General features: G+C 37.9%; 1 long non-coding RNA gene across 3 annotated transcripts; it reads right to left on the reverse strand.

Annotated features, from left to right (window-relative positions):
• Positions 1–21,463: 21,463 nt before the first annotated feature.
• LOC139184094 (uncharacterized) lies at positions 21,464–85,367 on the reverse strand. Of its 3 annotated transcripts, XR_011567558.1 has the most exons (6): positions 85,248–85,367; positions 84,634–84,720; positions 42,982–43,132; positions 27,072–27,150; positions 25,956–26,150; positions 21,464–24,858 (listed from the first exon to the last, which is right to left on the reverse strand). It is a non-coding gene; the product is annotated as an uncharacterized lncRNA (long non-coding RNA). The 3 variants fall into 3 exon arrangements; XR_011567555.1 differs by lacking the exon at positions 21,464–24,858 and having other exon boundaries at positions 25,561–26,150; XR_011567557.1 differs by lacking the exons at positions 21,464–24,858; positions 42,982–43,132 and having other exon boundaries at positions 25,561–26,150.
• Between the last annotated feature and the right edge of the window lie 58,812 nt (positions 85,368–144,179).

Raw genomic sequence — 144,179 nt, forward strand, 5'->3', positions numbered from 1 at the left:
CAATAAAGAGATTGTAGGAGATGTGAGAGACATGGGTTCAATTCTTCCTGGATTGGGAAGATCCCCTGAAGAAGGGCATGGCAACTCACTCTAGTATTCTTGCCTGGAGAATCCCATGGACAGAGGAGCCTGGTGGACTACAGTCCATAGGGTCGCAAAGGGTTGGACACGACTGAGCAACTTAGCACATTTATATATGAGTACCTCTCTATGCTTTCCTCTAACACAGGGATTGGCTTGTTCTATGCATCTTATTAAGTCATATATAGCCTGCTACTGAGGAATGTCAATACGTTAGGAGAAGAGTATGCTATCAGGACAAAAGGACGGAAGAAGGACTTGGCTTGGAGAGCCTCAGGCTAAATGTCTAACTGTGAGGATTTCCTTGTTGCTTGCTTCATCTCATCAAGCAACTCATGAGGATTTGGAGGCAGAATTTTTTTCAATTGAGGCATGTGAACCAGTTGTGTTTGGGGTCTAGTTCCCTGACCAGGGATCAAACCTGAGCCCCTGCATTTTTTTTCCCTAAAAATCAGCCCAATAAGAATTATTATAGCATAAGTCCTGCTTTATATCTAGGATGTTGAACTGAAGGAGCAAGTGACTGGATGGGATTTTGAGTCTAATATATATGAGAGAGAATCCTAATGTAATAGGATTCAAAATTTTAATTCAGATGGGCAAAGATAACCCCGACTGGGAAAAGAACTGACTAAATATCCAATCCAATTAAAAGCTTATCCCAATTATATAATATATATACTCCCTTTAGGTAATTAATACTCAATTTTTTCTGGAAAAAAGAAAAGCTCAATTTGAGTCACCTCTTTCTTTTTTTTCCCTTCTTGAGTTGCAGCATGTGAACTCTTAGCTGCAACATATGGAATCTAGTTCCCTGACCAGGATTCAAACCTGGGCTCCTGCATTAGGAGTGTGGAGCTTAGTCACTGGACTAGCAGGGAAGTCCCCCTCTTCTCCTTTGCTTTTTTTCTGAGGTGATGATTAAGTATCTGGGATAAAGGGTGAGACAGGGAGGCACTGCTATCCTTGGACACAGCTACCTCAGCTCCCATCATCCTCACGTCCATACCCTTTCTCTGGGGCTGTGCTGTCTTTCTGTTCTGTTGCTACTTGTCCACTTATCAATCTGTACCAGTTGTGGCTGGGGAGGGGTGGTACACACTCTTATCTTTCTGAGAACTTGGAAAAAGTCCAGTAGGTGGGATAAAGAAAGGGGGGCCCAGCCCACTTCAGTCCCTGATGGTACTATAGACCCCTCTGATACCAAGTTGTGATGCTCACTTGGGCTCCATCTGGTGGTCTGTTCTGTAGCTCTTTCTATAAAGCCATCTGTCTCTGTCTAAGCCATAGCTACTGCCAAACTACACATCAGATTCTCAATCTTGTCCAAGTCCTCTTTATGCCCCAGAGAAACCAAGGTGGTGTGTACAGCTTAATCTCAGGGCCCCCTCTGCCTGGTAAGACCAGGGGTTGGTATGGATGGTCAAGGCTCAGGACTTGAAAAAGGCTTGGGAACATGTCTGACAGCCTTGCTCTCTAGTCCATCAGTATCTCTTCTCTCTCCTCTTCTGTTATCTCTCCACCTCCCCTTCTTCTGCCATCAGCCATGAGGTCTCCCCTGTGCCTCACCCTTTCTTGTGTGTCTGAGCTCCTCTCAAATATTAGTAGAGACAGAGAGTATTTTCTCTACACCGAATGAAAACTCTGATCCTTCAAGTTTGGTTACTGAAATGCAAAAGTGTGAAGAAAACAGATGAAAAAAAGTTTAGGAGATCATTTTTCAAGAAAATGTCTTGGCTTATAAGGCACTTTCCCTGCTGCATTATCTGATTTACATGTGAGAAGCAGAATATCTCCTTTCTTCTTTTACTCTCAATGTAATAAGTGATTTCCTTTTGTAATAAATTTTAATCTTCCTTCAGCAGATAGATACTTTAGGTTTACCTGTGCCAAGTTTATGAGTTCATGTATTTAGAAAGGTGAAAATGGAAAATATATTAATATTTCCAAGAAGTCAGATGGTATTTCCAGACTTTCCTCTTCTAGCTTTGACCCAGAGAAAGGCAGTATGTTTGGTAAATGATGGTAATACCAAAGGCAGTGTTTTTTTGCCTTACCCTGCTTCTTGGTAGTTGTGTATCCAAGAAGAGGTTGCTCTGTGGGATATCCACACCACCGTGGGTGCTGCCTGGTTCCTTTGGGAGGTGAGAGTGGCATGGTCAGACTCATAGAATTCCAGAGCCTCTTTCATTCTCCCTGCAGGGTGGACAGTGAGTTGAGGGCACAGGTGATTGGTGGGTTGCCAAGGAGGCGGCTATGTTTAAGATGGAAAGGTTCTGTATCTGGTAGCAGCTGAGGGGAAACTGAATCAAGAAGGCACCTCACTGTAGCTAAAAAAAACCCTGCACATGAGTTCAGAAGCTACAAGCTTTGGCCCTGGGATCCAGCTAGGCATCTAAGTAGCAGGACATCAGGGACTGGGCATGGGAGACCTATGAATGTCAGCAGAAGCCCACTATGAAACCAGTCATGTTAGACAAAGGCTTAAGAGAGATGGGTTGTTTACTTAACCATATCACGCTCTGCTCATCAGAAGAATCTCAGACTCAAAAAAGGCCCCACCTTTTAGTTCATCCTTGAATGCCAACAAGATGGTGGCTTTCCACGAGTCGTCTTTTGACCCCGAGAATTTAGAGTGAAAGTGTTAGTGGCTCAGTTTTGTCTGACTCTTTGTGAACCCATGGACTGTAGCCTGCCAGGCTCCTCTATCCATGCGGATTCTCCAGGCAAGAATACCTGGAGTGGGTTGTCAGTCCCTTCTGCAGGGGATCTTCCTGACCCAGGGATTGAATCTGGGTCTCCTGCATCGAAGGCAGGTTCTTTATTGTCTGAGCCACCTGGGAAAATTTAAGCCATATGGTGGAGGAAAAAGATAAGAGCCTGGGCTCTTAATGATTTCATGAAGCTGCCATATCTATCCTGGAGCATCCTCTTCTGCACTTGTTTTAATCAAAGAATAAAATTCCCAGATTTATATCACTAGAGTCAGTTCTCAATCACTAGCAGCCAGCAGAACTCAATTCCTGGCTGAAACAATTAGCATGTTTTTTCCTCTTTGAATTTCGTCTGCTAAGAATGTATCATTTCCCCCAAGACATACATTGTGTACACAGGACAAAGGTTATTTTTTTCAGAGATACAAAAGAACACATTAGGAATTTTCAAAATGTTACCTGAGTGATTGCGCAGGACTGAAAGCCAAAGTTATTTGTCTTTGTTTTTTAAAACCTATGCCTAAAGGGCATAAAGATCAGGTGTGTATGTATACATTGATATGTGCTTCTGTTTTCTTGGCTGAATAGAAAAAAAAAAAAAAAACTAGGGGAGATTATAGCAATATCATGAGTGTGGAGCATGTATGTGCATGCTCAGTGGTGTCTGAGTCTTTGCGACCCCATGGACTATAACCCATCAGGCTCCTCTCTACATGGGATTCCTCAGGCAAGAATACTGCAGTGGGTTGCCATTTCCTTCTCCAGGGAATGTTCCCACTCCAGGGATTGAACTCACGTCTCCTGCTTGGCAAGAGGACTCTTTACTATTTGAGTCACTTGGGAAGCCCAGAGATAGAATTACTGCATATAATTTGTGAAGAATGCTCAGATAGCAGCATCATGGTCAAGGAAAAAAGAAAGGCACTCCATGAGTCTGAAACATGACCATTTTAGAACATAGACAATAATGTGGGGAGGAATGGGTTGCCTAGTCCCAGCATATTAACTATCTTTGTAGACAGACTGTACATATGTCTGCCCTCTGAGTGCTGGAGGTGAGGATCCTGGGCAGGCACTTCTCGTGAAGCTCCAGGAAGTACCCTTCACATAGGAGGGGAGGGAGCTCTCTGAAACTCCACTGAAAATTTCTATATCTGAAACCCAAACCTATAAGCTCAATTTTTCCTTTAGCAGAACATCTATAAATTTCTCTGTCCCCACATATTGGTTCCATATTATTTAAAAATTTTTACTGGCCATATTACCTGTATTTTTTTTAACTAGTAATTCTATAATTGAACAAACATTATCTTTAAAATGAAAATGTTCTTGAGGGCAGGTAACATGGTTATGTTCTTAGGGAACATACATTTTGTTTGAAGAAAATAGAAAAGAGATAGCAGTATGGGAATCATGTTGGTATCGGAAAAATTCTGGAAAGTAAGACCTGGCAAAGAAGGGCCAGGTCATATGGGATACATTCAAGTCCTGATTAGCAGAGGTATTTGGGGAAACTCCTGAGACCTTTGCACGTGTGGAGAGGTCTGCTTCCTTGTTTTTCATCTCGGATCTTACCTGCAGTAAGTATACATCACGGGCTACATGAAACAGTCCCAGCTTATATCAGCTGTCCTGGAACAATTCTTTTAAACTTTCAAAATTGTCCCAGAGTTTCATAATTGTCCTAAATCATAGGATCTAGTCAGGACTTAGATAACTTGCTTTCTGGTAATTAAATAGTAGGATAAAGCTTAAAAAATCTAAAAGATACATACTTGCAATTAGTAGATGAATAAGTCCTGGAGATCTAATGCACAGCATGGTGATTATAGTCAACAACACTGAATTACAAATTTCAAAATGCCTAGGAGTATAGATTTTAATTGTTCTCTCCATGAAAAGGAAATGATGATTATGTGATGTGAGACATGTGTTAACTAACACTATGGTGGTAATCATATTACAATATATAAATGCACCAAATTCATACACTGCGTATCTTAAATGTATAGTGTTGCACATCAGTTCTATTTCAGGTAAAAAAGAACCGGAGAATTAGAAAAAATAGTCCCGGAATGCACGATAAATTTTATGGAAAGTCTCTTCCCGATTTTCAGAGATTCAGGATGAGTCTGTGATTTCTTTCTTTAAGAGGGATACTTGTCTTACTTCTCTGTCTTGATGTCTTTCTAGGTTAGGACAAAATCTTGTTTTGGGATAAGGTCCTTTTATCTACACTGTCTCAATGGTCATGAGTTTGAGTAAACTCTGGGAGACAGTGGAGGACAGAGGAGTTTAGTGCACTGCAGTCCATGGAGTTGCAAAGAGTCGGATACAACTTAAAGACTGAACAACAGCAATGCATAGCGTAGTTAAGAGCCTCCAAAATGAAAAGAATACAGCTAAAGAGGGCCTCTCTGCCTTTTACCTGCCCCAGTGAGATAGATCAGGGGTGAGGTGGTACTTGAGGTGTTTTTAAGGGCCCAAGGATAGTGATAGCCATCTATGTAGAGTGATAGTATGAACAATCACAACTACCTTACATGCATGTGTGTTGGAGGACAATATATCAAGGCAAAATATCTTACACTGAATTTCCTCCAAGCAGACCCCAAGTGGAAGTAGTTTATTTGGGAAGTAATCTCAAGAAGGGCTTCCCTGATAGCTCAGTTTGTAAAGAATCTGCCTGCAATGCTGGAGACCCCGGGTCAATTCCTAGGTTGGGAATATCCCCTGAAGAAGGGAAAGGCTACCCAATCCAGTTTTCTGGCTTGAAGAATTCCATGGACTGTACAGTCCACGGGGTCACAAAGAGTTGGACATGACTGAGCGACTTTCACTTTCACTTTCAATCTCAAGAAACCAATAGGGACGTGGAAACTGGTGAGTTATGATAAAAAAGGAAGCCAATGATAATAGTCTATTATTGAGTGGGCTACCTCTGTGAGTATAGTGGCTCAGTCTAGCTAGGGACCTCTGGTAGGTTGTGTATCATTTCAAATAAGTTGTGGAAGAACTAGGATATTTATCTTCTAACTCCTGATGGTCATTTGAAATAGACTGCTCCCAGGAGGCATAAACAACCAAGAAATTCTGACCTATCAGCAAATGGGCAGAAACATCTTCCATGGTCTGAATCAAGCAAAGGGTCTCAGGTCCTTGAAGATGGAAGCCAGTATTTGGTACAAATGTAATTCCCAAAGAGATGTAGATACGACATTGATGGTATCTGGGGCATAGGCACAGGGAAATCAACTGCATGTGAAATATGATTTCAGGAGGGTCAGATAGATCAATCAACACTCTATGACAGCCCCTGTGAAAGCTGTTTATCTTTCACTAATATTGAAAACAGTACTTGATTCTAATCTCTTAGTTGCAAGTTTAGCGGTAGATAGGCTTCCTAGATCAGAGGGCAAACAGACTGAAACTACAGTCACAGACAACTAGCCAATCTGATCACACGGACCACAGCCTTGTCTAACTCAGTGAAACTAAGCCATGCCGTGTGGGGTCACCCAAGATGGCTGGGTCATGGCGGAGAGGTCTGACAGAATGTGGTCCACTGGAGAAGGAAATGGCAAACCACTTCAGTATTCTTGCCTTGAGAATCCCATGAACAGTATGAAAAGGCAAAAAGATAGGACACTGAAAGATGAACTCCCCAGGTCGGTAGGTGCCCAATATGCTAGTGGAGATCAGAGGAGAAATAACTCCAAACAGAATGAAGGGATGGATCCAAAGCAAAAACAACACCCAGTTGTGAATGGGCCTGGTAATGGAAGCAGGGTTCAATGCTGTAAAGAGCAATATTGCATAGGAACCTGGAATGTTAGGTCCATGAATCAAGGCAAATTCAGTTCAGTTCAGTTCAGTTCAGTCACTCAGTCGTGTCTGACTCTTAGCGACCCAGTGATTGCAACAGGCCAGGCCTCCCTGTTCATCAACAACTCCCAGAGTTACCCAAATTCATGTTCATTGAGTCAGTGATGCCATCCAGTCATCTCATCCTCTGTCTTCCCCTTCTCCTCCTGCCCCCAATCCCTCCCAGCATTAGGGTTTTTTTTTTTTTTTTTTTTTTAACAATGAGTCAACTCTTTGCACAAGGTGGCCAAAGTATTGGAGTTTCAGCTTCAACATCAGTCCTTCCAATGAACACCCAGGACTGATCTCCTTTAGGATGGACTGATTGGATCTCCTTGCAGTCCAAGGGACTCTCAAGAGTCTTCTCCAACACCACAGTTCAAAAGCATCAATTCTTTGGCGCTCAGCTTTCTTTATAGTCCAACTCTCACATCCATACATGACCACTGGAAAAGCCATAGCCTGGACTAGACGGACCTTTGTTGGCAAAGTAATGTCTCTGCTTTTGAATATGCTATCTAGGTTAGTCATAACTTTCCTTCCAAGGAGTAAGCGTCTTTTAATTTCATGGCTGCAATCACCATCTACAATGATTTTGGAGCCCCAAAAAATAAAGACTGACACTGTTTCCACTGTTTCCCCATCTATTTCCCATGAAGTGATGGGACCAAATGCCATGATTTTTGTTTTCTGAATGTTGAGCTTTAAGCCAACTTTTTCATTCTGAAAGAGATGGGAATACCAGATCACCTGACCTGCCTCTTAAGAAACCTATATGCAGGTCAGGAAGCAACAGTTAGAACTGGACATGGAACAACAGACTGGTTCCAAATAGGGAAAGGAGTACATCAAGGCTGTATTTTGTCATCCTGCTTATTTAACTTATATGCAGAGTACATCATGAGAAATGCTGGGCTGGGAGAAGCAAAAGCTAAAATGAAGATTGCTGGGAGAAATATATCAATAACCTCAGATATGCAGATGACACCACCCTTATGGCAGAAAGTGAAGAGGAACTAAAAAGCCTCTTGATGGAAGTGAAAGAGGAGAGTGAAAAAGTTGGCTTGGAAGTGGTCAAACAGGAGATGACCAGAGTGAACATTGACATTCTAGGAATCAGTGAACTAAGATGGACTGGAAGGAGTGAATTTAACTCAGATGACCATTATATCTACTACTGTGGGCAGGAATCCCCTAGAAGAAATCAAGTAGCAATCATAGTCAACAAAAGAGTCATAAATGCAGTACTTGGATGCACTCTCAAAAACGACAGAATGATCTCTGTTCTTTTCCAAGGCAAACCATTCAATATCACGGTAATCCAAGTCTATGCCCTGAACAGTAATGCTGAAGAAGCTGAAATTGAACAGTTCTACGAAGACCTACAGAACCTTCTAGAACTAATACTCAAAAAAAAGATGTCCTTTTGGGGGGTCTGGAATGCAAAAGTAGGAAGTCAAGAAACACCTGGAGTAACAGGCAAATTTGGCCTTGGAGTACAGAATGAAGCAGGGAAAAGGCTAATAGAGTTTTGCCAAGAGAACACACTGGTCATAGCAAACACCCCCTTCCAACAGCGCAAGAGAAGACTCTACACATGGACATCATCAGATGGTTGACACCGAAATCAGATTGATTATATTCTTTGCAGCCAAAGATGGAGAAGCTCTATACAGTCAGCAAAAACAAGATCAGGAGCTGACTATGGCTTGGATCATAAACTCCTTATTGCCAAATTCAGACTGATTGAAGAAAGTGGAGAAAACTACTAGACCGTTCAGGTATGACCTAAATCAAATCCTTTATGACTATACAGTGGAAGTGAGAAAGAAATAGATTTAAAGGACTAGATCTGATAGACAGAGTGTCTGATGAACTATGGATGGAGGTTCATGACATTGTACAGGAGACAGGAATCAAGACCATCCCCAAGAAAAAGAAATGCAAAAAAGCAAAATGGCTGTCTGAGGAGGCCTTACAAATAGCTATGAAAAGAAGGGAAGAGAAAAGCAAAGGAGAAAAAGAAAGATATACCCAATTGAATGCAGAGTTCCAAAGAATAGCAAGGAGAGATAAGAAAGCCTTCCTCAGCGATCAATGCAAAGAAATAGAGGAAAACAATAGAATGGGAAAAACTAGAGATGTCTTCAAGAAAATTAGATATACCAAAGGAACATTTCATGCAAAGATGGGCTCGATAAAGCACAGAAACGGTATGGACCTAAACACAGAAGAACTGTACAAAGAATGATCTTCAGGACCAGATAATCATGATGGTGTGATCACTCACCTAGAGCCAGACATGCTGGAATGTGAAGTCAGGTGGGCCTTAGGAAGCATCACTACGAACAAAGCTAGTGGAAGTGATGGAATTCCAGTTGAGTTATTTCAAATCCTGAAAGATGATGCTGTGAAAGTGCTGCACTCAATATGCCAGCAAATCTGGAAAACTCAGCAGTAGCCACAGGACTGGAAAAGGTCAGTTTTCATTCCAATCCCAAAGAAAGGCAATGCCAAAGAATGTTCAAACTACCACACAACTGAACTCATCTCACACGCTAGTAAAGTAATGCTCAAAATTCTCCAAGCCAGACTTCAGGAATATGTGAACTGTGAACTTCCAGATGTTCAAGCTGGTTTTAGAAAAAGCAGAGGAACCAGAGGTCAAATTGCTGACATCCTCTGGATCATTGAAAAAGCAAGAGAGTTGCAGAAAAATATCTATTTCTGCTTTATTGATTATGCCAAAGCCTTTGACTGTGTGGATCACAATAAACTGTGGAAAATTCTGAAAGAGATGGGAATACCAGACCACCTGACCTGCCTCTTGAGAAACCTCTATGCAGGTCAGGAATCAACAGTTAGAACTGGCATGGAAGAACAGACTGGTTCCAAATAGGAAAAGGAGTACATCAAGGCTGTATATTGTCACCCTGCTTATTTAACTTCTATGCAGAGTACAGCAAGAGAAACACTGGGCTGGAATAAGCACAAGCTGGAATCAAGATTGCCGGGGGAAACAGCAATAACCTCAGATATGCAGATGACACCACCTTTATGGCAGAAAGTGAAGAGGAACTGAAAAGCCTCTTGATTAAAGTGAAAGAGGAGAGCAAAAAAGTTGGCTTAAAGCTCAACATTCAGAAAACTAAGATCATGGCATCTGGTCCCATTACTTCATGGCAAATAGATGGGGAAACAGTGGCTGACTTTCTTTTTCTGGGCTCCAAAATCACTGAGATGGTGACTGCAGCCATGAAATTAAGACGCTTACTCCTTGGAAGGAAAGTTATGACCAACCTAGACAGTATATTAAAAGCAGAGACATTACTTTGCCAAGAAAGGTCTGTCTAGTCAAGGCTATGGTTTTTCCAGTGGCCATGTATGGATGTGAGAGTTGGACTATAAAGAAAGTTGAGCACCAAAGAATTGATGCTTTTGAACTGTGTTGTTGGAGAAGACTCTTGAGGGTCCCTTGGATTACAAGCAGATCCAACCAGTCCACCTTAAAGGAGATCAGCCCTGGGTGTTCATTGGAAGAACTGATGTTGAAGCTGAAACTCCAATACTTTGGCCACCTCCTGCGAAGAGCTGACTCATTGGAAAAGACCCTGATGCTGGGAAAGATTGTGGGCAGGAGGAGAAGGGGATGACAGAGGATGAGATGGTTGGATGGCATCACCGACTCAATGGATGTGGGTTTGGGTGGACTGAGGGTGTTGGTGATGGATAGGGAGGCCTGGCATGCTGCGGTTCATGGGATCACAAAGAGTTGGACATGACTGAGCGACTGAACTGAAACTGAGTAGGCTTCCTGGTGGCCCAGATGGTAAAGAATCTGCCTGCAGTACAGGAAATCTGGGTTTGATTCATGGGTCAGGAAGATCCTTTGGTGAAGGGGATGGCAACCCACTCCAATATTCTTACCTGGAGAATTCCATGAACAGAGGAGCCTGATGGGCTACAGTCCATGGGGATTGCTAAATGTGTTAATTCAATACAAGTGAAAATTTCAGGTCTTTGTCATCTGACATGACTTGATTCTGTGTTTCTGATTATGCCATCATGATTCATTCTCTCTTTTTGTACTTTCTATGTTTTGGCTTCTTACTTAGGTAGGTATCAGCTATTGGTGCAAAATTGACTACCATTTAGATTTAATCAGTTTAGTAAGCCCAGAATAAAATTTGATGATTGGCTGGATTGAGTTCATATGCCTTTCCATTGGACTATGGGAACTGGGAAAACCTTGCCTGAATCACATAGCCCAAGGTATGTGCAGAGAAATTCCTTAGAAGAAAATCGGGTTGTTGTTGTTAGAAGAAGGAAGAAAGGATAACAGACACTAATCAAATATACACACCCCACAGAAATATAGTCACATTCATTGCCATTTTACCCATTAAGTTTGATCTCTAAAAAATATATATTTTTTCTATTAAAAAAAGATTTAATAATTTAATTGCTTTCAAGCCAGATAATAGCTTCCTGGCTTTGCAATAGCTGTTTGTATGATACTGAGCAATTTGCTAATAGACTGTTAAAATGCGATGTTTTCTTTCTTGGCAGTTTCAGCTGAGATCTCAAAACTGAAAGCGCCAGGTACCAAGGACCCCTATGTTCAAATGGCAGGTTTTAGGCCATCCAAATAGGATTTACAAGTAAGAGGTCCCCAGATTTGTTCCTTGATCTTTAGCCAAGCAAAACCATGTGAGCCCTATGAGAGTTCATCGAGGAGAATTCCTTAAGAGACACTAGGATCCTGGGTTTCTCCTATTTCTCATAGGGGAGAGCAAGTGGTATTTTCCACATAAATATGGTAAAGCAGGTGCCTAGGGAATCATTACAGAGCCTAGCACCTGCTCCCGGGGTTGGGTTTCCTGACTTATGCCTGGAAAGGTAACTGGGACTAGGGCTGCCTCAGATGACAGAGTGAAGACACAGACTTAAGAGGGAAAGAAAATCCCCTGGTGTTTCCCTCAGTGGGGCATAGTAGTGAGGTATGTAGATCCTGAAGATGCTTCTGCTTTAGTTCAAATCTCACTTCTACCACTTACTGAGTGTTCATGGTTGTGTAACTATTTTTTTCTGTACTTCTGTGGAAATAATTCAAAAAAGTGTTGTGAGGATAAAATAAATTGAAGTTCATTAAGGGCTTGGAATGGGAAAAGGAATACGTCAAGGCTGTATATTGTCACCCTGCTTATTTAACTTCTATGCAGAGTACATCATGAGAAATGCTGGACTGGAAGAAACACAAGCTGGAATCAAGATTGCCAGGAGAAATATCAATAACCTTAGATATGCAGATGACACCACCCTTATGGCAGAAAGTGAAGAGGAACTAACAAGAATCTTGATGAAAGTGAAAGTGGAGAGTGAAAAAGTTGGCTTAAAGCTCAACATTCAGAAAACGAAGATCATGGCATCTGGTCCCGTCACTTCATGGCAAATAGATGGGGAAACAGTGGAAACAGTGCCAGACTTTATTTTTTTAGGCTCCAAAATCACTGCAGATAGTGACTGTAGCCATGAAATTAAAAGATGCTTACTCCTTGGAAGGAAAGTTATGACCAACCTAGATAGCATATTCAAAAGCAGAGACATTACTTTGCCAACAAAGGTCCGTCTAGTTCAGGCTATGGTTTTTCTTGTGGACATGTATGGATGTGAGAGTTGGACTGTGAAAAAGGCTGAGCGCCGAAGAATTGATGCTTTTGAACTGTGGTGTTGGAGAAGACTCTTGAGAGTCCCTTGGACTGCAAGGAGATCCAACCAGTCCATTCTGAAGGAGATCAGCCCTGGGATTTCTTTGGAAGGAATGATGCTAAAGCTGAAACTCCAGTAATTTGGCCACCTCATGTGAAGAGTTGACTCTTTGGAAAAGACTCTGATGCTGGGAGGGATTGGGGGCAGGAGGAGAAGGGGACGACAGAGGATGAGATGGCTGGATGGCATCACTGACTCGATGGATGTGAGTCTGAGTGAACTCCGGGAGTTGGTGATGAACAGGGAGGCCTGGCGTGCTGAGATTCACGGGGTTGCAAAGAGTTGGACACGACTGAGCGACTGAACTGAACTGAACTGGAATGGGATTATTATTTCTTTCTCACGTATTTCCAAGGATCCACAGAGAAAATTGGGTTTGAGTTATCTGAAGAGGGAGCAGGAATAAGAAAGTCATCAGAGGGGCAAGTGACACAGCAGGGAGAGTCTGTCTGGGACATGTGGAAGCGGGACTGAGAAAGGTGTCATACATAGTCCAGTAGAGGAGACATCATGCCATGTGGAGTCTGTGCTGGGATCCGTGATAATGGAAGATATCTTTGAAGAACCCTCAAAGACACCCTAAAAATAAAATTTTAAAGATTTGCCCATGGGCATGAACAGCTAAGTGAGAATTGCATGATATCACTTCCCCTTCTTTTTTTTTTTTTTCCCCTATCTGTGCCCACTTCCCCAGATAAGAGGAGCAGTTTTGTGATGGGAGAGGAATGCAAAAGCCAGGAAGAATAATCAAATAGACCTGAGAAAAGCTGATCCCTTCCCAAAACTTTAGCTATGAATTAGACAAAAAGAGTGAAGCTTCGGGATTGATATGAACATTATGCCTCCCATTCCCACTGTGCCTGCAAATTTACCTGTTGGAGCTGTAACCCTCAAAGTGACAATGTGGCTTATTGGAGGATAGGACTTTTAGGAGATAATTCAGGTTAAATGCGGTCATAAGGGGGGGCCTTAATTCAATAGGGTTGGTGATCTTAGAAGAAGAGAGCAAGAGGTCTCTTTCTTTCTCTCTGCCTTGTGTACACATCAAGAAGATGACGACCTGTAATCCAGGAAGAGAACCTACCTAGGAGCCAAGTTGCCCAGAACCCTGATTCTAGACTTTCCAGTCTCTAGAACTATGAGAAACAAATTTCTATTGTTTAAGCCATGCAATCTATGGCATTTTATTGTGGCAGCCCAAAATGACTAATCCTAATATTAAGCTTTCTATGGCTGAAAAATTAGACCATGTATGCAAGCTGAGTCTCTCCAGTCATGTCCGATTCTGTGTGACCCCATGGACTGTAGCCCGCCATGCTCCTCTGCCCATGAAAAATTAGACAATGCATGCATGCTGAGTCTCTCCAATTGTGTACGACTCTGTGTGACCCCATAGACTGTAGCCAGCCAGGCTCCTCTGTCCATGGGATTTCCCAGGCAAGAATGCTGGAGTGGGTTTCCATGCCTTCCTCCGGGGATCTTCCTGACCCAGGGATTGAAATCGTGTCTCCTATATCTCCTGCATTGGCAGGCAAGCTCTTTACCACTAGTACCACTTGGGAAGCATTCACACTATTCATTAATATCTAACAGTAGCTGGAAAAGCAATACTTTCAGCCTAAGACTTCATCCCAGAACAGGAAAGAAGTATTTGATATAACAGACGGAAAAGGGCAGTGGTGAGAAGGCATGGACATACTTTTCATGAGCCTAGCCTTTCAATAATTTGGTTGGATGCAACTTCTTTGGACTATGTCTCATTTCTCTAGAATTATAAAGGAGTTGGAGTTAATGGGACTCAAGTCCCTGTGGCAGCTCAGATATTTTATTCAATGGTTCCTTTCCATTTATGTGAAAGAACTTCAGATATTTTCATGAAAACACAAATATTTTCAAGAAAAGTAAATACAATATGTCGGAACACTTCAAAAACAAGATAGAGAGAAAAAGGAAGACCTTTTAGAAAACTAGAAGTCTTAGGGTTTTTAACCACAAACCACACTTTGCTTAGGCCCCAAGCTCCAAGTCACCAGTATTAGCCATATCATTTAAGAAAGTACACTAGACTACAAATCATTTAGTGAAATTCCTGTGGTTCCTGACTAATAAGAGTCCACCAGTGTTCTCAGAAATTTTTCTTAATAGCCTAAAACTAATTTTAGTGAATATAAATTAAATTATGAAGACCACACACACAGACAAACACACATACTCAATGTCTTGACCAAAATGAGTTTAGGACTCTAGAACTTCTGCCTAATAAAACCCCTGATTTCAAGCAGAATATAGCTAACCGTCCAAGTTTTAAAAAGTTGCTGTGACTTTCTGAAAGATGTTCAGAGCACTTCACATTCACTCTCAGGCAACTCTTCCTAGTAGTTTTTCTTTAAATAAAATTATTTCTTTCCTACACCACATATGTCCCTATGCTTGCACAAATCATAATTCCAGTTTTAAAGTTCTTCCATGCACTGATCTGAGCTTTAAAGACATTCCCTTCCAACATGTCAAAATCTTAGGTTTCTGAGGAGGAGAAATCAATGAAAATGTACACTATAAATTCTCAGTTAAAAAGCACCTGCCCACACAAAAGCGTTTTCACATTTAAATGTTGCCAGTCATGTGTAATTTGCAAGCTGCATGTATAGAAATGCTCCATTGAAGACCTGCCCAAACCAAGAGCCAGGGTTATTAAAAGTCTTTGTGCCCTTTTCACATAAATCTAGTACTTCTTATACAAACATTTTTCTCATGTCAGAGTGATTCATAAAGCCTATAATCCCATGGGTGTAATAGGACACTTCTCAATTACGCATCCCAGGGATGAGTAATTTCACAAGCTGAAGGAAAAAGATAAATGCATTAAAATGTTCCTGTGAAACAAATTTCAGAGAGAGAAAGGGATGAAAAAGGAAGTAAATTTAGAAACTGAAGATTTACTTCATTGAGCAGAAAAGAATATTAGATCTGCCTTGGCAGACTGCTTAATTCATAATTCTGCACAAACAATCCTAGTAACAGACCTGCCAAAAGCCTTCCTAATATGCATGTACCTACAAATGCTCAGCTTTGTCTCTGGTAACTGCAAAGTATGAGAACTGTATAATAATCACATCTCATAGTGAGTCATGGGTCAGAGAATCTGTGACGAATTAACTCATTATGTTGTTTCATTCAGAAGCAGTTCGATACAGAAGCATTGTGGTTGGGACTTTCTGGGGTTTTAGCAGCAGCTATCTGTTGAGCTTCTAATGTGTAGGAAAGTACACAGTAGCTAGGAGTAAGCTGGATATGACATTTATAAGAACAAAGGCTTATACATGAGAAGGCAAATAGCCATATAAAACAGTATCATTTGTCTTGGGTGAAAAAACCCTACAGATGTGAAGAATTAGGTAAAATCAGATTATTGGAAGCACTAAAGAAGGTTTCATGGGTGAATGGACAAATGGAACTTTAAAAGAAAGGTAGTCTTTAGATAAGCAGAAGTAGAAGAGGTATCTTAGAAAGTTATCTCGTGTTGAAGAAATGGAACCATATAGGCCTAGATGCTGAAATATTTAAAGCATGCTTGAAGAAAATTTATATTACTAGATTTAACAATATGAAATTGCTGGTTTTGTAGGTAAGAAATGATCAAGTATCCTCAGTTTTGTAAGATGCAGGTCTGGCATGCGTGTGTGCTCAGGCACTTCAGTTGTTTTTGACTCTTTGTGACTCTGTGGACTGTAGCCTGCCAGGGTCCTCTGTCCATGGGCTTTTCCAGGTAAGAATATGGGAGTGGATCTTCCAGGGATCTTCCAGACCCAGGGATTGAATCTGCATCTTCTGCATTGCAGGCATCACTGAGCCACTGAGGAAGCCCACAGGTCTGGCATACTGGAAGACAAGGGTGGATAGGTGGGTGGGAGCCAGTTTATGAAGGAGTTGGAAATGTCATGGCAAGGTGTTTATAGTGAGGCATTTCCTTTAAACCTCAATGACAGCACAGCATCTGAAATCTAAAAAATTATGAATCTTAGAATTTTCTAGGGAAGGGATCTTAGGTAAAACTTAGTTTAACTTCCAACCCCCAAACGACTGTTCACTGACTTGCTTTTATCATCCTGATGATAACAAGTGAAAGTGAAATTGAAGTCACTCAGTCGTGTCTAAACTCTTTGCAACCCCATGGACTGTAGCCCACCAGGCTCCTCCATCCATGGGATTCTCCAGGCAAGAATACTGGAGTGGGTTGCCATTTCCTTCTCCAGGGGATCTTCCTGACCCAGGGATTGAACCCAGGTCTCCCGCATTGCAGGCAGATGCTTTAACCTCTGAGCCACCAAAGGTACACCTAATTCAGCTAATTCTCTTTTGAGTCCAAAATAATGGTTTGTTTCTTTATTCTTTTAGTTGCTTGTGTGTTTATTTAGTCTTGAACCAAAGATCAGTGCTACAGGCAAGGTTAAACTTTAGGTCATCCCTCAAACATTTGAAGACACTTGATTAAATTGTCTCTTAATTTTGTGACAGTTTCAGGCTTCTCACCATTCTAGCTGGTTTCCTTTAGACATACTCCAATTTTTGAGTTTCTCTGAAAGTTTAGTGTTCAACACAACATAGCACAACACACTATATGTATGTTGTATACAGGTATCCACCCTTCTTCTAGACATGTTTTCTGATTAATGTATAATAATATAATTGAATCTCCTTGGCAATCGCTATACAAAGCAAAATCATATCGAGTTTCAGTTCAGTTCAGTTCAGTTCAGTCCAGTTGCTCAGTCGTGTCCGGCTCTTGGCGACCCCATGAATCGCCTGCTGCTGCTGCTGCTGCTAAGTCGCTTCAGTTGTGTCCGACTCTGTGCGACCCCATAGACGGCAGCCCACCAGGCTCCCCCGTCCCTGGGATTCTCCAGGCAAGAACACTGGAGTGGGTTGCCATTTCCTTCTCCAATGCATGAAAGTGAAAGTGAAGTCGCTCAGTCGTGTCCGACTCTTAGCGACCCCGTGGACTGCAGCCTACCAGGCTCCTCCGTCCATGGGATTTTCCCTACTGTCAGCTAAAACCTAATTCATTTCCTACCCAAACAACTAAGCCATATTGTATAGCTGTGCAAATGGTTTTGTGTATCACAGTTAGAACTTTTCATTAAATTCTTATTTGATGACATCTGGATAGAGTTAACCCCTTTTTTCAACCCCTTGTTAAAATCACTCTATTTTCAGTCAGAATATTATCTGTTGATATCAAAATTTTCATCTGTAGGTTTAATCAGCAGGCATCAAAGCCTTACGGTAGTCTTTGATAAAACTAAGGTGGAATTCTAAAGTATATCATCCTATCATATATAAAAATAAACTTAAGATGGATTGAAATCTAGATGTAAGATCTAAAATCATAAAACTTATAGAAGAAAACAGGCAGTAGGTTCTTTGACATTGGTCTTAGCGATATTTTTTAAGATGTGTCTCACTAGGCAAGGGAAACAAAATAAAAAATAAACAAATGGGACCATATCAAGTTAAAAAGCTTTTGCACAGTGAAGGAAATTATCAGCAAGATGAAACAGCAGCCTATTGAATGGGATAAAATATTTCCAAATGATATATCTGATAGAGGTCAATAATCAAAATATACAAAGGAGTCATACAACTCAACATAAAAAAAAAATGAGCAACGGAATCAGAAAATGGGCAAAGGACCACTCATTTTTTCTTCTTTGGAATAGACGTTTTCCCAAAGAAGTCATACAGATGGCCAACAGACACATGAAAAGATACTCAACATAACTATCAGGGAAATGCAAATCAAAACCACAATGAGACAACCCTTCACATCTGTCAGAATGACTAGTATCAAAATAACAAAGAATAGCAAATGCTGGTGAGGAAGTGGAGAAAAGGGAATACTTGTACACTGTTTCTGTGAATGTAAATTAGTGAAGTCAATATGGAAATCAGTATGAAGGTTCCTCAAAAAATTAGAAATAGAATTACCATATGATGCATCAGTTCCATTTCTGGATAAGTATTTGAAGAAAACAAAAACATTAATTCAAAAAGATAGATGAACCTTTATGTTCACTGCAGTAATATTCACAATAGCCAAGATATGGAAACAACCCAAGTGCCCATCAGTAGATGGATGAATAAAGAAGGTGTGGTATACATAGAATGGACTGCCATACAAAAGAATGAAATCTTGCCATTTTTGATAACATGGATGGACTTAGAGGGTATTATGCTAAGTGAAATAAGTCAAATAGAGAAAAACAAACACCATATGATTTATATGTTGAATCTGAGAAACAAAACAAATTAATGAACAGAACAGAACAGAACAGACTCATAGATGCAAAGAACGAACAGGTGGTTGCCAGAGGAAAGAGAATTGGTGGGATGACTGAAATAGGTGAGGGAGATTAACTGGTATAAACTTGAAGTTACAAAACAAAGGAGTCATGGGGATAAAATATACAGCATGGGGGATACAGTCAATTATATTGTAATATCTTTGTATGGTGATATATGGTAACTAGATAAATCAATTCCACTTCAGTTAAAAAATATGTAAACATTGGGAGGAAATACATCAAAACACGAATGACAGTTATCTCTGGAGGGTGCGGGTAAAGGATGATTGTTAATTTTTACTTCACAGGTTTATGCATTTCTAGTTGTCTGCAATGAACATGTATCTTTTGTAAAGTTAGAAAGAAAACAATAAAGTTATTGAAAATGAAAAAAGTGAAAGAAAAAAGTACACCACTAGATGATCATTATCTGGATATGCATAAACTATTTAGAAAGTAACATTTATGAAATTCACCTAATCTGGCTACAATGTGACCAATATTTCTCAATCTCAGTCCTAAGTGTCGCGTATCGGTAAGGTGTCTTGGTGATATACTGGCTGCCTTTGCTTTCAGCATTTTCTATTTCATAAGCTCTATCTCAACATTATCACAATCTTTGCTTAATGAGTTGTTTCTACAAGGCCTTTGTAAACAAGAGTGAGGTAGAATATAGAAGCCACCTTTGTTATGCAGTAGGACCCATTTATCGATTACCTCTTCAGTTATTCCTATATCCCACCACAAATGGTAATTAAAAGACTAGTCAGGAAACCTTTATATAAAAGGCCGGATAGTTAATCTTTCAGACTTTTTGGGCTATGTGGTCTCTGTAGCAAATACTCAACTGACTGCTTGCCACAGCAGACCCAAAGCAATCATGGATGATACTAAACAAATGGGTGTGGGTGCATGCCAATAAAACTTTATTTACAAAGACAAGCAGCAAGCTGGTTTGACCCATAGCAGTAGTTTGCTGACCCCTGTATTCATATATTAGTGTTAACACATTGTCAGCGGTCTTTTTTGTAATGTCTGAAAGTTTGGAAGAATCTCTAAAGGAATAACTATAGATGAGAGAACTCTGAGAGGAAATTTGAAGATTAGAATCTTTCCCTGAGGGGAGAAGATAGCTACCCACTTCAAGGAGCTGCAGGGACAGCTAAGGGCTTTAAGGAGGAGAGAATGGATAGTTACCTTTATCTGTTATAGTGTGCCTAGCAACTAATGCTGAAGAAGGCAATGGCATTCCACTCCAGTACTCTTGCCTGGAAAATCCCATGGATGGAGGAGCCTGGTAGGCTGCAGTCCATGGGGTTGCTAAGAATTGGACACGACTCAGCGACTTCACTTTCACTTTTCACTTTCATGCATTGGAGAAGGAAATGGCAACCCACTCCAGTATTCTTGCCTGGAGAATCCCAGGGATGGGGGAGCCTGGTGAGCTGCCGTCTATGGGGTCGCACAGAGTCGGACACGACTGAAATGACTTAGCAGCAGCAGCAGCAGCAACTAATGCAAATTTAACCCATTTTGCACTTTTGCTGAGGTCTGGGACAGGTTTCAGTATTGATATTATCCAAATATCACACTCAGTTCTCTAGGGGCTTGAAGTGAAGCCAAAAAGTATACAGCATTCAGCTACCACCAGCTTGAAGAATTTCTTCACTTGGCTGGTGGCAAGTTGGTGAGAAAGCCTTGGGCACATACATGTAAAACAGTACTTAAAGACAAAGTGGAAAACTGGGTTCAGCAAACCTTGACCTGGGCACTCACAAAGTACCATTATGATTATAAAAGTAGACAAATGAAACTTCCTTCTAGGGGAAAAGCCAGCTTGTCAAATGAACTGAAATAGGAACCAAAAGAATCTTTCAGGAAGGACATTAGTTTTTACTTTTGTATGGAGTTCATATACCATCTCCCTTCAATTATAAAATAGCATGGTTTGTAAGATGCACAACTGATTTATTTTTTTTTTTAATTTTATTTTATTTTTAAACTTTACAATATTGTATTAGTTTTGCCAAATATCGAAATGAATCCGCCACAGGTATACCTGTGTTTCCCATCCTGTACCCTCCTCCCTCCTCCCTCCCCATACCCTCCCTCTGGGTCGTCCCAGTGCACCAGCCCCAAGCATCCAGTATCGTGCATTGAACCTGGACTGGTGACTCGATTCATACATGATATTATACATGTTTCCATGTCATTCTCCCAGATCTTCCCATCCTCTCCCTCTCCCACAGAGTCCATAAGACTGTTCTATACATCAGTGTCTCTTTTGCTGTCTCGTACACAGGGTTATTGTTACCATCTTTCTAAATTCCATATATATGCGTTAATATACTATATTGGTGTTTTTCTTTCTGGCTTACTTCACTCTGTATAATAGGCTCCAGTTTCATCCATCTCATTAGAATTGATTCAAATGTGTTCTTTTTAATGGCTGAGTAATACTCCATTGTGTATATGTACCACTGCTTTCTTATCCATTCATCTGCTGATGGACATCTAGGTTGCTTCCATGTCCTGGCTATTATAAACAGTGCTGCGATGAACATTGGGGTACACGTGTCTCTTTCCCTTCTGGTTTCCTCAGTGTGTATGCCCAGCAGTGGGATTGCTGGATCATAAGGCAGTTCTATTTCCAGTTTTTTAAGGAATCTCCACACTGTTCTCCATAGTGGCTGTACTAGTTTGCATTCCTACCAACAGTGTAAGAAAGTTCCCTTTTCTCCACACCCTCTCCAGCATTTATTGCTTGTAGACTTTTGGATGGCAGCCATTCTGACTGGCGTGAAATGGTACCTCATAGTGGTTTTGATTTGCATTTCTCTGATAATGAGTGATGTTGAGCATCTTTTCATGTGTTTGTTAGCCATCTGTATGTCTTCTTTGGAGAAATGTCTATTTAGTTCTTTGGCCCATTTTTTGATTGGGTCATTTATTTTTCTGGAGTTGAGCTGTAGGAGTTGCTTGTATATCTTTGAGATTAGTTGTTTGTCAGTTGCTTCATTTGCTATTATTTTCTCCCATTCTGAAGGCTGCCTTTTCACCTTGCTAATAGTTTCCTTTGTTGTGCAGAAGCTTTTAAGTTTAATTAGGTCCCATTTGTTTATTTTTACTTTTATTTCCAATATTCTGGGAGGTGGGTCATAGAGGATCCTGCTGTGATGTATGTCGGAGAGTGTTTTGCCTATGTTCTCCTCTAGGAGTTTTATAGTTTCTGGTCTTACGTTGAGATCTTTAATCCATTTTGAGTTTATTTTTGCGTATGGTGTTAGAAAATGTTCAGCCACTTTATAGAAAGGAAACCAAAGCAAATTAAACTTTACCATATTAAATCTTCACATCAATTGTAGAATATATATTTTGGCTTTAGAAATTCAAAAAGAAAAAAAACCCCAAAACATCAGCATGCTGCTGCTGCTGCTGCTAAGTCGCTTCAGTCGTGTCCGACTCTGTGCGACCCCATAGACGGCAGCCCACCAGGCTCCCCCGTCCCTGGAATTCTCCAGGCAAGAACACTGGAGTGGGTTGCCATTTCCTTCTCCAGTGCATAAAAGTGAAAAGTGAAAGTGAAGTTGCTCAATTGTGTCCGACTCCTAGCGACCCCATGGACTGCAGCCCACCAGGCTCCTCCATCCATGGGATTTTTCCAGGCAAGAGTACTGGAGTGGGGTGCCATTGCCGCCTCCGCTAGTTGCAGTGAGTGGGGGGCTATTTTCTAGTTGCAGTGTGCGGGCTTCTCACTGTGGTGGTTTCTCTTGTTGCAAAGCACAAGCTCTGGGGTACATGGGTTGCAGTAGCTGTGGCACGTGTGCTCAGTAGTTGTGGCTCCAGGGCTCTAGAGCCCGTGCTCAGCAGTTGTGGTGCACAGGCTTATTGCTCTGAGGCATGTGGGATCTTCCCGGATCAGGAATCGAACTCATGTCTTCTGCATTGGTAAGCAGATTCTGTACCACTGATTCTGTACCCCCAATTGGGTATTAGATGTATGACTTACAAATATTTTCTCCCATTCTGTGGGCTGTCTTCTTTTTTTTTTTTAATTTAGACTTTATTTTTTTAGAGCAGTTTTAGGTTGACAGTAAAACTGAGGGGAAGGTACAGAGATTTTCCATTTATTTCCTGCCCTCACATCACACAGTCTCCCTCATCATCAGTATCCCCCACGAGAGTGGTACATTAGTGACAATGGATAAATCTACATTAATATTACATCATCACGTAAAGATCATAGCTTTTTCTGCCATTCACTGTTCTCCTTATACATTCTATGGATTTAGACAAGTCTATAACAACACATATCTGCCATTATGGTATCATACAAAGCGTTTTCACTGTCCTAAAACTTCCATGTGCTCTACGTATTCATCCCACCCTCCCCACAACCTTTGGCAACCACTGATCTTTTTATTGTCCCCATAGTTTTGCCTTTTCCAGAGTGTCATAGAGTTGGAATCATGTAGTATGTAGCCTTTTCAGATTGACTTCAAGTTTCCCGCATGTTTGTCATGACTTGATGGCCCACTTATTTGCAGTGCTGAATAATGTTGCACTGTCTGGATGGACCACTGTTTGTCTGTTCATTCACCTACTGAAGGACTTATGGTTGCTTTGAAATTTTGGCAGGTATGAATAAGGCTACTATAATCATCTGTGTGCAGGTTCTGTGTGGACAGAAGTTTTCAACTTCTTTGGATAATGCCTAGGAGTGGATTGTTGGATAATTTAGTAAGAGTATGTGTAATTCTGTAAGAAACAACCAAATAGTCTACCAAAGTGGCTGTACTATTTTTGCTTTCACAAGAGTAATGAATGAGCATTCCTATGCTCTACATTCTTGCTAGCATTTGTTATAGTGAGTGTTCTGGATTTTGACCATCCTAATAGATGTGTAGTGATATATCACTGTTTTAATTTGCATTTCCCTACTGGCATATAAGCTTCCCTGGTGGCACAGATGGTAAAGCATCTGCCTGCAATGCTGGAGACCCGAGTTTGATTCCTGGGTCGGGAAAATCCCCTGGAGAAGGAAATGGCAATCCACTCCAGCACTTTTGCCTGGAAATCCCATGGATGGAGGAGCCTGATAGGCTACAGCCCATGGGGTCGCAAAGAGTCGGACACGACTGAGCGACTTCACTTTCACTTTCATTGGCATATAATGTGGACCATCTTTCCACAAGCTTATATGGAATCTGCATTTCTTATTTGGTCTGTTAAGGTTCATTTTTAAATCAAGTTGTTTGTTTCCTTATTATTGAATTTGATTACTGTTGAGTTTTAAGAGTTTTGTGAATTTTGGATAACAGTCCTTTATCAGGTGCATTTTTGCCAATAGTCTCTCTCAGTTTATCTTGTCTTCTTATTCACTTGACATCATCTTCTGAAGAGCAGAAATTTTTAGTTTCAATGAAGTTTGATTTGTCAAATTTTTTTTTCATGGATTGTGCCACTGGTGTTGTGCTTAAACATTGCCATAAAAAAGGTCATCTAGATTTTCTTCTACAGTATCTTCTAGCAGTTTTATATAGTTTTGCATTTTACATTTAGGTTTGTGATCCATTTTGAGTTAAGTTTTGTGAAGGGTGTAAGACCTTTGTCTAGATTCATTTTTTTTGCATGTGGATGTCCAGTTACTCCAGCACCGTTTGTTGAACTTTTTGTCTTTTCACTCTCTTGATAGTGCCCTTTGATGCTCTTTGATGAACTTATAATCAAGTTTAATTTCTGTTTTCTTTAAAAATTTTTTTTGTATATGTGCATGGTAAAGGTCCAATTTCATTCTTTTACATGTTGATGTTTTCCGGAAAACTTTCTTCAAAGACTGTTCTTTCCCTGTCGAATGGTCTCCTCATCCTTGTCAAAAATCAATTGACCACAGAGGTGACTTTATTTTTATATTCTCAATTCTACTTGTCTATTTGTCTATTCTATGCCAGAACCACAAATTTTGATTACTTTAGCTTTTTAATACATTCTGAAATCAGGAAGTGTGAGTCTTTCAGTTTTGTTCTTTTTCAAAGATGTTATTGCTATTCAGGGTTCCCTTGAATGTGAATTTTAGCATTTGCCCATTTCTGCAAAAAAAAAAAAAAAAAAAAAGGATTGGGTTTTGATAGGGGTTGCCTCAACAACAGATAACTGGAGGTAGGATGTGAATGCTGACACCTTGCCCCGTTAGGAATATAAACTTCTAACTAGAAGCTGGGAAGAGAGGGAAACCCTGTGTTCTCAAGGGTATTTCTCTTTCACTGATCTGAGATAGGAAAAGGAAACCCATCTTGTTTCAAATGCTATAGATTCTCATTGTTCTTAGTGAGTTTTAGTAGATTTTCTTGAATGAGTGTTTCTTCATTTGCTGTATACCCTTAGGGTCATTTCCAAAGACTCTAAGTAGTTGTTTCTCTAAAATTTTTATTTTACCAGGTTCTTTGGCGAATGTGTCAGCAATGCACTTAACACTGTCATGCTGTTAGTGGAGTTCTCAACGTAATTTAATACAACATTTATAACTTGTTAAATTAGATTTGTCCTTCACAGAAAACCAATTTGAATTATAAATTTATTCATAAAATACTTGTTATAAATTGGTGTGTGGCATCTTCCCCAACAAAGTCAAAGTTTTGGATATTTCTAGGAAATTTTATGTCTTTTTTGGATCAATTAGTAACTTAAGATATGGTTTGATTTTTGTAATTCAAAAATTTTAATTGAAGCATTGTGTGTAAACTGTACACATTTGCAAGGAAAGGTAGTAATCTGAATAATTTCACAAAGCATATTTTCCTTTTTATTTTATTTATAATGCATCAATAAATATTTCTTATTAAAGGTTTAAATAATGCAGTTCTGTATCCCCATAGAAGTTTAATGCATTTATATACATACATGCTTATGTATAATTTAAAACCAAATGTGTCTGTTTTCTGCAACTTCATTTTTTTTTCACTTCATAACAGCTCTTGGAAAGTTTTACTTGTTAGTTGTATCTATCTTCTTCATATTTTTCTTCAGTGATTGCAAAATATTTCATAATGTAGATCACCTTATTTTTTCAAAACACTCCCCTATTGGTAAACATTTAGGTTTCCTTTTTTCTTGAATTTTAATTATAATTATTTGGAATTGGAATTCATTGAACATTACTCATCAAAGTGGATTTGGGTTCAGTTACCTGTAGCAGAAATTCTAAATAATAAGCTCTAACTTTCCTCTTCCACCATACAATTATCAAGATGCTCAGAGTTGGGGTTAGTTGATGATGTTACTGAATTCTTAGCAGATCAGGGTCAGGGATTCTGAGATTCTCCTGGTTTTCCCTTCCAGATCACAAAATGGCTATTCCAGCTGCAGCTTCTCATCCACATTCCTGGTCAAATGAAGGAAAAAAATACAACACACAAATAAAGCTTATGCCCCTGTTAAAGTGCTTTCTTGCAAACTGTACTGTTATGCACTGAATTGTGTCACCCCCTCCCAATTTGTATTTTGTATTCCTAATTCCTAGTATTTCAGAACGTGACAGTATTTAGAGATAGGGTCTTTGAAGAGGTAATTAGGTCAAAATGAGGTTATTTTAATGGGCTCTAAGCTAATGTGACTGGTATCTTTATACAAAGAGAAGATTAGGACACAGACACACACAGAAAAAGACCGTGTGAAGATCCAAGGAGAAAGTGACCATCTATAAGCCAAAGAAAGAGGCCTCAGAAGAAACCAACTCTACCAACAATTTGATCTTGGACTTTTATCTTCTAGAAATTGTGAGAAAATAAATTTGCATTGTTGTAAGCCTCCCAGTTTGTGGTTTATTACGACACCTTAGGAAATGAATACATGTACTCAGTGATTTTTTTTTTTTTTGCTTACATCATACTGATTAGAAGTATGTCACTTGAATATCCTTAGATGTAAGGAAGGCTGGGAAATTTATATATATATATATATATATATATATATATATATATATATATACACACATATATGTATATATATATATACATTTTATAGTTGAATATATTGCTGTCCCTATAAAACCAGGATTCTGATACTATTAATAAATGAAGATATAATAGGTAGTGGATAGTCTCTGTTACTGAGTTCTAAACCCTTTACTTAAATAATCTTATTTAATCTTTATAACAACTCTGAAATATTGAATAAATCAAGGAATCAAATAAAAGGCCATATATTAGTGCGCAAAGCACCCTGATTGGATCACAGGCTGTCTGACTGTAGAACCTAGGAATCTAAAATATTTCAACATTTTGTCTGCTATTATGCATAATACCTGAAGAAGGCAATGGCAATCCACTCCAGTCTTCTTGCCTGGAGAATCCCATGGACAGAGGAGCCTGGCAGGCTACAGTCTGTGGGGTCGCAAAGAGTCAGACATAACTGAGCAACTAACACACACACACATACATGCATAATACCATAATTTAATTCTTAACACATATACTTTTATGCATATGAGAAAGATTTTTAGAATAGATTCCTGTGATCATAACCACTGGAGTCTATGCTGATATTAATGTTTAAAATAAGAATATTCTAGTTAAATTGCCTTCTAAAAAGGCATTCCCAAGTAATACTCCCACAAACAGTTTATGTATCCATTTTCTCTCCAATGCTGGATATTAACAATACTATAAATTATATTTTGCTAATCTAATGGATTAAAAATATAAAATAATTTTTAAAATATTTATCTCCCTTATCATCCAGAAGTTAAAGAATTTTTTTATACATTCATTTACCATATGTATTTTTTTCATTCATTTTTCTATGTTGTTGACTTTTCATATTGATTGTAAGAGCTCTTTATAGTCTGAGTATTAATTCTTCCTTATATTTGCTTTACTTTTGCTGTCCAATTTATAATTTCTCTTAAATTTGTTTAAGGAATCATTTCTTAAAGCAAATATTTAATTTTTTATGATAAATACTTGCATTTATGTTATCTTAGAAAAATTTTCCCTAAGTTATAGATATGTGTACCTATTAGTTCATTTTGCTTTTATGGTTGCCGGTATGTGGTTCTTATGTAAGTTTAACATTTAGTTCTTTTATTCCCCCTATAAAAGATTTTGTCTTTTAAAATCTGCAATTTTTCTTATATGTATTGTGTGAGGTAGAAATTTACATTTTTACAAACTTTTAACTGTTTTTTCCGAACATTGTTTTTGAAGTTGTCAAGTCCATGCCTTTTTAAAAAATATATAAGAATAATTTTTTTGTTTATATACCAAAACATTACAATTATACTTCATTTATTATAAACCTTAAATTGGAAAACATGTTTTGATGGTTAATTGTTAAAATATTTGTACTCTTTCTTTAGTTTATGGAAAAATTCTGTTTCACCAGTAGTTTTAACATTAGGGTTGCTCCCTTATGGGAGGCAAATATTGCCTTTGGGGGATTCTCAAGTGGTTGGTGAACATGCCTCTCTATTTGGCTTTTCCACTAAAACTTTTATGCCAGAGCTATTTTTAGTTCCCATCTGTTAGTGGATTAAAATGTTTGATGGAAACTACTTTATCTCAAAGATTTATTCAATCCTTCAGCCACTTGAAAAATGAAGGTTAATCACAAAACACAGTTTTATTCCTTGACTTGAGAGCATCCCATTGAAGGGTTAATATTTCCTTCTATAGCAAAAAAAAGGTTCGTAATTCCCAGGGAATTAACTAAACAGGAGGAATTATCTGACCCAGGGCAATTCCTCAAGGGTCCTATAAAAGTTCCAAGCATTCTGAAGATTGGTACTCAATCTAGTCTGTTTTTTTTGAGCCAGTTGCACTGTGGAAGAAAACATTTTCTCTGATATTTTGTTTTATCAGTATACAATTTAATACTGCATGTATAGAAATATCTCTCAAATTTACTTAGAAATTTAAACAGGAGAATGATATTTTGGGAGAGAGGGGCGAAGGGGGATTCTTTTATAGCAATTAGTAAAATGAAATTAATAGTCTAAATGTTCTTCAAATTTAACACTTATTATAACCCAGAAAATTTGACTATAAATATTCTTGCTGTCTTGATAAACTGTAACCTGTCTCAGCTATATTAGAAGGACTGCAACAGGTCCATCTACATTGAAAAAAGCATAATTGATTTATTTTATAAACTAAATATATAAGATGAGATTTACTTGTGTATATTTCCCTGTAAACTGGGGAATATTGATTTACTTTGTGAACACTATTGGTTACAGACCAGTCCATCTCACTGACTTCTCACTAGTCTATTTCTAAATTAACTGCATTGTTTTAGATTCGATGTATCTAACTGAAATATCATGTGCTACAAATAAATAAATAAATATAAGAATTAATAGTTTTACTGAAGTGAAGAGATAATTTACATTCTTAAAAAGTGATTTATGAACTCTTAGTGTGGACATTAGAAAATAAGTTATTTTGGTGGCTGTGTGTGAACAAATTCTTTCAAGGGACAGATATCTACTTAAAATTTTAACAAGCACTTCTCACACTGTTGTTTTGTTTTCCTGATTGTCGTTATCCAGCAGTACATGATTTGCAAGCTCTCTTCTTATTGCTTGGGTTGCAAAAACTGTCATGAATTAAATATGTTGTCTATGGAGTATAGCTAATCTAGAAACCAACATCATGTTATGCAGTTTAACCTTGACTTTCTTTGACAATTGTTATAAAAACTGCTTTTGGTTTCAATCCAGTCCTGTTTGATAATCACACTTTGCATTGCTTCTCAGAGAAAATCCTTTCCTATGATCTGAGTGGGGAAGTTCTAGGTTCATTGTATACATCAGGTCTTCTTAGGTAAGTGAAAATAATAGCTGATGCAAACTCCTTGTTTAAAAAACAATAGCTGTTCCTATATCTTTGAACAAAGGTCAACGAAATAACAACAACAACTCAAAAACTTTCTTCAGAAAACGCATCTCAGAAAAAAACACCCTTGCAAGCATATCCTTAGAGACTGGTATAGAGGAAAGATCCTAGATTTCAGGCTACATGGATGTTGGATTGATCCCAGGCTCCTACCTGCCTCAGGGAATTTTAGCAGCAATTAATTTTACTCTTCCATATCTCAGCTCTTTCTAGAGTTGGGTTGCAAATGCCCAAGTCATAGATTGTTGTGTGTAACAGGAGAATTACAATATAGAAAGCACCTGGCACAGTGCTAGCAACAGTGGGCCCTTCTAGATAAACATTCCCTGATCAAATTATTCCCCCTAGGTTTCAACTCGCCACTGAGTTTTGTAGGGTTTTTCACTACTGTATGTTTCCACACCCTGCTGAAATTGGACTCAGGACAGAGAAACACTAAGACAGGTAGCCTGCGGAGGGAAGAAGTAGAGGGGTAGGGAGGGTTAAGTTATCGGGGCAGAAATATGGTGTTATGAAGCTTTTAGAAAATGAATTTTTGCATATTGTCAGCAGTCATGGACTATGCTAAGAATACTGGTGTGATGGTTAATTTTATGTGTCAACTTGACTGGGCTAGGATTTCCTGGGTGTGCTTGTGAACAGATTTCAGGATGAAATAAGCATTTGAATCAAAAGACTAAATAAAAAAGATGGCCTTCACCAATGTAAATGGGCATCTTACAATCCATTCAAGGCTTGGGTAGAACAAAGTGAAAGAAGGGTGAATTCTCTCTCTCTGAACTGAAACAACCACCCTCTGCTGCTCTCAAACATTGGTGCTCCTTGTTCTTGGGTCTTCTGACTCAGAAGGTCTTGTACCTCAGCTACCCATTTTCAGGCCTTTCAAAAAGAACTGAATTACATCATCACCAGCTCTCCTGGTTCTCCAGCTTGCAAATGGCAGATCTTGGGATTTCTAAGCCTCTATAATTACGTGAACCTTTTTTTACAGTAAATCTTCTTATATACGTATCTATGAATCTCTTACTGATTCTGTCTCTGCAGAATCCTAACACAGTTGAAATTTTGCTTTTTCTCATATTCAGGTAATTTGAAAAACAGAGAATTTAGAGTCATGATATATGCATTTATGCCCTGCCTGTTACTACTATGCTCTTATGAAAATTTATAATAAGGAAACCTCATTAATTAGAGTTGGGAGGCCAGAAGGGGGAGCTCTCATGCAGTACCAATTGAAGTCAATTATAGGAAGAATTGTTAATTACAGACCCAAAAGAAGAATCATCAGAAAAGAATCATTGACTTTAGGTCTCGAGAGGGACAGATGCACATTGCATCTCCTATATGAAATCAATTACCCCAGCAACTTGGCCAATGAGAAACTGTCATTATGCTGCATTCTCACTTTTCTCCAGTGAGCTTCTTTTTGAAACAATCCCTCTCAACTTCCTCCTTTTTTTCTATAAAATAATGTTCCTCATCTTTGTTTCTTGGACTTGCCTGTGGTTTTTGCCATAACTTGCTTGTAATGAATTGTGATTCTCTGCTATTCCTAAACAAAATATTTTTGCTGATATTAATAAAATAATTGACTGTTTTGTTTTTAAGGTCAGCATTCTTAAGCAAATAGCTTCACGGATTTAGGCTTCAGTTTTCTTATCTGTAAATTGACAACAGAAATATTTCATGCTATGTTTAATTCAAATGGTTATTGAGAGAATCAAATGTAATTAGTGTATGAGATAAGTCTTAGTGAGTATAAATCCTTATATACATTTCTTGCTCTGGATGAATTAACCATATATCATATACCAGAGGAGATATAAGAATAAAGACAAATTGATTGTATTTTAAAGTACCACATAATCTTGAAAGAAAAAATTCTCAAGGAAATAAATAGATATTTTCAATATATAAAGCCAGTTTATGTTGATCATATAGAAATTCTCATAGTTTATCACACACTCACACAAACAGACACACAGACACACAGTATTTATAATGAGAAACCCAAGATTCTCAGTAGAAAAATCTAGACTTTTTGCTAGAAAAACTAGTGACCTGGAGATTTTATTACCATGGTTTATAATTGTTATTAATATAAATGTAATATATTGAAATTGTTAAGTAATAAAATTTTAAGCTGTTTCAGAAAGCTAAATAAAATAAAGTCCTTCCTTTTTTTTTTTTGGTCATTCAGTCAGCCTCCTAATATGGGCATAAACTTTAGAGGATTGGACTTTGGACTTCAAAAATAAAGCAAACTGTTTCCCATGACTTTATAACATTATTACCCATTGGAAATAGGTTGCACAAAAACTCCATGCAGCACGACATAGCAAACATGCTCCAGTTGATGCAACAGTGTAGGGAAGCACAGTGTACATGTACATTTAACTGTCCAGAAAAGCTCCTTAACTTTAAAATTGTGCATTGGAACCAGACCACATAGAAACTTCTAATGGACTCCAAATGAAGAATAATGACAGAAATTAATTAGAGCTGGAGAAAGAATAAATACTACTTCTCCAAAAAGCATGTACTAAGAATCCAAGGGGACAGACAGGTTACTCATTCAGGGTATGTTTAATGAGGTTTCAAGAAAGCACTCTATTTAAAGATTGGTAGCATGTTTTGGTTACATTTGCAGGACACTCTGCTGTGTTCTTTTTACTCTGACTGGAATTCTAATTTTTGCTATGTCCAAGAGACTCGCAAGTGTTTTTTAAATCCTCTTATAAAACTATTTCTCTATTTGGCACTTAATGTAGATCCAATCAACCCAAAGTACATTGCATTTCAGGGAAAGAAAAATTAAAATATAATTCTGCTGTTGCTGCTGCTAAGTCGCTTCAGTCGTGTCCCACTCTCTGCGACCCCACAGACGGCACCCCACCAGACTCCCCCGTCCCTGGGATTCTCCAGGCAAGAACATTGGAGTGGGTTGCCATTTCCTTCTCCAATGCATGAAAGTGAAAAGGGAAAGTGAAGTCGCTGAGTCGTGTCTTAGCGACCCCATGGGCTGCAGCCTACCGTGCATCTCTGTCCATGGGGTTTTCCAGGCAAGAGTACTGGAGTGGGGTGCCACTGCTTTCTCTGAAATATAATTCTAGTCCCTATTATTTTAAATCTGCTATATTTACCAAATACTTTTGACTCACTGACATTTTTTAAGGCATCAATATTTATCAATATGAAATTTCTTATGTACATTACTGTTAAAATTTTATATTATGCTGCAGTATGTTTGCAGATTATTTTAATAATATGAGAAAAGATTAGGACAGATGATTTACTGTGACCAGGTTTTCTCATTTCATACAAAGGAGAACTTTATGTAGGTAAATTTTTTTCCAGTCATTTCTTCCTCAAAATAAATACAATTTTTCTCAAGTATGAGGCTAAATATCATTTGAAAATAGTTTAACATTGTTGAAAGAATTTACTATTTTCACAACCTCACCACACAGTATTTCATATTGTAGCACCATTATTTGCCAGTAACTATGCACTTGGAGAATCCCAGGGACGGTGGAGCCTGGTGGGCTGCCAGCTATGGGGTTGCACAGAGTCGGACACGACTGGAGCGACTTAGCAGCAGCAGCAGCAACATGCACTATTTAAAGAAGAGAAAAAAACAGACATGGGACTAGCATCTCAAAAATATTTTAATTGAATGTTAGCATATTGATTTCTCAGAAGAAGAATGAAGTATGTGAGTCAACAAGAGACTCTTAAAAAACTGCTATTACTTCTTTTTCCACATTCCCAGAAATTATCTGTAATCTACATTCCAGAATTTATGTATGTCATACTAAAATTGTATACATATCAATTTCTCTTTAGAGAATGCTAGGTCCTCTAAGATAGAGACCATTTTATTATTTTTTCAATTAATTATCAGTGTACTCAACGTGGATAAATGAATAACTCTACATATGTATGAGTATAAATGCAATTTTGGTAAATTTTAAAAAACATTTATGATTCACAGTAAAAATACATTTTACATTGGGGTGCAAAATACAATGTCTATCTCCCTATCTATCAATCTATGACTTCTCCATCATCTCTCTCACTCTTAACTTTTCTTCTTTGTAGTTCTTTTGGCTGGCAATTAAAATGACATAAGGCAGATTAACAGGAGAAAATCAAATTTATTGCATGTGCACATGGAATCTACATTAGTATGAATTCCACAGACGATAAAGGCAAAATGAGGTATCTTTGCTATTCTGGACCAAGAAGGAGGAAAGGGTTCTGAGACTTCAAAGGGAAGTAAGGTAATTCACAGGAAGATTAAAAAGTTAATGTTTGGTAAATAAACGTTTTCAGGGCTATTTAAAGACAATGGGGCACAGAGAGGACTTTGATCAGATGGGCTTTGCTAGGTTCCTCCCTGAAACCACACCTAATTCATACTTAGTTATCTCCAATGATAGCTCCTTCTGGGGCAGGCCTCCTATCTTAAATTCTTTTAGGCAATAAGGAGGAAGTTCAAAGTTTCTTCCAGAGTCTTTTGGGCTTTGATTGTTTCAGCTCAAAATAATCCACAAGTTAGAGCAGCATGTCTTGGGGCAATCTTCTCTGAATTTCATCACTATCATTTATCTATCTATCTACCTTCTTACTTACCTACCTACCTATCTATCTATCCATTGGAAATATCAATGCAGCATCAGCAAGTAATATTTTTCCCGTGGTGAAAAGGAGTATACACAGGAAACACAACTAACCTATTCAAATGCCCTTAGAAAGAAGTGATAGAGATCGACTAATTTGGAAACAGCTGAGAAAGAAAGGTGCCTGCTTGCTTAGGAGACTGAGCAAAGGTTGGAATTAACCCTTTATTTTATGACCTTGACTAAGTGGTGGAATATTGGCAGCAAAGACAGGGCAATGGAGAAATCGAAAATAATGGTCTGTGTTAGGGGGCTATTAAAGGTGTTTTTGATGCTGCTCCACTATTGAATATTTCAATATCCAAGTTTATCTTGCTGCGCTGGAATGTATAATGGTGATTTTTAGCTAAAGTTTTTCAATCTCTTTGACAATTTGTAGTTTGTATCCTTACCTTTGCTATGACATGACATCAGGATGTAATTGTTAGGCAATGAATGATTTCTAGTTGTATAATTGCACGCCTGCGCTCAGTTGCTCAGTTGTGCCCAAATCTTTGTGACCCCGTGGACTGTGGTCTGCCAGGCTCCTCTGTCTGCGGGATTCTCCAGGCAAGAATACTGGAGAGGGTTGCCATTTCCTTCTGCAATTGCACAATAGGAATTACGTTAAACTTCAGTGTCTGGATAGTCTATTAGCAAAGAGGCAACCATCTTAGTAACTACCTGAACTGGATTACTCTTGACATTTTCTCCAAATCTTATGGTTTAACACTGTTGAGATTCAATATGCAATCCTAGGTTCAAAAATTTAAGTATCAGGAACCAAAAACTAAAATAAAAACAAACAATAAAGTTGCCCTGAAACAAACTGCATCATGGAAATATATTGAATGCCATACAAAGCTTGACCAAAGTTGTTTCTTTTTTTCACAATGAAAACATTCTGATCTTGAGCATGATTTTCAAAATTAAAAGGTTTCTATCTATTAGATTTAAAAATTTCTTGCCAGTGTTGTTCTCATCTCCCACTACTTTCACCTTCTTCCTATTCCAAGTCACTAAACTAAGATACAAGAGTGGACTGTGGTAGACACTTTTGGTGAAAACTAAACCCAACAGATACAGAAGTATAATACAGAGCATTGTTTTAATTTTTTAAACACCCAAGTAAATTCTCTTTGGGCTTCAGAATATTAATTAATATTATTTTCATGACTACTCTTATTATTTGGAATCCATTCATCTGAACAAATCAGAAGTCTTATAAATAATATCTTTGCATGATGATTCACCTTACCACTATTGTTAGGTAGTTAGAATAGGAAAAAGGAGTCCAGAGTTGCAGTGGCTAAAAGATAAGGGAGGGAAAAGCCCGCAAAAATAGAACAAAGAAAGGTCGGAGGACCAGAGTGAAGACCTCAGGTAAAACAAACAGCACTCCTGGATAGCCCAATTTACATAGGGCAGGCCCAGGGGGAGGTGAGAAAACATAAAAAGAGGAGACAAAATTGGTCTGGGGGCGGGGGGGCCTCTCTTCTCTTCGGTCTTTTGGGTCGGCACTTCCTCCTGCCTTGAGGATGTATTTTTCTTTACTTTCTAAATAAAACTGAACTGTAACATGGAGCTGTAATGCTGGCCCATCCAAGAGCTGTAACACTGGTCCATCCAAGGGCTGTAATGCTGCTCCATCTGTCGCTTCAAATTTTTGTTGCAACAAGACAGAACAGAACTCACCCGACACTGTGATTTTATGTGAAATGAGAATATCTATTTCATTAATTTGTTTTGTTCTCAGACAGAGAAGACATCCATGATAAAAGTCAATGCAACAGAGTAAAATATTAAGATTTACAGGGTCATTTTTAGAGTGTGTATATGTGGTAGGGTAGCATCATATACTCGACAAGAAATGCATATCTTACAACTTCAGAATGTGTTCAGATGTCTACAGCATATGTTTCAAATGTTTTAATAGCCTCTTTGCTGTTGGTCCAAAAATATAGCACTTTGTTTATGAGATAAAGTGTGATACACAACAAATTCCTACAAAATTTGTTTGAGTTGAAAAAAGGAGGTAAAAAACTAACCTAGCTAAATAGATACTTGTGTGTGAGAGAGGCCTCTACTGTTAGTGATCTGCAGGTCTGGTGGAAAGAATTATTCCAGACACCAGTGCTGCAATGGGTTCTGTTCCATTGCAGGAATTAATGTTTCAAGACATCTTTATGGAATGTCAGGTGATGCTCTGTTAAAAGCCAATTTCCCCCCTCTAGATTCTAATGGTTCCTAGCATGATTAAAATGTTCTGAATGTAAGTGCTATAATGAGAGTAATTAGGAAAAAAACAGACATCAATCATGGATGATTAAAAAATTAAAAGAAAAAATTAGTTTCTTCAGGTAAAACAAAATTGGGATTTGGTAAGCATTATTATTCCAGTACTTCTGTTCAGAAATAATGCATTAGGGACTAGTAAGAACATCTAAAATATTATTCTTCACAGGTAATGATGTCTTCAGTGGTCAGGGCTCAGTGGCGTCTGACTTTTTATGACCCTATGGACTGCAGCCTGCCAGACTCCTCTGTCCATGGAATTCTCCAGATAAGAATACTGGAGTGGGTTGCCATGCCCTCCTCCAGGGGATCTTCAAGACCAAGAGATCTAACTCACATCTCCTGCATTGGCAAGCGAATTTTTTTTTTTTTTTTTTTTTTTACCACTGAGCCACCAGTGATGTCTTAGAAGAAACTAATTATTCAGAATCTAGTCACTTTCTTTGTTAGTTCTTTTATAGTAAGTTTAAACAATAAAAGAAAGAAGATAGTGTTAACTATGCCAGATTCCAAGACTGCTCTATAATGGAAGTGGTTTAACTTTAGATAAGATTCCAAAAAAGTGAATCTGAATCATAACAAGCAAAATAATTCCAAAGCTTTTGAAATGTGACACCACTGTTGATTGCTGAGAATGTGATTATTATAAAGAGTCAACAGTGAGTCTGCACTAAAATATGATTTAAATGATCTTTCCTTCTTGCAATGCAAAAAGGAGCATAATAGAACTTCAAACTCTGGGAGATGGTGAAGGACAGGGAAGCCTGGTGCGCTGCAGACAATGGGATTGCAAAGAGTCAGATACGACTGAGCAAATGAACAACAACAGGAAGTTTAACTTTGCTAAGACTAAGAAAATGTTCAAGTGAAGCAATAACAACAGTAAGAAAACACATAGCAACAGGACAAATCACAAAAGGACTTTTTTGAGTCCTAAGAACTTTGGGAAATGAAAGCATATGAAAGTAATGAAATTAGGCAGAGTTTGGAAATCAAGTACTGGTGCAGACGTGCAGTCCATATAAACCAGATTTCAAGAGTATCCCAGCACCAGCTCCGCATGAAATTGGGAAGTAGGTAGATATTGGCTTAGGCACTGACCAATAGTTTGTCAAGCCTACATGTGGTGGGTGGGTACTGGGGTAGGGTTGAATTGGGTAAAAGGAGAAGCTTACAGCAATTTCTCAAATTCCTTTAAAATGTTCTGCCTTCTGCACTTTCCTTAGCCACCACCATTCATCTAAATAGTCATTCTATGCACCTCAACCCAGAAGGCTGCCATCAGGTCATTTTTTGCTTCCAAAGACGTTTCACTGTTCTTCTAAATACCCCTCCATGTTTCTCAGTATGAAATCTGTCTGACAGACCCATGTAGGCAATGGGAAAGCATTATAAAGCCTTTTTTTTTTTTTGGCTTAGTTGGAAGATCCCTTTCTTTCAGTATCTCTCTGAATATTAGATTTCTCATCAGCAAAGTAGAACTAATATACCACTGTCATAGGACTGTGGTAAGGTTTCATTGGAAATAGTCTCTGGCATCCTGGAGCTTGGTACAAAGTTTGGGCAGAAGTGCCCTTCATCTTCCATATAGTGCTATTGAGGAGGGAATTCTGTTGTCTGCAAAGATGGCATGTGGGCTGGGTTAAATAGCTTCAGTCATATCCAACTCTTTGTGATCCTATGGACTATATCCTGCCAGGCTCCTCTGTCCATGGGATTTCCCAGGTGAGAGTACTGGAGTGGATTGCCGTTTCTTCCTCAAAGTTCAGGTAATTAATTTCAAACTTTGGTGGGCATATCACACATGCAGATGAATATACTTCCTTCCACCCTTCTTTCCTTCTTACCTTCCTCTCTTTCTTTACTTCCTTCCTTTAAAAAACCTCAGTCCATAAAACACCACATTCTTATCAATCACATGTATGCATGCCTGCTGTTTCAGTCGTGTCCGACTCTTTGCCAACCCTATGACTGCTTTGATTGAAGAGAGGGATAAAGGAGAATCTGGAGCCCTTTCTGTTCTACAATATCCAAGGCAGTGCCATAGAACATATGCAATTTGAAAAAAAAATCATTTTTGTGGTCTGATCTGGAAATAATCATTCTTTTTTGAAATTTGCCTGTCCACTTTTCACACAAACAAGATAGAAAACAAGACACAAAGCCAGGATTTCAACAGTAGATTCTAGTTATAGGCAGGCATTCTCTAGCTTTTGTAAAGTTGAGTAAACAAAAGCTGGCTCTTTCAAAAAACACATGTATTCTGGTTTCTAAAACTTTCCTAGGAAAATAGTGCCTTAAAAAAATAAAGCTTTATAGAACTACAAAACCTGTAGATCCTTTATATGTTTGATATTTATACCCATTTAGAGTCAAATGTGTATTACATTAAGGTAAGATATGGACTAATTTTGAAAAATATTGTTAATCAGATAATGAAGTGCTATACAGAGGTTGAGATATTAAAAGCACAGATTTCTTCAATCCCCATCCCCCATAACCATTGGTTTTTATGAAAGGATACACTATTCTATTATAATTCAAAAACACTTCATGATTTTAGGGAAAAAGTTTAAATATTCCCACATTTACAGCTTTCTAATACACATAATAGAGAAATTTAGAGCATATGCTACTTTGGAAATTTCAAATGTTGCAGTCACTAAAAATGCTGTTCACGATGATAATAAAATCATGGAATCAAATAATTTTATAATTTAACAGGTAGCATTTTTGACATTGTTATCTATGCCAGTTTATTATTGATAAGTTTTAACTAATCAAGTAAGTGCATTGTGATTTAACATTATTTATATTTATTAATCAGAGAAGGCAATGGCACCCCACTCCAGTATTCTTGCCTGGAAAATCCCATGGACGGAGGAGCCTGGTAGGCTGCAGTCCATGGGGTCGCTAAGAGTCTGACACGACTGAGCGACTTCACTTTCACTTTTCACTTTCATGCACTGGAGAAGGAAATGGCAACCCATTCCAGTGTTCTTGCCTGGAGAATCCCAGGGACGGGGGAGCCTGGTGGGCTGCCGTCTATGGGATCGCACAGAGTCGGACACGACTGAAGTGACTTAGCATAGCATAGCATAGCATAGCATATTTATTAATATTTTTTCAAGATAATTATTTTTCAGTCAATTTGTGCTTTGCACTTCTAACTAGCTTGATCTAGCTCCAGACAAAGTGAGGAAAAGAGGTCAACAGTGGAGGCTGCTGTGGATCGGGCAACTCACCTAGAGAGACTATGCTTAGGTTCCCGTATCCATAAAAATTGGTGTAATAACCGTCACTCCTCCTTTTATTTAGCAGACATCATAAAGATAAATAAGATAATTAAAGGTGCCCGAATATATGGGAATAAATATATAAACCTGAGGCAGGATTGTTCTCATTATGATGATGAACAATGATCATATTCAAAAGCTGAATAATTAATTCAAACTATACAAGATCATTTTTTTGTAACTGCATGCAAAGAGAAATTTGGAAAGCAGGGAGGAATCACAAACTGGGCCTTTGGCAAAGTCTGAGAACCTAAATTCTGCCTGAGGCACTGCTGGGTGTGGTCACTTGCAACACTCCTGTCTGGCAGCTCCCATGTGAGTGCATCACAGATTTTTCTTTCCCACCAGCCTGTGCCTAATAGTTTCCCCTCCTACTGCAAACCAGGCATGTTTCCCTCTACTTCTGGCAGGAGCAAGAGTCAGAGGCCTGATGGGACAAGCAACCTCTCTTCTCTGATCTCAGAAAATGCCCAGAGTTTCAGGAAGTGGGTATAGAAATCAAACTCTTCTGTTCCACCTATATTTATTGGGCTAACACTTGGAGCCTCTGGCTTAATTATCGGTCATATGCCAAAAAGGAAAGACACTGGGTCACCCCTAAAATACAAGGATTTGTTTCTTCATCAGAGTGTGCAGTAGGCTTGCTACTACTTATACCATAAAAGTTAGAGTCACTTCCCCTTTAATATGAAACTGTCAAGAAAGTATTAGAGCATCTCTGTTTCATTTTCCCCGGTGTCTCTGGCCCACTGTCTCTTACGCACTGAAGTCTTCCCTGGTGGCCCCTTCCTGGCCAGGTTTCTTATTCAGTTACTTTCTCCTTCTATACCTCTAGACCTATCCTTGGGAATACTTATCTCAGTTATAACTTTTGTTTACCTGAAAGATTATTTGATTGGTATCTGCCTCGCTCAATGGACTTTAAATTATAACATATCAGGAACAGTCTTTAGTTTTACCAGGGCCGTCATATTTAACATGCAAGCATAAATAAATATAATGAAATTTAAAGAGATTACAGGATTCTTGTTTATTTGAATTTCAGATAAACAATAATTTTTGGTATATGTTGTTTATCTGGACTTTCCTGGTGGCTCAGTGGTAAAGAATCTGCCTGCAATACAGGAGACCTGGGTTCCATCCCTGGGTAGGGAAAATCCCCTGGAGAAGGAAATGGCAACCCACTCCAATATTCTTGCTGGGAGAATTCCGTAGGGAGAGGAGCCTTGTGGGTTATAGTCCACAGGGTCACAAAGAGTCAGACATGACTAAAGCAACCTAACACCCACACATGTACATGTTATTTATCTAATATTCAAATTTAACTGGGAATCCTACATTTTATCTGGCATTGCTTTCTAGTCACAGTGTGATGTTCAATACCTATCATAGTATTAGGGACATCATCAGAGTTCAATTAAAATTTCTTGGGTGAATGGAAGGAAAGAAAGTACCATAAAAATTGTAGATATTACCAACATACAATAATGAATATTTGGGTACTTATAATCCATCCTTTCCCCCAAATTTCTTCAAGTTTTAAAAACAAGGACTAATTCATCAAGTTCATATATAAAAGACTTTGACAGACTTATTGACAAAAATATTATACTAGAATTCTGTCATTTATATAGTTTCAACTCTCCTAATTCCTATATATAAGAAGTAATAAAAATCATATACACACTATAGAAATAGAAAAAGAATTTAAGGAAAAAGTTTCTTGTAATTTCTTACAACTTTGGTTAATATATAACTGATGAAACTTGTATAATAGGTAGTTGCAGTGAAATAATTCTCTAGAGATCAACTGCAGCAGAAATAGCAAAAGAAATTGCTAGGTAGCCTTCATAAGGCTTTAGGTAAACTCAGGTATTGTTCTTCCTCATCTTGCTATAATTGTTTGACATAATTGCTTCCTATAGATTACAAAGGCTTCCCAGGTGGCTCAGTGGTAAAGAATCCACCTGCAATGCACGAGAAACTCAGGAGATGCAGGGTAGATCCCTGGGTTAGGAAGATTCCCTGGAAGAGGAAATAGCAACCCACTCCAGTATTCTTGCCTGGAAAATCCCATGGACAGAGGAGCCTGGTGGGCTATATAGTTCAGGGTATCACAAAGGGTTGGATTTGACTCAGCATGCACAAACGCACGTGGCTAAACAGACCCCCTGTGACTCAGTTGCCACTTCTCCTCACCTGCAGAAGTTTGACACCTCAGCCTCACTGGCCTTATTCAGTTCCCCCAAAATGTCATACTCTTGCAAAATATTGGACATGGATTTTCCTTTGCCTGGAATGCTTTCCATCAAAGTTTCACCTGATTTATTAGTGTTTGTCTTTCAGACTTCAGCGCTAGTCTCATTTTTGAAAAAAAAAAAAAAAAAAGCTTTCCCTTTCCTTGATTGCCACAGAGTACTCTTACTCACACCTCTCTAGGACCATTCAGTGCTCTTTTATAAAATTTATGACAGTTGTGATATTAATATACTGTTACTGGACACAGGTGAAGAAATTTTACCAAAGGAGCTGTAGACCTTGATCTCACTCATATACCTGTATGCATTTATCTGTGATGAAAAATAGTAAAAAAATAAACAAACAAAAAAATCCAGAAAACCAAAACCCAGCAAAAACAATACATAGTCACTTTAAAATTTCTAAACAATCGAACATCCCAAAGACCTATTATTTGTAAATGTCAGCAATACACCTTTGACTAAAAAGTAAAAGCAAAACAAGCCAAGAAAAAAACCAAGATGCTTATCTATATTATGCAAACTGTCTACTTAAATTCAAAAATTAAGGTTTCTTTTGTGGTTTACACTAGATTCTCTATTGAAGTATTTTTACTTCAAAACAGAACCAAACCATGATCATTATTTCCTCTGAAATTATCTCTGGCTTCAAAGTTTTCACCACTTCACCTTTCTTGAGAACCTGGGTTCTAACATGGTTATTTAGAGGACCTCTCTAATACAGTTTCTAGAATCCGAAACTGACTTACCCATCTGGAAAGACATCATTTTCTTTTTTTTATGGAACATTATAAAGTTTTATGGGCTTACCAGGTGCGCTAGTGGTAAAGAACCCATCTGTCAGTGCCGGAGATGCCAGAGACACAGGTTCAGTCTCTGGGTCAGTAAGATCCCTGAGGGCTTGGCAACCCATTCCAGTATTCTTGCCTGGAGAATCCCATGGACAGAGGAGTCTTGCAGGCTGCAGTCCATAGGGTTGCACAGAGTCAGACATGACTGAAGCGACTTAGCACACAAATATGCATGAAGTATTATCCTAATCATGAAGATAATTTTAGAGGACTTAAGGTGATTGATATTTCCTTCCTTGCTTCCAAAAAACTGAAATGACCAGAGCTAGTAACCATAGGGTTAAAAGGCTTTTCTTATCTTGATGCTTTTTTGAAAATTCTTCCAGAGTTTGTTCCTAACAGTCTGGGTGTAGTTCACAGCTCAAGCTTAGGGACTGGAGGACACCTGCCCTCCTTTTAAATTGCCTGGAAAGATCACAGATTTTGAGGTGAGATAGATTAGCATGTACTCTTGCCTGGAAAATCCCATGGGCGGAGGAGCCTGGTAGGCTGCAGTCCACGGGTCGCTAAGAGTCGGACACGACTGAGCGACTTCACTTTCACTTTTCACTTTCATGCATTGGAGAAGGAAATGGCAACCCACTCCAGTGTTCTTGCCTGGAGAATCCCAGGGACGGGGGAGCCTGGTGGGCTGCCGTCTATGGGGTCGCACAGAGTTGGACACGACTGAAGCGACCTAGCAGCAGCAGCAGCAGATTAGCATGACTTCAGAGATAATACTAATTATTTAAAGAAGTGTTACAGGGATTAAATAAAAGTACCTCCTTAAATTTTAAATGCAAAAATTTGAGGCATAAGCATTCACTTTCTTCTTCTTCCTTCAGTGTATTCTGTCATCTGTGATGGTTCACTGAGAGCTCTAATTGCTGTGTGGAGTACACACTGTTTTCTTCTCTGATATCTTATATCTATGATTCTGCATTCTATCTGTTTCCAAAATTTCCTTGCCTTTCCATAGCTTTATGTTTCTTGGAAAATCTTCTGGAAATGTCAAGTTTATTCTCCATTTTTTATCTCAAGTGGCATCATTCTTAACTGTTGGCATTATCTCTTTGCCTAGTGTTTCTTTAAAAACTAGCTTCCTAGAACCTGATTTTCTTCTATTTTGTAAAAAAAGAAAAAAAAACCTCCTTCAATTTTATTTGTAGCTGAGTTTTCTAAGAATGTGAAAATAACCCAAGAGGATATGGAAATTACCCAAGAAAACAGTGGAACTTTTATACTTTAGACCCTAGTTAAGCAAGCCAATGACTGGCCCCACATGTCTTCTGGGTGGATCCTGGAGGATATTTGTTACAGGTGACTAGTTTGGTTCTCTCTCTGATACTCACTTTTGTATGTTCAAGATGTCTAGCAATGGCTTCAAATTTTCTTTGTTGCTTATTTATCAAATATTTTATACAGACATATAGTGATTAGGCAATTTTTCTGAGGTCACACAGCTAGTAAGTATTCACTAAGGATTTAAAACCAGATGCTATTAACCAAAAAAGAAAAAAAGAAGTCCTCTTAACTACATATACTGTCAAATATTTAACATGATTAATTTTAGCTATATATGATAATATTTTGGTCAAAACAACCTCTTCTAAAGCTTTTATAGAATAAATTGAATGAAAAGCAAAAAGCAGATTGCTCAAATTTTAGAGAATTAGTTTGGTCAGTAATAGTCAGTTCCAATAATAAACTCTACTTATATTTCAACCATATTATGATAAAAATGGCTTTTTTTTCTTTTTGTAGGAATATTTTTATGTAGTATGGTAGGATAGTCTAAAACCCCATATACTAATTCTGTTCTTAATACAAAGTCTTTCTCCAGAAATATTCTTACAACTGGAATAACAAGGATTTGCTTTTTATCTTTATATCTTCTCATAGTTCTGGAGTCTAGAAGTCTGAATCTCTAGGGCTGTAGTTCCTCTGAGAGCTCTAAGGGACAACTTGTTTTTCTCTTCTAGCTTTTGTTGGCTATCCTGAAATTCGTGGACTGTGGCCACATCACTCCAGTCTTTGACTCTGTCCTTACATTGCGTTCTCCACTCTGTGTTGGTATCTCCTCCTTTCTGACTGTCTCAAATATCTCTGCCTTTCCCTCAAAAGGAAACTAATCACTGGATTTGGGATCCACAAAGAAAATTCAGGATTATCTCCTCATTTTCAGGATTCTTATTTTAATTACATCTGATAAGACCATTTTCCCAAATAAGTTAACATTCATAGTTTTCATGGCTGTTATGTAGGTATTTTTATTTTTGAAGGAGGAAGGGTCATTTTTCAGGCCACCACAGTCTACCTTCTGGTCTTGAAGTCTCACATGCATCCCACATGGACATTTATGCCATCCCAACATGCCCCAAAGTCTCAAGCTATTAGCATCAAGTCAAGTTTAAAATCTCATCTATATTTCATCAGTCCATAAATCACAAACATCATCATCTAAATCATCAAAATCAGATATGAGTATGACTCTGGGTATCATGCATCATGGAGCAAAGCTTTTTTCTGTCTCATAAAACTATGTAAACTATCTGCTTCCAAAATACAGTGGTGAAAATGAAGATTAGAAACTGCAGAGGAATAAAATATGTCTCTCAGCCAGATTAAAGTCTTGGACTACCAGATTGTAGACCTCTGCTGGAGAATGGCAGAGCTCCTCCAGGGGGAGATTTGTACATTGGATGGTAGAGGGAGCGGAAATCTTATTAAGACATATTAGGTAAGGGAAAGCTCCAGAACTTGCCTGACTGGAAGATTTTTGATGCTAAAAGAGGGAGGAGTTTCTTTGAATAACAAAGTAACAAGAGCCCCAAGGTTTTGAATTCTTGGATACAGTGGGGAAGGGGCTAGAAGAGCTAAGGACTTCCCAACAAGTATTGGAAAGCTAGAAGGAGAGCAACTATGGAACTGCAGATAAATACCAGAAAGTGTCTATTATACAACAATCATATTAGATGCTTTGCATAATGATTCAGGACCAATGTCTGGGTTGGAGTGTGAAGAAAGTACAATGTTTAGAAGACAAGAGTGTCAGAGAACTTTGATTGAATCAATAACAGAAATTTTAATTCAGAAACATTAGATAAATATCAAAAGTACATATCCAGCCCTCACACATAGCAGGAATCCTTGGAAAGTTAAAAGAGGTTAATGGACTTCCAGTAGTTACATGGAACAAGACAAGGTATTTAACTTAAATGTATCATGAAAGAAATACTAGAAAACATATTACTGTGTTTGTTTTTTTCTTCTTTCTTCAATGAGCTTTACTCAGACTAACTTAAGAAAAGAGTTATATTAGGATTGTCACAGAAAGATTTAAATGAGAAGGCAAGGGTTAATATTCAACATCTGGTATTTAAAACAAGATTTTGAAGTATCACAAAAGGAGTTTTTTAAGAGAGAGAGAAAGTAATTTCCAAATTCCTTTAGTTCATCAGACCATGTCTAAAAATCAAATCTTAGATCTCCTCCTTTAACACTGAGAAAGTACCCATGTGTGTTATTAAAGTTTAGCCAAGAGGCTAAAGTCCAAAACAAAAAGACTATGTCTTCACTGATGTAAGAAAAGTCCAGAGATTTTGTGAGAGGAAGAAAACAGAGAAGGACACAATACTTAGCTTTCTGGGTCACTCCATGTTCTCTTGTGGTGACAACTTGTCTGGGAAATATCAGAGCTGAGTAGTTTCAAGAAGAACCTCATGAGATTGGTCCAAATGGGAGTCATAGCCAAGCAGGTCTCAGAAGTTTCTGTAACACTTGTGAAAGCCAAAATGGGGCAGGTCCAAATAGAGGAGAGACCACGTGGCCCTCAAAGAATTCAGAGAGAGCAGATTATGTTGTTGTTACTGCCAGCAAAACAGCAAGCTAAACAGTGTCACTAACTTTGAGGACAAAAGGTAGACAGGACCTGGAATGAAACTGAGAATATGTAATCCCCAACATCACAAGCCTAAATTGACCATCTTCCCTTGTTTTCTCAGGATGACTCAAAACGTCTGTTGTCTGGGCACAGTTTAATTTGGTGGTTATACTACCTAAGTCTTCTTGTTTTGAAAAACCAAGATACAGTCTTGGAAAGAAGTGGGGGAGTTCAGGATGGGGGACACATGTACACCCATGGCTAACTCATGTCAATGTGTGGCAAAAACCACTACAATATTGTAAAGTAATTAGCCTCCAATTAAAATAAATTAATTAAAAAAAAAAAAGAAGCAAGTAGGAGCAATGTGGTAGAAATCTGAAAATTTCTACTAGGAGAATCTGAAAATTATGTGAAAGGACTTTTTAAATTGCTGAATATAATTAAAATCAATAGAATGAGATAGAAGTAACCAACAATTATTATATATCTATTCATCTGTTGAAATTTATAGAAAAACTGCAAGCATGTTACAAGGAATAATTTCATTTTTCCTGAATCATTTGAGAGTAAGTGGCCAACCTGAAGGCCCCATAATCTCTAATATTTTAGCATTTCCTATAAACCAGCACATTTTTAAATACATGATTAAAGCCAAGAAATGTTTTTTGGTATATTATTACATCTAATCAGATTCCACTCAACTTCTAATAGACTTCAAGATGCTTGAGTCTAATCTAATCCTCATACCCCAATCGAATATCCAAATTGTCTCAATAATGCCTTTATAGAAAATATACCCAGTTAAGTCTCTCTTTGCCTTTCAAGGCATTTTTGAAGACTATAGCTTGTTCTTTTTTTTTAAATAGAATATCTCTTTCTGGGTTTGTCTGATAGTTTCTCATGATTGGATTTTATTATGCATTTTTGATAAGAATATCATTGAAATAGTATTGTGTTCTCATTGCATCCTTTGATATAAGTTTGTATTTTGTAGGATTTTATATGAATGAAATTATACACTAAGCATTCTTTTTCACTCACCATAAACATTTTGAGGTTTATCCATTTTGTTGCCTATATCAGTAATTCATTAGTTTTTGTGAGGGGAGTACCAAATTATTTAAAGGAATGGTACAAGTAAAAGAACTTAAGTAGATACTTTGCTAATTCATTTCTTTTTATTGCTGAACAGTGCTCTGTTATATGGCTATACCCCATTTGTTTATCCGTTCGTTTTCTGGTGGATATTTGAGTTTTTCCCAGTTTTAGGCAATTACAAATAAAGCTGCTGTGAACAAAATCTGTATACAAGTCTTTGTATGGACATATGCTTTTATGTAGGGGCAGTAAATACCTAGGAGTGAAATGGCTGAATCCCATTAACTTTTAAAAATATACCAATCTCATTTCCATAGTAACTGTACCAATTTGCATTTCTACCAGAAGTGTATAAATGTTCTGACTTCTTCAGATCCTCACTGATACTTGAATATGGTCAGTAGTTAAAATTTAAAGTTTTTAGCTGTTCTAGTGAGTGTGTAGTGTTATCTCATAGTGGTTTTTATTTATGGTTCATTCCGCATCCATGTATCTTCATTGATAAAGTCTGTTCACATTTTTTTCCCATTTGGTTGGCTTCTTATTAAGTTGTAGGAATGCTTTATACATTCTAGATAAAAGTTCTATTCAAAATGTTGAATAAGTGTTTTATGAAGTCCAACTTTTTCAACAATTTTAAATGATTACTATGCTTTGCAGTTCATTTTTAAAAATCATTACACTGAAGTTCACTAAGAACTTGTCCTATATTTTCTTCTGTAAATTTGATAGGTTTTGATCCTATATTTAAGTCTCTGTACATTTGCATTGCTTTCTTTTTAATACAGTATGTGAAGTAAGGGTTGAGGTTCTTTTTATTTTATTTATTTTTTGCATTTATAAAATTGTTCTGGTATCTTGATTGAGAAGGTTATACTTTCCACACTGAATTATCTTGTGTCATTGTCACAAGAAACAATTCACCATGTGTATGTATTTTTGGACTTTTTATTTGTTCCATTGACCCATATCTAAATTTATGTCAAGAGCACAACTTTTTCTTAGTTTGGCCAGTAATTACCCTTCAAGGTTCCTATTGTGTTTGTTTGCTTGTTTTTAATATTTATTTATTTGGCTGCACCCGTGTCTTGGTTGTGGTGAATTCTTGTTGTGGCATGTGAGATCTTATTTCCCTGATCAGGGATTGAACCCAGGCCCCCTGCATTGAGAGTGTGGAGTCATAGCCACTGGAAACCAGGGAAGTCCTCCTACTGTGTACTTCTTAACATATCTTCATTATTCTTTGAGCACTTCCTTACTTTCTGGAACAAAAAAAAAGTCTACATGTATCTTTTATTGCCCTGTTGTTATTTAGTCGCTAAGTGAAAGTGAAAGTGTTAGTCTCTCAGTCTTGTCTGACTCTTCGTGACCCCCTGGACTGTAGCCCTTGGGGCTCCTATGTCCATGGATTCTCTAGGCAAGAATACTGGAATGGGTTGCCATCCCCTCCTCCAGGGATCTTTCTGACCCAGGGATCAAACTGGCGTCTCTTACGTCTCCTGCATTGGCAGACCAGTTCTTTACCACTAGGCTACCCAGACCAGGCAGAGCACCAGGTAGTTTTCAATCTGCTGCCTCTGTGCTGGGACTGGAAGCAATCAAGTCTGTGTGTGCTTTCCAAGAGTGGGGTCTTGGTTTCCTACAGCCATCTGGAAAGCCCCACTGGTTTTCAAATCAGATAAATGGGGTTGCCTTCTGGTATCAGACCCCAGGAATAGAGTGCCTAATATGTTGCTCAAACCCCTCACTCTGAGGGAGGACCCTGGAGCCTGTGAGTTCTCACCCTCCTTTGGGTCACCCATTCTGCGTGCAGGTACCACCTAGATTGCTTTTCTTCCCCTCCTACCAGACTCCATGTGGTTTTCCTTGTAGCCTTGGTTGTAGATCAGTTGTTCAGCGAGTCTTTAGGTCATTCTCATTCAAAGCTGCTTTATATGTAGTTGTAGCTTTGATGTGTTCATGTGGGGAGGTGGGCTCAGAGTCTTCCTGCTCCACCATCTTGATCCTGCCTTCAAAAATGTAGAGACTTTAAAGGAAAATTTCTGAATATACATTCAATCTATTAGTTGCTAGGAAAATATCTTTTTAATAAGAAGTTCTCTGTCTTTTTTTGAAGCTCTCTGTGTCATATAGACTATAGGTATAATTTATATATTAAGTTTCTCAAAAGGCAGGTCAGGTGGTCTGGTATTCCCATCTCTTTCAGAATTTTCCACAGTTTATTGTGATCCACACAGTCAAAGGCTATGGCATAGTCAATAAAGCAGAAACAGATGTTTTTTCTGGAACTCTCTTGCTTTTTCCATGATCCAGCAGATGTTGGCAATTTGATCTCTGGTTCCTCTGCCTTTTCTAAAACCAGCTTGAACATCTGGAATTTCACGGTTCACGTACTGCTGAAGCCTGGCTTGGAGAATTTTGAGTATTACTTTACTATATGTAGGTCAGGAAGCAACGGTTAGAACTGGACATGGAACAACAGACTGGTTCCAAATAGGAAAAGGAGTATGTCAAGGCTGTATATTGTCACCCTGCTTATTTAACTTATATGCAGAATACATCATGAGAAAAGCTGGGCTGGAAGAAGCACAAGCTGGAATCAAGATTGCCAGGAGAAATATCAATAACCTCAGATATGCAGATGACACCACCCTTATGGCAGAAAGTGAAGAGGAACTAAAAAGCCTCTTGATGAAAGTGAAAGCGGAGAGTGAAAAGTTGGCTTAAAGCTCAACATTCAGAAAACAGATCATGGCATCTGGTCCTATCACTTCATGGGAAATAGATAGGGAAACAGTGGAAACAGTGTCAGACTTTATTTTTCTGGACTCCAAAATCACTGCAGATGGTGACTGCAGCCATGAAATTAAAAGACACTTACTCCTTGGAAGGAAAGTTATGACCAACCTAGATAGCATATTGAAAAGCAGAGACATTACTTTACCAACAAAGGTTTGTCTAGTTAAGGCTATGGTTTTTCCAGTAGTCATGTATGGATGTGAGAGTTGGACTGTGAAGAAAGCTGAGTGCCGAAGAATTGATGCTTTTGAACTGTGATGTTGGAGAAGACTCTTGAGAGTCCCTTGGACTGCAAGGAGATCCAGCCAGTCCATTGTAGGGGAGATCAGTCCTGGGTGTTCATTGGAAGGACTGATGCTAAAGCTGAAACTCCAATACTTTGGCCACCTCATGCGAAGAGTTGACTCATTGGAAAAGACTCTGATGCTGGGAGGGATTGGGGGCAGGAGGAAAAGGGGATGACAGAGGATGAGATGGCTGGATGGCATCACTGACTCGATGGACGTGAGTTTGAGTGAACTCCGGGAGTTGGTAATGGACAAGGAGGCCTGGTGTGCTGTGATTCATGGGGTTGCAAAGAGTTGGACACGACTGAGCGACTGAACTGAACTAATATATTAAGTTCTTTTAAAGTCCAAAAGGCCAGACATACTTTTTTTGAATTTATAAGAAGTAAATAATTAGAAGACTTTCCCCTCTTCATCGCATTCAACCAACATCACGGATATGTATGATTGCATACCACATATCACGTACAAGGTATAAAGCACCTTGCTGGTATTGAGTGAAGCCATGGTGAATTTGCAGTTCCTGCTCTGTAGCCACTCTAGTATGGGAGACAGCCAATTAATAATTTCTATTACTTATCAGAAAAAGAGAAATAGTTATAATGAAGGTATAATATATGATAGAATTATCCAGGAATATAAGACAGAGATTTATCCATACTGCCTAACTTCTTGGCACAGATGAGATTTGAGTTGGACCCAAATGAATGATCGGAGAAGGCAATGGTACCCCACTCCAGTACTCTTGCCTGGAAAATCCCATGGACGGAGGAGCCTGGTAGGCTGCAGTCCATGGGGTCGCTAAGCGTCGGACACGACTGAGCGACTTCACTTTCACTTTTCACTTTCCTGCATTGGAGAAGGAAATGGCAACCCACTCCAGTGTTCTTGCCTGGAGAATCCCAGGGAGGGGGAAGCCTGGTAGGCTGCCGTCAATGGGGTCACACAGGATCAGACACGACTGAAGCGACTTAGCAGCAGCAGCAGCAAATGAATGATAAAGACTTCCAAATATTTTTATCAAAAAAAGACATTCTAAGCAGTGAGGATGGCTTGAGCAGAGACATAGAAACAGAAGAATAGGCATTGTTTAGAGAAGCAATGATTAATCTGCTGTGTTTTGGACATGTTTATCTGTTTCGGATGTGTTTAACATGTGTTATTGGCTTCCCTGGTGATTGAGATGGTAAAGAATCTGTCTGAAATGCAGGAGACCCAGGTTTGATCCATGGGTTGGGAAGATCCCCTGGAGAAGGGAATGGTGGCCCACTCCAGTATTCTTGCCCAGAGAATCCTATGGACAGAGGACCCTGGCAGTCTATAGCCCATGGGGTCACAAAGAGTCAGACACGACCGGGCGACTAACACCAGCAACATGTGTTATAAGATAGGTAATTTTATGGAAAATTCTGACTGCTTGGCTGGCAAGTTTCAACCCTGAGGAAAGGGGCACTATGAAATGATATTAACCATAGATACATTATTTCTTCTTGTTTTTCCATGGCATTTACAGATGCAATAATGGTAATAAATTTAAATGTTTATTAATATTATTTTTTTCTTTTTAGTGTTTCCTGACCCTAATCCTTCATATTGCCTCTGATTGCTTCTCTCTGCCTCAAGGAAGATTAGTATTGCTACATCAGAGAATAAGACAACAAAAGGGTGAGACAGAGAACTTCAGTACAAAGTTTTGAATTGCAAAATTGTGTTTTTGTGTTCTTAGCAAGACAATAGCCTTAAAATTTTAGCATTGCTGCAATACAAAAGGAATTTCCAAATTTCTATAGCTTCCACAGGGATCTGGAGCCAGTGGTCTGATTAAATCTTAGCACTCTTTTTCCAGTATGCAATACATTCTGTTTTGAGGCTAAGTTCTCTGGGAAGAAGCAAGATGTGATGCAGGAAAGAAGAGGGAGTTAGAGCCAAATCTAAGTGCTCCATTATACTGTGGAAAGAGGAGACAAAACCTGATCCAAAGAGAAAAGAATATCTGTTGCGGAGAGACACTTTCCTGAAAACATTGTGGCTTTGGGCGTCCTTCTCTGCTACCTCCACCTAGCTAAGAAAACCCATTTATACCTGACAGAACCATCTCCAGAATGCATGGAAAAAGAAAGGGTTTCTAAATAACTTACCTAAGAAAGACAAAATCAACCAAAAGAGACAGTTTAATGGAGAAGACATGAAATATTATTTCAGGAATTGAGAGTATTTGGTTTTCTGCTCAAAGAGATTAGGTTCTCAAAGGAAAATCAGATCAAGCATAGCAAATAAAACATTTACATTGAATATCTGAATGTTGTAATTTTCTATTTACTGTGTAAAGTGCTTTATCCATGTATGTTATTATTTATTTCTTTAAATTAAGCCACACCAATCATATAATAAGGACTTCCCTGGTGGCTCAGATGGTAAAGCTTCTGCTACAATGTGGTAGACTGGGGTTTGATCCCTGGGTTGGGACGATCCCCTGGAGAAGGAAATGGCAATCCACTCCAGGACTATTGCCTGGAAAATCCCATGGATAGAGGAGCCTGATAGGCTACAGTCCATGGAGTCGCAAAAGTCGGACACGACTGAGCGAATTCACTTTCACTTTAATCATATAATAAAAGACTAAAACAATCTCATGTTGGATGATTGAGCTTTGTAGCAACTTGGTTTTCTCACTTTGTTAGGGGAAGCACACTGATTGAAACCGCCCACCCCACCGCAATTCCCAAGAAGTATCTTGAGTATGAAGTCTCTCAGAGGGTAGTTGTTAGGAGAAGCACACTGAAACTGCCCCCCGCCCCGCGCCCCCCCTCCCCCGCCCCCCGGCCAGGCACGACAGTAACGATTTGCATGAGTTGTTTTATGACAGGAGGTCCTCGTAAAGAACAGGGAACTAATAAGCCTCCATCAACCAAAAAAGTTCAGGAAAGATCAGAAGGAGACACCACCTGTCTGACCACCTCCCAGAATCCTTCTCTTTGACATCCATCTTGGTTGAACAAGGTGTGCACTCCCAGGAAGGACTCTTAGTCAGAATGATTGGCTAAGGACAACCCGGAAACTAATCCCATCACCATAAAACCCGAAACTGCAAGCCATGTGACAGAGCAGTTCTCCTGGGTTCCCTTACCCTCCTGCTCTCTGCCCAGGCACCACTTCCCAATAAAATCTCTTGCTTTGTCAGCATATGTGTCTCCTTGGACAATTCATTTCTGAGTGTTAGACAAGAGCTCAGTTTCAGGCCCTAGAAGGGGTCCCCTTTCCTACAACAATTTGATGCCTGGATCACAGGTCAGAATTAGTGATTCATGGCCTAAGATAAATGGTGTCCATTGAGTCTCAGGTGCCCCATGAGGAAGGCAGTACAGAAGTTGATAGAAAGAGAGGAGAGTAAAGGAGATCGGAAGTGCTATGTCTGGTAGAAAGAAGACTTGTGATTTCACAACTCTGAAGTCCAGATAATCTGGACCTAGTGATCACTCCCTGAAGTCAGGTACCACTACTCTGGTACACAGAAAGCCATATTCAATTTATTTACTATTTTTTGAATTAATGTTTCATTTAGTCAACCTTGCAAAATAAATGTATAGGCTCTTTTCTTCCCCTCCTTGTTGCTATTAAGCCTTAATTGCCATACTCCATGGTGGCTCAGTGGTAAAGAATCTGCCTGCCAGTACAGGAGATGTGGGTTCAGTCACTGCATCTGGGAGATCCCCTGGAGAAGGAAATGCTAACCCATTCCAGTATTCTTGCCTGAGAAATCCCATGGACAAAGGAGCCTGTAGGGCTGCAAAGAGTTGGATACGACTTAGCGACTAAACAACAATTGCCATACATCTGTTTGAAACTTAGATTTGGTAATATTAACAGATATTAAAAGAAGGATTAAAAAAAGAAGGATCATATCATTTCAAACTATGCTAAAACATGAAGTGTTATAGCCATGCGTTCCAGGAAACAAACTCACTCAGATGGACAATGCAGATAGTGAAGTGCAGTTTGTTACACCAGTGGGCCCAAGGCAGAGTTTCCTCTTAGCCAAGGAGCCCAACCATTTTTTGTGAAGACCTTATATACCCTAAGTATATGTGCTCTAACCCACCTCCCCAAATTCCCTGAAACTAGTCTGAACAAAGGAAGAGAAAGATACAATCAAAGTTAACCTGTGATTCATATGCTTTAAGCCTAGGTAGTTAACAATGGACAATTATCAATAGACCTGTGGTCATACCCCAATAAGCATAATAGAATTTATGATTCTGTTTGGTTACACAGATAATTAGGGTATTCTTTTAGGCAATGGAGAGTCTAGGTATGAGCCCTGGGGTTCTTCCATCCGGGGGGGTCTGGTTTTCCAGTTGGTATGTCGTTTCCATAGATACTGGGCATATAGCTCAAAGTCCACAGTCCGGCCCAAGATGGAGTCCTGCTTTCAAGATGGAGCCTGTTCTGTCTGTTTTCTCCTTCAGAAGAAATGTACATTTGGCATTATGTGTAAAACTGTCTTGTTAAACAGAACACATGTGCAATAAAACAAAGAAGTATTTCTAGAGATTGAGAGCCGACAAGTGATTGTCAGAGAAGAAAAAATGGTGGAATACTAGCACAAAATAGAACTCTTGGGAGTAATAGAAATGTTCTACATCTTTTTTGTCATGATGCATCCACTTGTCAAAACTCATTGAATGGGCTTCCCTGGTGGGTCAATGGTAAAGAATCTGCCTTCAGTGTAGGAGACATGAGTTTGATCCCTGATCCTCACATCCCATGCTGAGGAGCAACTAAGCCCACATGCCACAACTACTGAAGCTTGCAAACCTGTGCTCTGCAGCAAGAGAAGCCACTGCAATGAGAAGCCCACGCACCGCGACTAGAGAGTAGCCGCCATTCTCCACAGATAGAGAAAAGCCCAAGCAGCAATGAAGACCCACCATAGCCAAAAGCAAATAAATGAGTAAAGTTATATTGAACTGTACACTTAACGTGCATATTATTCATCATATGTAAATTATATTTAAGTAAAGTGAATTTACAAAATAGAACACAGTAACTTTGCTAAGAGGTTAAAGAGGTTTAAATGCTTGCTGGGCTCCTTACAGGCTGAATGACCTGGAGCAAGTGGTGACCCCTCTGAATCTCAGTTTCTTTATCAAGTAGGTTTAACAGTATTATTTATCCCAGGTTCTGTATTAAGAAAATATGTTAATGTATGTGAAGTACATACTAAGAGGTCTGTGAATCAATATTTTTCTATATTTGTATAGCCGAGTTAGAGGTAATAAGAAAATTTTTACTTATTAGACTTGAGTAATACAATTCCAATTATGAGACAGTACCTTGATAAAACACCCAAAATCAGTATGTGTGCTGTTATTTTAGTTTTTTTCTAATATAAAAATATTATTTCCTTATTTGTTATTTCAGGGGAAAAGATCATACTTAGTTCTTCTCACAGAAATTTTGAAGGGGGAAAAAAGTTCTTATTATGCTCTTCAGAGGATTACTACAGTATGCTAATTACTCCAGCTTTGTAATAATGGTCACATAATTTTCTTTCACTGTAGGAGCTCTAAAGTACACTATACCAATAATAAAAGCTATGAACTTTATTAGCTTATGCTATTAGAAATAGCTTCCTTTCAGAGTAAAAGATCCCAGTTTCTTCTTTGGTTCCATAATCACTTTTGGAATGTTCTATTAAATTCTTTTAAATCAGCTTAATTAATGGCTCGTTATCATGGTGACTTCAGTATGAAATTAATTCACTGAAACAAATACTAGCTTCTGATTCTTTCTGAGATTTACATTGCATCCATAGATGGTATAAAATAGATCCACTCCCTCAGAATAAAATGATAAGAGTTATGGCTCTTGGCCCCTCTATGACTGCTCCAGTTAACAAATGTGTTGACCTTTTAAAATGATGACTAAACAGCTGACCATCTGAAAGCTAGGAAAGGAATGAGTGTACCACAAAGTATTTAAATGGGGTTTCACCAGAAGCTGAGAAAAACCAGAGAAAAATAAAATCCCTTATTTGCTACTTATTTCTTACTTCTCACTTCAACTTGTTTATGAAAAGAACTAGGGATGAGGCACATAGCCTTGCATGGTGTAGATACTTTAAAAGGTTTGGAGAAAAAGAAAAATGGTATTAGAGTGCATTCATGCATGCCATGTATGCAGAGTTCAGTCGCTCATTCTTGTCCAGCTCTTTGCTACCTCAGGGATCATAGCCCGCCAGGCTCCTTTGTACATGGGATTCTCCAGACAAGTACACTAGAGTGGGTTGCCCTTTCCTCCTCCAGGGGATCGTCCCAAACCAGGGATCAAACCCATAACTCCTGCATCTCTTGCAGTTTAGGCGGATTCTTTACCACTGAGTCACCAGGGAAGCCTGAAATTAGGGTGGGTTTATTTAATTATTTTAATATATACTAAATACCTTTAATTCCTTGTTACTAAGCAATGGTAATTAGAGTTGGAAAGAAACTTACCTTAGTTGCTTTGTGGTGACGTTTAATCTATAATTTGGAACACATTTGATTACCATTTTGTACTCCAGCATTAAGGCTTTCCTACAGGCCATTCATTTTAGTGAAATTTGAAAAATAATAAGAAAGAGCACATATTCTAGAGTCAGGAAAATCTGGTCTTGAGCCCTGGCTCTCCAGTCCAGTGAACAAGTAGTATGAACCCTGTTAATTTGAAGATAATAACAATACCTACCCCATGATTTTTTGAGGGTATTAAATTCAATCAGTTCAGTCATTCAGTCGTGTCCAATGCTTTGCGACCCCATGGGCTGCAGCACGCCAGGCCTCCCTGTCCATCACCAACTCCCAGAGTTTACTCAAACTCATGCCCATTGAGTCAGTGATGCCATCCAACCATCTCATCCTCTGTCGTCCCCTTCTCCTCCTGCCTTCAATCTTTCCCAGCATCAGGTTCTTTACAAATGAGTCAGCTCTTTGAATCAGGAGGCCAAAGTATTAGAGTTTCAGCTTCAACATCAGTCCTTCCAATGAATATTCAGGACTGATTTGCCTTAGGATTGACTAATTGGATCTCCTTGCAGTACAAGGGACTCTCAAGAGTCTTCTCCAACACCATAGTTGAGTTCATAATTAAATTCAGTAGTATATGGCAAAGGCCTGTTTCTACACCTGGCAGATGGTAGGTGACCAATTACCCCAGACCCATTTATGCAGAGAATTTCCTGCTGTGTGAATAGTCATTTTGTTTGTCATTCAGTCACTAAGTCCTGTCTGATTCTTTGCAACCCAGGGAACTGCAGCACTCCTCGTTTCCCTGTCCTTCACTATCTCCTGGAGTTTTCTCAAAGTCATGTACCTTGAATCAGTGATACCATCTAACCACCTCATCCTCTGTTGTCCCCTTCTCCTCTTGTCCTCAATCTTTCCCAACATCAGAGTCTTTTCCAGTGAGTCGGCTCTTCGCATCAGGTGGCCAAAGTTTTAGAGCTTCAGCTTCAGCATCTGTCCTCCAATGAATATTCTGGGTTGATTTCCCTTAGGATTGACTGGTTTGATCTCCCTGCAGTCCAAGGGACCCTCAAAACTCTTCACCAGCACCACAATGTTAAAGTGTAAATTCTTCAGTGGTCAGCCTTCCTTATAGTCCCACTGTCATTACATATTAATAAATAGTACTGAGAGCAAAATTTAAAATCTTGCCCCGTTTTTCCTATGCAAGATGAATGGAGAAGAAAACCTGAGCGTCATATCTTTACATGATTGCAACGTATCCCTGTTTTAACCTTTAGTCTTTTCATGATCCTATATACTTGAACATACAAATTCCCTATAGAACTCATTGCTTTCTTTAATGTCTGTTTTCTGAAGAATGATTATATTTCCCCAGGCTTCCCTGATGCCTGCATTTTCTTTGGTAACAGATTACTCTAGGGGTTCTTGTCTCTCTGTTTACAGTTCAGCTGGGTTTTGCTTTACTTGAGGAGATTGATGGAAGGCAGATGGGCTGAGTCGGATGCCCAGATTCCATTCTTAGAGTCATAACTTTTTAGTTTCCCTTTCTATAAAATGGGGTTAGTGTAATACCAAAATGTAGTTGATATAATTAAATAAAACAAGGCAATTAAAAATTGTTTTATTGAAATACTTCCTTTTATTGTGCTTTTCCATTTGAATCTCCTATGACCTAAACCTAAACTGATGTTATGTACACTGTTTGGTCAAAAATTGCTTGTTTATTGACTATTATAAAGGAAATATAAAAAGAATTTTTTGCTTCATGTGAGAAAAAATATTTAACATTTCTGATGAAACATACAGATCATCATATTTAGAATCTTTTTTTTAAACTTAGAAGTAGCTTAGAAAAATGAATATCCTGAGTAGAATGTCTGTATTTACTGTGAAAGAGTCAAGAGTAAAACAAGCAAAAAGAGAATAAAACTAGAACTTGGCGTAAAGTCCAGCCACACTGGTCCATTTCTGTAATCACTCTGATTTCTTTATCTCCAGACTTCATCTGCTTTGATCCCTTTAATGACCAACTCAGAGATAAATCTTTAAAAAATACCGCTGTTATCATTTTACTTCCTGGTTTAGGATGTGCAGGACCTCTACATATCCTATAGCATCAAGACCCTGATTCTCTGCCTGAAATTCAAAGTTGTCTGTAATCTGGTCCGACTTATCTCGCCAAATTCATCACCTACTACTACTAGCAGATGTGATCCATAAAGTCCTTCTATCATACACATTTAATAGTGTGTGGCCTAGGACCTGACACATCAATGTGTCTGGGGATATCTAAAGCCATCCTTTTTACTGAAAACTGCCTTAACTATTAGAATCTGCATTATTAGTGTATAAATTGAATATCAAATCAAACACACTTTCTGTTGCTTAGAAGGGGTCAAGCTCTATGATGGAAACGTTGAGGCACATAAAGATGAATTAGTCATAGTTTTACCTCCAACCTGTTACTAAGTTTAATGGGACCCACAGAAAATACTATGAAGATGGAGGAGAGAAAAGAGTAATGCACATTGTGTGTGTGTGTGTCTTGGTGAGTGCCCTTGGAGAAGATTTCCAGGATGAGCTGATATTTAAGTTGTGCTTGGAAGAAGAGTCAACTAACACAAAATGCACAATAACGCATAGTGCCTAACACCCATGATCTTTTCATGGGCCTGTAAACAAAATGTTTAATTCTAATTTCTTTTTAAATTTGAAAATCAAATATAATAGTAACAGATACATAAAATGAACTTAACCAGGATTATATATGTCTTTATACCAACACAATAGTTTTTTGATATTTTATGGTGGAAGGGACCCCTGAAGACAAAGTGACCTAGGTTCATAAAAATCATATTGTCACCCTGCCTGGAAGAATGGTTGTGATATTAGTGAGTAGAGATGGAAAGAGGAAAAATGTGGGCTAACGTCCTGTTGTGGGAAAATAAAGGGTGTGTGGGATATTCCTGGGGAAAAGTGTGTGCATGCATCCTAAGTCACTTCAGTCGTGTCCAACTCTGTGACCCTATGGACTATAATAGCCTCCCAGGCTCCTTTGCCCATGGGATTCTCCAGGCAAGAATACTGGAATGGGTAGCCATTCCCTTCTCCAGGGATCTATTCCAACCTAGGGATTGAACTCGCATCTCTTTATGTCTCCTGCATTGGCAGGAGGGTTCTTTACCACTAGCACCACTTGGGAAGGTGTGTTGACTAAAGTGTTGACCAACACTACCTGGGGAAAGGTGGTGTTGATCAAATATGAAAAATGATGGCAGAGAAAGGTCAAATGGTAAATACAGAGGGTGGAATGGAATCATATTATGGAGGCATTGTTGGTGGCAATTTTGAAGAGATTTGAACTTGTTACTGTTTATATTAAGGGCTGTTGAATAGAAGAATGACAGGCTAGCAGAGTTCTATATTTAGTGCATTCATTCAACAAAATTTACCAAGCACCTTTGATGTGTTAGACATTGTGCTAAGCATACAGTAATAGGGGAGTTTCTGTCATTATGGAGTTAACATTTTAGTGGGTTCCCCAAACAGTAAACACACAGGCTATCAAATGTTAATTTTCTAAAGTGATAGGTGCTTTGAAGACAGTAATGGAGGATAATAAATAGGATAAATGTAGAGCACTGTTGTAGTTGAGGCAGTCAACATTCCATGAGGGAGGAACGCAGTAGAGAGAAGAGCAAGTTCCAAGAGTTGGTAAGCTGAAAAGTCTGAATTGAGTTTGGTGTGACTGGAGTGAGTAAATTAGAGAATGAGTCTATGGGATGAGGTTGGGGAGGAAGTTTACATTTTGCCACTTGATTATATGACATCTTATGTTTCTAACCTTGTTACTATTTCTTATTTTTATTCATTTTTATTTCATCTTAATGTGCTTCTTTTTAATGTATCTGTGTAAAGCATTTTGAATCTTTTTTGGAAAATGATGGTGTGCTTAAAATTCTCTTCTCTCCTGCCCAACATCTATCAGTGAGTTGAGATTATGAAAGACATTCAATAAACATTTGTATGACTGGTTTGTGAGTCAGCTGATATATTCAAATATCGTATGTAATTCCACTGTAAGGAGCCAAGAATTCAGTTTGGTCTTAAATAAAACAAATTGTCATTTAGTTTACACAGTCCTCTGAACATCTAAAATAAAATAAGAGGCATCACATGGCTACTTTAAATAGTGTTGGCCTGCTTCTTTGACAAATGTGTTTAACACTAATCCAAAAGCAACCATGGTTCATGATTCAAAGTGGAATTTTATCCATTGTCATGGTAGACCAAGAAAAATACTACCTAGGAGCAATATTTAAAGATTATTTTTGGACGTTCTAGTATGTAGATATAATTTCCCTCAATGTCTTCAAATAAATGTAAAAAATTAAAATAAAGCACAAATTCCATTTAAAAGGAATATTCTATTAATTGATATAAGCTTTGGGAGCTTGAATAAGCTGTGTTTAGATTAAGTATCAATCTATATTTATGGAATAGTAATATTATATAAGTATAAAATGAGGATGCTGCTAAGCTGATAGATTTTGGTGTATTTTGCAATGTATATAGTATTTCTAGCTAAAACAATTTACTAGGGACTGTAGTTTGTCCCTATATATGTTTTTCTTGATCACTGATTCTAACTGCTGCTATCTTCTGGGGGGTTACTGGACTCTTATATTTTATTTCAATCTATGTTCATAGAGTGAATATATTTCTACTTGTAAATGAATGGTTGATTATGGGGAGTTTACATTTATGATAAGTTTGGCTTTTAAGAGTGATAAATAAAGCTTAATAATTTTGTATTAAGCCACCACCATCCTTGGACAGATGCTCTCCTCAAACTGTCTTCAGACATACCTGTTAGGACTGTCTCCTAATGGTATACCCTTCCCATCCTTCTTGAGCGTGGACAATCAGCAGTCAGATGTCCTCCCTTCCCATGGGAAGCACACTCCTAATTCTGCTTGTATGCTAACAGCCCATAGAGGCCCCTGACCCATGTGAGGAAATGCTGCTTAACATTTTGGGGCTTTGTTACCCTAAGGTGGGCCACCTTCTCACCTGAACCTCACCCCTTTGTGGGTATCCCTTTGCTATGAACTGAATTGTGTCCTCTTTAAATTCCCGTGTTGAAGCTCTAACCTCTCAATGTGATGGTATTTGGGGATGGGACCTTTGGGAGGTAGTTACACCAACTAGATGGGCATACATGAGTTTGGGTGGACAAGCTCTGGGAGTTGGTGATGGACAGGGAAGCCTGGTGTACTGCAGTCCATGGGTTGCAAAGAGTCGAACATGACTGAGTGACTGAACTGACTGCCTATGGTTAGATGAGGTCATGAAGGTGGGGCCCTCAGGATCATATTAGTGACTTTATAAAAAGACGAAGAAAGAGATCACTTTCTCTCTGCCATGTGAAGACATAGTGGTAAGATGGCCATCTGCAGCCAAAATAGTGTCTTCGTTAGAACCAAGTGGTCTGACGCCTTGATCTTAGACTACTTGGTTTTGAGAACTGTGATCAATAAAAGTCCTTTGTTTAAACCACTCAGTATAGAGACCAGTCCTGGGTCTTCATTGGAAGGATTGATGCTGAGGCTGAAACGCCAATACTTTGGCCACCTCATGCAAAGAGTTGACTCATTGGAAAAGACTCTGATGCTGGGAGGGATTGGGGGCAGGAGGAGAAGGGGATAAAAGAGGATGAGATGGCTGGATGGCATCACCACTCAATGGACATGAGTTTGGGTGAACTCCAGGAGTTGGTGATGGACAGGGAGGCCTGGCGTGCTGCGATTCATGGGGTCGCAAAGAGTCAGATACCACTGAGTGACTAAACTGAACTGAACTGATAGGGTATTTTGGTATAGGGGCCGGAGCAGAGTAATACACCTCCTTACCTCGGTCAGGCTTGAATCACCCTCTCCCTTCTTCATAAATGCTCTTCTAAATATTCTTGGGCTCTGACACTATGGGCCTTATGTTCTCCTGGCCTGGGGCTACCTAATGGATTTTCTACAAAATTGTTTAGGAAGGGAAAGGAAGAAAGGGAAGAAATTCACTTTAAAATGCATAATTTTTCTTGCAATCCCTTTGATACCTGTTTCTCCCTGAGGCATCAGAATTCTTAATGGATATGGCTCCTGTGATGATCATGAAGGGGAGGATTTATGCAAATTCTGTTAATAGGAAGACTCACTTCCTGCTTGGAATCCTGTTAAAACAGATCTTTCATTTCCATAGTGCCATGAAACTTCCTATATAATGTTGCTAAACTTAGTGGTAGTATCTTAGACTGCTATCTAATTATGTCATTCTCCACATTGTATATGTTTAAAATAATAAAGCTTTTAAAAAAGACAAAAATGATGAAAAATCCATGTATATCTATATGCAGAATCTTTCTATGTACATTTTCTCTATTTTAATTTAAATGACAGCTTGCTGTCCCTTTTCTGGAAACACTTTTAAACAGATATTTTTATTGTTTGTTTTTTCTCATAATTCACTCAGGTCTATGTTGCTAACTGTCATCACTTCAGAGAGGTCTTTATTGGCCACTCAGAATACCATCTCTCTTTCTGTCACTTTATTCCCTTGTTTTTCTTCAGTTCAGTTCAGTCGCTCAGTCATGTCCGACTCTTTGTGACCCCATGAATTGCAGCACGCCAGGCCTCCCTGTCCATCACCAACTCCTGGAGTTCACTCAAACTCATGTCCATCGAGTCGGTGAAGCCATCCAGCCATCTCATCCTCTGTTGTCCCCTTCTCTTCCTGCCCCCAATCCCTCCCAGCATCAGGTCTTTTCCAATGAGTCAACTCTTCGCATGAGGTGGCCAAAGTATTGGGGTTTCAGCTTCAGCATCAGTCCTTCCAAAGAACGCCAGGACTGATTTCCTTTAGAATGGACTGGTTGGATCTCCTTGCAGTCCAAGGGACTCTCAAGAGTCTTCTCCAACACCACAGTTCAAAAAATCAATTCTTCAGTGCTCAGCTTTCTTCACAGTCCAACTCTCACATCCATACATGACCACAGGAAAAACCATAGCCTTGACTAGATGGACATTTGTTGGCAAAGTAATATCTCTGCTTTTGAATATGCTATCTAGGTTAGTCATAACTTTCCTTCCAAGGAGGAAGCATCTTTTAATTTCATGGCTGCAATCACCATCTGCCTTGATTTTGGAGCCCAGAAAAATAAAGTCTGACACTGTTTCCACTGTTTCTCCATCTATTTCCCATGAAGTGATGGGACCAGATGCCATGATCTTCATTTGCTGAATGTTGAGCTTAAGTCAACTTTTTCACTCTCCTCTTTCACTTATATCAAGAGGCTTTTTAGTTCCTCTTCACTTTCTGCCATAAGGGTGGCGTCATCTGCATATCTGAGGTTATTGATATTTCTCCTGGCAATCTTGATTACAGCTTGTGCTTCTTCTTAACACCTATCAAATTGTATGAATTATATCATTTAACCACTTATTTGCTTATTGTTTCTCATCTACAATAAAACTTGTTTTGTGAGAAAATTAGCTTTATATATCTTATTCATTAAGATGTTTCTAGTACCTCAAACTGTGTCTGGCACATGATTTATATTCAATAAACATTAAAAAAATGCATTCAATAAATGTTTGTTGAGGGAATAAAACTGCATGAAGGCAGTGAAGAATCAAAAAACTGTAAAAAGTTGTATTTCATATATGTGAAGTAGGCAAAGTATGAATTTTCACAATTAAGGTGTATTTCAATAGTTAAGGATCGGTCAAGAAGTCAGGCAGTAACCGCAAACAATATGAGTTTGCAATTTGAGGATACAAGCTATAATGTGTATTAATAGATCTGCTAATATCAGGAAAAGTAATACAGACTCATACATATATACATAGTGTGTGTGCTTAGTCATGTCTGTCTCTTTGCAGCCACCAGGCTCCTTTGTCCACCGACATACATATAAATAAAACAAATTTCAGATGTTTTCATTATTAGTATATTAATACATCTGCTAATATCAGGAGAAAGTAACAGAGAATCATATCTCTATATTTATATTAATCTATATAATTTTTTAGTTATTCATATATTATATATAAATATTAAATATTACATTTAATAGTTAATGCATGTATCAATAGTAATTGCTGATTGAAGCTTATCTCAAATATTTCATTATTTCTATATCATACTTATGCAATTTTAAGTTGAGGTTGTTAAGAACACAATTTGGAGAGTAAGCCAAGTCTAAAGCTATGACAAACCTAGACAGTGTCTTAAAAAGCAGAGACATCATTTGCCAACAAAGGTCTGTATAATTAAAGCTATGGTTTTTTTAGTAGTCATGTATGGATGTGAGAACTGGACCATAAAGAAGGGTGAGCATTGGACAACTGATGCTTTCGAACTGTGGTGCTCAAACCAATCAATCTTAAAGGAAGTCAATCCTGAATATTCATTGAAAGGACTGATGCTGAAGCTGAAGTTTCAATACTTTGACTACCTGATGCGAAGAGCTGAGTCACTGGAAAAGACCCTGATGCTGGGAAAGATTGAGGGCAAGAGGAAAGGAGGTGATAGAGGATGAGATGGTTGGATGGTATCACTGACCCAACAGACAGGAGTTTGAGCAAACTCTAGGAGATAGTGAAGGACAGGGAAACCTTGTGTGCTGCAGTCCATAGGGTGGCAAAGAGTCAGACATAACTTAGAGACTGAACAACAACAACAAGCCAAGATCTATTGGGGCACATATGACAGATACCTCATTTCAAATAGTTGAAGTGAAAATAGATTTTATCTTCTCATGAATCTACAAAATGCAGGGATGCATGGCTATATACAGGACCGTAAATGAAACTGTTAGTTCTCTTACTTTCTCGGTCTACCTTTCCTCCTTGTCCCTTTCTGCTTTGCTCTTAATGGATTTCTTCACAGGCAGACTGCTGCTGCTACTGCTGCTAAGTTGCTTCAGTCGTGTCCGACTCTGTGCGACCCCATAGACGGAAGCCCACCACGCTCCCCCATCCCTGGGATTCTCCAGGCAAGAACACTGGAGTCGGTTGATTTCTACATAATTTTTAAAGACTTTATTTCTTGATAGAAGTAGTGCAAAGTCACACTGCAAAGGGCATGCATGCAGGGATGGGAGGAGCTAATGAAGACAATTTGCCACTGCTTAGTGATTGCCCAGGGCAAGCCATGGCTTACGTCTTCTCATAATTAGCTTTTTCAGAGCAAAGGAGGAGTGCTGTCAATCTCAGCATTCTGGCAAACATCCTTCTGAGGACTCTGATTATTGGGGCTTTGTCACATGCTTGCCTCTGAATTGGTTACTGGAGCCATGGAAACATTCTCTGGGAAAGTTCCAGGTCAGTTTTACCCCTAGAACTAAATGGGGTCAGCTGCACCTAAGCCATACAGACTGAGAGGAGACTAAACCTCAGGAGACATTTCCAGACAGTAATAAATACATGCAGTATCAACAGACAGAGAATTTCCTGTAAGGTAAGAGAAGTCTCTGGACATATTTGAAATCTTTGGTTGTATTTCTTTTATTTTTCTCTTGTACTTCTTAGCAGGAAGATATCACAAATGGGACCACTTTATAGTTCAACTTGAGTCTAATATTGAGCCCTGGTTACAAAATGTACTAGGTACATAATTTGAGTAAAACAGAGATAGCCACTTCTGCTCTACCAAAGCAGAATAATTTGACAGACTCCATATTTAAACTTTCTGCTTGTTTTTTTTTTTTGGAAAGTGTGTGTATGTGTGGTGTGTTTGTTCATATATTCATGTGTTGACCACATAATAGATCTAATCAACCTACTTCACTATTTTTTTCCATCCCACTCTTATACATACCATTGTGTCTATGGTGAGGGATAAGAAGGGTTAAGGTCAATTATGTTTTGTATTTTATTTCATAATCTCATAAAAGGATGAAAGTTTAATGGCTCGTGAAACACTAGAAGAACAAGAAATTCAGAATGTTTCTCTACTCTTGGGAATGGAGACAGCTTTTGTAAGCCTGGGAAGCAGCATTCTTTGAGGTTGAGAACAACTACTGTATATCATATACATTTGGGTAGAAATCCAAGAAGTTCTTAGTAGTCATGAAATATTTGCTAAATTCTTTACTGATTCCAAGCATTAATTTCCTTACCTGTAAAATGGATATACAAATAATATGCAATTCATTGGATTGCTAAGTGTATATCACTGAGTTTACTATATGACTCTTAAGAAGCCATTTATTATTTGTAGCTTTTTGAAACTTCCCCAAATTTCTCTTTTCATAAAGTTCAGTTCAGTCATTCAGTCATGTCCGACTCTTTGTGACCCCATGGACTGCAGCATGCCAGGCCTCCCTGTCCATCACCAACTCCCGGAGTTTATTCAAACTCATGCCCATTGAGTTGGTGATGCCATCCAACCATCTCATCTTCTGTTGTCCCCTTCTCCTCCCGCCTTCAATCTTTCCCAGCATCAGGGTGTTTTCAAGTGAGTTAGCTCTTCACATAAGGTGGCCAAAGTATTGGAGTTTCAGCTTCAGTATCAGTCCTTCCAATGAATATTCAGGACAGAGTTCCTTTAGGTTGGACTGGTTGGACTATTATTTTGAGTTAAATCATTTGCCATGGGACTTCATTGTTGGTCCAGTGGCTGCAATTCCATGCTCCTAATGCAGAGGTGGCTGTGTTCAATCCCTGGTCAGGCAACTAGATCCCACATGCTGCAATTAAGAGTTCTCATGCTGCCCAGTTGCACTCATCTCACATGCCAGCAAGAGTTTGCTCAAAATCCTTCAAGCTAGGCTTCAGCAGTACATGAACCAAGAACTTCCAGATGTACAAGGTGGATTTAGAAAAGGCAGAGGAGCCAGAGATCAAATTGCCAACATATGCTGGATCATAGAAAAAGCAAGGGAATTCCAAAAAGGCATCTACTTCTGTTTCATTGACTATGCTAAAGCCTTTGACTGTGTGAATCACAACAAACTGTGGAATATTCTTAAAGAGATGGGAATATAAGATCACATTACCTGCCTCCTGAGAAACCTGTATGCAGGACAAGAGGCAACAGTTAGAACCGGAGATGGAACATTGGACAGGTTCAAAATTGGGAAAGGAGTAAGTCAAGGCTGTATATTGTCACTCTGCTTACTTAACTTATATGCAGAGTACATCATCCGAAATGCCCTGATGGATGAATCACAAGTTGGAATCAAGACTGTCAGGAGAAATATCAACAGTCTCAGATATGCAGATGATGCCACTTTAATGGCAGAAAGTGAAGATAAATGAAGAACCTCTTGATGAAGGTGAAAGATAGAGAGTGAAAAAGCTGGCTTAAAAGTCAACATTCAAAAAACTAAGATCATGGCATCGGGTCCTATCACTTCATGGCAAATAGATGAGGAAAATGTGGAAACAGTGTCAGATTTCATTTTCTTGGAATCCAAAATCAATGCGGATGGTGATTGTAGCCACAAAATTAAAAGACTCTTGCTCCTTGGAAAAATAGCTATGTCAAACCTAGACTGTGCTTTAAAAAGCAGAGACAACCACTTTGCCAACAAAGGTCCATCTAGTCAAAGTTATGGTTTTTCCAGTAGTCATGTATGGATGTGAGAGCTGGACCATTAAGAAGATGAGCAGTGAAGAATTGACACTTTTGAACCATGGTGCTGGAGAAGACTCTTGAGAGTCCCTTGGACAGCAAGGAGATCAAACTAGTAAATCCTAAAAGAAATCAACCCTGAATATTCATTGAAAGGGCTGATGCTGAAGCTGAAGCTCCAATACTTTGGCCACCTGATGAAAAGAGCCAACTCATTGAAAAAGACCCTGATGCTGGAAAAATGAGGGCAAGAGGAGAAGGGGTGACGTAGGATGAGATGGCTGGATGGCATCACTGACTCAATGGGCACAAGTTTGAGCAAACTCAGGAAGATAGTGATGGACAGAGAAGCCTGGCATGCTGTGGTTCATGGAGTCACAAAGCATCAGAAACAACTTAGTGACTGAACATCAACAAATGCCGCAATTTAAAAGATTCTGTATACTGCAACTAAGACCTGATGCAGCCACATAAATACAATATTTAAAGAAAACATTTGCCATGAGAAAGCTCAGTTCACTTCAGGTGCTTAGTCATGTCTAACTCTCTGTGACCCCATGGATTGCAGCATGCCAGGCTTCCCTGTCCATCACCAACTCCTAGAGCTTGCTCCAACTCATGTCTATCAAGTTGCTGATGCCATCCAACCATCTCATCCTCTGTCATCCCCTTCTCCTCCTGCCTTCAATCTTTCCCAGCTATTGAAAGACAAATATTTTGTCAATGTTATGCAACACTCCAGTAGCTGTTAACAGGTTAACTGACATTACTTTTCAGTTTCCTAGACAAAAGGATGGTTTTAGGCACAAGCAACACAGAGAGGGTCACAAGCAGTCAAACATGACTGAGTGACTGAACTGAACTGACTGAACTGAACACAGAGAAGGTAAGAGTAGGTGCTTTATTCAGTCCTAGCTGAGCTCCCAGCTGACAGCCAGCATTAATTCTCAACTGTGTGATGAGTCACTTTGGAGGTCCAGCTAGTAGAGACTTAGATGACTGCAGCCCTAGCGGACCTCTGCCCTTAACCACATATAAGACTGGAAAGGAGACCCACCCAGCAGGACCCAATAAACCTATAGAATCATGAGAGATAATATTAATAATGCATTATTGTCTTAAGCTGCTAAGTTGTTGTGTGGTTTGTTATGCAAACACTGATAATCAGAAAAGCAAGATTGGAGGGGTAAGAAAGAAAGAGAGCAAGCACTGAAACACCTAAGAGAATAACTTAATGGAAACCAGATGATGATAAGCACCAATATCTTCTCATTTTACATCACAGCTTTGCCTGGAACCAGCCCAAATGATGTATTCAGACATATTCAACTGCTTGGACTATCATTTTATAAATGATTTCACTAGACTTTTGGCTGCATAATCTACACAAATCTATTAAGTTCTGTAAAGTTAAGTTAAACTAAGAAATATGGAGCTGGTAGTTTTTTCTTAATTCTCTAAGGAATCTTGGGTGGTAGATTGAATTGAATGGTACCACATTTTTCTTATATACACCATAGCTTTTTATTTGTGTATTTGTTTTCCAAGGGCTTGCACTATTAGATTACATAGAGAATCAAAAAATTTTCATGAATAAACAAACAATATGGAAATTTAGTTTCCTCTAAAAAATCTTTTAACCTCCATCTTACTTTTATAGTTGTATAGAATCTTTCTAGCCCTCTCTTGCAACTTCCCTCTCTTTGTGGTTTGGCCTGCCTCTATTCTTGGATATTCTCAAGGCAAATATAGTGCAAATTTACTGCAAAATGAAACTTCAAGCTTTGCAAAAGGTACAGAATTCCATGGAAACCATAATGGGTTATTAGATAAATACTTAGATCTCATTTAAAGCCAGTGGCAAATTAGTAGTTAACAATGGGATAAGAAGAAAAATTAACGGGGATAAGGACAAGCATTTCAAAGAGAATGATTTAAAAATCAGAGACTTAAGATAGATCTTTGAAAAAATTGATTAAGCACATACACATTTACAAAATACCTCCTTATTATTGCACTGAAAATATAAAATGTTTTGTGCAAAATACAGTATCATGCAATAGTACAAGTTTGTCAGTTAATGATACCAAGAAGAAAACAACGTGTTTTAGTTTCTCTGAGAATTGAACCTGGTTTGCAATTATAAATTAAATTTAGTAAAACATTTGATAATATTTTATCATATTTTTGCAATTTTGGTTTCATTTTTTAAGATAAAGTTCTAATCAAAATCTTTTCCTTTATTTTTAGAAAAGAAATTGTGGTGCCAATTCAATGTTGATTAAATGTGTTTTATCCCTATTTTAAGCATATAAATTATCCCAGGATGAGGAAGCAAAATAATATTTAGCCTCCTAGACTAGAGAGAAATAATTTATTTGACAATGGTTTTTATTGTCAAGTTAATGGAAGATACTTTCTTAAGTAACTCAGAGATTGCAGCAATGGATAAATAATCTTTAATAAGCTCAGATATTAGCTTACATTAAATAGTCAACATTAAGATAATGGAAAATACATATTTTTCTTGGGGATGGATGGATTCAAAGAAATTTTATATTTGATTTTAGATATTACAAGAGAATATTAAATACAGCACAAAATGGAAAATCCCACTGTCTATCTAATTCTTGTTTCATCTACCCAGGGAACCAGCAGTTACTCCACTAATTTCTAAGGTAAAAACACATGGGACTATGCCCTACATGAAGGTGGTAAGCCAGTGCTATTTAATGCCTGTGCTGTGAAATGTGCAAGACAACAGAAGAGATTAACGGTGACTGGTTACAAGGTAGTTGGTAGTTGCTTCAGGAAGAGAAGAAAAGAAAAGGTGGGGCCATCAGGTTACTGAAACAAGGGACCATGATAGTTCAATGAGAAGCAGAATAATTCCCACATTAGCTGCCACAACAATATATCGCTCATTAGAGCTCCTAGGTAGTTTCAGAATTATTATTGGGTATTTCATAAATGAGTGTTAGTCTTAGGAAAGAGTATCCAAAAAATGTTTCCCAAAGGAACTCTTCATAGAAAGACTTTAAGGTAAGATCAATGGAAATTCAAGAAACTGTGAGAGTTGGCACCCTATAATGAAACAAATGTAATACTGGGTATCCATACATTCATATGCTAGAACCACTTACATTTTAAGGAAAATATCCAGTTTGGATAAAACAAAGAGGATGGACTAAGTAAGTTATATCATATGAGTCTTAGTCACAGAATTCCCTTTCCTTTCCTTCTCTCCCCTTTGCCCTTTCCTTTCTCCCACTCTCTCTTTCTCTGAAAGCTGGCAAGGCCAATATATGACATATGCAAGTGGATAGCTGTAGCTGAAACGACGGTTCCAGACCCAGAGCTAATTTAGCCAGTCTCCACTTATCCTCTCGCTTATTAGCATCTATGCTTCTTCCATGGAAACCTAAGAGCTGAATTGAAGATACTTTGAAGCCACTTTACTGAGTGTTCTATCAGATTAGAGCCCACAATTCTGTCAATCAGATTATTCATTCTGGTGGTGTAGTCATATTTTACAACGTCTGCTCATATCATAGTGCTTGCCTTTCTTTTAGAATTCCTTCCTGTGGTAGGCTATCATAATCATCTTTGTGCTATGTGGCTCTTCAATGTATATTGTTGTCAGTTGAAAGAAGAAACAATTAGCCTAAGAAAAGCCAGTCAGGTTTACCTCCTGGAAACATGTAACATAGGTCAAAGAAGCTACTTTGATCTAGACTGACCAATTGAGTGGAGATACCGAATGAGCCATGATGTGAGTATTTTTGACCATGGAGAGGAGAAAGGAAGAAAGAAAGGAGAATAATAAGCAAATACAGAGACAGGTGAGATTTCAGAACTCCTTAATCTCCTAATGGCTTTTGAGTTGCTAGTTTCTTCATGAGACATGAGTGCCTTGGGTTCTGTGATATTTTCTTGTATTTTTCAAACACATCTGTAGATAGATATAAATTTATTTTACTTGAAACTAGGGGAATGGTCATGGACATGCAGGGTTAAGCTAAAGGAAGGTGTTCACAGAAATTAATCTAAAGCATTTGATATGCATTTCAGTATGTATAGAGAACCTTTAAAATGTGCCTATCCTTTGACATACATATATATATATTTTTTTTTCTACTTTAAGGATATTCCTTAAATTAATGAAAAGTTAATACAAACATTTTTGCACAATTTCATACAACATTATATATAACAGCAAGAATGAAAAGTTAAAATCCAGAAGTAGACTAGTATTTAATAAAGAATAAGCAATTGTGTGGCCATTTCAAATGTTCTCTAAGAATACTTAATATAGACTGTCACATTACACAACGTCATTGTCCAAGTGAATACGTTTTAGAATTTTGCAGTACCCAGCATATACTTGTATACACTAATGACATACCAAAAATTAGACTGTGTTTTTAACCTTATATTACAGTTAAATAAAAAAGTGGTATTCACACAAAATTATGTCTTTGGTATGCTGCTGCTGTTGCTAAGTATCTTCAGTCATGTCAGACTCTGTGCGACGCCATAGACGGCAGCCCATCAGGCTCCCCCGTCCCTGGGATTCTCCAGGCAAGAACACTGGAGTGGGTTGCCATTTCCTTCTCCAATGCATAAAAGTGAAAAGTGAAAGTGAAGTCGCTCAGTTGTGTCTGACTTTTAGTGACCCCATGGACTGCAGCCTACCAGGCTCCTCCATCCATGGGATTTTCCAGGCAAGAGTACTGGAGTGGGGTGCCATTAGTTCAGTTCATTTCAGTCACTCAATCGTGTCCAACTCTTTGTGACCCCATGAGCTGCAGCATGCCAGGCCTCCCTGTCCAGCACCAACTCCCGGAGCCCAACCAAACTCATGTCCATTGAGTTGGTGATACCATCCAACCATCTCATACTCTGTTGTCCCCTTCTCCTCCTGCCCTCTATATTTTCCAGCATTAGGGTCTTTTCAAATGAGTCAGCTCTTCGCATCAGGTGGCCAAAATATTGGAGTTTCAGCTTCAACATCAGACCTTCCAATGAACACCCAGGACTGATCTCCTTTAGAATGGACTGGTTGGATCTCTTTTCTGTCCAAGGAACTCTCAAGAGTCTTCTCCAACACCACAGTTCAAAAGCATCAATTCTTCTGCTCTTTCTTCAGCTTTCTTTATAGTCCAACTCTCACATCCATACATGACCACTGGAAAAATCATAGCCTTGACTAGACAGACCTTTGTTGGCAGAGTAATGTCTCTGCTTTTGAATATGCTATCTAGGTTGGTCATAACTTTTCTTCCAATGAGTGTCTTTTAATTTCATGGCTGCAATCACCATCTGCCTTGATTTTGGAGCCCAGAAAAATGAAGTCAGCCATTGTTTCCACTGTTTCCCCATCTATTTGCCATGAAGTGATGGGACCATATGCCATGATCTTAGTTTTCTGACTGTTGAGCTTTAAGCCAACTTTTTCACTCTCTTCTTTCACTTTCATCAAGATTCTTTTTAGTTCCTCTTCACTTTCTTCAATAACGGTGGTGTCATCTGCATATCTGAGGTTATTGATATTTCTCCCAGCAGTCTTGATTCCAGCTTGTGCTTCCTCCAGCCCAGCGTTTCTCATGATGTACTCTGCATATATGTTATATAAGCAGGGTGACCATATACAGCCTTGACGTACTCCTTTGCCTATTTGGAACCAGTCTGTTGTTCTATCTTTGTATATTAGATCTTTGTTGTTATATCTTTGGTATAATCCCAAATATATTTCAATGAATGTATGCAGTATTTCTTTAGAAAGATTATAGATACATACATCAAATTGTAATAAACTATTTCTGAGTATTAGAAGCATGATTGATTTCAGAAATCCTTTTTGGTACTTTCCATTTTTTCTTTTATAATGAGAGCATATTGTTGTAATCAGAAGAGATTATAACTATCATTTTAATGCTCATATCTGTTGGTTTGTTAAAATAAACACCATACACTGGGTTTATAAACAATAAAATCTTCTATTATACCCCATATATGGTGTTCTCTCTTCATGTCATCATCCAAATTTCCCTCATCATATAGGGACACAATATCCAAATTACTCTTGTTTTATATGGACATAAGTCACTGGACTGGAGCCCACTTGAATCTAGTATAAACTCACTTTAACTTCATTAGATCTGCAAAGACTCTATTTCCAAATAAGGTCACATGCATAAGGAACTGGGCTAGAATTTCAGCATATCATGTTGGGCAACGTAATTCAACTGATAAAACTAGGTCTTAGAATTCTTCAAAAATTGCATTAAAAACACGGAGAACTTTCTTCCAGCTACCAGGATTTCACTTTATTGATTCCTCTGAATAAACAAGATTAATTTATAAAAGGAAGGTTAAAAAAAGTATAGTTTGGTTTGGACACACACTGTGCCTATCCAGATTTTCTTGAATATATCTCTCCTCATCAAGAGTTTCTTACTAGAAATGTACTATCTATATATCAAGTGTTAAAATTTATTTACTCACTTTTGAATTCATATTTATTAGCTGATCTTTTCTTCTACTAATATACTGTCTGGGACTTGGGTTAGGTGTTACATGCTTAATATCACTCCACTGTGCTGAAGAAACCTGTTTAAACAAATCACGATGCTGTGACACAGGACAGAGCACTGAGACAAAAACATTTTAAGCTTTTTTCCATTTAAAGTCAGGCTGATATTTACAAATGCAGGCAAACTACCGGTTGCTTCAACATCATTCTCCCACAAACCCTCTAAATCATACTCCGGATAAGAGCCCTGAAAATTCCAGCTTTCACAGTGACATTTGCATCTGCATATGGAATTCTCTCCTACACTGGTTGGCAGCTGGTTTAGCACTGAAGATTCATGTCCTGTTATTTTTCTTCAGCAAGACCAATAGTTCTTGATAATATTTCTCCCAACTCTGTAAACTTGGGTTATATTTTCTGTGTGTTAAATGAAAATATTTTATTTTTTTCATTTAAAATATCCAGAGCAGATTTAAAAGTTTTTTTGTATAAAAATGGAAAACAAGTAGATATTACATAATGGAATGATTATTTTTTTCTTATATTCTTTTATTTCCCCACTCTCTTAGACTGAGGACCTTAGGAAACAGAGTCTGAACAAAAATATATACACAAATATTCTTTGGCAGGGGTGGGATGTCTATGTGCAAAGTGAGAATGAAGGAAAAAAATGAAAAAGGGAAATGAGACAAGAAAAGGGAGTGGAAATGAATCCAGTTGCCTGTGATTTCACAAGAAAATGCAGTCAGTTGTTGAGTTATATGGGGTATCTCTGGACAAGTTTAATGCAATCACTTTATTTGGGAGCTATAGTTTGGGTAAAAGAATGAGTATTTCTTCTTATGGTTCCACTGTCTTTCATTGGTCAAGTCCACTTCAGGGGATGTGAATTCCCCACACTCTGATTGTACCACACAGGTCTTCCGCACAATCGATGGAGAAGTCAGAGCCTTACAGCTCCATCTGGCCAGTGGTTATCCTCAGGGTCTCTACTTATCAGTTGGGGACTTCTAGATCTATAGTGATCATGGCCATAGTTGGAATCTCCTGAAGTTGTGTTAGTCAGGCTAGGGCTGCTCAGACCAAGAACAAAGGCAAGTAGTTGAGGTCTAGAGAGTGGGGATCAAAGGAGCCTATTGGGCAGTGCATAAACGAATCTAGTGAATCAACACAGTTATGGATACCCTGTCCTATGAAACAACTGCTGATTTTTATAGCTGGGTTGATCTTTAAAAATCATGTAGTCCAAATGTGACTTCAATACATGAAAAGATATTTCCATTTTCAGTTAAAATAGAGTAGTCGGGACTGAACTTCCCTCCCAACTGAAATTATTTACCCCACAAAAGTGCAATATATATTTAAAAAGCCAAGAGTTTTCAAGACACTAGACATCAGACAATGGAAGACAGTGATACCTGAGAAATAGGAAGCAAAAAACATGAGCCCAGTGAACACTGCCACCTACTTCCATCAGACTTCCCAAGCTAAGGGAGAAAGACTCAGTAGGAGCTGAGCAGATTCTTTGTGTGAGGAGATGAAGCTATGAGTGTGGGTAGACTGAGGCAGTTAGAGTCTACAGTACTCAGTATCATAAGGAAGACAGCAGTACAAAGAGAGAGCTCCAGAAATCTGGCAAAGATTCCTTTTCAGTATGCAGTTGGATACTACTAACACATGCATGATGCATGCTATGAGACTATACCCTGGATTGAAAGAACCACATAACAGAATTATTATGAGTAACAGTGCCAACCAAGCACTCACATGAGACTGGGACTAACGCCTGTTTTGTGTGTGTGTGTGTGGGTGTGTTAGTTGCTCAGTCGGGTCCTACTCTTTGCGATCCCATGGACTGTAGCCCATCAGACTCCTCTGGAATTCTCCAGGCAAGAATACTGGAGTGGGGTGCCATTCCCGTCTCCAGGGGATCTTCCCAACCTAGGGTTTAAACCAGGGTCTCCTGCATTGCAGGCAGATTGTTTACCATCTGAGCCACCGAGGACCACCAACCAAATTGGAAAAGCCTCATGATTCAATGGGCATTAGAGTGCGCAAAAGAAACTTGCCTATGTATTGGGAATATTTGGTCTTGATTAAATACTGCTCTGATTCTGCTTAACAAATGTAAAAGTGAGAACTGAAAGGAACAAACTGTTTGTAGGTAACTTATCTGCATGCATCATGGAACAAAGATCACAAATACTTATATAAAAGCCAAACTATCAAGAACTCAATAGGACAAAATTCACAATGATGAGGAAAATAACAAAAACTAAAGAATTACAGACTTGCAAAGAGGTAAGAAACATGAGCCATTTTAAGGAGAAAAGCTATAAACTGAAACTGATTTAGGATTGATATAGAAATTAAAATGACTAAATGAGGACATTAGGAGAGATATGGAACATATAAACACCTTCCAATCTGAGCTTCTAAATATAAAACCCTGGATGAGATTAACCAAATTACAAATTAAAAAAAAAAAAAAAATAGAACTTGAAGACAAGCAGTAGAAACTATTCAAAATGAGACACTAAGAAAAAATATAAATTTCAAGGAGTCAGTGATCCTTGGGACAATTTATGAGGGTCTACTAAAATGTAACTGGAATCTCTGAAGAAGTTTCAACTCTTTAAGGAAGAAAGTGGCTAAATTTTTTCAGAAATCTCAGTTCAGTGAACCCCAAAGTACAAGAAACATGAAGAAAACTATACCATGGCACACTGCAATCAAATTGTTCAAAACCAGTGATAAAGAAAATAACAACCTTAAAACAGCCAGAGAAAAACACATTACATAAAGAGGAACAAAAATAAGAATGACAAAAGATTTCTCTGCAATAACAACAATAAAAACAATGCAAATGAGAACTCTGTCTTTAAATATTAAAAGAACAAAATACTTTCAAACTGAAATTTATACCCAGCAAGTATCTTTCAAAAGAAAGGTAAAACAATACCTGTCTAACATATATAAAATGAGAGAAATCATGACAAACAGACCTGCACTATAGGAAATGTTAAAAACAGTCTCAAACATAAGGAATGATATCAGATGGAAATATGAATTTACACAATGAATGAAAAGTTTTGAAAATAGTAAATTCTTGGGTATTTATGATTTGTAAAAATTATTTACAACTTAAAAATAACTATCTAAATAAAAATAATATCTATATATTGTGGGCTTTATAAAAATAAAATACGTGACAATAATTGCACAAAGGTGAAGAGGAAGAGAAATGAAAATATTGTAAAGTTCTTAAATCACAGGTGAAGAGAACAGGTTTAATATAATTTGAAATTAGTGATAAATAAGATGTTCACTCTAAATTCTCCAGAAATCACTGAAATAACAAAATAATTGTAGCTAGTATGCAAAGAAAGGATATAATATGGACTCATAAAGTAACATTTAACTAATTCAAAAAAGAGCAGAAAAAGAGACATATATATATATATATATATATTTCTTCAGATTCTTTTCTCTCATAGGTTATTATAAAATACTGAATATAGCTCTTTGTTCATTGCTGAGAGAAATGAAAGAATGTGTAAATAAATGATAAACTATATTCATGGGTTTAAAGCCTTGATTTTGTTAAGATGTCAATTCTAATTAATACATATGTGAATGCATATATGCATATATATGCTAATAGACATACATAGTCACTCAATGCAATCTCAATAAAAATTCCAACAGACATTTTCTTGAATAAAAACTAACAAATTAATTTTGAAACTCATCATGAAATGCAAAGAAGCAAGAACAAGAAAAATGACTTTGAAGAAGAGAAAATTTGGAGAACTAATACTACCTGGTTTTAATATTTATTAGAAAGCTAAAAATAAAAAATGGGAGTCATTGTCATAAATATTGATTTTTTTTTTCTAATTTTATTTTATTTTTAAACTTTACATAATTGTATTAGTTTTGCCAAATATCAAAATGAATCCGCCACAGGTATACATGTGTTCCCCATCCCGAACCCTCCTCCCTCCTCCCTCCCCATACCATCCCTCTGGGTTGTCCCAGTGCACCAGCCCCAAGCATCCAGCATCATGCATCGAACCTGGATTGGCAACTCGTTTCCTACATGATATTTTACATGTTTCATTGCCATTCTTCCAGATCTTCCCACCCTCTCCCTCTCCCACAGAGTCCATAAGACTGTTCTATACATCAGTGTCTCTTTTGCTGTCTCGTACACCGGGTTATTGTTACCATCTTTCTAAATTCCATATATATGCGCTAGTATACTGTATTTATGTTTTTCCTTCTGGCTTACTTCACTCTGTATAATAGGCTCCAGTTTCATCCACCTCATTAGAACTGATTCAAATGTATTCTTTTTAATGGCTGAGTAATACTCCATTGTGTATATGTACCACTGCTTTCTTATCCATTCATCTGCTGATGGACATCTAGTTTGCTTCCATGCCCTGGCTATTATAAACAGTGCTGCGATGAACATTGGGGTACACGTGTCTCTTTCCCTTCTGGTTTCCTCAGTGTGTATGCCCAGCAGTGGGGTTGCTGGATCATAAGGCAGTTCTATTTCCAGTTTTTGAAGGAATCTCCACACTGTTCTCCATAGTGGCTGTACTAGTTTGCATTCCCACCAACAGTGTAAGAGGGTTCCCTTTTCTCCACACCCTCTCCAGCATTTATTATTTGTAGACTTTTGGATCGCAGCCATTCTGACTGGTGTGAAATGGTACCTCATAGTGGTTTTGATTTGCATTTCTCTGATAATGAGTGATGTTGAGCATCTTTTCATGTGTTTGTTAGCCATCTGTATGTCTTCTTTGGAGAAATGTCTATTTAGTTCTTTGGCCCATTTTTTGATTGGGTTATTTATTTTTCTGGAGTTGAGCTGTAGGAGTTGCTTGTATATTTTTGAGATTAGTTGTTTGTCGGTTGCTTCATTTGCTATTATTTTCTCCCATTCTGAAGGCTGTCTTTTCACCTTGCTAATAGTTTCCTTTGATGTGCAGAAGCTTTTAAGGTTAATTAGGTCCCATTTGTTTATTTTTGCTTTTATTTCCAATATTCTGGGAGGTAGGTCATAGAGGATCCTGCTGTGATGTATGTCGGAGAGTGTTTTGCCTATGTTCTCCTCTAGGAGTTTTATAGTTTCTGGTCTTATGTTGAGATCTTTAATCCATTTTGAGTTTATTTTTGTGTATGGTGTTAGAAAGTGGTCCAGTTTCATTCTTTTACAAGTGGTTGACCAGATTTCCCAGCACCACTTGTTAAAGAGATTGTCTTTAATCCATTGTATATTCTTGCCTCCTTTGTCAAAGATAAGGTGTCCATATGTGCGTGGATTTATCTCTGGGCTTTCTATTTTATTCCATTGATCAATATAAATATTGATTTTTTAAAAGAAATACAATAAAATAAAATAGAATAGATAATGTAGAAATAGACTAATATGTGTAAGGACCATTGGTTTTGACAACAGCTGAGGCAATTCAATGCAGATAGGATAGTTTTTCAACAACTACCCAAATTGCTGCTGAAACAATTGGATATCCATATGTAAAAAAAGTACTATAATCTATACCTCATACTATATAAAAATTAGTACCCTTGGGCAATGTACCAAAGGTAAAACCTAAAATTATAAAGCTTCTGGAAATATATGTAGAAGAAAGTATTTGTGAACTTGGTTAGGTGATATTGAGTATATATCACACCAAAATTGTATTTCATAAATAAGTTGGACTTCATCAAAATTAAAATCTTTTCTTCAAAGGACACTGAGAATGTAAAAATGAACCATAAAATCATGAAAATATTAGAAAGTTACCTATCTGGTAAAGGACTTATATTCTGTATTTATTAAGAACTCTCAATATTCAATAACAAGAGATAAAACAGTAAAAATAAAATATAGGCAAAAGATTTGAACTGGTACTTGACCAAATAAGATATACTTACAGCTACTAAGTCCTCGAAAAAGAAGTTCAACATCATTTAATCAACAGAGAAATGAAATTAAAACTACAAAGAGATACTTCTAGAAAGGCTGAAATTTAAAAATTGACCATACCAAACGTTGGCAACGAAGGAGAGAAATTGGAAATTTCATAAACTGCTTGTGGGAATGTTAAATGATATAGCTACTTCAAGAGATAGTTTCTCAAAAAAATGACAGTATATGTCCATACAAAGAACTGTACACAAATTCCAGTAGCAATTTTAATATCCCAAACTAAAAATAACCAAAATATCTATTGTTAGGTAAATAGCCTAGCAAGCTGGGTATGTTCACATAGTGGAAAACTTCTCAGCAATAAAAAGGAATGAAATATTGAAACATGCAACAAAATGGATAAATTTCAAAATCATTATGCTGAGTGGTAGATTCAAGAAAAGAAAATATATTGTATGATTCAAGTTATGAATTACTCAAACTCTAGAGCTTAAAAACTAATCTATAGAGACAGAAAACATACTACTGGTTGCCTGGAAATGGGAGAAGGACAAGGAAAGCTGGATGGGAATGATTACAAGGACCCTTAGAAGTTACTGATATATTCATTATTTTGATTGTAGCAGGGGTTCATGGTGTGCACATATGTGAAAACTAATCAAACGAATCAAAACTAATCAAACCCAGAGCTTGATCCCTGGGTAGAGAAGATCCCCCAGAGGAAGAAATGACACCCCACTCCAGTATTATTGCCTGGAAAATGCAATGGGCAGAGGACCCTGGGAGCTACAGTCCACGGGGTGGCAAAGACTTGGATATGGCTGAGCAATCAATCAAGGATAGTCCAAGATGGCACTGTTTATACTTGAATCCTCACAGAACCAATGCAAGATCACAAGTTCAATAAAGTAATTTTTTAAAGTGCTTACTCCATGTCACACTATGTATTAGGCATAGTGAACAAGTCAGGCATGGTCTTCACCTTTTGAAATTTTCTACTGAGAAAATTGTCATTATACATTTAAATAAAGCACAATTTGACAAGTATATAGGAGAGCTCTAAATATTACTGATGAGCAGCACAAGTATAATGGTCATATTTTTGAGGAAATTACATATAATCTTGTTACTTGATTGGGTCTGTATTGTCTTCAAATCCAATGACAATTTCTGATATAATTTGTACTAGTGTAATAGTTCTAACAAGTAAGACATTCTAATTTCCATATAAACTTTCACTGCTTTTGGTTTTACCTCTGAATATTTATCTTCTTTGTCTTATTTCACTTTTCTATGTTTAGAAATTGTGGTGTCACTTTATTCAATGTTTCATTTCATTGTCTGATTTTATCTCAACTGAAAGAGACCTCTTGCTTATTTTACCTGTGGAAAAGAGTCAGATTTTTCTGAACTTTGTTAAATTTACACTTCCTTTGCAAGACAAGTACTTCACAGGAGACTTTGATGTGTGTTCAACAAATGCATTTCCTCTGTTTCCCAAGTATTCTTTTCTGTATTCTTTCAAAAACATTAAGCTTGTGAAATTCTTGAAAAATATAGTCTTAAAATTTTCTTGAAACCTGAAACTTGTGTATACCACAATGTTTGCTCAGGCTCCTAGCTTTCACCTAAATGCCATTTCCAGAGCATGATATGTTTCCTCTTATCATTTCACAACCTTTTAAATTTTCAAAGAAAAGTTTTCCTCCAATTCAATTTTCACACTGAAGGAAGTTTTTAATCCCTTTGTAAGGGTTACCCTGTAAGTATGTGCAGAGAAAAATCAAAGTTGCTCTAAGAGGTAGATAGTGAATGATTGACTAAGCTGGTGTTTTCTCTCTTAGGTCTTGGGGGCATATCGAATTATACAGCCTGAGAGCTGAAAGGGCCAAAATCTCAGGACTCACAGCTATGACAAAGCTTTGGCTGGGATGTTCAAGCTAGGTTCCATCATCAGCTAATTGTCTCACCCATTTACTCAGAACATGAGATAATTTGTGATGGAGCAAAATCTTCATAACTCCAAATCATGAATGTCAGGGTTTTGTGGGAATTGTTCATTTATTCTTTCATCATTTATAACATATTTATTCAACAAATTACAGGATCATGGCTAGTAATTTTCCAGTGCTAGATGAACACCAAGCTTCTACACTTCTTCCTTAATTATGCCAGGCTGTATAAAATCATGGGTCTCAAGATCCTGTGACATTATTTACCACTCACTCATTATTTCTCTCATAGCTGTCATACTATCTTAGATTCTTATCTCATTCACCCATTTAAGCATTTTTGAGATCTACCATGATCTAAGCTCTTTGTCTACCTCTTGATAAATAATACAATCACTGCTCACTTAACAAGTCTACATTTCAGTTGGGTAGGAAAAAAACCACAAAAGATCATTACAGTGGTGTGTCCAGAAAAGTAAAGGACAAAGAAAGACATATCAAGTTTTCCTCTCACTAGTCCAGTAAAATTTCCCATAGATTTTCTCCTCATTCTGAACATGAGAATGAAATAATATCTTTATCACGTCCAGAGTCAGCTAGTACAATTCAGCATCTGGTGCTACGGTCCCCTCTGCAGTTTATGCTATGAGTGAACCTGCCTCCTGCCTGATCTAGTTTAAGTTATTATGATTTCTATCAGGAAATCCATGTGGAAATTAGTTAGACATGATAGACTTGAAATAGAATTTATTCAAGGGAAAAATATCCATTCTAGGTTAAAATCCCTTATCAAGTAAAAGTTGCTACATAACTACATAATGTTACTCATATTCTGCAAATGATATAGCTTTTAAAAAGTAAGTTATGTTTTATTTAAAGTGTTTTCTCATTTTCTGTAATGCCTCTAGATAGGGAACTTCTAATACTACTGCACAAATTTAAATAAAACATACTGGCCATTAATTTCTGATTTCAGTAGAGTTACTCATACCTGGAATCCTTGCTGAGGACATAGTGGGGTTTGGTGCACTGAGATTTGAGGCAGATTTTCCAAAGATTTTTATTGTCTTGACTTGTCCTAAGAAGAAGAAATGAGTCTGTGTTAAATGAAACCCCAAAGAATTATTAGGATTGTTTGGCTCCAAAGAGGGCAACAGAGTCATGTAAGTAATGAGAACATCTGTTGACTGAAACTCAACATTCTCTTTTCCAACCAAATAGTATGCCCCTGCAGGTAGAGACTATCATATGTCTTTGGGCTAGCAACACTTAATTCTCTATTCTGTATTTGGAAGGCACTCAATAAACATTCTGCAATGATTATAAAAATATAATGAAGATGAAGTTATTTTAATTTTAAGATGAAGTTAATTTAATTTTAAATTATGTTAAATTCTGGGAAGATTTCATAATAAAAGTAAATTTAATATTTCCCCCTGTTCTATTCTTTGTTCTTTAGGACATTTCATAAGTATGGCTTGCCTATTCAGAATGACACTATGCATTATTCTCAAAAGGCATGATTTTTTTAAATCTCTTGAGTTATATTGATTTGAAATAAACATGTCCTTAAAATTCTAATTTAATGTTCTCAGAAAATCTTACCATTATGGAAGTCACTTTCATATGTTCCTGGGAGAGTCAGGGAAGAGATTTGAATTTCTACTTGATTTCTTTCTTCTATTCAATTTCCTACACAGGATGTCAATTCATCTCTTGCTTGTGACTTTCATAGGAAGATATGATAGCTTCATTGGCAGAAGGGAAAGGACTATATTTATAATTGTCAGTATTTTTATAGCAACAAGCTGTTGGATCAACAAAAGATAATACAGACTGAGCTGTTTGTATTTTTACAGCTATAATTTAATCTTTCTTGGGAGCAATATGTAACTTTCCTTTTATGTTTATTTAGTTATCTTCAACTTGAGGCCACTTTGGTGCCTTTGAGTTGTCAGTTATTATAATACTGTTTTTAATTTTTTTTCTGTGAAAGTGGAAAAAATTTTTTTTTGTAATGACACTGTAAGAAAGGTATTGTTAAAGTGAAATGCTAAATGTCAAAGTTCTTCAAGTGGAGGAGAAAACTTACATTTGTTTCTAATTATAATGTACTTTACCAGCAAATTGAAAAATACAAAGAGAGTCTAAAATTAGGATAAATTGATGAATAAATCAAAATTGCTTTTAAAATGCCTTCTCTTTGCTAGATGATCAAAATACTTATTTTTCTTCTGTAGGGAATGCAACCTGTTCTATACAGCCTTCTTGACTGGTTGAAAATGAAATGGAACATTCTTTGTATTTTTTTCACATCTACCTCAGTCATATGTCATCATTTTGTATTTTGCAGTTTCCCATATTTTCTCCTTTAACAATCAGTTTCTTATCCATTTAGGTGTATATATCCTCAAGAGAGTCTTTGAAGAATACATAAACACTACTATGTAGATGAGATACTGCTATTACAGTGGATAACCATTGACTCTGTACCACTAGTTTGCTTTACAGTTTATAGAAGCCAAAACAAGACAAATATTCTTATGGATCACAAATCACACTATAATTCATCAATAGACAATGAGCAAAAATGAAATCTTATGATTTTCATTGATCTTTTCATTTTAGAGTAATTTTGACTAAACAGTAGGAATATTCGGAGAAGGCAATGGCACCCCATTCTAGTACTCTTGCCTGGAAAATCCCATGGCCGGAGGAGCCTGGTAGGCTGCAGTGCATGGGGTCGCTAAGAGTCGGGCACGACTGAGCGACTTCACTTTCACTTTTCACTTTCATGAATTGGAGAAGGAAATGGCAACTCACTCCAGTGTTCTTGCCTGGAGAATCCCAGGGATGGGGGAGCCTGGTGGGCTGCTGTCTATGGCGTCACACAGAGTCGGACACAACTGAGGTGACTTAGCAGCAGCAGCAGCAGCAGTAGGAATATTTAAGATAAAATCTGTTTTGTTTGGCTTTCCATTATCAATTAATAAATTGTGTAGAGTTTAGGAAGAAGACAGTAGATTATAAATTACAACTTGAGCCACATTCCTGACCTTGTAGGTGACCATGAATAAGTTACCTTTCAGGTATCCTTAGGTAAATTATGAGGGAACAGTCTCTAGAATTTTCTGAAGCTTAAAAAAAGAATCCCTCCAACATATTTTTTTTAATGCTGAAAGAATGTAGCAAGGCTAGATGTTTTATTTCAAACTACTCCATATGACATTTTTAATTAAAGCAAGTTTAATTAAAATTTGATTGCTGCCATGAAGATAGGCATTACTTTCTTCATGTATCACTAATACCATATGTTTCAAATATACCTTAACAGTTATCACGTGAGAACAGAGAAGAGACTTTCATATCTATATATATCCATTTAAAATTATTGAAGGAAAGTCAATAAATATATAAAAATACAGTTCTTTGAGATAAGTACCTCAGAGTTGTTATCACAACATAAAATATTAAAGGGTTTCTGCAGGAACTATAAAATGGGAATTATGTTATTCAATGAAGCCACAAAATATCAGATATGTCATTTCAGTTGGGTTGCATAGGACTAAAGTAATCAATACATTAGTTTCATAAACATTATGAAACTATATTCTCATATCTAAGTTAAAATCAACCAAGATTTTAAAGCTCCATGAAACTTCTAAAATTCTAGTGAATAGTTTATTTTGCTGTATATTCTTCATCCATAGTTCTCTTATGTCTTTGAATGATTTTTGTTGGAATATGTGTTTCATGATTACTCTTTTGGTAATGCATGTCAGTTCTGAGATCACACTGTATATGCATTCTCTCTACTCTCCCTCACTTCTTCCTAGTATTGTATGCACTACATTAGCAGAAACAAGTTTTGCTTCCTTTGGGTCTTCTCTTCAATACTCTGGGCCTTTCGAAATAAGGACTTATCTTCTATAAGACAAATCATTACTCATGTTTTAATGTTTTGTTTTATTGTGCTCAAAAGATAATGCAAGTCTTACAAATTTAAGGTTTGTGACAAGTCTACCAGCACCATTTTTCCAACAGCATTTCCTCACTTTGTGTCTCTCTGTGTCACAGTTCAGTAATTCTCATAACTTTTTCATTATTACTATATTTATTAGGGCTTCCCTTGTGGATCAGCTGGCAAAGAATCTGCCTGCAATGCAGGAGACCTGGGTTTGATCCCTGGGTTAGGAAGATCTCCTGGAGAAGGGAAAGGTTACCCACTCCAGTATTCTGGCCTAGAGAGTTCCATTGACTTTATAGTCTATGTGGTCACAAAGAGTCTGACATGACTGTTTGTTATGGTAATCTGTGATCAGTGATCTTTGATGTTATTGTGGTAATTGTTTGGGGCATGATGAACTGTGCTCACACGAAACAGCAAACTTAATTGATAAATGTGTGTGTTCTGACAGCTGTACCAACTGGCAGCTTCCCCCCATCTCTCACCCTCTCCTTGAACCTCCCTATGCCCTGAGACACAACAGTACTAAAATTGAGCCGATGACTAACCCTACAATCCCCTCTAAGTGCTTAAGTGAAGAGTCACATGTCTCTCACTTTAAATCAAAAGTTAGAAATGATTAAGCTTAGTGAAGAAGGCATGTTGAAAGCTGAAAACTAGACCTCTTGCACCAATAATTAGCTAAGCTATCAGAGAAAAGGAAAAGGTCTTAAAGAAAATTAAAAGTGCTATTACAGTGAACAAATGGATGGCAGGAAATCAAAACAGTTTTATTACTGTTATGAAGAAAGTTTTACTAGTCTGATTAGAAGATCAAACCAGCCACAATAATCCCTTAAGACAATGCCTAATTCAGAGCAGGGCCCTAATTCTCTTAAATTTTGTGATGTGTGAGACAGGTGAGGAAGCTGCAGGGGGCAAATATGAAGCTAGCAGAAGTTCATGAGGTTTAAGAGAATAAGCCATCTTCATCACATAAAAGTGCAAGGTGAAGAAACACCTTGATGTACTGATGTAGACGTGGCAGCAAATTATCCAGACGCTCTAGTTAAGGTAAATAATGAGGGTGGCTACACTAAACAATGGGGCTTTCCTAGTAGCTGGTAAAGAATCTGCCTGCAATACAGGAGACCCTGGTTCAATTCCTGGGTTGGGAAGATCCCCTGAAGAAAGGTTAGGCTACCCACTCCAGTATTCTTGGGCTTCCCTGGTGGCTTAAATAAGAATCCGCCTGCAATGTGGGAGACCTGGGTTTGATCCTTGGGTGGGAAGATCTCCTGGAGGAGGGAAAGGCTACCCACTACAGTATTCTGGCCTGGAGAATTCCATGAACAGAGAAGTCTGGCAAACTACAGTCCATAGGGTCACAAAGAGTCAGATACGACTAAGCGACTAAGCGCATGGACACACACACACACACACACTCACACACACACTAAACAACAGATTTTCAATGTAGAGAAGAGAGTCTTAAACTGGAAGAGGATGCCATCTAAGGCTTTCTTAGCTAGAGAAAAGTCGGTGCTTGGCTTCAAAGCTTCAAAACATATGCTAGCTATATTGGTAGGCGGTAATCAGCCAGTGACCTCTAAGTTGCTCATTTACCATTATGAAAATCATAGCCCTTTAAGAATTCATTTAAGAATTCATTTAAGAATGCTAAATCTACATTGCCCATGATTTAGAAATGAAACAACAAAGCCTGGATGATAACACATCTGCTTATGACATGGTTTATTGAATATTTTAAACCCACTGTTGAGACCTACTGCTCAGAGAAAAAGATTCTTTTTATAACATTACTGAACTCTGATGGAGATATGCAATGAGATTAATGATGTTTTCATGCCTCCTAACTCAACATCTATTCTGCAGCCAGTAGATCAAGGAATAGTTTCAATTTTCCGGTCTTATTATTTAAGAAATACAATTTGTAAGGCTATATACAGCTGCCATAGATAGTGATTCCTTTGATGGGTCTCGGTAAAGTCAATTGAAAACCTTCTGGAAAGGCATTACTATTCTAGATGCCACAAACTTTCATGATTCACAGGAAGAGGTCATTATTGGAGTTCAATTTATTAAAAGGAGTTTGGAAGAAATTGATTCCAACCCTCATGGATGACTTGGAGGGGTTCAAGATTTCAGTGAAGTAATTAACTGCAGATGTGCAGAGCTAGCATGAGAACTAGATTTAGAAGTGCAGCCTGAACATGTCACTGCATTGCTCCAATTTCATTATCAAATTTTAAGGGATGAGGAGCATAAGGATGCTTCTTATGGATGATCAAAGAAAATGATTTCTTGAGATGGAATCTACTCCTGATGAAGATATTGTGATGACTATTGAAATGAGAACAAAGGATTTAGACTATCACATAAACTTAGTTGGTAAGGAAGCAGCAGGGTTTAAGAGGATGAACTCCAATTTTGAAAGAAGTTCTACTGGGGGTAAAATACTTTCCAACAGCTTTGCATGCTACAGAGAAATCTTTCATGTAAAGAAGAGCCAGTTAATATGGCAGGCTTCATTGTTGTCTTATTTTAAGAAATTGCCAGCACCATTCCAACCTTCAGCAGCCACCACTGGGATCATTCAGCGGCCATCAGTATTAAGACAAGATCCTCAACCAGTAAAATGATTATGACTCGTTGAGGCTTGGATGATGGTTAGCGTTCTTTTTTAGCAATAAAGTATTTTAAAATTAAGTTATATGTACTGTTTTGTCAGACGCAATGCTATTGCACACTCCATAGACTACAGTGTAGTATAACATAACTTTTATATACACTGGGAAAACAGGAATTTGTGTGACTCACTATACTGTGATTTTTGCTTTATTGCGGTGGTCTGGAACCAAACCCGCAATATCTCTGAGGTATGCTTGTATAAATAATCTATTTGTAGACAGGCTAATTATATCAGTCCAAAATAAAGAGAAAATTCCTTCATATTTGGATTTGTCCACTGGCAAATAAATGTAAGAAGCTGGCCAAAATATAATTTAATTCCTTTGGGATTGCTATTTAAGGAAAAAAAAAAAACAAAAATGATCAGTTTTAACAAATTCTCTTATGTACTCCTCCCTAGGCATGTAAATAATAAAAACAATTTATCCTCTGTGGATAAATTCATGTCCTCCTCCCCAACTTCTTCATTTCTTGATTAGAGATTAAGCAACTAAGTCAACATTTTTTATATAAAATTTCCAAGATTTCTAAAATGTTATATAAGAAAATGTTACTTAGTACATTAAAATGTTACTTCGTACATTAAGATGTTACTTAGTACATTAAGAAAAACCTTCAAATTGGCACCACATTATCCACATAACAAAAAGTCAGGACTAGAGGGAAACCCAAAGGTCAAACATTGGTTCCAAATATCTTCCAACTCTTGTATTACACAAATCCTCAATTTAAAGCTAGTCAGTTAAAATGTTTTTAGCTTATTTTGGCATTAGACATCAATTAAGGCAGCAAGGACTGTGGATCCAAAAGACAAGGAAAATACACTGAAAGAAGCTATAGTTGCTTAGCAATTTTTTTTCTATTGAGGAATTTGATATTATTTTCCACTTTGTACTGTTGGGCACAGAGTTGAAGTAGAAAGTGTCTGCTCAGAATTTTTGTCAAGCTCTTGGAATGAGGAGATAAAAATGTAATGATATATAAAGCAGGCTAAACCCAAAGGACAAAGATCTCAAGAAAATGGGCTTGTAGCGATGCAAGGACAACATTCTTATCCCTGAGGCATTTGTTAACATTACACTTCCAGAGTGCAAGAGATTGAGAAACTAGGAGGGGAGCAGGTAACGAGGCTAAGGAAAACTTTTAACAGTCTCTTAACATTGGAGGAACACAAATTGGAAATTAGAGTCTGCTGAGGAGTAGATGCAATGATAATACTACATATTTCCAAGAATACAGGCAAGTTGAAAATGTTTTACCTCTCACAGAGTTTGAAACCTATTCTCAAATTGTATCTATCCCTAATTAGACCAGAGAACCTGCCCCTACCCTAGCTACTGGCTAGAATAATTACATCTTTGAGGAAGATAATATCATCCAGAGCTTCTTGACAATATAGCATTGTGTCTCAGATGGTAAAGTGTCTGCCTGCAATGCAGGAGACCTGGGTTAGATCCCTGGGTTGGTAAGATACCCTGGAGGAGAGCATGGCAATTCTTGCCCGGAGAATCCCATGGACAGAGAAGCCTGGTGGGCTACAGTCCATGGGGTTGCCTAGAGTCAGACATGACTGAGCGACTAACACACACACAGAACTTCTTACCTGGGCAGCTCAACATTCAATTAAACCAACAACAACAATAACAATAGCAACAACAGAAATAAGCCTGAAAGAGAAGAGTACCAAATAATCAAAAACACAAGAGAAAGACTAGGTGCCAGAAACAGACCCAGAGATGATCTAGTTATTGACATAACAAAACATAGACTTTAACTGTTCAGTTCAGTTCAGTTCAGTCGCTCAGTCGTGTCCGGCTCTTTGCCACGCCAGGCCTCCCTGTCCATCACCAACTCCCGGAGTTCATTCAGACTCATGTCCATCGAGGCAGTGATGCCATCCAGCCATCTCATCCTCTGTCGTCCCCTTCTCCTGCTCCCAATCCCTCCCAGCATCAGAGTCTTTTCCAATGAGTCAACTCTTCGCATGAGGTGGCCAAAGTACTGGAGTTTCAGCTTTAGCATTAGTCCTTCCAAAGAACACCCAGGACTGATCTCCTTTAGGATGGACTGGTTGGATCTCCTTGCAGTCCAAGGGACTCTCAAGAGTCTTCTGTAACACCACAGTTCAAAAGCATCAATTCTTCGGCGCTCAGCTTTCTTTACAGTCCAACTATCACATCCATCATGACCACTCGAAAAACCATCCATAGCCTTGACTAGACTGACGTTTGTTGGCAAAGTAATGTCTCTGCTTTTCAATATGCTATCTAGGTTGGTCATAACTTTCCTTCCAAGGAGTAAGTGTCTTTTAATGTTTAGGGACTTCCCTGGTGGTCCAGAGGTTAAGAATACATACTTTCAATCAAGGGGGCATGGATTTGATCCCTGATTGGAGAACTAAGATCCCACATGCTGCATGGCATGGCCAAGAAAAAATAAGTTCAATAAAATGTCAAGATGGAGAGTTTCAGAAAGCACTGGAATGAATATATATTCATTCATATAAATATGAATATATTCAAGTATATATATATATTCAAATATTCAATATATATACATTAATATATATATATGTATATATATATATATATATTAATCAAAGTTCTAGAACTGAAGGATAAAATAACTGAAATTCAGCACTTGGTGATTAAATTGCCAGCAAATTAGATACAGGAAAACAGAGATGTAGGTCAGTAGAAAATAGCCAGAATAAATACAAAGAGAAAAGAAGGAAGGAAAATACGAAACAGATTAGAAGACTGAAAGGATATTGGAAATTATGTAACATTTGTAGAAGAGAAAAAGAGGAGAGGGAGAATGGGATTGAAACAGTAGATGAATAGAAACTGGCAAAACATTTTTTAAAGCTGAAAAAAGGTATCGACACAGCTTTGCAAAGCCTTACTACTTCCCAGGTGGCACAGTGGTAAAGAATCTGCCTGCTAATGCAGGAGACTCAATAGACTTAGGCTTGATCCCTGGATCAGGAAGATCCCTTGGAGTAGGAAATGGAAACCCACTCTGGTATTCTCACCTGGGAAATCCCATGGACAGAGGAGCCTGGTGAGCTACAATTCATGGGGTCAAAAAGAGTTGGACGTGACTGAACGACTGAGCATGGACACACACACATTACTTCCTAAAATTATGAATATCAAAAATATCATGTCTGTAAGTTTATTCTCTACATCTGTGACTCCATTTCTGCTTTACCATTAAGTTCATCTGTACCATTTTTCTAGATTCCACATACAAGCAATATTATACAATATTTGTTTTCCTCTTTCTGATTTCACTTATAGTTACCAAGGGGAGTAAGGTGGTGGGATGAATTGGGAGACTGGGATTGACATACGTACACTCATAGTAGTGATGGTTTAGTTGCTATGTTGTATTTGACTCTTGCAATCTCCTGGTCGTTAGCCCACCAAGCTCATCTGTCCATGGGATTTTCCAGGCAAGATTTTCCAGGTAAGAATTCCAGGCAACTGGGTTCCCATTTCCTTCTCCAGGGGAATCTTCCTGACCCAGGGATTGAACTCACATCTCCTGCATTGCAGGTGGATTCTTTTACCACTGAGCCATAGGGAAGCCCACATGTACACTCCTATGTATAAGATAGATAACTAATGAAAACTTACTACATAGCACAGGGAACCCTACTCAAGTGATCTGTGGTGACCTAAATGGGAATGTTTATGTATAACTGCTTCACTTGTTACACAACAGAAAATAACACAACATTATAAGGCAACTTACTCCAATAAAAATTAATTTAAAAATTACATCTAGGTATGCTGTATTAAAACCAGTAAAAAAATTAAGAGAAAATCTTAAAAGCAGCCCAAGTAAAGAAAAAAAAAACACATTGGGTTTTCAGACTTGAAGTAATTCTCATTTTTTTATTTTCTTACACCTTTATAGTGATGTATTTCTCTAATTTAATTCATCCTATCATCCTTTATTCTAGGAACTTGTAAAACACAAAAACAAATGCATAGGGCTGGGAAATTTGAATGATAGAAGATCATGTTTCTTTAAAAATCTGTTCAGATTACTTGTTTTATTTCCCTTTTGTAGCATGAATTATTTTCCCATTTATAATTTTACTTGGAAATTAGGAGGTGACTCTTTGTTGCTTGATTTACTGGGAATTTTAATATTTGAGACTAATTTTCTAACTTGATTTGTCATTTTCCCATGAGCTATTCAGACTTTCTTGCACATATGTCCCCCACTGATCCATTCAATATACAAACTTTGATGTTTTCAAATTCAATTCATAGTGACTATGAAACTTGAATCTTTGTTTTTAGGTCACAGTTCCATTATAAAATATTTACAAGAGTTAGAGAATAATTATTTTACTCTGGGAAGATAGAGCTATAATGTTTTTGAGTGAGAACATTCTTAAAAATGATATAGGGGCTCATCCTCCTGATCTCTATTTAAACCAATTTGAAAGAAAATAACCAAGAAGAATTGCCATGTCCTTTGGATTTATATTTTGCTCATTTCTTATTGGACAAATCATTACCTAAATAAGAAGGGGCAAGATAACTACAGTGGTCAATTTTAGGAACAAAGATTTGTGCAAGAGTAAATAAAAAGACAATAGAGGAAGTGATTTGGAAAATTATGTAGGAAAAGCAGAAAAGAGAAGAACAGGTAGAGAGGAGAGTTGTTTAAACAGTTTACAAAGAAAAGAGTTAGATTTAGGTGTTCAGACTTAACAAATATCGTCAGCCTCTATTATGGGCCTGCCTATATCTTAGACTCTAAACAAAATGGAGAAAATTTCTGCTTTCAAGGAACTTATATTCTAGTAGTTATATATCAATTAAGATTAGGTTGTCTGCATTAAAAAAATGTTTAAAAAGATGAGAAAAATCAGTTTCCTCTCTAACATAAAACATAAAACAAAACAGAATATAACTTAGTCCTGATACGGTGATTTCAGAATCACTGTGTTCATTCTCCATCTATATTTTTTCTCCACAATCACTTGTTAGCGGTAATTGCTTAGTTGTGTCCAACTCTTTGCAACCGCATAGACTCTAGCCTGGCAGGCTCCACTGTCCATGGAATTCTCACATAGTAAATAGCTTCAAAGAGGATGAGATGGTTAGATAGCATCACTGACTCAATGGACATGAATTTGAGCAAACTTTGAGAGATAATGGACCGAGGAACTTGGCATGATGCAGTCAATGTCGTGAAGAGTTAGACACCAATTAGCAAATGAACAACAAAATCCTCAAAGCAAAACGCTGTTCAAAACATCTACTGGGGCACCAGCCTTCACATCCATTACCAGAGAGCAAGAAAAGGGAGGGGTAAAAAAATAAAAGGGAACTATTAACCCTTAAATCTCTCTAGGAGTCTTTTTCCAAAACTTCCACTCATAACTCATAGGTCAGGACTTAGTCATATGAAACCTGCCGCTAAAAGGAAGATTGGGGAATAAGAAATTTTTATCAGGCATATCGCTGCTCCAAATAACATTGCTTTGGTTGTTCCTAAAGCAGAAGGGGAAGATGGAGAGTACTTAGGGATCCAATTGGCTTTGCCATGTATATAAGATATGATTATGGTTATTTTAATAAAATGTTACTCAGCATGTCAGTGGAATTGTAATTAACCCAGTGTTGTCTTGTTATTTTATAATTATTTGCTTCTTATGGTCTTCAAACCATGGCTCTATATATAATGTTGTGAAAAATAAACAGATCCAGGTTGGCTGAGAAAATCTATTTTCTCCTAGCTGGCCTTATCTGTTATTGTTCATTTAAAGCCACATTTTGGAAAAGGCAATGGCAACCCACTCCAGTATTCTTGCCTGGAAAATCCCATGGACGGAGGAGCCTGGTAGGCTGCAGTCCATGGGGTCGCAAAGAGTCAGGTACGACTGAGCAACTTCACTTTCATTTTCACTTTCATGCATTGGAGAAGGAAATGGCAACCCACTCCAGTGTTCTTGCCTGGAGAATCCCAGGGACGGGGGAGCCTGGTGGGCTGCCGTCTATGGGGTTGCACAGAGTCGGACACGACTGAAACGACTTAGCAGCAGCAGCAGCAGAGCCACATTTATTTTGCTACATTCTGTAAAAGCCTACTTTTTAATATGGGACTGGGAAAATTATTTAAACTCTTAATTTCATTTGTAGAACTACTTACAGATATTGCGTTTGGACATTTAAGAGACTAATAAGAGCTGGACAATTATCTCATAGGATTATTCAAAAATAAAAGTAACACATTTATGTTCTCAATAGTCTAAGAGCCAGAGAGTTGGCATGAGACCCTACCCACTCAATCCTATCAGTTATTCATATTCCTATTTCAGTTATTCATACTAAGGTTATATGTAAATAAACTCCAAAAGCACCTGAAAGTTTCAATTCCATTATAATTCTTTCCTGTGGCTGATTACTGGTAGTAAAAGTATGAGTTTCTCTTACAAACTACTTTTTTAAAGTTAAACTCTGTTAGAGTATTAATAAGGAATATATCGATTGCTTTCCAGCTCTTATTTTCTCTGTGTTACACTATGAGGAAATAAATTGTTAACTCATTTTCTGAATTAATTATTCAATTTCCTGGGAACAGGAGCTTTACGATTTACAACACACTTTCCCATGTAATAACTCACTTTATTCTCACAATTGTCCTATAAAATAAACAATTTGCAGTTATTATTCCTGTTTTATAGCTACTTGAGGCTCTTAGGTATACAGTGAATTGTTGAAGTCACTTGGCCTGTAAATAATGAAATATGGATTATAATTAATTTTAAAAATATTTTTCTCACTATAATTATTGCCCCTCTTATCTACCCATAAAGGATAAATGCTTTTTTAGTAAAATTATTTTCCTACGTTGCTGTTACCAATACCATGGAAAAAGAAAATTGCTCTATGTGCTTCTGATCTCTTCCCTTTTAATTACATTCATACACTCTCACACCATCTCCTCCAGGGCAATTTGTTTGGTTGCTATTGCTTAATTAATGCTCATTCTTCACCAACATTGCTGTAAAGGGCAGGAGTGAAATATCAAAACTTGCTTTATGATTGTAGATTCACTCCTGCTGTGAGGTTCAATGAAAGGAATAAAATTTCAATTAAGCAATTACCTAAGAGTGCCACCGGAAGCCTCAGGAGTGCAGCGGTTCCTATCCATGGCTTTTGCAGCCCTTATTGACCATATGTAGAATTTTCATTTTTCATGATTTCCTCTTAGGCAGAAATTTCTACATACTGACACGAGTATAGTGGAGGAGCACCACATGAGGCCCAGTTTTGTATTTACCCAAATCCACTGGTGTCAAGGTCTGTAACATGATTAGAATAGGTACCAGGAAGACACCCTACATTTTCCATGCCCTGTCAAAGGCTGGCTGTTCCTGGTCCTGTGATGATATGGAAATGGCTCCTTCTTTACTGTGCAAGCCAAGCTCACATGCGGATTAGCCTTTTGAACACCAAGTCCATTTCTTTGCTTTTATTGTTAGTATTTGTAAAGCAGACCCTGCCTAGACATCAGACACTCCTCTTTCCAACTGAGCTGACTGACTTAGGAGAGCCTAAGAGAGGAGAGACATCAAAGCTCAGGAGAGTCGGGTCCTCTCCAAGATACCAATTAACCCAAGTTTGATCATATTTTCCTGTCTTTTAAGTCACAGACCAGTTTCCAGGAAGTTGTGAGCACAAACTGTCACTCTTCGGATACTCAAGGTACTTGGAATCAATCACCACATGTCTACCCACTGAAATTAATTTGGAGTAGGAACATGTTCTATGGATATTTCTTAGGTTATTTTTTTAGTTTTCATGCTTTTGTTCCAAGATTATAAAGTTTACATTTTAAAAACTTTTATAGCTTTAAAGGTAAAAAAATGCTATAATACAATATAAAATAGCACTATTAATAATATATGACATTTGCATTATGACTTAAATTTGTTTACATACTGTATATATGATTTTAAGTAATCAGTATATTGATTTTCTATGTATTCAAAACAGTCGAGTAAAGATACAGAAATTTCAACAGAAGCTATAGTACTTTCGTATCATTTTTCTTTCTTTGCGTTGCTGAACTTGATGTATAAAAACAGAAACATGGAAGCAGCACTGACATTTTTCATTATTTTTATATAAAAAGAAATCTAGGACTCTAAAACAGGAGTACAAAAAATATGTATGTTTAAACATTCAGTTCAGTTCAGTTCACTTGCTCAGTCATGTCCGACCCTTTGCGACCCCATGAATCACAGCACGCCAGGCGTCCCTGTCCAACACCAACTCCCAGAGTCCATCCAAACCCATGTCTATCGAGTCGATGATGCCATCCAACCATCTCATCCTCCGTCGTCCCCTTCTCCTCCTGCCCTCAATCTTTCCCAGCATCAAGCTCTTTCCCAGTAAGTCAGCTCTTTGCACCAGGTGGCCAAAATATTGGTGTTTCAGCTTCAACATCAGTCCTTCCAATGAACACCCGGGACTGATCTTCTTCAAAATGGACTGATTGGATCTCCTTGCAGTTCAAGGGACGCTCAAGAGTCTTCTCCAACACCACAGTTCAAAAGCATCAATTCTTCAGTGCTCAGCTTTCTTTATAGTCCAACTCTAACATCCATACATGACCACTGGAAAAACCATATTCTTGACTAGATGAACCTTTGTTGGCAAAGTAACATCTCTGCTTTTGAATATGCTATCTAGGTTGGTCATAACTTTCCTTCCAAGGAGGAAGCATCTTTTAATTTCATGGCTGCAGTCACCTTCTGCCTTGATTTTGGAGCCCAGAAAAATAAAGTCTGACACTGTTTCCACTGTTTCCCCATCTATTTGCCATGAAATGATGGGACCAGATACCATGATCTTCGTTTTCTGAATGTTGAGCTTTAAGCCAACTTTTTCACTCTCCTCTTTCACTTTCTTCAAGAGGCCCTTTAGTTCTTCTTCACTTTCTGCCACAAGGGTGGTGTCATCTGCATATCTGAGGTTCTTGATATTTCTCCCGGCAATCTTGATTCCAGCTTGTGCTTCCTCCAGCCCACTTTTTCTCATGATGTACTCTGCATAGAAGTTAAATAAGCAGGGTGATAATGTACAGCCTAGACGTACTCCTTTTCCTATTTGCAACCAGTCTGTTGTTCCATGTCCAGTTCTAACTGTTGGTTCCTGACTGCATATAGGTTTCTCAAGAGAAAGGTCAGGTGGTCTGGTATTCCCATCTCTTTCAGAATTTTCCACAGTTTATTGTGATCCATACAGTCAAAGGCTTTGGCATAGACAATAAAGCAGAAATAGATGTTTTTTGGAACTCTCTTGCTTTTTCGATGATCCATCAGATGTTGGCAATTTGATCTCTGGTTCCTCTGCCTTTTCTAAAACCAGCTTGAACATCTGGAAGTTCACAGTTCATGTATTGTTGAAGCCTGGCTTGGAGAATTTTGAGCATTACTTTAATAGCGTGTGAGATGCGTACAATTGTGTGGTAGTTTGAGCATTCTTTGGTGTTGCCTTTCTTTATGATTGGAATGAAAACTGACCTTTTCCAGTCCTGTGGCCACTGCTGAGTTTTCCAAATTTGCTGGCATATTGAGTGCAGCACTTTCACAGCATCATCTTTCAGGATTTGAAATAGCTCAACTGGAATTCCATCACCTCCACTAGCTTTGTTTGTAGTGATGCTTCCTAAGGCCCACTTGTCTTCACATTCCAGGATGTCTGGCTGTAGGTGAGTGATCACACTATTGTGATTATCTTGGTCGTGAAGATCTTTTTTGTACAGTTCTTCTGTGTGTTCTTGCTACCTCTTCTTAATATCTTCTGCTTCTGTTAGGTCCTTACCATTTCTGTCCTTTATTGAGCCCATCTTTGCATGAAATGTTCCCTTAGTATCTCCAATTTTCTTGAAGAGATCTCTAGTCTTTCCCATTCTGTTGTTTTCCTCTATTTCTTTGCATTGATCTCTGAGGAAGGCTTAATATTATTGAAAATATAGAACTTAAAAAAGTTAAAAAGAGGCTTGTAGAAAGGCCTTGACTTTAAAGAAACTTAAAATAAAAATAAATAGAATCTTCTCTGATCTCTTTCCCCAAGACCATGTCTGCAGAAGTGAACACAGACTACAAAGAACCTGCTTGATTTTTAACAAGCAGAATTTTGATGACTCCCTGTCATCAAGCCCATCAAGCTCATGACCATCATTGTTGTATCCCAAACCCTAATGGTCTGACCCATGCCTTGCTTAACTTGTTCATTTCTGGTCTCTCACCTGAAATTCCAATCACAACATTTTACTGAAATGTCTTGAATGGATTTAAGCGTATGCACCATTTTATGTTGAACTGTTATAGGTTGAACTGTGTTGCTCAAAAAACATACTTTGAAGTTGTAACCCCCAGTACCTCAGAATGTGACCTTATTCTAAAATAAGGTCAATGCAGGTATAAATAGTGAATTAAAATGAGGTCATACGGGAGCAGGGTGAACCACTAATCCAATATGATTCATGTGCTTAGTTATAAGAAGACTGCTCAATGGAGATACAAACAGGGAGAAAGACATGTGGGGATTGAGGTGATATATCTGAAAGGATTGTTGGCCATTATCAGAAACCAGGGAAGAGGCATGGAAAAGATTTTCCCTTATAGGCCCCAGAAGAAACCAACCCTGTAGACATCTTGATTTTGGACTTCCAACCTGCAGAAATTTGAAAGAATAAGTTATTGTTTTAAACTATCCAATTTATGGTAGTTTGTTACAGCTGCCCTAGAAAATTAATACATACTCTTATCTCTAACTGAACTGTTCAGTTCAGTTCAGTTCAGTCACTCAGTCTTGTCCAACTCTTTGCAACCCTGCAGACTGCAGCACACGAGGCCTCCCTGTCCATCACCAACTCCTAGAGTTTACTCAATGGGCATTTATTCATGCCCATTGAGTCAGTGATGCCATCCAACCATCTCATCCTCTATTGTCCCCTTCTCCTCCTGCCCTCAATCATTCCCAGCATCAGGGTCTTTTCAAATGAGTCAGCTCTTCGCATCAGGTGGCCAAAGTATTGGTGTTTCAGCTTCAACATCAGTCCTTCCAATGAATATTCAGGACTGATTTCCTTTATGATTGACTGGTTTGATCTCCTTGCAGTCCAAGGGACGCTCAAGAGTCCTCTCCAACACCACAGTTCAAAAGCATCAATTCTTCAGCGCTCAGCTTTCTTTACAGTCCAACTCTCACATCCATACAGCACTACTGGAAAAACCACAGCTTTGACTAGATGGACCCACCTATTCTCTAGGGGAAGCAGTGTTTAAATGTAATCACTGCTTTCTGTGACTCCTTCCTGAAAGAAACTAATTATCAACATGTTATTTTGCTACTGTTTTCCTAAAAACAATTATAATAATAGCTCAACCCATAAGGGAAAATATTTAATATTAAGAGCCTTATGACCAGAAAATGAAAATATAAATTTATAATTTTATTTTTACCTTACAGAAAAACAAGTTAATCATTTAAAAACAGAATGTTGTATCCAATCCATTCTGAACTTCTTTCTCTTCATTCTAAATCTTTGTACATACTATATCCCCTTCTATCTTTCTTTTTTATCCTTCTTTTGCCTGCTGCTGCTGCTGCTGCTGCTGCTGCGTCGCTTCAGTCATGTCCAACTCTGTGCAACCCCATAGATGGCAGCCCACCAGGCTCCCCCGTCCCTGGGATTCTCCAGGCAAGAACACTGGAGTGGGTTGCCATTTCCTTCTTCAATGCATGAAAGTGAAAAGTGAAAGTGAAGTCGCTCAGTCGTGTCTGACTCTTCGCGACCCCATGGACTGCAGCCCACCAGGCCCTTCCGTCCATGGGATTTTCCAGGCAAGAGTACTGGAGTGAGATGCCACGATGACATCTACTCTGAAAAACCATCTTTAAACTCCAATTATAGGCTTGCAATATGTTCTCTATGGTCAAATAACAGGCTTATAAAGCTAAGTTTATGCTACCAATAAATTTCAATAAGAAACTTGGTTTATCATAGGGATGTGTGAACTAAGAAATGGCCATTGAATAGGTAAGGTATCTAAGAATAATGCATTTAAATTTTTAAGTGTGGTTGCTTTAGCCAAAAGGGCTTCCCCAGTGGCTCAGCAGTAAAGAATCTGCCTGCAATGCAGGAGTCACGGGAGATTGGGTTTGATCCCTGGGTCTGGAAGATCCCTTGGAGGAGGGCATGACAACCCACTCCAGTATTCTCGCCTAGAGAATCCTTCGGACAGAGGACCCTGGTAGGCTACACTCCATAGGATCTCAAAGAGTCGGACATGCCTGAAGTGACAGCACCCATGCATGCTTTAGCCGAGGAGTAGAATTTTACTAAAATTCAACTTTGCCTTTATTTTATTTACAAATATAGTGACAGACATAATGACATTGGTGCATAAATTTGAATTTTGATTTGGACCTGGCCACCATGATGGTAAAATTGGTGATGCTCCTTATAAATGCATAACTATTTTATTCCAATGACTAATTGCCTATATGACATTTTATTGTTTATCTTGTAATATTTAAGTTTCTCCTAAATACTTAACTGACTAAAGGATGGAGTTTACATTAATGGTGCTAAAGACAATAATGGCATGAGCTTGTAAAGAGCATCACAAAGCACTGCTGAGCTTGCTCAATTAAGCCTGCATAATTCAGATTTACTCTGTCGATTCGAAACGTGACTTTCATGTGCTTTTTTCCTCAGCATATCATTATACTAGAGCTTAATGCACCAAAATTACTATATTCATAGGAAATCCTACATGTGACTTTCTATAGTGAAACTTAGTAGTCTTAGATTTTAACTTATTAGTCTTAGACTTTAACAACAAGTTTCCTGAAGTCTGTGTCCCATGTTAACATGAAATAAACAAAGCACTTGCAATAAAGGGTAAAGAAATGTTGATGTTACCATGTATTCTATCTGGAAATACACCTTGGCTGACATTTTGGAGATGTATCGGGTCAGTTCAGTTTAGTCACTTAGTTGTGTCCGACTCTCTGAGACCCCATGAACTGCAGCGCGCCAGGCCTCCCTATCCACCACCAACTCCCGGAGTTCACCCAAACCCATGTCCATCGAGTTGGTGATGCCATCCAACCATCTCATCCTCTGTTGTCCTCTTCTCTTCCTGCTCTCAATCTTTCCCAGCATCAGGGTCTTTTCCAATGAATCAGCTCCTTGCATGAGGTGGCCAAAGTATTGGAGCTTCAGCTTCAACATCAATCTTTCCAATGAACACCCAGGACTGATCTCCTTTAGGATGGACTGGTTGGATCTCCTTGCAGTCCAAGGGACTCTCAAGAGTCTTCTCCAACACCACAGTTCAAAAGCATCAATTCTTCAGAGCTCAGCTTTCTTTATAGTCCAACTCCACATCCATACATGAGCACTGGAAAAACCATAGCCTTGACTAGACAGACCTTTGTTGGTAAAATAATGTCTCTGCTTTTTAATATGTTATCTAGGTTTGTCATAACTTTCCTTCCAAGGAGGAAGCATCTTTTAATTTCATGGCTGCAGTCACCATCTGCAGTGATTTTGGAGCCCCCCCAAATAAAGTCAGCTATTGTTTCCACTGTTTCCCCATCTATTTGCCATGAAGTGATGGGACCGGATGCCATGATCTTCGTTTTCTGAATGTTGAGCTTTAAGCCAAGTTTTTCACTCTCGTCTTTCACTTTCATCAAGAGGCTCTTTAGTTCTTCTTCACTTTCTGCCATAAATGTGGTATCATCTGTATATCTGATGTTACTGCTATTTCTCCTGGCAATCTTGATTCCAGCTTGTGCTTCCTCCAGCCCAGCATTTCTCACGATGTACTCTGCATAGAAGTTAAATAAGCAGGGTGACAATAATGTATAAACATTTCTAAAATATTTCTGAACCAGTTGCTTTGGCTGATTATAGGAATGTCTCATTTTTAGCACTTTCTGAGGTGAAGTGAAAGGCACTCAGTTATGTCTGACTCTTTGCGACCCTATGGACTATACAGCCCATGAATTTTTCCAGGCCAGAATACTGGAGTGGGTAGCTTTTCCTCTTCTCCAGGGAGTCTTCCCAACACAGGGATCGAATCCAGGTCTCTCGCATTGCGAGCAGATTCTTTACCAGCTGAGCCACAGGGGAAGCCCAAGAATACTGAAGTGGGTAGCCCCTTCTCCAGGTGATCTTTCTGACCTAGGAATTGAACCAGGGTCTCTTGCATTGCAGATGATTCTTTACCAACTGAGCTATCAGGGGAGCCCTGATACTCTCTGAGGTGAAGTTCTTACAATTCACATTTTTCATTCTGTAATTGGTAGAGCAACTACCTCAATAGATTAGGATTTCGTGGGTTCTTTCCTCAACCTATTGAATCCAAAGAGATCCAATTTCAGCGGAAAAATAAATACAGAAGAAGCTGAGGAAATTTTTTCAGCAGTTCATCAGTGTCATTTATAATGCAATTATACATAAATACAGTCATTAAAAAAATGAAACTGAAAAATGTTAATCCTGGTAAATTTGCAGAGAAAGATGTCAAATACTCCTTGAATGAAAGCTTTATGATGCAAGTTCTTAAATCACTTTTTTAAAGACAAATTCTCTGTGTAGCAGCTCATGTTTTCTCCAAGGAAAGACTAATTAAAAAGTATTTAAGGAATGACTTGGGATAGCAATGCTTAGCAGTGTTAATGCTACTCGGTTTAGAAGTTTTAAGTGATATAAACACTAAGCAAAGTTGATCCATAATTTTTCTAATGCCAAAGATAATGACAATGTTATTAACATACATTTTCATATTGTCTTAATTTTTTCTAATTATAAAAGTAAGAATAAATTAAAATTCAAATATTAAGGAAATGAATAAAGTAAATAAAAATTCTCTGTAGTGCCATAGCTTTAGTTGCTGGCTACATAGTCCTTCTGCTTTTTTTCTTTTTTCTGTACATTTGCTAATACTGTTATTGTCCTATTTTTATAGAAAAATGTCACATGATACATACTGATCTGAAATTTAACTTTTTTCATTTAGCAATGTATTTCGAACCTTTTTTCATAATGCTAAATTTAGCTGCATCTAACTTTTAATAGCTTCATGCTACTCCATGAAATGGGTCTATTATGATTTTTCCCCATCAATGGATACTTGAGTTCTTAACTATCAAAGCAAAGCAGAGTGAATATTCTTATACACACAGATTATTATACCTTGGTACTTATTTCTCAAAGATAAATACCCAGAAGTGAAAAATATTGTTAAGAATATGATCAGTTTAGATTTAATAAAAATTTCTAAAATATGCTTGAATTAGTATTGCCCTGAATACAGCCAAAACATTAGAAACCTCTCATCAATTCCTTAGGTATTTTTATTTACTTCAGTTGTGTAAATTGATGTGGGGCTATATAATATTAAGCCTTTCTGTGGAAGGAGATGATATTTCTCATTGTTTATTCAGGTTATCTTTTATGTTCTTTTGGCAAGTTTTATGTGTAGGAATAGGGCACATAAATTTGCATGATCCTATACAATTTATATTCACGGAATATCATCATTAATTGCTAAACTCTCATGTTTTGATTTATATTCTGTGTTCCAAGTTTTATTTGCATAATATTTTGCTTATCAAATGAATTCTTTCTAAAAATTAGCATATTAATATTAATGTAGACAACCTAGAAGTCTTTCACATTTACTTTGTATTCTAAGCACAAAATATAATGTTTGCCACATTTTAGGTATTTAATAAATTTTTATTGTATAGAAATGAAAATTACTTACCTTTATGAATAGAGCAAACAAGGGGACACTAAATATCTTAAGGGGGTGAAGCCAAGTTTATCACAGTTACTCCTCTTCCTATCACATCACACTAATTTATGTGAAAAATATCTCAGAGAAATTACACTATAGATTTTAGTGTTAGTGGTGGACAGAGAGACATCTAGTCCATTGAAGGCTTATGTGTTTGGTTGCTACCTATTTCTATTCTAATTCCCCTCTCTCTCCAAATGTACACAAGTACTACTTAAGAAGCTGAAAATGTGAAGTCGTGCAAAGATTTGTTTAAAAAGCTAAACATTTCATGAGCCACCAATCAAGATCTGATAATATTATTCATGCAGCAATTTGAAGGCGAAACAGGAGGAAAATCAGACTCACTCTGCAGCAGTAAAAATCACCCCCATGGGAGTGAGGGAAATGCTCAGAGAATGAAAAATGGGAAATTCGTGACTCTTCCCAACAGTTCAGCCTAGAGTGAAACAGCAGTCATGATTTTCCAAAAACACCTCCTCACGAAACTAAGATAAATTTCTATTCAAAAATAATGCTTTTATGGTACTCAGAGTGGTTTGTTTTGTATAAGACACGGCTTATTAGACTGATGAAACTTGTCACTGAAAATAGCGTTTTATGCAGATTGCACTTGGTTAGTAGGATCTTGCAATTGGAAACTGACAAGAAACTATAATGTAGAACTCATAACTGATTCTAAGGGGAAGAAGGACTGAGATAACAACTGCTGCAAGCATGCAAACTGGGAAGCCTTAATGTTTTGCTACCAAGGTGGTTTCAGCCGGAAGTGGTCCTTCCCCCAGCCACTCTCCACCTCAATATGTCTGGTAATCTCTTCAGAAACCTTTGACTGTCACAACTGGTGTGTGTGTGTGTGTCACAGGGGAGTCAGTTGCCATAGACATCTACTGGGTTGCTAAACATCCTAAAACACACAGGGCAGCCCTCTACAACATACAATTACCCAACCCCAAATGTCAGCATTACTATTATGAAATCCTGTGACGGATGAATGGACAAATTATCAGGTATATCTTTGTAATATGACTTATGATTTAGGGTGAGATAATTAAGAAGAAAAACATGACTTGAGGCAAATATTAAATTGTTCTTAAAATTATACCTCTAAATTGCTTTAAATGATACTAGTAATGAATGGTAAGTTCATGTTGATTCGTGTTGCTTGGATAAATAGTTATGTTTTTATGGGCTGTGTGCTTAGTTGTGTCCGAGTGTTTGAAACCTCATGGACTGTAGCCCACCAGGCCCCTCTGTCCATGGGGATTCTCCAGGCAAGAATACTGGAGTGGGTTGCCATGCCCTCCTTCAGGGGATATTCCCAACCCAGGGAATCAAACCCAGGTCTCCTGCATTGCAGGTGGATTCCTTACCATCTGAGCCATCAGGGAAGCCTGTTTTTTAAAGGTAGGATAATTCAGCATTATTAATTTGCAGAGTTTTGAGTAGAATTTAGCATCTGGGTCTCATATAAATTATGTTTCTCTTCATTCAGTCTTTGTGGACAATGTCTTACTGTACACCTCAAGGCAAATTTCCAGAATGGCATGTTTGCAATCCAGAATAGATACATAAATTCTTTTGAAAACTTGTATACTTAACAGATTGGGTTCTGAAACCTCAGTTTCCCTGAAACTTTCTTTAGAAAATGGTGCCAAATGACCCTTCATTAATTGTTGTGGCTCCAGCTTCGGCCCTATAGGTGAACTCCCCTGACCACAGCCACTTGGATCAGAAATAGGGACATGTACCATAGGCACAGTATGACCAAAATGTCAAAGGTGATAGTTTATGTGATATACTCAGTGGTGGTAGCTTTCTGTTTTCATCTTAATACAAAAGTTTGTGATTTTTATTCATTTCTTTCCAGAAACACTGAATTGTGATTTATATTTCATAATTTAATCAGCTGATTTCATTATGCATTTGAGGAATTATTTTTTTCTCTTAATTCTATTTTTTCATTTTCAGCAGTTTGTTCTCAATAAATGCCCTTCATGGAAGCAACGGAGGCAACTGACAATTAAATTCTTTTTGTAAGAAGGATAAAGTTTCAGTCAAAGAAAAATTTTATTTAGGCCTAGCGTATTGTCTTTGGCTGTGATAAACTATTTCTAAAGTCATTTAAGACACCCAGGAATCTGAAGTCAATCAGACAAATCAAAAGCCACCTTAGGTTTCTGTGTGTTCTTTCAATGAGGCATAAACTTTAAGCGTATACAGCTCCATCTTGTAACTCTGAAAGTTCCCCTTTCCTTTTATGACTCAAATCTATGGGACTGGATTTGAGCACTAGAACCAACATAAGTAAGTCCTTTCCTTCATTAAACAACACTGGGACAAAACTTATTTTTCTGTACCCAACTTAAAAATGTCTGTGATTGAGCACACTTGCCTAGTCATACTTAAACAATACTAAGAAGAACCATGGAGAAGGCAATGGCACCCCACTCCAGTACTCTTGCCTGGAAAATCCCATGGATGGAGTTGCCTGGTGGGCTGCAGTCCATGGGGTCACTGGGAGTCAGACACAACTGAGTGACTTCACTTTCGCTTTTCACTTTCATGCATTGGAGAAGGAAATGGCAACCCACTCCAGTATTCTTGCCTGGAGAATCCCAGGGATGGGGGAACCTGGTGGGCTACCGTCTATGGGGTCCCACAGAGTCAGACATGACTGAAGCGACTTAGCAGCAGCAGCAGCAGCAGCAAGAAGAACCATTTGAGTGCAGAGTTCGAAACAATAGCAAGGAGGGATAAGAAAGCCTTCCTCAGTGATTAATGCAAAGAAATAGAGGAAAATAATAGAATTGGAAAGACTAGAGATCTCTGCAAGGAAATTATAGATACCAAGGGAACATTTCATGTAAAGATGGGCTCAATAAAGGACAGAAATGGTATGGACCTAACAGAAGCAGAAGATATTAAGAAGAGGTGGCAAGAATACACAGAAGAATTCTGTGTACAAAAAAGATCTTCATGACCCAGATAATCATGATGATGTGATCACTCACCTAGAGCCAGACATCCTGGAATGTGAAGTCAAGTGGGCCTTAGGAAACATCACTATGAACAAAGCTAGTGGAGGTGATGGAATTCCAGTTGAGCTATTTCAAATCCTGAAAGATGATGCTGTGAAAGTGCTGCGCTCAATATGCCAGCAAATTTGGAAAACTCAGCAGTGGCCACAGGACTGGAAAAGGTCAGTTTTCATTCCAATCACAAAGAAAGGCAATGCCAAGGAATGCTCAAACTACTGCACAATTTCACTCATCCCACGTACTAGTAAAATAATGCTCAAAATTCCCCAAGCCAGGCTTTGGCAGTATGTGAACCGTGAACTTCCAGATGTTCAAGCTGGTTTTAGAAAAGGCAGAGGAACCAGAGATCAAATTGCCAACATCTGCTAGATCATCAAAAAAGCAAGAGAGTTCCAGAAAAACATCTATTTTTGTTTTATGGACTATGCCAAAGCCTTTGACTGTGTGGATCACAATCAACTGTGGAAAATTCTGAAAGAGATGGGAACACCAGACCACCTGACCTGCTTCTTGAGAAACCTATATGCAGGTCAGGAAGCAACAGTTAGAACTGGACATGGAACAACAGACTGGTTCCAAATAGGAAAAGGAGTACATCAAGGCTGTATATTGTCACCCTGCTTATTTAACTTCTATGCAGAGTACATCATGAGAAAAAGTGGGCTGGAGGAAGCACAAGCTGGAATCAAGATTGCCGGGAGAAATATCAAGAACCTCAGATATGCAGATGACACCACCCTTGTGGCAGAAAGTGAAGAAGAACTAAAGGACCTCTTGATGAAAGTGAAAGAGGAGAGTGAAAAAGTTGGCTTAAAGCTCAACATTCAGAAAACAAAGATCATGGCATCTGTTCCCATCACTTCATGGCAAATAGATGGGGAAACAGTGGAAACAGTGGCTGACTTTATTTTTCTGGACTCCAAAATCACTGCAGATGGTGATTGCAGCCACAAAATTAAAAGACGCCTACTCCTTGGAAGGAAAGTTATGACCAACCTAGACAGTATATTGAAAGGTAGAAACATCACTTTGCCAACAAAGATCCATCTAGTCAAGGCTATGGTTTTTCCTGTGGTCATGTATGTATGTGACAGTTGGACTATAAAGAAAGCTGAGCACTGAAGAATTGGTGCTTTTGAACTATGGTGTTGGAGAAGACTCTTGAGAGTCCCTTGGACTGCAAGGAGATCCAACCAGTCCATCCTAAAGGAGATCAGTCCTGGGTGTTCATTGGAAGGTCTAATGTTGAAGCTGAGACTCTAATACTTTGGCCACCTGATGTGAACAGCTGACTCATTGGAAAAGACCCTGATGCTGGGAGGTATTGGGGGCAGGAGGAGAAGGGGAGGACAGAGGATGAGATGGTTGGATGGCATCACCGACTCGATGGACATGGGTTTGGGTGGACTCCAGGAGTTGATGATGGATAGGGAGGCCTGGTGTGCTGTGGTTCATAGGGTCTCAAAGAGTCGGACACTACTGAGTGACTGAACTGAACTGAACTGAACTGAGGAGGAAGCAAAAAATGCTTAGCTACTACTTCAGGAAAAAATTATTCTTGATAAACAAGAGTATGAAACAACTAAATTAGCGTACTAATTAGACTCAGAGCTTGCTCATCAAGATGCTTAAAAAATCTCTTTCCATCAGTTTGCTGTGCCCACCAATACAAGGTCATTATGTCATAAACTTTACCTAACTCTATCTGTTTTTTTACTTTTTAAGGTGCAAATTACAGTGATCTTGATGATGACTTAAAACCATATCCTTTTCTTGATCTTCCCCTTTCAGACAGTTTTAAGACTCAGTCAAGGTAAATTCTCCTTTGCCACAGAAGGTATAATTAACTTAATTTTGCTTGACCACTATGCTATTCTGGTGGTCTTTGGGAATATTAATAACAAAATTAAAGTACTACAATAAAAATTAAGAAGACTGAGGACCCCCAAATATAAATAGATCTTATGTGCTGAGCTTTCTTAAAAAGTGATTTATACTAAAATTGGTTTCTAAGGAGAGACGAAAATTAACCAGTCATTTTCTATGACCAGTCACTAAAGTGGTTTAGTTATCTATCAAAACTGTTATATTCTGTAAGAAAGAAGGGAAGTTTCTAAATGTTTCCTTGAAGCTGGTAATTATGGATACAAAAATCTCACAAAAATAATATCTAGCTGTACATTGAACAAGAACTCTTGTTATGTAATTATGAAAGCAAATGTATTTTTGACTCTCATAATCCTCATCATTTTAAACCTGTTTAGTGAGCATTGTCATTTCTCTGCGTATGGATGAAATAGAACTAATTGCCATTACTTTCTGTCCTTTAAATCTCAGCCTTTAAAACATCCAGTCCTGTGTAATGATCAAAATTTTTGAAGTTGAATTAAATTCTCTTCTTTTCCTTCCATCTGGAGTTTTCTTTGGGCTGACTACTTGCAGGAAACTATAGAATACTACTTCTTTTTCTCTTCTTTTTGTAACCTCTTGTTCCACTTGATATCTTTTAATCCAACACCATCAAAGCTGAGGTGGGGGGTACCACTGAGAGACAAATTAAGTGTGAGAGAAAAGGTAAGGCAAATAGAAAAGCTTATATTTGGCTTTTTCTACTTATCTCAGAAATCTTCATGATTTTTTAATATTACAGATACTTAAAGCCAACTTTTTAACTTGTTGGGCACTTTGGTGGGTTTTTGGAAAAATTCTCTGTGGAGTGCCTTGTTCCAAAACTCCTGAGACCTGGGCAGAGTCTTTACTTTGTCAGGTCTATCTCCACACAAAGATTTTTTTCTGCATGGATATCCTGCGTCCTTTTCCAGCTGATATTCCTCACCTAAATGACAACTCTCCTTGGGTGGATCATATTTAAAACAATCCCAAGATGACATTTCTACTTAGAAATCATAATTGGTTACCATGATTAACCTGCATCTGACTCCTTTTTGGAAAGAGAGAACTTCCCAGTTCCAGCCTTCATTCAAAGATCACTTGAATTTTTTCAGGCATGAGTCACAAATTTTAGGGGAACACAAATAAAGCTTATTAAATAGACCCTTCAAAACTTCTTTCACCACACTTGAAGTTAGAACCAGACACTGCCCAGACACTTCTCTGCTATGGGACTGAGATCCCTAGCATATTGGTGATGCTCTCAAAATCACTTTTAATAGAGCCTTCTCTCTAATACCAACTCTCAATCATTTCTTCAAGGAGATGTAGGGCTTTAGGATTTGTGTTGCCAGTTTGGAGACATTTTCATTGTAAATCTTACAAGAGGTATAACAGTTACTTTGGAGTAATGTCTGGCATATTATACTTTATCTCATTGTGCTGTCAAAAATGTCAATTTTAACATTCTGTTAGATACTGAAAAATTTCAATGTAGTTCTTCTTACATATAGTAACAGAAATGTTAAATAAATTAATCCCAGATAGAATGCAGCAGCATATTAATTGAGTTACATATCCCAGATTGTATTTGGTCTCAGGAATGCAAGAATGGCTAATATTGAGAATTTTTTTTCTTAGAATTAAAAATCCTTTATTGATAAAAATTATGATTGCCTAGTAACTTTAATTTGCATTTTGTTTTTTATTTTAATTCATTTTTTTATTGAAGGATAATTGCTTTACAGAATTTTATTGTTTTTTGTCAAACCTCAGCATGAGTTAGCCATAGGTATACATATATTCCCTCTCTTTTGAGCCTCCCTCCCCTCTCCCTTCCCATTCCACCCCTCTAGGTTGATACAGAGCCCCTGTTTGAGTTTCCTGAACCATATAGCAAATTCCCATCGGCTATCTATTTTACATATGGTAATGTAAGTTTCCGTGTTACTCCTTCCATACATCTCACCCTCTCCTCCCCTCTCCCCATGTCCATAAGTCTATTCTCTATGTCTGTTTCTCCATTGCTGCCCTGTAAATCAGTTCTTCAGTATCATTCTTTTAGATTTCATGTATATGTGTCAGAATACAATATTAATCTTTCTCTTTCTGACTCACTTCACTCTATATAATAGATTCTAGGTTCATCCACCTCATCAGAACTGACTCAAATGCAGTCCTTTTTATGGCTGAGTAATATTCCATTGTGTATACATACCACAACTTATTTATCCATTCATCTGTAGATGGACATCTAGGTTCTTTCCATGTTCTAGCTATTGTAAATAGTGTTGCAATGAACAATGGGATACATATGTCTTTTTCAATTTTGGTTTCCTCAGAGTATATGCCTAGGAGTCATATGATTGCTGGGTCATATGTTTTGTTCCTTGTTTTTTAAAAGAATCTCCATACCGTCTTCCATAGTGGCTGTATCAGTTTCCATTCCCACCAACACTGCAAGAGTGTTCCCTTTTCTCCTTACCGGCTGCAGCATTTATTGTTTGTAGACTTTCTGATGATCCTTCTGATCGGTGTGAGGTGATATCTCCTTGTAGTTTTGATTTGCATTTCTCTAATAATGAGCAATATTCAGAAAACAAAGATGGCATCCAGTCCCATCACTTCATGGCAAATAGATGGAGAAACAGTGGAAATAATGGCAGACTTTATTTTTTGGGGCCCCCAGATCACTGCAGATTGTGACTGTAGCCATGAAATTAAAAGACGCTTACTCCTTGGAAGAAAAGTTATGACCAACCAAGACACCATATTAAAAATCAGAGACATTACTTTGCCAACGAAGATCCATCTGGTTAAGGCTATGGTTTCTCAAGGAGTCATGTACGGATGTGAGAGTTGGACTATAAAGAAAGCTGAGTGACGAAGTGCCGGGAGCTCCGCCCCTGGCAACAAAGAATTGATGTTTTTGAACTGTGGTGTTGAAAAAGACTTCTGAGAGTCCCTTGGACTGTAAGGAGATCAAACCAGTCAATCCTAAAGCAAATCAGTCTTGAATATTCATTGGAAGCACTGATGTTGAAGCTGAAACTCCAATACTTTGGCCACCTGATACGAATAACTGACTCATTTGAAAAGACTCTGATGCTGGGAAAGATTGAGGGCAGGAGGAGAAGGGGACAATAGAGGATGAGATGGTTGAATGGCATCACTCACTCAACGGACATGAGTTTGAGTAAACTCTGGGAATTGGTGATGGACAGGGAGGCCTGGCAAGCTGCAGTCCATGGTTTCGCAGAGTCGGACACTACTGAGTGACTGACTTAACTGAATAATGAGTGATTTTGAGCATCTTTTCATGTGTTAACCATCTGTAGGTCTGCTTCAGAGAAATGTCTGTTTAGGTTCTTTTCCCAATTTTTGATTGGGTTGTTTGTTTTTCTGGCATTGAGTTATATGAGCTGCTTGTATATTTTGGAAATTACTCCTTTGTCAGTTGTTTCATTTGCTATTATTTTCTCCCATTCTGAGGATTGTCTTTTCACCATGCTTATAGTTTCCTTTGCTGTGCAAAAGCTTTTAAATTTAATCAGGTCCCACTTGTTTACTTTTGTTTGTATTTCCATTACTCTAGGAGGAGGGTCATAGAGGATCTTGATTTGATTTATGTCGAGTGTTCTGCCTATGTTTTCCTCTAAGAGTTTTATAGTTTCTGGTCTTACATTTAGGTCTTTAATCCTTGTTGAGTTTATCTTTGTGTATGGTGTTAGGAAGTGTTCTAATTTCATTCTTTCAGATGTAGCTGTCCAGTTTTCCCAGCACCATTTATTGAAGAGGCTGTCTTTGCCTCATTGTATGTTCTTGCCTCCTGTCTCAAAAATAAGGTACCCATAGGTGCATGGGTTTATTTCTGGGCTTTCTATCTTGTTCCATTGGTCTATATGTCTGCTTTTGCACCAGTACAATGCTGTCTTGATGACTGTAGCTTTGTAGTATAATTTGAAGTCACAAAGGTTGATTCCTCCAGCTTCATTCTTCTTTCTTAAGACTGCTTTGGCTATTTGGGGTCTTTTGTGTTTACAGATTAATTGAGAAATTTTTGTTCTATTTCTGTGAAAAATGCTATTGGTGATTTGATAGGGATCACATTGAATCTGTAGATTGCATTTGGTAGTATAGTCATTTTCACAATATTTATTCTTCCTACCCAGGAACATGGAATATCTCTCCATCTGTTTATGTCATCTCTGATTTTTTCCATGACTGCCGTATAATTATCTATGCATAGTTCTTTTGTCTCCTTAGGTAAGTTTATTCCTAGATATTTAATTCTTTTTGTTGCAATGGTGACTGGGATTGATTCCATAATTTCTCTTTCTGATTTTTCATTGTTAGTATGTAGAAATGCAAATAATTTCTGTGTGTTGATTTTGTATCCTGCAACTTTGCTAAATTCACTAATTAACTCTAGTAATTTTCTGATATTATCTTTAGGATTTTCAATGTACAGTATCATGTCATCTACAAACATTGACAGTTTTACTTCTTCTTTTCTGATCTGGATTCCTTTTATTTCTTCTTCTTCTCTGATTGCTGCAGCTAGGACTTCCAAATCTATGCTGAATAACAGTGGTGAAAGTGGACCCCCTTGTCTTGTTCTTGATCTTAGGGGGAATGCTTTCAGTTTTTCACCATTAAGAATAATGTTTGCTGTGGGCTTATCATACATGGCCTTTAGTAAGTTGAGGTAGGTTCCTTCTATGCCCATTTTTTGAAGAGTTTTAATCATAAATGGATTTTGAGTTTTGTCAAAAGCTTTTTGTGCATCTATTGAGATTATCATATGGTTTTTATCTTTCAGTTTGTTAACATGGTGTATCACATTGATTTATTTGCATATATTGAAAATCCTTGCATTCCTGGAATAAACCCAGCTTGATTATGGTGTCCCTTGAACTGCATGGAGTCCCTTGGACTGCAAGGAGATTCATCCAGTCCATCCTAAAGGAAATCAATATTGAATATTCACGAAAGGACTGATGTTGAAGTTGAAACTCCAATACTGTGGCCACCTGATGCAAAGAACTGACTCATCTGAAAAGACCCTGATGCTGCAAAAGATTGAAGGTGGGAAGAGAAGGGGATGACAGAGGATGAGATGGTTGGATGGCATCATCGACTCAATGGACATGAGTTTGTGTAAACTCCTGGAGTTGGTGATGGACAGGGAAGTCTGGTGTGCTGCAGTCCATGGGGTTGTAAAGAGTTGGACATGACTGAGTGACTGAACTGAACTGAACAGATAATGGTGTATGAGCTTTTTGATGTGTTGCTGAATTCTATTTGCTAAAATGTTGTTAAGGATGTTTGCATCTATGTTCATCAGTGATATTGGCCTGTTCAGTTCAGTTCAGTTCAGATCAGTCACTCAGTCCTGTCCGACTCTTTGCGACCCCATGAATTGCAGCACGCCAGGTCTCCCTGTCCATCACCAACTCCCGGAGTTCACTCAAACTTACATCCATCGAGTCGGTGATGCCATTCAGCCATCTCATCCTCTGTCGTCCCCTTCTCCTCCTGCCCCCAATCCCTCCCAGCATCAGAGTCTTTTCCAATGACTCAAATCTTCACATGAGGTGGCCAAAGTACTGGAGTTTCAGCTTTAGCATCATTCCTTCCAAAGAAATCCCAGGGCTGATCTCCTTCAGAATGGACTGGTTGGATCTCCTTGCAGTCCAAGGGACTCTCAAGAGTCTTCTCCAACACCACAGTTCAAAAGTGCCAGTTCTTCGGGGCTCAGCTTTCTTCACAGTCCAACTCTCACATCCATACATGACCACTGAAAAAACCACAACCTTGACTAGACGGATCTTTGTTGGCAAAGTAATGTATCTGGTTTTGAATATGCCATCTAGGTTGGTCATCACTTTCCTTCCAAGGAGTAGGCATCTTTTAATTTAATGGCTGCAATCACCATCTGCAGTGATTTATGAGCCCCCCAAAATAAAGTCAGTCACTGTTGCCACTCTTCCCCATCTATTTCCCATGAAGTGATGGGACCAGATGCCATGATCTTAGTTTTCTGAATGTTGAGATTTAAGCCAAGTTTTTCACTCTCGTCTTTCACTTTCATCAAGAGGCTTTTTAGTTCTTCTTCACTTTCTGCCACAAGGGTGGTGTCATCTGCATATCTGAGGTTATTGATATTTCTCCCAGCAATCTTGATTCCAGCTTGTGCTTCCTCCAGCCCAGCGTTTCTCATGATGTACTCTACATAGAAGTTAAATAAGCAGGCTGGCAATATACAGCCTTGACGTACTCCTTTTCCTATTTGGACCAGTCTGTTGTTCCATGTCCAGTTCTAACTGTTGCTTCCTGACCTGCATATAGGTTCATCAAGAGGCAGGTCAGGTGGTCTGATATTCCCATCTCTTTCAGAATTTTCCACAGTTCATTGTGATCCACACAGTCAAAGGCTTTGGCATAGTCAATAAAGCAGAAATAGATGTTTTTTGAAACTCTCTTGCTTTTTTGATGATCCAGTGGATGTTGACAATTTGATCTCTGGTTCCTCTGACCTTTCTAAAACCAGCTTGAACATCTGGAAGTTCATGGTTCACATATTGCTAAAGCCTGGCTCGGAGAATTTTGAGCATTACTTTACTAGTGTGTGAGATGAGTGCAATTTTGGGTAGTTTGAGGGTTCTTTTGCATTGCTTTTGTTTGAGATTGAAATGAAAACTGATCTTTTCCAGTCCTGTGGCCACTGCTGAGTTTTCCAGATTTGCTGGCATATTGGGGGCAGCACTTTCACAGCATCATCTTTCAGGATTTGAAAGAGCTCCACTGGAATTCCATCACCTCCACCAGCTTTGTTTATAGTGATGCTTTCTAAGGCCCACTTGACTTACATTCCAGGATGTCTGGCTCTAGGTGAGTGATCACACCATCATGATTATCTGGGTTGTGAAGATCTTTTTTGTACAGTTCTTCTGTGTATTCTTGCCACCTCTTCTTAATATCTACTGCTTCTGTTAGGTCCATACCATTTCTGTCCTTTATTGAGCCCATCTTTGCATGAAATGTTCCCTTGATATTTCTAATTTTCTTGAAGACATCTCTAGTCTTTCCCATTCTGTTGTTTTCCTCTATTTCTTTGCATTGATCACTGAGGAAGGCTTTCTTATCTCTCCTTGCCATTCTTTGGAACTCTGCATTCAGATGCTTATATCTTTTCTTTTCTCCTTTGCTTTTCACTTCTCTTCTTTTCTCAGCTATTGTAAGGCCTCCCCAGACAGCCATTTTGCTTTTTTGCATTTCTTTTCCATGGAGATGGTCTTGAACCCTGTCTCCTGTACAATGTCAGGAACCTCTGTCTATAGTTCATCAGATCAGATCAGATCAGTCGCTCAGTCGTGTCCGACTCTGCGACCCCATGAATCACAGCATGCCAGGCCTCCCTGTCCATCACCAACTCCCGGAGTTCACTGAGACTCACATCCATTGAGTCAGTGATGCCATCCAGCCATCTCATCCTCTGTCATCCCCTTCTCCTCCTGCCCCCAATCCCTCCCAGCATCAGAGTCTTTTCCAATGAGTCAACTCTTCACATGAGGTGGCCAAAGTACTGGAGTTTCAGCTTTAGCATCATTCCTTCCAAAGAAATCCCAGGGCTGATCTCCTTTAGAATGGACTGGTTGGATCTCCTTGCAGTCCAAGGGACTCTCAAGAATCTTCTCCAACACGACAGTTCAAAAGCATCAGTACTTCGGCGCTCAGCCTTCTTCACAGTCCAACTCTCACATCCATACATGACCACTGGAAAAACCATAGCCTTGACTAGATGGACCTTTGTTTGCAAAGTAATGTCTCTGCTTTTGAATATGCTATCTAGGTTGGTCATAACTTTTCTTCCAAGGAGTAAGCGTCTTTTAATTTCGTGGCTGCAGTCACCATCTGCCATGATTTTGGAGCCAGAAAAATAAAGTCTGACACTGTTTCCCCATCTATTTCCCTTGAAGTGATGGGACTGGATGCCATGATCTTCGTTTTCTGAATGTTGAGCCTCAAGCCAACTTTCTCACTCTCCACTTTCACTTTCATCAAGAGGCTTTTTAGTTCCTCTTCACTTTCTGCCATAAGGGTGGTGTCATCTGCATATCTTAGGTTATTGATATTTCTCCCGGCAATCTTGATTCCAGCTTGTGTTTCTTCCAGTCCAGCGTTTCTCATGATGTACTCTGCATAGAAGTTAAATAAACAGGGTGGCAATATACAGCCTTGACGTACTCCTTTTCCTGTTTGGAACCAGTCTGTTGTTCCATGTCCAGTTCTAACAGTTGCTCCTGACCTGCATACAAATTTCTCAAGAAGCAGGTCAGGTGGTCTAGTTCCCATCTCTTTCAGAATTTTCCACAGTTGATTGTGATCTACACTACCAAAGGCTTTGGCATAGTCGATAAAGCAGAAACAGATGCTTTTCTGGAACTCTCTTGCTTTTTCCATGATCCAGCAGATGTTGGCAATTTGATCTCTGGTTCCTCTGCCTTTTCTAAAACCAGCTTGAACATCAGGAAGTTCACGGTTTACATATTGCTGAAACCTGGCTTGGAGAATTTTGAGCATTACTTTACTAGTGTGTGAGATGATTGCAATTGTGTGGTAGTTTGAGCATTCTTTGGCATTGCCTTTCTTTGGGATTGGAATGAAAACTGACCTTTTCCAGTCCTGTGGCCACTGCTGAGTTTTCCAAATTTGCTGGCTTATTGAGTGCAGCACTTTCATAGCATCATCTTTCAGGATTTGGAAGAGCTCAACTGGAATTCCATCACCTCCACTAGCTTTGTTTATAGTGATGCTTTCTAAGGCCCAGTTGACTTTACATTCCAGAATGTCTGGCTCAGCCACTCTATCTATCACATTTCTTTTTTTGTGATGTCTTTGTCTGGTTTTTGTATCAGGGTGATGATAGCCTCATAGAATGAGTCAGAAGTGTTCCTTCCTCTGCAATTTTTTGAAAGAGTTTTAGGAGGATAGGCATTAGCTCTCTCTAAATGTTTGAGAGAATTCTCCTGTGAAGCCATCTGGTCCTGGGCTTTTCATTTTTGGGAGTTTTTTGATTACAGCTTCAACTTCTGTGCTTATATTTGGGTTGTTCATAATTTCTATTTCTTTCTGGTTCAGATCAAAGATTGAACTTTTCTAAGAATTTTTCCATTTCTTCCAGGTTATCCATTTTATTGCCATATAGTTGTTCATAATAATTTCTTATAATCCTTTTTATTTCTGCATTGTCTGCTGTAACTTCTACTTTTTCATCTCTAATTTTGTTGATGTGATTCTTCTTTCTTTTTTTTTTCTTGATGAGTCTGGCTAAAGATTTGTCAGTTTTGTTTATCTTCTCAAAGGACCAGCTTTTACTTTTATTTGTCTTTACTATTGTTTCTTTCATTTCTTTTTCATTTATTTCTGCTTGGATCTTTATGATTTTTTCCTTCTACTAATTTTGTTGTTGTTGTTCTCTTTCTTCTTTTTCCACTTGGCTTAGGTGTAAAGTTAGATTGTCTATCCGATGGTTTTCTTGTTTCTTGAGATAGGATTGTATTGCTATAATACAATTTTAAAACTGCTTTTGCTGCATCCCATAGGTTTTGAGTTGTTGTGTTTTCATTGTCATTTTGTTTCTAGAAATTTTTTGAGCTCCCTTTTGATTTCTTCAGCAACCTATTGGTTATTTAGAAACCTGTTGCTTAATCTCTTGTGTTTCTTACATTTTTTTTTTTGTAATTGATAACTAGTCTCAGCATTGTGGTTGGAGATGATGCTTGATATGATTTCAGTTTTCTTAAATTTACTGAGGTTTGATTTGTGACCCAAGATGCAGTCTATCATGGAGAATCTTCCATGTGCACTTGATAAGATGTATTGCTCTTCACTTGGGTGGAATGTCCTGAAGATATCAATGAGATTCATCTCATCTAATGTATCATTTAAGACTTGTGTTTCTTTTTTAATTTTCTGTTTTGAGGATCTGTCCATTGGTGTGACTAGGGTGTTAAAGTCTCCTACTATTATTGTGTTACTGTCAATTTCTCCTTTTATGTCTGTTAGTATTTGTCTTATGTATTGAGGTGCTCCTGTGTTGCATGCAAAGATATTTACAATAGTCTTCCCCTTGGATTGATCCCTTGATCATTATGTAGTGTCCTTTTTTATCTCTATAATCTTCTTTATTTTAAGGTCTATTTTGTCTGATATGAGGATTGCCACAACAGCTTTCTTTTGCTTCTCATATTCATGGGAATATATTTTTCCATCTTCTCATTTTCAGTCTATATGTGTCTTTAGGCCTGAAGTGGGTTTCTTGTGGATAGCCTATATATGGGTCTTGTTTTTGTATCCATTCAGCCAGTCTGTGTCTTTTGGTTGGAGCATTTAATCCAGTTACATTTAAAGTAATTATTGATATATATGTTCCTATTGCCATTTTCTTAATTGTTTGAGGTTGATTTTGTAGATCTTTTTTCTTCTCTTGTATTTCTTGACTATATAAGTCCCTATAACATTTGTTGTAAAGCTGGTTTGGTGGTACTGAATTATCTTAACTTTTGCTTGTATGAAAAGTTTTTTATTTTTCCATCAATTTTGAATGAGATCCTTGCCAGGTACAGGAATCTTGGTTGTAGATTTTTTCCCTTTCAGTACTTTAAATATATCCTGCTATTCCCTTCTGGCTTGCAGAGTTTCTGCTGAGAGATCAGTGGTTAAGCCTATGGGGTTTCCCTTGTATATTATTTGTTGCTCCTCCCTTGCTGCTTTTAATATTCTTTCTTTGTGTTTAGTCTTTGTTAGTTTGATTATTATGTGTCTTGGCGTGTTTCCCCTTGGGTTTATCCTGTTTGGGACTCTGTGCCTCTTGGACTTGATTGACTATTTCCTTTTGCATGTTGGGGGAATTTTCAACTATAATCTCTTCAAAAAATTTCTCACGTCCTTTCTTTTTCTCTTCTTCTTCTGGGACCCCTATAGTTCAAATGTTGGTGCATTTGATATTGCCCCAGAGGTCTCTGAGACTATCCTCAGTTCTTTTCATTCTTCTTACTTTATTCTGCCCTTTAGAAGTTATTTCCACCATTTTATCTTCCAGCCCACTGATTTGTTCTTCTGCTTCAGATATTTTGCTATTGATTCCTTCTAGAGTATTTTTAATTTCAGTAATTGTGTTCTTTGTCTCTGTATATTTATTCTTTAATTCTTCTAGGTCTTTGTTGATTGATTCTTGCATTTTCTCCTTTTTGTTTTCAAGGTTTTTGATCATCTTTACCATTTTTATTCTGAATTCTTTTTCAGGTAGTTTTTCAGGTAGTGTGCCTATTTCCTCTTCATTTATTTGGACTTCTGTGTTTCTAGTTTGTTCCTTCATTTGTGTAGTATTTCTATGCCTTTTCTTTTCTTTTTTTTTTTACTTATTGTGTTTGAGGTCTCCTTTTACCGGGCTTCACAGAGAACGCAATGGCACCCCACTCCAGTACTCTTGCCTGGAGAATCCCATGGATGGAGGAGCCTGGTAGGCTGCAGTCCATGGGGTCGCTAGGAGTCAGACACGACTGAGTAACTTCACTTCCACTTTTCACTTTCATGCATTGGAGAAGGAAATGGCAACCCATTCCAGTGTTCTTGCCTGGAGAATCCCAGGGATGGGGGAGCCTGGTGGGCTGCCGTCTATGGGGTCGCACAGAGTCAGACATGACTGAAGCGACTTAGCATGGCATAGCATAGCATAGCATAGCATTTACCAGGCTTCAAGGTTGAATTCTTTCTTCTTTTTGGTTTCTGCCCTTCTAAGGTTGGTCCAGTGGTTTGTGTAAGCTTCCTATAGGGTGAGATTTGTACTGACTGTTAGTTTGTTTGTTTTTCCTCTAATGGGCAAGGCTGAGTGAGGTGGTAATCCTGTCTGCTGATAATTGGGTTTGTATTTTTGTTTTGTTTGTTGTTTAGATGAGGCGTCCTGAACAGGGTGCTACTGGTGGTTAGGTGGTGCTGGGTCTTGTATTCAAGTGGTTTCCTTTATGTGAATTCTCACTATTTGATACTCCCTAGCATTAAATAGGAAAAGGAGTTCATCAAGGCTGTATATTGCCACCCTGTTTATTTAACTTCTATGCAGAGTACATCATGAGAAACGCTGGACTGGAAGAAACACAAGTTGGAATCAAGATTGTCGGGAGAAATATCAATAACCTCAGATATGTAGATGACACCACCATTATGGCAGAAAGTGAAGAGGAACTAAAGAGCCTCTTGATGAAAGTGAAAGTGGAGAATGAAAAAGTTGGCTTAAAGCTCAACATTCAGAAAACGAAGATCATGGCATCTGGTCCCATCACTTCATGGGAAATAGATGGGGAAATAGTGGAAACAGTGGCTGACTTTATTTTTCTGGGCTCCAAAATCACTGCAGATGGTGACTGCAGCCATGAAATTAAAAGACGCTTACTCCTTGGAAGGAGAGTTATGACCAACCTAGATAGCATATTCAAAAGCAGAGACATTACTTTGCCAACAAAGGTTTGTCTAGTCAAGGCTATGGTTTTTCCAGTAGTCATGTATGGATGTGAGAGTTGGACTATGAAGAAAGCTGAGCGCCGAAGAATTGATGCTTTTGAACTGTGGTGTTGGACAAGACTCTTGAGAGTCCCATGGACTGCAAGGAGATCCAACCAGTCCATTTTGAAGGAGATCAGCCCTGGGATTTCTTTGGAAGGAATGATGCTAAAGCTGAAACTCCAGTACTTTGGCCACCTCATGGGAAGAGTTGACTCATTGGAAAAGACTCTGATGCTGGGAGGGATTGGGGGCAAGAAGAGGAGGGGACGACAGAGGATGAGATGGCTGGATGGTATCACTGACTCGATGGATGTGAGTCTGAGTGAACTCCGGGAGTTGGTGATGTACAGGGAGACCTGGCGTGCTGCTATTTATGGGGTCACAAAGAATTGGACATGACTGAGTGACTGATCTGATCTGAGGGTTAGTTCTCTGGTAATCTAGGGTCTTGGAGACAGTGCTCCTACTCCAAAGGCTCAAGGCTTGATCTCATTGTAGGAATCCAGGAATTCAGTGGAGAAGTCTCAGCACAACACTGGAGCAAACAGAAATCCAAAGCAAGGTCCTGGAGCAGCACCCCACTCTTGTGGCAGACGGTGGGCAGAACATGGCAGTTGGCTTTGCTCCTGGGGGAGAATATTTAGAAATTGATTAATTTTCTTCAGTATCTCCCATCAAAGTTAGCAACTAAAAAGGAATTTGATAAAATTCAACCATCTTGTTGGTATAAACTTTTAATTAACAAAAATTACTATTTTCTTAAAATAGCAAAAATGTATAAGAAATATTGAGTCATGCTTAATTGTTAAAAGGTACTTACATCAATATCACCAAGAAATTTAATGTTGTTCTGGTAGAATGTTCAACTTAATTAGAAAAGAGAAGAGTAGTATAAAAGTGGAAAGGAGAAAATATAATATAATTAAAATTATTTGCAGGAAGTATGATTACATAGCTAGAATCTCTAAGAAAAATACCTGGTAAACTGTAAGACAAAATAAGAGAATTTAGTGGGATAGGTGATTTCAATAAGCAATAGCTTTTCTTTTTATGAAGTAGAAATAACATATCACGATGTCTTAGTTAATTTGGGTTGCAATAACAAATAATTGTAGACTGGGTAGCTTTTAAACAACATAATTTATTTCTTAAATTTCTGGGGCTGGAAGTCTGAGATCAAGGTGCCAGCATGGTCAAATTTTGGTGAGGGTTCTCTTTAAGAAGGTTGCAGAGGGTTGAATTCTCACATAGTGAAAAAGGGGTAAGAACTTTCTGATGTCTCATTTATAAGGATACTATTCCATTCATGAAAGTTCTACCCTCATGACCTAATTACTTTCCATAAGCCATCTTTCTAATACATCATACTGAAGGTTAGAATTTCAGTGTATTTCACTATGCAAATTGAAATTGAATATATACAGTGTTTAGATCGTGTCAGGGAATGTTTAACAGGAGGATTCCTGTGTGCTGTTTTCTGTCTCTCATAAATACTCTGTTCCTTCTCAGTTCCTGGTATCAGGAACGAGTGGAGTGGCACGCTGCTCCCAGGACTGAGGTCATGGGATGAAACACATGCATGGATTTCCTTCAGTAAACACTCTCCTTATGACAAAACTGCTTAGTCATGACCCTCTTTCTTGAGATATGGATTGTCTTCTGACCTTATGACCATTGCTAATTCCTTGTTTCCTTGATAACAGTTGCTGTACGTTTGGTTTTCTAATCTTTATCATTGTTGAAAGAAATTCCTTGTATCACAGCCTATATATACCCACAGAAAGATCATTAAAGCATCCTTGCTCCACCAGAGACTTGGGTCCCCATGTCTTTCTCTCTCTCCCCCTCTGCCTAATTCTCTGGATAGTGGAAACCCGCCAAGCTCACTCTCCTGCCTGGGCTTTCAAGACTTCCTTGAGAGAACGCCCTGTACCTTAGTGAGCAGTGCAAGCCCTGTTCTAGGGTTTTATTGGTTCTGTTTGTAAACCAGGAAATACTAGCTTCTTTTTCTCTTTCACTTTCTTATCGTCGACTCCAGACCACCAGGTTCTGGTCCATTAAAGGACTGCAACAAGATGGGTAGAATTTTTCTCTCTAAAAATTTCTTATTTAATGATATATTTGATAATTTAATGTTTTGAACAGTGTTCCTTGAAGACATTAAAGTAATTGACAATTTTTCACAGTCAAAGTCAATGCTAAAAAGAAAACAAGATTTTTTCAAGTAGATTTCTCTTTGCTGTTAAAAATTTCAACATTCTTTCAAGAGTTGAATAATAAAGCTCATTAATTGTTATTTCACAATTTTAAACTTTTTTCTACATATGTCATCTTGATCACCATCACCTATCACTTTGCCATTAGATGCATAACTACATTTAAAAAGTTGTACAATATTTAACTATTTGTATGTGTATGTGTTGGGGGGAGGAGTCTTTTTGGCATTTCACTTCTGTTGTGCAGTGAAATAACATTTTTGGGAATAAGAATTATGTGGCTTCATCTGTTGCAGTGAGAAGGATACATTTAAATAGATCCTTAAAGGAAAAGATAATTAAGTAATTTAAATAATAATTTAAAGAAGTGTTAGTTTATGACCTTCAGTTCAGTTCAGTTGCTCAGCCGTTTCTGACTCTTTGCGACACCATGAATCGCAGCACACCAGGCCTCCCTGTCCATCACCAACACCCGGAGTTCACTCAAACTCATGTCCATCGAGTTGGTGATGCCATCCAGCCATCTCATCCTCTGTCGTTTCCTTCTCCTCCTGCCCCACTAAATTATAATGTCAGAATAGATAAATTTGTATTAATTCCTTATGAGATTTAATTGTGTTTCTACTAAAATATCTTTTGGGGTAATCTTTAAATACATGACTCAGAAAAAAATATGTTTTTAACTTTGACTTTGCATCATTGAGCCAAAGTCAGCTGAATTTTAAGGTAATAAAAACAATAGAATGGGAAAGATGAGAGATCTCTTCAAGAAAATTAGAGATATAAGAGAATATTTTATACAAAGATGAGAACAATAAAGGATAGAAACAGCAAGGACCTAACAGAAGCACAAGAGATTAAGAACAGATGACAATAAAACACAGAAGAACTATGCAAACCAGATTTTAATGACCTGGATAATCATAATGGAGTGGTCACTCACCCAGAGCCAGACATCATGGAGTGTGAAGTTAATTGGGCTTTAAGAAGCATTACTACAAGCAAAGCTAGTGGAGGTGATAGAATTCCAGCTGAGCTATTTGAAATCCCCAAAGACAATGCTGTTTAAGTGCTGCACTCAATATGTCAACAAATTTGGAAAACTCAGCAGAGGCCATAGGACTGGAAAAGATCAGTTTTCATTCCCATCCCAAATAAAGGCAGTGACAAAGAATGTTCAGACTGTGCACAATTGCACTCATTTAATGAGCTAGCAAGGCAATGCTCAAAATCGTTCAAGCTAGGCCTCAACAGTATATGCACTGAGAACATCCAGATGTTCAAGCTGGGTTTAGAAAAGGCAGAAGTACCAGAGATGAAATTGCCAACATCTGTTGGATCATCAAGAAAGCAAGAGAATGCCAGAAAAACATCTACTTCTGCTTCATTGACTACACTAAAGCCTCTGTGTGGATCACAACAAATTCTTTAAGAGATGGGAATACCAGACCACCTTACCTGCCTTCTGAGAAACCTATATGCAGGTCAAGAAGCAACAGTTAGAACTGGATATGGAACAAGGGACTAGTTCAAAATTGGAAAATGAGTACATCAAAGCTGTATATTGGCACCCTGCTTGTTTAATTTGTATGCAGAGTATATCATGTGAAATGCTGGGCTGGATGAATCACAAGCTGGAATTAAGATGGCTGGGAGAAATATCAGCAACCTCAGATATGCAGATGATACCACCCTAATGACTGAAAACAAAGAGGAACTAAAGAGCTTCTTGATGAAGGTAAAAGAGAAGAGTGAAAAAACTGATTTAAACCAAACATTCAGAAAACTAAGATCATGGCATCTGGTTCCATCACTTCATGGCAAATAGATGGGGAAAAATGGAAATAGTCACAGATTTTATTTCCTTGAGCTCCAAAATCTCTGTGGATGGTGACTGCAACCATGAAATTAAAAGATGCTTGCTCCTTGGAAGAAAAGCAATTACAAACCTAGGCAGGGTTTTAAAAGGCAGAGGCATCATTTTTCCAACAAACGTCTGTATAGTCAAAGCTATGGTTTTTCCAGTAGTCCTGTACAGATGTGAGAGTTGGACCATAAAGAAGGCTGAGTGCCAAAGAATTGATGCTTTCGAACTGTTGTGTTGAAGAATCTTGAAATTCCCTTGGATTGCAAGGAGATCAAACCAATAAATCCTAAGGGAAATCAATCCTGAATGTTCATTGGAAGGACTGATGCTGAAGTTGAAGCCCCAATACTTTGGGCACCTGGTATGAAGAGACAACTCATTGGAACAGATTGAAGGCAGGTGGCGAAGGGTGTGACAGAGAATGAAATGGTTGGCTGGCATCCTTGACTCAATGGATATGAATTGAGCAAACTCCGGAGATAGTGAAGGAAAGGGAGGCCTGTCATGCCACAGCCGTTGGGGTGGCAAAGAGTCGGACATGACTAAATGACTGAACAACAACAACTCCAATTCAGATGTAAATAGTCTCAAATTAAAAGGCAAAATATAAATATAATCATCTCTATTACCCTAGAGAAGTTTTTTAAAACTTCCTGTTTTATTTCTCCTTAATCATTTCATCAAATAGGCAGAATCTCATACAAACTAAAAACTGCATTTTGTAGGTACATAAATTTTATATTTGCAAACATGTCACTATTTTTATTATAAATTAAATAATCATTTAGTTAATAATTATTTGATTTTATTATAAATTAAAAGGTTATATAATTAAATTTTTTTGGTGCAAGAACAGTTTTATTTTTCTATCTTTAAAACACAAATTAAAGTATTTCTTTAGGGGTTTAACATAGTGATAATTGTATTGGAGAAGAACAGTGTTTACTGCTCTAGTAATTCTAAAAGTGCACATTTTGGTCTCCTTGTTACATACATAGATGACATGGGAAAGGGAAGAAACATAGAATGTAATCCTCAACAAGTAGAGTTTTCAGGAAGTGCCATACCAGAAGTATGACTTGTGGGCTGTGTGCAGAGCTCTATAGAAAAATAGCAGGTGGCGAACTCCGGCAGATAGTCTTAGCTATGATCAGTACTTATGACTTTCAGGCAGATGACTTGAGAATTGAAAGACAACACATTTCCCCCCAAATTTTATTATCAATGAAGAAGGATGCTTTTGAATACTGAGTCTTTTTCCTACTTAGCATCTTAATCCCATTGATTAGAAAACAATCCTACCCAGAAATTATGCTCTTTAATATTCACCCAAGGGTTATGAAAACTTATGTCCATGTAAAAACCTGCACGGGAATGTTTCACAGAAGCTTTATTGGTAATTGTTCTTGGAAGCAACAAAGATGTTCTTTAGTTGGTAAATGGATAAATAAACCCATAGTGCGCCCAGATAGTGGAATACATTTGGTGCAAAACAGAGATGCCCTGTCAAGATATGAAAAGACATGAAGTAAACTTAATTGCATACTTGTGAAGTGAAAGAAGCCATTATGAAAAGTTTCATGCTATGTGGGGAGGGATAGATGGGTTGAACATGATTTTTAGGGCAGTGAAAATACTCTGATAATACTATAAAGATAGATACAGGTCATCATACATTAGGCTGAACCAATAGAATGTACAACACAAAGAATGAGCCCTAATGTAAATTACAAACTTTGAGGGATAATCATATGTCAGTGTGGGCTTCCCAGGTGGCGCTAGTGGTAACGAACCTGCCTGCTAATGCAGGAGACATAAGAGACTCAGGTTCGATCCCTGGATCAGGAAGATCCCCTGGAGGAGGGCATGGTAACCCATTCCAGTATTCATGCCTGGAGAATCCCATGGACAAAGGAAACTGGCAGGCTATGGTCTATAGGGTTGCAAAGAGTCAGTCATGACTGAAGCAACCTAGTATGCAAAAGATATGTCAATGTAGGTTCATTAATTGTAACAAATGTAGGAGATGGTGGGAGACTATGCAGTTATGAGGCAAGGAGTACACAGGAAATCTTTCTATCTTCTGCTCAAGTTTGCTAGGAACCTAAAAACTGCTCTAAAAATTAAAGCCTATTGAAAACAAAACCAGACACCTACAATATAATTGCTTGTATTTCCTCTTTCCGTTAGCGCTCCTTCTGTACAATCCAGAGGCTAAATGTTTTTGAGTGAGCACTAGATGCTGTTTGCCTTTTAGTTAAGCTACTTGTACCCATAAATTATTAGGTGCTGTTTTGAATTATTTGTTCATTTGAGGTGTCATTAGCTGTTCTTTCTATTATGTTTATGTATGAGAACAAATGGAGTATGGTTAATTATAACGTTTGAGCAATAATAAATGGTTGTTGAAACTAGTTCCTCTTCTGTTTGTTCCTCTAATATAAAGCATTACATTTTCTGGCAAAAGGATAGTAAGTCATTAATAAAACAAAAGTAGGTGGCATAAAGAATACATTCAAGTAGTCAGGTAAGCAACAGGAACCAGCATTCATCCAGAAATAGCATGCAAGTTTTAAAATTCTAGTTCTGGAAGAAAATTAAATATTTGACATCAGTCATTTTGCTTATCATTGTTTAAAATAGAGATTATTAAGATCAAAATTTTGGAGAATGGATACAGAATTTTTATTTATCAAGTTTTCATTCAATCTTGTTTTCTCTGAGCCCCATCATATAGAAGTGCACATATCTGTTTATATATAGATTAGAAGTATTATGAACATGGAGTATACAAAGGAAATAAATATCATTCCCTTGAATATTAGAGCATGGTGACCATGCAGTCCTAGGAATGGGATAAATTTATACAAATGAATGAAACTTATGCTAACAATGAAAAGGTAAACTAATCAGTGTCACTTTAATCAATCAATTAATAAAAGCTTAATTAATGTGAATTAAAATACCAGAAAAATGATGCTTGAATATTAATTCTGATGAATTCAAGTCTTTGACAGAATTAGTATAGGAAAGTCACATCTGCTGCTAACAGATGTAAGATCCTGTTAAGGTTATAAGACTTTGGGTTGTGAGTGACTTCATCTATAAAGTAGGGATGATATTGATGATTCTACTGTGAGAATTCATATTATGGGTGCTTTTTATTAATGAATTGCAGAATGGTTTTGTATCTAAGTAAGGGTTAGCATCAGATAAAGCACTGCATTGAGAAATGATGTAATAGGCTGCTGTCAGACTTACCATCCTATGAAGAGATATAAAAGGGAAGGGGAAAAATATATATCTTAAACTTGAAAATTATGCTGGCAGGATTATAGTCGCCATTTCCTGATTTCCCAAAATAGGCCAGTCAGATCTCCTATTAGAGGAAGAGTGTGAGCTTAATAACTCAAGATTCTGCCATAATCCAGCTGGTAGGTCTCAACATGTTTCTTTCAACCTATCATATTTCTAGTTGCTCCTGGCTCAGAGCAGACCCTCAACATACATGTATTGAATAAGTAACCAAACATACGGCCTTGCCTGGCACTTGGATCTTCTTCTTTGAAGGTAGCAGGTGTATAATTTTTTCAAATGGGAAATATAAAAAGTGTACTAAGGTTTTTAAACAGATTAAGTAAAACAAATGACAATAGAAGTCTGCTTCTGAGAATTGATGGGGGAAGAGTGCATATCAGAACGATAGGGTGGCTGACACCATGGGGCAGAGTAGAGAAGCAGGTACAAAATATGAAAGCTCCTGTGCCCATAGTGAAAAGGGTATTACTTCCAAATGTTCTTTCAGTTAGCCTTGAAACTGAATTTATTTAAAAAAATGAAAAGGTACAATATAATGTGAGACAAATAACTGGCATAAATGTATACCTATCTAGATCTATTAGATTACCCAGTGGGGCACTGAGTAATCAAAACCGATACTGAACACTATGCTGTACTAATATGTACTGGCTAAATAACAATCATTCATCTCAGATAATCCTTGAGAGATCCCTGATCAATAGAGAGATTACTTATAGAAATGCTTTTCTGTCTTTTACTGGTCATGGATGAAAAGGTCATTTTGTTCCCCAGAGCTCTTTATGCCGCCAGATGCATAGGAAATAGATGTCATGAATAATTGAGAATAAAAACATTTTGGAATATATCTGTATATTATTAGTCACTCATTCATTATGCAGGAACTAAAAATGCGTTTTCAAAATAATACAAATGAAAATAATAGACCCCAACAATCGGGAATTTGAATAAGAAATTGAAGTGGCATTTAGCAAATGTTTGAGAGAAAAATCAATCATCTAGTGGAATTATTTATTTTGGTAGCCAATTGTGACAGCCTGAAAAGGTGCATTTTTTTGTTCTTTTAAAGTAAAATTAAAAAATTTTCAAGTCAAGCCAACTAACCTGTGGGATAAATGTGAAGATCCTATTTTCTCTATTCTGAAGTATTCACATCAATTGATATGTGTGTTAGGCCTTGGGTAGTTGAAGTCATCACTAGACTTTCCTTAATCTTTCCTAAAATCACAAGGACTGCTCATTCGGACAGCTCTTACCAAAACCAAGGAGGCAAGTGCTCTTAGAACAGACCTAAATCCTCTGTGCACTTCTCATCTAATCAGAGCATTTAATGCCAATTCTTAATGAGAGGGACAGGGAAGAAAGCGATGAACTGAGAAAAACAAGACATCATCACACATTGAGCTTTGTTCCCTTAAATTCTCTGACCATTTATTATAGTTTTGTTCTCAAGATTTAGTTTGCTTAATTGGGAATGACTTGCCTGCCAACATTATGCTGTATTCTCCAAAGGCTTGCCTTTAAGCTTGCTCTTAAATACAAGATGCCTGGGGTTGGAAGCTTAAGTGAAGAACAAACACTTTTGTCTTGGCTTAGTATTTGACTTACTGCTTTATATAGGAAATCTAACACCCATAGTTAAGCCTTAGCAAACCCTCACGTTAGCACATGTTAATCTTTGCCTTTAACTCAAATGTAGAGCTGAAAGCTCAGCCAATGAAATTACCACCTTTGGCAATCACGTATGTGTGAGTGTTTGTGTGTTTGAGAATGTTTGTTTTATGTTGGTTTTTATGGGCATTATAAATCATGACTGTGGTTGTAAATTAACAAAAATAATTTAGTAGTTAGAAAAGAGAATTTGTACACTATGTACCACATTTATGGAGATTTTTTAAAAAAACAACATAGTGTTCATTTAATTGACTATTTTGGGTGCCATTTGAGACTATGTGCCCTCTGGTTTCATTTGTAAAGCTAGTTTCCACCCAAAATTAATCTTTTCTTTCTCTTTTTCTTTCCTATAGTCACTTTTCTGTACCTCTAGCACATATAATCTGACTTGTAATATTGTTTTTTAAGTGTCATTCTCAGCTGTACACAGTAAATTGCTTGGTGGTGGCATTATTTCAGCAGTGCCATAGATCACACAGGGAGAATTCAGTAGCAATTTTTAAGTTGAATAATTTTGTATAAGATATACTACTGAAAACAGATTCCTCACAATTTAAAAATTTACATACCAAAGAGGAGCCCATTTAAAATGCATGGTTGGTAATGAAAATATTCTTATTTTTTACTCATGAATATTCATTTATTCTTTTCCCACACTAGACTCTATGGAAGTTCTAAAGGAGAGAGGAAAATATAAAATACATTAGATTGTCCAAATGCTAATGCATAAAACCAATAAATCATTGAAAAACTAAGAGATGCTAAAAATACTGTACTAAGTTCAGGTGGGTAAGATTATTTCCTTGGTAATGTGAAATGTCAATACAGCCTTCTCAGAGAGGATGATATTTGAATTGGGTCTTGAGGTAAATCCAGAAGGATGAGAAAGATTTTGCCAAATAAACAAGAAAGTAAGGCAATTTCAGGGTCAGAAATTGTCATATACAAAAGTCTAAAAGATGGAGTAAATAACATAGTTTATGAGACTGAGTAAAGGACACCTATGAATAGTGATGGGATTCTATGAATGAAGAGGGACCAGGCATTAATCTGGGCTATTTGTGTTTTATTCTACAGGCTGTGATGATTTTTAAATATGGAAGTGACATAGCATAGTTTGCTAGTCTAGAATGGAAAAAATATTGGAGAAGCAAATGATAGAGTCACGGAGACCAAAGAGGAGGTAGGTGATGAGAAGCTGTGAGAGGACAGTGATAGTAATGCTGGGAAATATGAAGCCATGAGACAGCTGGGTGTCAGACTAGAAAATGCTTGAATATAGGCAGAGAGGATATGGAGGTCTCTCTCTTTCAGGAAGTGAGGCTGGGTTGGTGGATAACCATGAGTTTGGCCCAAGAGTTTAATGTGCCCATGGGACAATGTAATGGAAACCCATTATTTATTCGAGCCAAGCATATCTTTTCTCTTCACTCAACTCCTGTTCTTCAGTCTTGTCTCATGTCCATTCACATGGGTTTGAAGCACCATCATTTGTACAAGTGGCATTTCCTGTGACTAGAATGAACTGGTTGGAGGATAACACCTTCCAAGAATGGGCCACTAAGACTCCTTCCTTCAGTTACTAAATTGAAACAGAAAAAGCAAAGTTGGTCCCTCTCTGAATGTCTGAAAATAAGGATATGTAAATTTGGTGACTATTAGTTATCACATTCCAACAAGTAAAAAAATACAGTAAGTTAGTTGCCAATGTGAGAGAAGCCATGAATAGACACTCAGAGAGTGGTACAAGGGAGAGGAGAATGTTCTTGACTTCCCCTCAGGCCTTTGGTCTCCTGTGGCAGTCATGCATTCCATCTCTTAGGCACCTGGAATTCTATCACTCTAGTAAGCCTCCCTGTCTTTGTTCTTGACTAAGCTGGCCAGAGTCCATTTCTGTCGTTGTTGTCATTGTTACTTGCTTTTAAGCTAAAGTTGAATTATACTAAGTCTGAATGGAGTCATTCAGTATGCAAAGAAAAATATTCAGAACATAATGTCAAGAACTGCACATAGATTTAGACATCATCGAAAGAGATTTGGAAGCTGAAGCCCTAGGAGTGGATGAAGATGTCAGGAAAGAGCAGGTGGACTGAAAAGAGAATAGGCCTGATGGCAAAAACTGCCTAACTACTCAAATTAATAGTAAACACAGAGGGAGAGATTTTGTAGATAGGAAGAGGAAAAGGAGAAGTAGGTCCGTAAAAGCCAAAGGAATTTCAAATATGAGGTGTGGATAGCTCTGCTAAGTATTGCAGAGAGGCCAAACAGGATGAGGACTAATAAGAAGCTATTGAATTAAGCAAACAAATGATTACTGTTCACTTTTTTTTAGATGTAGACAGCTTGAGTAGAATGAGAAGGATGTTGACCAAAAGCAGGGATAAATAATGAATGAGAGAAGACTGTTGTTGCAAGATGTGTGAAAGAATATAAAATAAAGGCAGTGGATGGAAAAAGCAATTACATTCATTTTGAGAAATGTTTACCAGTGTGTGTTAGGTATTAACCTAAGCTAAGTGTTAAGGTAAGTAAGTTTTGGCCTGCAGCAGTTTATAGTCTAGTGGTGGAAACGCATAATCCAAAGTGGGAAGAGAGACAAGGCTAGGGAAAAATGCTTTCAATTCCCCAATAGTTATGTGGCCATGTTGTATTGACGTCTAAAACTCATATCAATTTTATGTGCCTGTGCATTTGCCTGCATATATGTGAGTACAAACACAAATGCACACATACACACCACGTAGGGTCAAAGTTGAAATAGTTTGTTTGTAAAACAATCAACACTATAATCGCTTGCTTGAATGCATTTGTCAACTGACTACCCTGGTCAGTCCTAATCCACTAACAAGCTGAGGGCACTGTTTCCTGATCAACTGTTAAGAGTGAATTCTTTTTCTTACAATTGAACCATGTAAGGAAAGAGTAGCCTTAAATTATCTTCCTTTTAGACAAAGTGTGTCAATATTGTTTGTAGAAAGAGAAAGAAACACTTAGATCTCACCAGTATTACTAGTTTTAATTGGTTTTATTTTGCTTTATTTTTTAAACATCAATGAGAACTACACATGCACATATTTTCCCCTCCACTTACAATAATTATTTGCAGCTAAAACTATGAAACCTTCCACAAATGGAAGATTTTAGTATTTTTAAGGACACACCCCTAAGTGTCTAGTTTTTCCAAGCAAAGAATGCCAAGAATAAAATTCTTTAGAGGGGAGGCTCCTGTTTATGAGTTACCCATATTCTATTCACTGATACTGAAAAATAGCTCCTCACTGTTTATAACTTTATTACCTGGCCAGAGTTTCTGACCTCAGCAACTTCAAACACTCCTTTTCAAGACTGTTCCAAATCTGTCAAAGACTTTGGATAGGTAATCAGCCTTGACAAATTTGTATTTCTATTTTTTCTAAGAATATTGTACGTTATACACATTTTATTCATTCTACCATTTGTGGTAGAGAGAGGAAGTCCAGTTGAAAACTGAGCCATAAAACAGATAATACTGGAACAAAACCATTTTGAATTAAAACTTGGTCTACTCATCAAGCCTATATATGTCAGACAGAGAAACGAGAAAAATAAATAAAGCCTGTTTGGAAAAATGCCACAGGTTCTAAAATGATTATTAGATTAAAAAGTAAGTTTTCTTCATTTTTTCATGGACTGGTCTTTGATCAGATCAACCCACTAGCTTGTATCATAAAGCTTGTCTGTTTGCTTGCTTGTTTTTCATTAGGACTTAAATGCAGAACTGAGAAGAAGAGTTGAAACAACTACTGATTACACCTACCTCAAAGTTCTTCCTTTGTGATATGCTTTCCCAAATTTCATTTCTTTCCTCCCAGTCCATTCAATTTTTCTAGCCATGTAACTAGGTGTAATCCTTAATTCATTTCCTTGTCTCAAACTCAGTCATGAAATACAACATTGAGACAGAGCAGGAACTTATGATTCTTGCCACCCGCCCCCCACCCCGCTCCATGATCTCAGCCTGCCTTTGTCTGTGGAAATACTTTAGTCAAAGAATAAGTTTAATCAGAGAAGTGAGAACATACAGAAACAAAGGAAAACAGTCAAAGGAAACCAAATAATAATAATAATGTAGTCATTAAGCAGAGTCATGGACTTTTAGTTCCTTCTCAAGGACTATAGATAATATTCTGAGCCATATGCTGTGAGCTGTCTTACAGCTGCTGAAACCCCCACCAGGTGGAAGATGTTAACTACATGATGACCACACTGGAGTCATGACATAAGCTGCTGCAATTCTGAGAACTGGCTTCAAGGAAATGGGAACAAGCTGACTCTGGAACTGAAACTAACTGTCCTTAAAACAATCAAGATGATGCTGGTCAGATCACTGATGACCAAGTTCAAGGTAATGGTCAGAGCTGACTGTGCTATTTCTGCTTGTAGCCCCCCTCCCTCAGCCTATAAAAACTGTTGCCCTTGACTGTCCTTCCCCCATGTTGCCAGCATCCAAAATAAAGCAAACTTTCCTTTCCACCAACATGGCCTCTTTAATGGCTTTTGAATGGTGAGTGGTCGAACACCACTTTTGGTTATAATATTCTGGTCATTTCTATCTCCAAAATCTACCCAAACATGTGTCCTTTACTCCAGCTCTGCTGCTACTAACCTTCCTCAGGTCCTCATCTCTTGCCTGAACTCCTGCCTCAGCTCCCTTATTGGTCACTCTGCTTCTGCTGAAGGCTAAAAGCCACTCCCTGTTGCATCCGTGATCTTATAAAATGTGAATCAGGGCACATGTAAAACCTAGAGTTTAGAATAAAATGCAAGCTCCTCATCTTGCATCCTCTTCCCAGGTAGCACTAGTGGTAAGGAATCTGCCTGCCAATTCAGGAGACACAAGAGATGTGTGTTCAATCCCTTGGTCGGGAAGATCTCCTGGAGGAGGAAATGGCAACCTACTCCAGTATTCTTGCCTGGAAAATTTCATGGACAGAGGATATTGGTGGACTACAGACTATGGGATCACAAAGAGTTGGACAACAACTGAGCAGGCATGCATGCACAGCATCTTGATTTCCGAGATGAGTTGTCTCTGACATCAAGTTGCTATTCTTTTCTTCACTCCCCTCACTCCAGACATATCTGTTTTCAGTTCCTCAAACTCTCCAAAAGTTCAGGTTTCTGTACTTGCAGTTCTTTCTGTTCTGAATGTTCTTACTTAGGGTTACTCCAAAATTGGCCATGACTATGAAAAGGAATTTAGGTCAAATGAAAAAAAAAAAAAAAAGCAATATCTTTTAGTATATGTCATATAAGCCAAAAATTCAAATATTGAAAAAGTGTTAATGCACAATAATACCGATTGATTGGTCATGAGTTAGTAAAGGAAATTAGGATTTTAGAAACAATATATTGTTCCAATTACTATGACTGCACATAAAAAACAATTTCAAATTTAGTGGCATAAAACAAAAATTTTATTACGCTCATGATTTCTGTGGGTCAGGAACATTTTTAATGGGTTGGGTTGGAATGACTTCATCTTGTTACATGTCTGAGTTTTCAGTTAGGAAGCTCCAAGGCTGGAAATGACTTAAGAGTAGTAAAAATTGTCTGAGAGCTCATTTATCCACATGACTGGTGTATGGAGGCTAAATGTCAGCTGAAACCTCAGCTGGACCTCTTGATGTGGCTGCTCAGGCTTCCTCACAGTATGGTAATCTCATTCCAAGAGTGAGTATCTCAAAAGAAAGAGGCACAGACTGTATGGTTTTTAAAAATCTAGCTCAGAAAGCATATAGCCTTGCTTCCACTGTATTCACGAGCTTGCCCAGATTCAAGACACACATCTACCTTACCTGTTAATGGGAGGAGTGTCAAAGTCACATGGTCAGAAGAGCAGGTGGAATGGAGATATTGTTAACACCCTCTCCACATATTTTACCTTGAATTATGGTTCATAGAGAGCAATGAAATGGTTGGTTGTAAAACAAATACAATGTCTATGTCTGAGATGGAATACTGGATGTAATGGATAACTGGTCTCACTAAAAAGACAAATATTTATGCTGCTGGATATTTTGTTTCAGCCAGGTTTAAAGTAATATCACATTTTAGAAAAGAAAATTCTTTATTTCAATTGATCAGGGGGATTTAATATATTGAAATTATTTGTAACAATGTAATTTATTGTATTACTTATGAAATAATGTTGTAACACCTATATGCAAAATAGGCTGCATATCCTCAAATAAAAGATCAAAGAAGATATTGAAAATCAAAAGAAAGCTTTTAAAACTTTCAAACTTAGTAATGCCTCACCTCCCTAGGCTATATCTTACTTAGATTTTTAAAATCACTATGAGACAAAAAAGTGTGAGACATAAAGCCACAAAGCCCAACCAAAGTGTTGTTCATCCATAGTATGCTCCCTCTTAAATACAATGCACAAACTGTTCAGAGACATTTCTCCCATTGCTTTGTGTGTGTGTGTGTCTGCATGTGCTCAGTTGAGTCTGACTCTTTGCGACCCCATGGACTGTAGCCCACCAGGCTCCTCTGTTCATGGAATTTTCCAGCCAAGAATGGTTGAGCATGTTGCCATTTCTTTTTCCAGAGAATCTTCCCAACCCAGGGATTGAACCCATGCCTCTTGTGTCTCTTGCATTGGCAAGTGGATTCTTTACCAGCTAAGTCACTGAGGAAGCCTTGACTAAACATGGGAATCTTCAAATATTCATTCTTTCAAACTCTCCTAATTGGCCTTGGTTGATGATTAGAAGTTGAAAATAGAGGTGAATAGCTTATGGGTAAGAAATTATACCCTTAAAGAATTACAATTTATTTAAATCAATTATTAACTAACCACTAATTTAAAAATAAAAAATTAATGTGATATATGGCATTTTGGGGAAAAAATTGAAGACTGTATTTATTAGTAAGTGGTCCCAGAATGAATGTGTATATATTATATATGTAGGGAAGGATACTATACATCCTTCCTTCAATTATAAGAATGTAATTGAAGAGTATTTTGCCAATAGAAATTGAGTTTGCAAAGCATGGAGTATTACCACTGTAGACAATCTTTTGAGGTGAGAAATTTGGCTTTGTATGTGTAAAATGTAGGAGATTCCCAGGTGGTTCAGTTGTAAAGAATCTGCTTGCCAATAGTGGAGCTGCAGAAGTAATGGGTTCAATCCCGGCATCTGGAAGATCCCCTGGAGGAGGAAATGGCAACCCACTCCAATATTCTTGCCTGGATAATCACATGGACAGAGGAGCCTGAAGGGCTGAAATCCATGGGGTCACAAAAAAATCAGACACGACTGAATGTCTGAGCACACATGTATGCACCTATGTAAAATGTACCTTTTGAATATTTTCTTTTTTCTCAGTTAGGTATTGATAATTCAATCTTGAAAATATTGATAATTTTGTACTTGCAAGTTAAAATTTATAAGTTCAATTTGAAATCTGTAATCCAAGGTTTATGCCTTTGCAACAGTTTTCTCCTTATTTTCTTGGCTACTTAACAAAAGCCTATTTATCCCTCAAGATCTAGCCCAAATATTTTCTGTTCTGTTTCTATAACAGAACATTGTTACAACACACCATATTTCACTGTATTTACTATGTACCCTGAGTTTCCTCATGTCTCACTAGTCATGGGTATAAATTGCTGATACCGTGTACAAATGAATTATAATGACCAAAAGTGTTTTGGGTTTTATCCCAACCTGCTCAAGTAGTAACTCAGTACCCTGGGAATTATCCATCAAACATTTCTAGTATTAATAATACTTAGAATAGCTTCAGGTGTGGGCTCCCCTGGTGGCTCAGATGGTAAAGAATCTGCCTGCAATGTAGGAGACCTGGGTTCGATCTCTGGGTTGGGAAGATCCTCTGGAGGAGGGCATGACAACCCACTCCAGTATTCTTGCCTGGAGAATCCCCATGGAGAGAGGAGCCTGGCAGGCTACAGACTATAGGGTCACATAGAGTCGGACGCGACTAAGCACACATAACTTCATGTGTATTCAGAAGCTGGTTCTACAAGTGGCGCCCACAGTCTATCCTCCAGGCTGACACTGGTACTGCTGTGTCGTCTGTAGATGCTGGTCGCCGTTGAGCACCAGGGCTGCTCAGATGCAGTTGCTCTAGACGATATTGTGATGTACCAGTCTGAGCCTCCTGGTACTGAGGAGAAGGCTGTTCTGTGCAGAAGTAGGGAGGATTCTTATCTGTCCAGTCCTGTTTTGTGCTTTGTCATTGGAGACATGAACATCTCTGCTTATGCTCCTGTGTTTCAGTGGTTTTTCATGAAAATAATTCTTGTAGTTCCTCTCAGCCCTGAGATCAGATTTCATTCCCTAGGGTATTATTTTTCTTTCCTAGTCTTCCTAGTTACGGCAGATAGCAATCTCCATTCTCTTCCTTTCTGCCAGGCAACAAGAAAAACACACGACCTCAGGAAAGTTGCTCTTTCCTCTCATCTTCCAACCCACTCAGCTTATGACTACTGGGGCTGAAGGTGCAGTGCCTGCAATACTTCTTTACACATTTCAGCCTCAGAAAGATGGTAAGCCCTTGAGGACATGAAACAAAACTCCTCCTTTTCTGTATTGAATAAGAATGAAAACGTAAATTTGAACCCATTTATAGACTATTCCCTCTATTCTAAAGATAAATTATATGATGTGTTAACAACTGTGACGATTTTACTCTGCTTGGAAGTTAGCAAGTTAATCTGCTACTGTATTATGGAAACCGGCAGAAGTCATAACACTCCCTTGTCAGAAAGACAAGATTTCAATACTCACAACACACCAAGAAGCACAAGCTTCAGGTTTACATCATGTAGCCTTTCTAGACAGTACCAAGAGTACCAGACCTAAGTTTCATATTGCTGAAGAGGGGCATGTGCTGTGCACTTGGGGGCAATGAGTTGCATGACGGCTGAGGAGCCCTAAGCTTACAGAACCCTACTATTTTATAATGGGTTGCGAGCAACCTGCCCAACTTATGTCCAGAAGAAAACATTACCTTTGTTATGTGCATGCATGCTAAGTCTCTTCAGTCGTGTCCTACTCTTTGCAACTTCATGGACTGTAGCTCGCCAGGCTCTTCTGTCCATGGGATTCTGTGGCAAGAGTACTGAAGTGGGTTGCCATGCCCTCCTCCAAGGGATCTTCCTGATCCAGGGATTGAATCCAAATCTCTTATATCACTTGGATTGGCAGGAGGGTCCTTTACCACTAGTGCCGCCTGAGAAGCCCCTACCTTTAATATACTGGAGAATAAATAAACTTGCCCTCTGCTCTGGAGGAAGATTCTCCTGACCTGCAAGGCAGTTTGCTAGAGAAACATCCTTGGAAAGATAACATTTCCAAGGTCCAACAAAGGCCATCTGTGCCTCTACTCATATGAAATGCAAAAATTTGGAATCGTCTATGAACGGTATTGTGAGTAAAAGTGATCTTCTCTTGTTCCCAGAATTAGTTTATATCAGGGCCAGAACTCAGGTCATTTGGCATATGATCCAGTAATTTCTTTAAGGAAACAGCAATTGATAGAATAGAACTAGTATGGTATTAGTTCAGTTTCATTGATTAACATTGCTAAAGACAATGAAGGCTTTCCAAAATATATTTTAAAAGTTCTAGCAACACTGATTATCCACATACAATATTAACAGTATAAGTTCCAAGCTGTTTTTCAAACTTCTAAAGGATTGATATACTGACAAAATTTAAAACAAGCAAGCAAACCAAAGGAAAACAAGCAGTTAACAGCAAAGACAGTATTGCCTTATTCCCACTTGTGCAACTAGGACATAAATAAGATCTATTTTAAAATCATCAAGTCAACATCTACTAGAATTTATAGATTTTAATCAGAGATTTTCACATATAAACCATGTTACGTCCAAGTACTGGGGCCTGAGAACCTTGGCTCTATTTTTCCACAGCCATATTTTAGAAATTGTCAGAACAAAATATGAACTCATTAATTGAGGAGTTCATATTCTATGAAATAGCATCTGGAAAAAAAATTATATGAAGTTAAACAGCTAATATTACTGTGAGTGACACACTGTTTTCAAGGATGTTGTTCAAACTGCTACTGGGTGTAGCCTTAGCTCTTCAAAATCACTAACATGGTCATTGAGAATTTTTCACTTAACTCATTACATCCCAAAGTGAGGAACTGTTTTATGATTGCTCAGCCTACAATTCTATCCTCTCCCTAATTCTATTCTTCAAGATACTTTCTAGAGTCACTCTAGGTATGAAATTCAAACAATGAATAAGAAGATAAGTAGAAGTTAATATATGCCTGCAGGTACATTGGGAAGAAACCTGAACTAAAAATAAGGTATTTGGGGATCAATTCCCAGTTCCCAAAGCATGATCATAAGTAGATAAAAAAGGACAAAGCAAGCATTTTTTTCAACTTTTCAATATAAGTTTTGCCTAGTTTTAACCAAAAAGTGATGAATATTAAAAATTAAGGCTTGATAAGGATGTTAAATGACACCATAGAATGTAATTAATAAAATTTGAAATGTATGATGCTCTAAGGAATGTGGATAACTTGCTTTATATCAACAAATTATTTTGCAAGGAGAGAAAGAAAGAGAGGGAGTAAAAGAGAATTTAGAAGACATTAAATTGCATTGTAAGATTCTTATTTGGATTTCAAAAAATTGAACTAAAAATTTTAAATTTTGCTGAGTCAATTGGGAAGTATTATAGAAGTAACAAATTATTGTCATTTAAAGATTATAATTATGAAATTGTGGTTAGGGGTAAAAGAACCTTTATTTTTTAGAGATGCAGACTGAAATACTCCCAGATAAAATAATATGTTATCTGGAATTTGCTTTAAAATAACATAGCTACTGCAACTGCTCAATTAATTACAAATGTTTCAGTCTCCCTTCTACTTTTTGCATCTGTTGACTTTGGGAGGCAGTTGAAGGAGGGAACCCAAGGTCTTTTATGTCAATGAAAATCTGCTGCTGGCTTCCCTCCTGGAATCATTGTACATTTTCCAGCATTCAGTGATAATTAGTTTAGAATCCTTCACAGTATATGTGGATCAAACTTAGTATTAACAGAAGTGTATAAAACTCTAAATTAACGGTTTGTAAATGAAGCTTTTTCATCTTCTACAGAAACTTACCAGTAATATGTGATATTAAAATAAGCCAAATAGGGTAATCTTGCTATTGAAATATCATGAAACTTACTGAGTGGCTGAAGTCCACCCCTTGCCTTAGATTTTTAATGATTTAAGGATATAATTAAAACACTGCTACCTTGTTACAAGAGAAAAAGCTGTATCCTATGATACTTGGTAAGGGAATGGCTTGCACAATTGAGCCTGACCCCTCTGTATTCCACTGGTGCATATATATTTTTTTTATATTGATATTTATCTGTAGTTTTTGATGTAATAAA

Source organism: Bos indicus, chromosome 1 (genome assembly GCF_029378745.1).
Source record: "Bos indicus isolate NIAB-ARS_2022 breed Sahiwal x Tharparkar chromosome 1, NIAB-ARS_B.indTharparkar_mat_pri_1.0, whole genome shotgun sequence".
NCBI lineage: Eukaryota > Metazoa > Chordata > Mammalia > Artiodactyla > Bovidae > Bos > Bos indicus.